This window comes from Anopheles marshallii, chromosome 3 (assembly GCF_943734725.1).
Source record: "Anopheles marshallii chromosome 3, idAnoMarsDA_429_01, whole genome shotgun sequence".
NCBI classification, from domain to species: Eukaryota; Metazoa; Arthropoda; class Insecta; order Diptera; family Culicidae; genus Anopheles; species Anopheles marshallii.
In genome coordinates this window covers 35,214,488-35,358,666 of record NC_071327.1, presented here as the reverse complement: position 1 = coordinate 35,358,666, position 144,179 = coordinate 35,214,488, and the positions used below count along the sequence as shown (strand labels likewise).

General features: G+C 39.7%; 8 protein-coding genes across 8 annotated transcripts; 7 read left to right on the top strand and 1 right to left on the bottom strand.

The window, feature by feature from the left end:
• The first annotated feature begins 29,956 nt into the window (after nucleotides 1-29,956).
• On the top strand, nucleotides 29,957-44,404 carry LOC128712540 (netrin receptor unc-5-like). Its single transcript, XM_053807433.1, has 9 exons — nucleotides 29,957-30,604; nucleotides 30,851-31,067; nucleotides 32,224-32,420; nucleotides 33,029-33,107; nucleotides 33,249-33,419; nucleotides 33,995-34,255; nucleotides 41,958-42,083; nucleotides 44,104-44,283; nucleotides 44,337-44,404. The coding sequence occupies exons 1-9, from the start codon at nucleotides 29,957-29,959 to the stop codon at nucleotides 44,402-44,404; spliced, it is 1,947 nt and encodes a 648-aa protein (XP_053663408.1).
• A 29,027-nt stretch (nucleotides 44,405-73,431) lies between these two features.
• On the top strand, nucleotides 73,432-107,449 carry LOC128711925 (netrin receptor UNC5C-like). The gene is made up of 11 exons (XM_053806817.1): nucleotides 73,432-74,079; nucleotides 74,267-74,483; nucleotides 77,231-77,427; nucleotides 78,424-78,502; nucleotides 79,743-79,913; nucleotides 80,148-80,189; nucleotides 80,480-80,740; nucleotides 91,623-91,748; nucleotides 99,517-99,862; nucleotides 105,618-105,724; nucleotides 106,053-107,449. Exons 1-11 carry the CDS (start codon nucleotides 73,432-73,434, stop codon nucleotides 107,447-107,449), a joined length of 3,591 nt encoding a protein of 1,196 aa, XP_053662792.1.
• A 5,662-nt stretch (nucleotides 107,450-113,111) lies between these two features.
• Nucleotides 113,112-116,459, top strand: LOC128712539 (probable ATP-dependent DNA helicase HFM1). The gene is made up of 2 exons (XM_053807431.1): nucleotides 113,112-115,937; nucleotides 115,995-116,459. Exons 1-2 carry the CDS (start codon nucleotides 113,112-113,114, stop codon nucleotides 116,457-116,459), a joined length of 3,291 nt encoding a protein of 1,096 aa, XP_053663406.1.
• Nucleotides 116,460-117,514: 1,055 nt separating this feature from the next.
• Nucleotides 117,515-118,673, bottom strand: LOC128712538 (glia maturation factor gamma). Its single transcript, XM_053807430.1, has 5 exons — nucleotides 118,669-118,673; nucleotides 118,267-118,273; nucleotides 118,170-118,172; nucleotides 117,979-118,072; nucleotides 117,515-117,834 (listed from the first exon to the last, which is right to left on the bottom strand). Exons 1-5 carry the CDS (start codon nucleotides 118,671-118,673, stop codon nucleotides 117,515-117,517), a joined length of 429 nt encoding a protein of 142 aa, XP_053663405.1.
• A 93-nt stretch (nucleotides 118,674-118,766) lies between these two features.
• LOC128714374 (exocyst complex component 3) lies at nucleotides 118,767-121,044 on the top strand. The gene is made up of 2 exons (XM_053809248.1): nucleotides 118,767-119,738; nucleotides 119,803-121,044. The coding sequence occupies exons 1-2, from the start codon at nucleotides 118,767-118,769 to the stop codon at nucleotides 121,042-121,044; spliced, it is 2,214 nt and encodes a 737-aa protein (XP_053665223.1).
• A 3,449-nt stretch (nucleotides 121,045-124,493) lies between these two features.
• Nucleotides 124,494-131,860, top strand: LOC128715491 (CCR4-NOT transcription complex subunit 1). The gene is made up of 9 exons (XM_053810397.1): nucleotides 124,494-128,822; nucleotides 128,895-129,005; nucleotides 129,108-129,737; nucleotides 129,827-130,177; nucleotides 130,292-130,849; nucleotides 130,919-131,160; nucleotides 131,245-131,455; nucleotides 131,545-131,693; nucleotides 131,767-131,860. Exons 1-9 carry the CDS (start codon nucleotides 124,509-124,511, stop codon nucleotides 131,858-131,860), a joined length of 6,660 nt encoding a protein of 2,219 aa, XP_053666372.1. The 5' UTR covers nucleotides 124,494-124,508.
• Nucleotides 131,861-132,991: 1,131 nt separating this feature from the next.
• On the top strand, nucleotides 132,992-134,364 carry LOC128711455 (uncharacterized). The gene is made up of 2 exons (XM_053806332.1): nucleotides 132,992-134,099; nucleotides 134,171-134,364. The coding sequence occupies exons 1-2, from the start codon at nucleotides 132,992-132,994 to the stop codon at nucleotides 134,362-134,364; spliced, it is 1,302 nt and encodes a 433-aa protein (XP_053662307.1).
• Nucleotides 134,365-135,609: 1,245 nt separating this feature from the next.
• LOC128711863 (uncharacterized) lies at nucleotides 135,610-136,945 on the top strand. Its single transcript, XM_053806750.1, has 2 exons — nucleotides 135,610-136,681; nucleotides 136,752-136,945. Exons 1-2 carry the CDS (start codon nucleotides 135,610-135,612, stop codon nucleotides 136,943-136,945), a joined length of 1,266 nt encoding a protein of 421 aa, XP_053662725.1.
• The last annotated feature ends 7,234 nt before the right edge of the window (nucleotides 136,946-144,179 follow it).

Sequence of the window (144,179 nt, the reverse complement as noted above, 5' to 3'; positions counted from 1 at the left end):
TAAATGTGGTTCTTTTATATTGTAATAATTCATCATCAATAGCCAATAAAACTATTGTCATAAAAACATTTCACCTAGGTTAGAACTGACATCGACATTAAATCGGTTCCACCTTTTGTTGACGTAAACATTTTAATTTCATCAAAAAAGCAACTGCTACAAATATTTAATAGTGATTTATATAGTTCAATAGAAATTTTGTTTACAAAAGCATCACAAAATGTTTCCAACTTTAGTCATAATTTTTCTACTTAGGATATAATAACAAAGGAGTTTAAACAATGGTGAAAAAGATGCTTACCGCAAGTAACCTTGTATTCTGGTCAGTAAACTTGTATGCTTTTCTTTCTCTGTTTTTTTTTTTGCATTAAAAAAATCCTATTTGAAAACTACGCATTTAAAAGATCTTGAGGAAGATGCTCTGAAAATTGTATTTTTATTCCTTATTTTTATCTAACATATTTTTCTTAAACTCGGGTGATTTCTCCATTTAACGTCTTGTGACTAATGTTTAGTTAGTTCAACTTTATTTTCAAGTTCCGTTTTGATCATGAACTACCAATCATTTTCTCACATCAATCTCACTACAAATAATTCACTCACTCTTGAGATTCTCGAAATATTGAGATCTCAACTCACTCTACAAAATACTCTCACTTTCAACGGAATTTAAATTTCTAGAGAAAATATACATAAGGGTTGCTCTCATGCTGTGCTGTGCTCTAGAGAGCGAAGCTTCTTAAAATGCGTTTCTTCTGTTTGCTCACTTTCTGCCACCGACAATTTTGGACGGAATGAAAGTTATTTGTTTTCACTTTTATCTTCAAGAATCGGTACTATGAAACCGCTACCGAAACGATAAGAGTGTCAGGTGATGAACCTGGCACTACTTTTATGTTGTGAATCATTTATACATTTTTAGTACATTGACCAATAGTTTATGTAAAGTTACCACATCTAGTGAAGGCATAAAATAGACACATTCAATTATTATTTAAGTTTAATAGAATTGATTATTCAAAAAGGGGAAACTTATAATATCATATAAACTTATAAAAGGTCAAACTTATTAATCGTAAAAGCAAGCAGAGCTAAATAAACGTAAACACATTGACGCTGCAGTTGTAATGTTCATTGGTAAAGGGTTCATTATTCCAATATTACTCATTACTAGGAAAAGCCTAACTGTGTCAGAAAGTAGTTAGGTCATGCACATATAAAACATATTAAATTGAGGAACAATTGAACTACTTCAATGTCGTACATCAAAAAGAGAACGAACTCAACAAGAACGTAAGAAAGAATGCATGTTGCAAATGTATGCTACATTTTAGAGAATCACATACGACAATGAAGTATACACCACATCGGAAGGAGAGAAATTTTGATTTTCCTCATCATACACCCTCTAAAAGGCTTGATAACAAGAGTTAATGATAACAAAACAAGTCCGTCGTTACCGTCGTAACAGGTAGCGGAAATCTACCAATTTTATGAGTGGGTCGATATACAAAACCTTACCTAACAGTTTCGTATTTTTTTGCAATTTGGTGTAGTGTTGGATAAAAATATTATGGTAATACAAAAAACAACGAAAAAAAATTACTTTTTTACTGCTATTTACTATTTTTATACTGCTATACTTTTTGTTCTTTGTTCGATTATTAGTTTATTCGTTCATTGAGTACTAATTCAAAAACGGCCTGCAATGCGTCCTCTTGTCTTCATCAGTACAACAACCTCAAGAGGTCTAAGCCTGTCATTTCTGGCTTTCTTTGACTTTATTTACCCCGAGTGGGATAGTCAGTCTTGCGTACGAGGAATTGATCCGGATGGGATATTGTACCGGTCCAGTCGTGCGACGACCGGCGCCGCCAACAGTACACAATCAACCTACCAATTTCTGGATCTGAACTATTATTTGAACACAAAATCAATAGATCCAACTTAAATGGTACAGTTCGGCCGTTCTAATGCTAATCACTTTAGTTCGGTATATGATGATACATAAATAAGTTATCTTGTAATGCAAAACGGTTACATTAGTATTGCATCTTTATTCAAAATACAATAAGGATAGATTATTCACGTTATGCACTTTCATGGAATGACTTCAGTCGATCAAAGGAATAACTTTACTCAACCTCATTTCCTGAACCCCAGAAGTGTGGTTATGCAAAAGCAAACTACACGTGACGTATCGCTTCCCTATCTTCCCATCTTTCCGGTGTCACGTGCACTAGCGATTGCATTCACTTAGTTCACTCGATTAACTTTGTCTTTCTGCACTGATGATAGAGCCGGGTTGCAATCTTCCTTTTGCTCTGTTCCAAACGAGGATGCAACGGTTGATGTTTATCGAGTCATGCTACCGCAAAAACCGACTCGTACCGGCTGCAATAAAACAAAACTGTTGGAAACCGGCAGTGGGTAAGACTAGCGTTGAATCGGAAACGACAAGCAGTGATCCAGAAGTTATCATTCGTGTGCATCTTTCTTCCATAAAATTTCTCTCGCACATGGCTAAAGTCTTTCCAATGCTCCTAATGTTGCGATGCACTTTGTACAAAGCAATCAGGTGCACGTAGATATGTACAACTTATTTCACTCGCTGGGACGTTTCTTTCTCGACTGATTATCTTGTATTCATGTCAGCCAGAGCAGCATTACGAAGATGTGAAGCAATTTTGCGGTCGGTTACATATCTTAGAAGTGATGCATGTAAGCATGTAGAGTTCTATTATAGCTCTTAAAGATATTTAAAATTATTGTGAAAAGTGTGAGTTTTTATTCTGTGATCAGTTACGCAAGAGGAAGGACCTAGCAAAAATGTATATTCAGATATTATACTTGAACAATACTTTAATATCAATATTTCAAACATCGGATGTTTTGGAACCAAGTTGAATTTACTCATTAAGTTAACCAATTATTAATTGGATCGGATTGGAATGGTTAACCGAGTTAACCAAACCAAACCAGTTAACGAAACCGCAACACGAACCGAGCGAATTAACTGAAAACTTAACGCCAAATGCCCAAAGAAAGCATTTTTCCTAAACCACTGCCAAACTAACAAAACCTCGTTCCATCAAATATTTGCTACATTATGCCTGCTAGAAATCAACACGGAATTAATCGATCTCGTTTTGGGTGCGAGGTTGTGCCCGCAGGATATAATCTCACCCGGCAGGAGATATGATGAACCAGTTTTGTGTCTGGGTTGTTTCGTTTGGTTTGCAAAGATGGAATGTTTTAATTTCGAAAAATTAGGCAAACGTTTGAAGCCGGCCCAAAGAGACCGCTAGAGATCAAACAGCATCATAAAATAGTGATTACAAGGAATTCATCGATAAAGGAAACTTCAAACTTTGGCTGAAGCGTGCTATCAGTCGGACAAGATATTCAACGGGGTGTTTGGACAAGCGAAACGTGATTTTGATCTTGTTGCAAAATATTTCTTTACTAAGCCGTTTCAATATTATTTTAATGATAATTATTACAAAATACAATACTATAATATTGTTCTTGTAGTTTTAGATTTGATTCTATTTTACTACAATAATAGCAATATTAAGAATATTAAATAAACTTGCTTACAGCTGACCCAATTCAAAATTGGAACCAAATAATACTTTGGTAAACGAAACTTTGGTCACCTTTCTCTAACCACACCGATCACTTCATTGATCCTCCTCGAATAAACAACTCCACGCGCCCTCAATAAACACTCATCGGAACCTAAGTCGCAGCCCATTACGTTTATTACCCACATGTTAATAGAGGGTGTCGAGTGTGGAACTCTTTTCAAGTGTTCCCAAACATTGACCTGCACCGAGAGCAAAATCATCCACACAATTAAAATGTGTTCTTAATGGACTTTATTTCAGTCTGATAATGTGTTGCAAACATTTCTCAGGGAAGTAAAGGCCAATACATTCACCAGTGTATTCACCAGTGTCAATACATTATCCATTGCTTTTTCTGTCTCAAATAATACTCTCAATCAAAGTATTGCCCTCATTTTCACACTGATCAATCGATGTCATACTTCTGGCTTATTAAAGTACTTCGGGAGATGTTTTGAACATATCACACCAACACTTTATCATTCAAACATCATCAAATTCGTCTCAACGCTCAGCATAGGACGAGACAGCAAAACGATGCTCGAAATCGAAAAACTCCACAAAAGAAAGCACCGTCACGCCTGTGAAGTTTTTGATGAGTTTTGATGTGTGGAGCCAACATCCGCTACCTACCTTTCGGTTTGCCATTCGTTTCGTTGTAAGCCTTCGTTACTGATATCTGCCTGACGCTGCCTGTCAAAATTTTGCTGCTGCTCAGCTCGACGCTTCACTTCCTTTTGCTTCCTTCTGCCACGGTATCTGCACACTCGTCAGTAACTGTCAATTGTTGACCAAATCGCAGTCGATCATTTGCCTGGAGTTTATACAGGCATAACGGTTATAATTATGCTCAATTTAGTTAATTTAAATAAATGAATAAATTACTCGCTAGCTTTTAATAGCTTCCTTTCATAGTGCGATGTAAACGAGAGCGTGGCGAAAGAACACGGACTCTGTTTTGGTAGCTGCTCCAATTCGATTGATGCGAAAGGGCGCCTCTGCTTCTTCGTTAATCTTCCCAACATCAAACTCTGGACGCCCGGGTAGTCGGACCTACCGCGAACTTTATTCTTAACTTTGCATACTGTTTCCAGCCCGACATTTGTGTATGTTTTGGAACCTTTTTCAAGTCTGGACGTGAATGAATATCGCGTGCTCTCCTTTGCCACATACCGGTTTTGCTTTTTCCATGGCGGTGTAGCTCTGTCGTGAACGACGAAATATAGCAATAAACGACCGGGTAGACAGCCATCACATTCCTTTCGAAACCCCTATCCCCGATTCCCCAGCCGCGTATGTTAATCAGCTGTTTTGCCATAATTGAAACCACCGTCAAAAGAACAGAAGCACTTGTGTCTGAAGAGCGATTCTGCAGCGATCATTTTTTTAACTAGGGCTTTCTTTCCTTCGTAGATGTAGAAGTGCGTTCAGTCATAAGAGCAATCGGATTTTATATTAAGTCATTAAGCGCTTACGGCATGTTTTCAGTCTATCGCTTTCTATCGCTTCTGCTGTCGATGATAGGCTGTCGTTGGTTTAGTGTGCTGGATGCTGTTATTGCTTACTTATGGTTGTGTGGAAAATGTATTGAAGTTTTATACTCTTTATTATTGAACTACAGAAAATAAAAATACAAATTTCTGTAATAGTTACCTATGCTATGTTTTTTTAAAAAACCTGAATTGAACGCCATAAAACTTAAATAAAATTGTGTTTGTACTGTCATTAATGTTCTAATAAACTATAAAAAAACTGAAACAAATTATCATATTAATAATTTAATTAAATTAAAATTAAAAATTTTTAATTAAAGGCATTCTTCCTCTTTCTTGTTTTATCGTCACAACAATATCAAGTGGTTCAAACCTGCATTTCTAGCTTTCTATGACTTTTATTTACCCGTAGCGTGATAGTCAGTCCTGTGTACGGTTAAAACCATTAATTGTTAAAATTATTAAAACAAAATCACCATGTCCGTATAATTGCTTACTTGAGCCACAATCACCAATGCACCAGTATCTTACAAATCACGATTTGTTCGTAGCTAAACCAGCGATCTTCTTATTATCATAAATGAAATAATTTAAATATTCACATAACCAGGTAATCATTAACACAATAAATGCCGTACAATAAATGCGATAACATTGATCGGAAATGAACGAAACCAAAAAACACACATCGGGACTGGGAAACATTATCATAAACTATAAATCATTGCTTATTGGATTCGAATAGAGGATTGGTGACGATGTGCTACATGTCTCAACTTTCAATAAGAAGCCTAAGAGAAACGATCGAACGATCCATCGTACCTAAACGATGTACGTTCTACCCGACAGCGTTGGATGAAGTATGATTGATGAGTGTTTCCAGGTCCAAGACAGGGACTTTCGCAGGACAGTGATTAGCAGAAAAAGATCTCAGTTGGTGATCATTTAATATGTTATCCTTTCTGTTTCACATTAATTTTAGCGAAAACGCAATCCAAAAGTCCATGAAATGCTCTTAGCTAATTATCCGTGGCTCCCGTACACAGTGAAAAGAGGGTGAAATTTTCTCTATAAATTTTGCAGACTTACAGTTTGAATAAATAGCCTCGTCGAAGTTTGTTACAGTTCTTCATATTCGTTACATTTCATTTTATTATTTACATTTATCATTATGCTTAAAGTATATCGTTATGTCGATGTTGGATTTCCTATGTAACATATATTTTAGCATCCTTTCATTTTCTCTTTTACCCTATAAACTGCAAAATATCCTTCAAATACAGTACGGGGATATTTGACACCTCTTAACTCTCTAAACATCATCATTCCTTCACTCACAAGGGTAACTAACGGACATGTTCTCGAGCCAATAAGGGAACTATCGTTTAAATATCCCACATTGAAATCAACTTTCATTCAAATATCAATTTACATGAGTAGCTGTAAAACCGATTGCTGTCAATTCCATGCTTTTACTGCTCGCACTGACTGTTTCTAAAGATCCTTTCTCACTGTTAACTAAAGGCCATCAATATTGTTTACCAAGGATAAAAGCATTTTCAATTGACCCTACGACTGATGGAAAGCTTTATGGTTAAAACAGTATGAAATATAAAACCACGAATGAGGGGAGTTGTTTAAAAAGCGTTTCGTATTTCTTTTCGTTTGAATTTCTTTTCAAGTTTGTATAATTTATTTCGATTTTCTTTCCCTCCAATGGAGCATTTGATTTTTTTTTTAAAGAAACCCATATTTTCCATACAGAACACTGATTACAGTACTCTAGTTGGCTATATTCTGGTGGATGGCGGATTTCCTCAAATAAATATGTTAAGAATTCGGCCTAATAATTAGGCTACGGGACAAACAAAATCTGGGACATCGATTAACCATTTGATGTTGGAGAATTCTGAACCGTGTGGCAGCTGTGTCACTCATAAATACCCATTTTTAAGAAGCTGCTATGAAGGTTTTCAGAAGGATATATTGTCTTCTTGTAACTTGTTCCTTATAAGTGCAGAAAAGAGTCACCTTTTACTTTTACTTTTAAGGAAGTAAACCCTTATAACAAAATCCAGAAACCAGATCCAACTAAGTTTTAAGCATCATAAGCTCGAAATATTTTTTCAATCTTTTGATTTTCATAACTTGTAATCAATTTCCGGATACTCAAACAGGAAGCAAAAACAACATCAATATTTAGCAAGGGAAAGTTAGCTCCACATTCACGAAGGCTCAAAACATTCAAATCAACTATCGCATTTTTACCGCATATATTAAGGCAATTCATGTGCCATTTTTATCTAACGCGCAACGGCTGTTGGTATGGCGTGTCTTTCACAATATTAACGCAAACCTGTCACCAGCTACAACGGAAGCCATAAATTATTTGCTTTGCTATTTCGCTCTACTGTTTCTTCATTTAGACGTGCCTAATCAGTTGGCTAAAGCATGACTGATAGTAGTTCGATGCAGAACGATACAGGGCGTCCGACTCGGAATTCGTATTCTGTTTTCTTTTTGTGATACCTTATAAAACTATGGTATTATACTTCATTTCCACTCCTTTCTATGCACATCATCCTATAATCTTTTCTGTCATCGCGAAAACGAAAGCCATGTCAAGTAAATTGTGTTTTGGGCGCGTTCGTTGGATCTTGTTCTGTAGTGATAGTTGTTGAAAGAAAAGTTATTAGCTATAATAGTAAAGTTTAATAGTCCTTTTCAGATGTTTTTGTCTTGGCGAACTATGTAACAATCTTAAACGTATTTTCCAAAACGCGTATTATTAACATACACTTTTAAACTGACTTCATCAGTTTAAACTTAGTGAGTATAAAATCAAGATCGCTCCAAGCAAAGACTCTTTGACTCTCTCTATATAATTCAGCGCTTGTATTTTTAGAAACACGCCAAATTTTGTGTTTATTTTATGTGAATTTTTCATTCTACGTGAGAAACGAACCCCGCACCCCTTTACCGGCCAATTCACAACACAATAAATTGAACATGTCCATTAAATGTATGAAGCAAAAACAATAATAATAATCATTTTCATTCATGTCAACACAAGGTTTAAGACATTCCAAGCGGTTATTTCCTTTTAAACCACTTGTAACGCATGTCTTGGTTGTTGGTTGCTGAGCGTCAACTGCAATGCGGATTACAGTACAACCATGGAATAAACCGATCTTACCTAAACCACTCCTTGCGAATTTGCTTTCATCCGGCTTAAGCTCAACCAGCATCCTGCTGCTTTAGATACTCTTTTAAAAATCTCATGCAACAATTTCATTTCGGACGTAACAGCGCATAAATTAGCGAATTGGGCACGGAATTGATTTGGAAAGTCTTCTTGTACATTTTGCTTCAGGAGCGCGAAACACGCTTTAATTGGCTGTATCCATTTACGAAGGGCGCACATGAAGATGAAATGAATGTTTCAATCCTGTCTGCTATCCGGTTCAATAAAGCCGAAAAAACAGCACACTACATGGGCTATACAATTGATAACATCCATTTACAACTTGGTAACAGTATGTCATGTTTTACTTAGTTGTGAAAAGGACAACAAGACGACAAGTCATAAGAAATTTAAGAAAAAGACTTTTTAAAAGTGTAAACTTGCCATTGTCTTTCTGAACGTTAATTCGTATTACATAAGGTATTTAGGAATATTGTTTCGTGTTGTACACATTGCTCGTTTTGAATATTTGCTACTCTTACTCTAACCGGAATGTTGGTCACTTGTACTCATTTTTTATAAAATCTTTTAACATTATATACTTGCTGTTCAACTAATAATTTTAAATATTTTAATAATGTTTCAATTAGATTGTAATACTTAATTGAGTTGTACGGAAATCGTGTTTAGTACTAATCCTAATTAAGGACTTGTAAGGACAGCATGTGATATATAGCCAATAAATGTATACAACAATCTCTGGTTGAAGAACCAGTATGCTCGCCGTTGATACCGCTGCTGTATCTGGGTGGGACTTAGGTGTACTTGACCAACGACGTGCTGAATTAATGACCATGCCATAGTCCGACTGTGCAACCAATTGACGACAGCTATAATCCTATTATCTCGATATATCTTGATTTGCATATCAACAAGGTGCAGAAATGGATTATTTTGTCGATGAAATTTCTACACAGCTTGCAAAGTCAGTTAGGTCGCGTAAGCCTTACATTTACCTCCTAAGTTATTCCAACTTCTTAACAAGAGTATAAAGTGGACGGCAGTGACAACCAACCTGACAAAGGCTTGAATAAAGCAACAAATCCTGTCCAATGCTCGGCTACCCACCACTGTTGACATGAAATCATGAGGGTACCAAAGGAAACTAGGCAATCCAAAGCCAAAACCTGTCGTAGTCACTCTCTATGACTTCTGTATCATTTCTGCGACTTAGCTCTTTACTGCCCTTTGCAAGGAACTGACTAGCAACGTTTTGAATGTGCAGACGGCCAAAGCAAAGTGACACAAAGCGTTGGTTTGATTTGTTCTTTTTCGTCGTGGATAAGATCTTTAAGGCTGGTACCGTCTGCGAGTTAGATTCACTTCAGTGACGAATCCTTTTATGAATGACACAAATATACACACTAACGGTTATTGGATATTTATGTTGAGGAACCTTCAAAACAGCAGCATTAAGAATCTGTTACTGGAAGAAAGGTGATAACGATAAGGAAAATTAAATTGAATAGCAAAGTAAAATAATGAAATCGATTATGTAAGCAAATAAATTACTTTGCGGTTTTTTTCATTCATCATATCTTGGAAAATATTTAAAATAACTGATCAAATTCTAAATTTACTAATTACTGATACGTTACAAAACTACTCAAATCGTGTAAATTTTTTATAGATATTTAACTTTATCCTTCCATTATTCAAAACCGACTGTTCAGTCTCATATCATTTGACCAAACACAGGGTATCGATCATAATACAGATTTTTACCTATTTAACCCATTCGTTGGCAACATTACCGCTATATTTGTGCATGCAAGCATTCCCATGGCACATGCTTCCACAAACATTCCCAACCCAACACCGCAACCAAAAGCGAATGGCATCAGGAGTAATGAAAGCAGGCCTCTTAAACTACCTCGGTTACTTTCTCCGAATGATTTCCGCTAAGCCATAAGATTCATCCGAACCATTGACAAGTTCCATGCTATCTTCTCATCCCATTTAAGCTACCACTCAAACAAAACGTGTACCTTTATATGCAATCATCGTGAGAATCGATCATTGAGTTGTGCAAAGATAAACAGATCGAAAACCAAACACAAGACGCAGAGTGAACTTAAAACAATTAATTTTTACTTTAGAAAATTTTTGGTTTTCGTAACAATTTTACATGAGCCCGTTTAACCCATTTCTTTTCGCTATATTCGTTTATGTTTTACATCCTCCCAGCATCAGCAACGCAAAGAACCGGTTTTGAAACTCTTCGATGCAAATCACAAGAACCAACTATACTCTTTACACATAAATTTATGCTCATAACATGGCGTTGCCTTACCTTCACGTTGCAGTCATTAAGCAGCAAATTACCATCTCACCGAAGATCGTGTGCAGCACTACGGGTGGTCAAACAAAGCTTAATTGATTCGCAAATCCAAGCAACTGACGGTCATTAGAATCATTTGACACAAGCAAGATGTTTCAATGTACCCCATTCTGTCGTTTGTGTAGTTGGTTGATCGATAAATTTGTAGATAATATACAAATAAGCTCTTTATCTCAACTGTTAATCGCAAACAGTTCTTTATTGCATATTCTGCTTTTAAATAACAGTCCAGTAACTGATTCATATGATATTTTCGATAGTAGTATGATTGAATTTATATGCGAAAACGGCAAATCCCGTCAAACAGAGAAGTCAAAAAAATTAATGTTGTCAACGGTTGCTTAAACGATTACCATGATTTTGAATGTAGTCTTCAAATATAGAATACTTTGAACCTCGTGTCAACTATTATCATAGACTAAAACCGTAAAATAAATGTATATTTGAGGACTTCAAAGTTTCCATTATATCTCATAACTCCTGGTTTTTCTCAGAAAACGCAAATAACAGCAGGAACAGATTTAACAACTTCCCATCGACAACTTGCATTAGCGCTCATAGCTGAAATTGAAATTAACCACTTAACTAACATCTTTAAAGAGGTCAATTTCTTAGTTTTCCAGTCCCTTAAAATCAAAGGGTTTAAAGATTAAACAAAGCAAAATGCATTCCAAAATCAAGCAAAGTTAACGCTATCTAGACGATCATTAAAACAAATTTAATGACCCTGAAACCTTCTCAAAACTGTCGCGCTCAAAACGTTGTTACGATTCTTTTACCATTCGTTTTCACTTCTTCAACCATTCGTTCTACTCTCCATTCTATACGCACTACTATCGGCTGAAAGTGTTGTATCGCCGCTCATCGATATCTCCCACATTCGTTTCAAGTTTAGTGCTAAGATTACAACCTTCGTTTTGTTTTGTTTCTATTCCTGCACTCGCATCTTTACAGCACTTCTCAACTGACTGGAAACGTGAACTGTTCCCTTACATTCCGTTATAAACTCACTCGAACGGTGTTTCAAAACATTTTCCATGCTAGAGACACATGCCGGCAGTGGAAATAAAACGCTACTCAAACACATCAAATTATCAATATAATGGTGCCGTAATCTGTAAATTGTTTCCCGGTCTCACATCGTCCAACGAAGAACGGGACAAATTATTCACAAATCTTGAACTCCAAACGATCCGAGCTGACGGAACATAAATTTAAGGATTAGAGCCAGCCCGTTCCGTGTTATACCTTGAGGCAGAAGAAAATAGAACAAGTTTAATGCTCGATGAGCGTAAAACTTGAGACATGTTTTATGACCTAGTGTCTATGTCGTCCAACTGGATAGAAAAAAACCATCCTAAACAGAAGAAGTATTCAATACAATATCTAGTCTTGTTTATTAGGCCACATATTACTAGAGTATGTACTGTGTTTTTGAATTGCAAGATATTTCTGATCTTAATATTTCGCACCATACAAGTAATTTCGTAAATTGAACTCAATTGCACGCGTTTTCAATAACTTAACTAAGATTCAATTTTATCCTCTGCTATCAAAACATTCAAGGACGGCCCGGTGTATTGGTAGCGTCCTCGGTCTTCACACGGCAGGACAGATATAAAACCCCTCTGGATTAATCCTCCATATGCAGGACTGATTATTCAGCTACGGGTAAACAAAGTCAAAGAAAGCTACAAAAAGACAAGAGAATAAAAAGGACGTAAACCTCTTAAATTTGTACTGATAAAGAAGAAAATTAAAACATTCTTGGCAGGCAATATTTTTTTACTTTTTTTGTGACTGATAAATAAGTTTAATTCTCGAAATATTTATGATTCGTGCCTCGTTTTAGTTCTTTTCCTAGATAATTATTCATCTGCTAAATACTATATTAATGGAACACCTGCGCAATGCACGGCATAAAGTGTTCTAGTCAAAACATTGGTTTGTGGTTAATCTTACACATCGAAACTTGTAAACTAGTTTGATTCTCACATGGACACAACTGAGTTGAGGCTAAAACCGCCGATGAGTATAAACATTTTACTTTTATTTTCGAACTAGTGTTGAAATTCCACATCCATTGATATTTTAATCGAAGGATTAATTTGAACCAATTGTTTTGAGAATGTTGCAGAAAAACAAAAAAAACTATGTAAGGCCTCTCGAATTTATCAGCTTTTAACCACGAAAGTTTATTTGTGCTTTGTTGGTGAAAATTTTATCTGAAAAATGACATGTTCGATTTATACAGAGTATTTTCAAAGTACCAATACACACTACTAAGCACTATATATGTAAATCAAAGATTAACCTTGTTTGATCAACATACACGCTAAGCGTAAAATCAATAAATAAATAGGGCCTGATTTCGAACTAGTACCAATTATCTCTCTCTCTCTCTCTCTCTCATTAGTATTGCTTTAGGGTATTCTTCGAAGATGCAGTTTTGGACAGTATTAGTTAACCCTTTGATCTTCAAAATGTTCGTTGGTGGTTTACACGTCTAGTGTTCGGTCGTAACTTTCCATCCTAAAACATCCCGTCGTTTGGTAGAATAATTATACGCACGTTTGCCACGCTTGACTTACGTTGCGCACGTGTCGCTAAGATGTCACGTCACTTGGGTGGCATTGCTTTGTTGCCTTATTTAGGTGGAATGTTTTTTATATGCGTAATTTTATGCTGCAACATTTACACATTTTGTATTGCAGTAGCATACACATGATTTAACAAACCAAATTCTATTGGATTTGAAATTGAATTAAATAACTGAAGTTGAACTTCTTCGCATAACAAAACATATTTTATTTTACTTACAAGGACATAATGACCAAATTTGCTTTTTACTGATTATAACACAGTTTGCATCATTTTAATCACGACCTTTAAAAAGTGTTTTATTCAAACATGTACTTATTTTATAAATCTCTTAGAATTGTAATCAATCGCTTCACAATAAGTTTCCTCAGATTTATTACATTTATTTTATATATTTAGGTATTAATGAAAACTCCCAAAGAGCAGCCCTGTAACAGTTAAGCCAAAAAAAAATTCGCACCAACCCCAACCGAATCCCAACCTGTACAAGTTTATGTCTCTGATAGAGCTTGACCACGACAACTAGCGCAAGTAAAAACGTGTAAAAGAATCACTGTGATGCTGGTACAATATCCTAGGGGTCAACATGAAAGAGCGATCGTAAATCAGTACCAGACGAGTAAACATTACATAGAAACGACGCTAGTGCTGTCCGCTTTGTATACTTCAGCAAAGGTATCAAAGACGAAACGATCTGATGTTACGTTTTGGCCTTGTCCGCTCTCCAACAGAGGATTCCAACTGCGCCTTTAATGTACGCAAAATAACCAATGGTTATTGCTTCCATTTCTCACACATGACTACATTTAACATGTTCTAGTAATGGCTCAGGAGATGACATAAATCAGGCTCCCGCTGCCCTAACATATTATTTTCTTTAAAACGTGCTTATTTATCTAGAACTGTGCGTTCGAACGTGAATGGCGCAGTTGAATGTTTAATAAAACAAACAACTATTTGTCGAATGGATTTTTTTAACTATCAGTTTGTTCGACATTGTATACGACCGTTATTTTATGAACTGTAAGATTTAAATTTACATTTTCGTGAATTATTGTAAAACTGAAAAATAATGTTGTTTAACTATATACAAAAGAAAACAAATCAAAAATTTATCATTCAATTTTGCGAGCACATTCTAAACTACTTAACAAAATAAAAATAACTTTCAGCAGAATAACGGAGTTGTTAAAGAAATTATTTGTTCAAAAGATTCATTCAACGCATATTTTTATTCGCAGTAACATTCCAGTTAGTAAAATGAATGCCATTGCACCACCAGATTGTCTACATTTCGTAACTTTTGCTAGACGTTTATGCAGCTCATCCGCCTACAATTGAACAATGTAATGTATAATGGAAATTCTAAACATTTGAATTATTCGATATGCTCTACGTGCTTTTTTAGTCCTAAATATCGTGACTGAATCTTTTTATTGAAATCCAAAAAAGTTACCTAGGCCGTGAAACAAACAGCATTGACAAAAACTGAGATATCTGTAAACGCAAATCACAGCCAATTAATATTCAGCAAAATTGAACGATGATGATAAAAATGTTGTGAGTGAAATTATTCATTTAAAAAATTAAATATGAGTATTTAAACAAAAACATTTGACAGCAGTAATCAAGACTAATTGTACTTTATCCCCTATAAAAATTATCTACACACTCCAATACAATAGAAATAGAAATGGTTTTAATATACAATACGGTTAGTATATTTCCCAGTAGTTCAAACCAAATCCGATGACAGTACCAGGATTGCAACATTCTCCCACCTTTTCTCTACCAGTTGTAACTTATAGGTTAACAACTTCACGCCGCTACGACGTACCAGATTGCCTAGAAGCGCGCGTTTGATTTCTTTCGAAATCAATTTTCCCCCAATTACTCCCAACCCAAAGCTTCGTCACTGTTGGCAATAATAGTCAGTTGGGTGGTCGATCAAGCAGCTGCAAGGCGCACAATATCCATCGAGTAATAACACAGCATGCTTCTAGACACGTCTTGTTGAGAAGCGTCAACGAACCTCTGATTCCTTTAGGTGATTCAAAAGAAGCGGCTCAATAACAGGATAAGCAACTAACGATAGGAAAATGACACCAATCTGCATATCAAGTCTCGAGGTGTTGAAACTGTAGTACGATGAAAAGATATCTATCGGAAATACCTGCTTGACTACACGCTATGATCAACCCCCTTGATTATGGCGAAGATCATAGATCCAACGAACCATCGGTATCCCACGTAACCCATAGGCGCATAATGATTATGGGGTACTGCATCAAGGGAGCGCATAGGATTGTTTCACTTACAGGTTGGCATTATACCAGCTGAATTTTACGGCCTATTCTCTTATGCATTCACTTTTATGTGTACGTAAATTGAATCAAGCTAACCACAACTACAAATTATACCTTTTCCAGAAGCCGAACCTAACACAAAAAGTCCTTTTGAAGACTACACAACCATATCGCATTCTAACAAGAAAATAATTACACTTTGTTCTTTATGTCATACAACATGTAAAGATTTTATTAATTCTTCAGAAAGTGTAATATGCCAAGGGCTACCAGGTAATATATCACTTACTACTCCATTATGCATTTGACGTTAATGTATCGTTAATGTACACACGCGTAGATACTTTCCGGGTGTGGTTGTTGGACTCTACGGCACAAAACCTCTATATTGCGTCGATCATCCAAGTTATCGTTAGGAATCTAACATAAGGTATATAAGGCTATACATAACAAGTTTAGACGGTCCAAACGGTTCCGACAGTTCTGAACTGAAGCTTCTTTATTTATACTCAATTTTCCATTGTGATTTTACTTTATTTATTAAACTATGTTTAGGAGAACGACACTTAATATAATTGTTTATTATTTTCAATGTAACAATAACGAAAGTGTCTTGCTGTAGTCCAGCACTTGTGGCCTTGAGTTTACGCGTATATGAAAAAATGCTTACTTAGCTTAACGCATTTCATGTGCGTTTACAGCGATTGTTCATTATTCATCATGTTCACTGCCACTGTTTCCAGGTAACTGTTATTTTGGATACAAATGTTCTATGATATAGTACTTAATATGAAGCGACCAAAACCTTTTCTGTATCAATATATAAACTGTATAGCAGGTATTTAAGAAAGAATTCATTTATGAAAGAATTTATTCTTATTTACAAATAAAAAAATCCCATAGAACTTTCTCGGTTCGTCTTCAGTCTTCTATTGATAAACCCAACATTTGTCATTGTCCCCTCACCCTTCCCTTGGTTTTATTAGGATCTATTAATTTAATAGTAATATGAACTTTTGACAGAAGATAATTGTTATTGTTTACATGTTTCATGTTGGTTCATGTCGATTCAATTTGTTACAAGGCAAATGCGTGTTAGACTACCAGCAGTGTTCTAGCTGCTGCGAAAAGCTTTCATGCGGGTTAAGAGCACAATCATCAATTAAATGAAGTTCTCTGATATCTAATGAAGACATTCCATACAATCAAAATTATGGCCGAATGGAATGAACTCCTTTAGCTGGAATCATTCTAAGCGCACATTGTTTCACCATGCTACTTGTTCATAACCGTGACGTTCGGAGTATTTGAGTAACTTTAATACGTAAATAGAAATTCTATTTCTAAAATAGGAAATTACATATTACAACCTACCCAGAATAATCAACTCGAACGAAGATCTCAAAAACCACACTGGCTAATGACCAACTGCATCAATGAAAATTGTTACACTTTTCGGTATAATTGCTAAAGTTGTAGAAAACTTTGTTGCAAAATCATGATATTAATGACCTAACTATCTCCATCCCGGTAGTTTAGAGTTGAAATGCTAAGGTCAATGCAAAAGGATTTTATCATTACGGCTACCCTTTCTATTATTGTCAGAAAAGTTTTTTGGTCCCTTCCGCTATGCCTTTCTAATTAGACAGGTGTATAATCCTTCAGTTTACCGCCCTTTTGGGAACGTCCATCCTGGTTAAACGATAATGAAATGAATTATCAACGAATCAGAGCTTTAATTGGATTCCACCTGACCCTAAGTGTGAGAACGATGCTTTAAACGGTAACATTAAAGCAATCGGTAGTTTACCGAACTTGGGAAAATTAGGCTAAGCAATACAATCAACAGAAAATGAATGGCTGTGAAACATCATTCACGGGCGGTCTGGTGGGGTATTTGACATCGTCGCAGGCCTTCACACCACAAAACCTATACAAAATCTCATTCGGACCAATCTCCCGTACATAGACTATTATTGTCAGAAATGTCTTGAGATTGCTGTACCAGTAAAAAAGCAGAAACATTATTCACAATGCCTAAAGTGCTTGCTTCACAATGCTCAGTGATGCAAATGTTGTTGACAAACTTAACCAAAAAATAAACCATGACCATTTTTCAGTGCATGTTATAATTTTAAATATCTTGTAACTAGTATTACGGTGATTACTTATCAAATCATAGAAACTCACAACATACTATAAAAAACATAACCAAAATTAAACAAAAATAACAATATCAGTACAAGTAAACGTTTATGTACTCAACAATATGATGCACATTATTCTCTTCGTCCACAAGTCGGGCTTCAATGTAACTCACAGTGAGCAAACGAAAGGAAACGAAGTAAAAAATTACTCCATTCCGGAAGGTCAGATAGCCCACACCGTGGTGCAAATTATAAATTAACATCCATGATGCGGTACAGATCCTTTCTTTACCGGTTTTGGATTGGCGTTGGATGCATTCGATTCCCACGACCTACGACCGACACTCTGACCAGTTTCATCGCTATCATTTATCTTTCTTCCATGCCATTGCACGGTTAGAAATAATCGCCGCACCTTACGATGTGAATTATGCACGCAATCGTGGTTTTATTTGCGTGAAATACCGCCCGTTTTTCTGGCCACGATAAACTCTTTTCCAGGCGTAAGAAATGTATGAACGGAAAAGATAATCTGTTAAGCACAATCAGCGATAGAACGGAGTACAATACGGCATTCACGCCTTCTGAAATGTCTGCTAACTTGGAGCTAACTCTGACAAGTATCAGAAGTTTTTTTTTTATATCTAGTAGGTCGAAGATCCAAACCATATCCAAGGCAAATGATTTTGTCCAGCACATGAACAAGATATGAACAAGAACAATAGATTACAGTTTCCAACTATATAGTACTTGAAATTAAAATGTCCTTAGTTTAATGATTCATTTCAGGATTTAATAAATTCTGCAAGTGATTCAAATTAAGCGAACTGGTTTATTAAAAACATTTCTTGGACCATGCTATGCGTGATTGATAGTAATAGATTAGAAGAGAAATTTTCGAACATATTCAACTAATGCAATAAACAAGTGGAAAAAAGGTGTTGTCAACATTCCTAAACTGAAAATGTTTAGTGGGGCAACAAAACAAGAAGAGAGAAACGATGCTTTAAAGTTTAGATTATCTCTCAAAAATCTGCAACGTCTGCCAAATTAAGATTAGTAGCTTAGTGCGTCAAGTGAGTCGGTATGTCGTTACCGTAGGGATCAAATTTATTCCCTGTCTACGGAAAAGTAGCAATGGGGGAGCAAGGTTAAATAACAGGAGCCTATGCTCACTGTTTCAAAGTCATACCCTGAAGGGAAAAGGTGTTCAGGATGGCTAGATAAACAACCAATTAGTCAATTCTGCGAAATTCCAAATCAAACGTTGTCTCGGTATCCTAATTAAACTTAGGGTCGATTTGGGTTTCACTTTTCATCGAGCCGTTAAACTAACAAGATAAACACATTAAAACAAATCCCTGCTAGGGGTTATTTCCTGCCCAAAGTGACTCGTTAGTCGGAAAGACTTGCCTCATAAAATTTCCTATATCTGATACAGAATAAGGGACAGATAATACTTCAGGACACTTAATCTAACAAGTATTCGCTATTGAAATGAGAAATATCGTTTAATACACCGACATGTGTTCATTCTTAAATGAAGAAAGATTATTGATCAAAATTTGATAACCTTCATGAAGACATTAAATTAACGTGTGATTTTCAACGTACATTTTGCAATAAAACGGGATATACTTGCGTAAGTTATCGAAAGAAATTGCATTGCTATTTCATAAAATACAAAAGTTATCGCATGTTCCTTGCATGTTTACCATTACATGATTCATTTACTTGAGTAAAAATTTGATAGTGTTACATGCAAATCAGAGTCGTTATGGAACAACCACTTCTTCTCATTCTTTTTTGACGGTATTAACACCTAAAGAGGTCTAGGTTCATTTAGGGCTTGCATTGATTATGTTTACCCGTACCCGTAGATTGGTCCGGGTGGCATTTTGTACCGGTTCTGTCGCGTGGAACCGGCGCCGCTACCAAATACAGCACGATCACTCGTATGTATATTTCAGGCGGATGAAGAATCACATTTATTTACGTATTGTTTGGAATTTTTTTTTTTTTTCATCGGCACAACAACTTCAAGAGGTCTAGGCCTGCCATTTCTGGTTTTCTATGACTTTATTTACCCGTGGCTGGATAGTCAGTCCTGTGTACGGGGAATTGGTCCGGATCGGATTTTGGTCCGGTCCGTTCGTGTGAAGACCGGCGCCGCTGCCATCATGCCATCGGACCGCCCCACTGTTTTGTATACTACTACATAAATATATAATAAACTTATGCATAATATGTTAAGCATAAGAGAGAATGAACCCAAATAGGATTATAATCATGTTTGACGATATATTCTACTACAAAAGCGTTAAAATTAACATCTTCAAATTTATGGTACACGATGAGATCATGATTGTCTTTCTCTATATTTAAAGAATGTACACTTCAAGAACATAGGAGCACAACAATGAAAAACCTGACAGTTAATTGGACGTCTAGCTGAAGATCATTTTCTCGCCCTGCCCAGCCAGAAATCGCTAGTGTAACTACTACGATCATTATTCAGACACATCTTGCCGTTAGCACGATTGTCATAATAATTCATCTTATCTTTGTTAGACTTTACGTTTGATTTATAGTGTCTGTTCTCTGCGCTAAAATATGAGTTTATTTTTTCAACACCTTTCATGGGAAAATGAAATAAAGACCAATTGTCCTGCAAACTGCTGATCACTTGGTGCTGATGTTCAAATGATCGAGAATACAAACGCGTGTAGCTTTGTCAAGCAATGAAAAAATTAACAGTTTTTACTTTCCCGCTACGGGCAAAAGACATTTGTTTAACCAGTTACGTTTTACCACCAAGCATCATCTTTATGAATCCATAAATGTGGATGCTATGGAACATTCAAGCGAGACTTAGCACGTGCCTGCATTCCTAGTGGCTAGCTGGGAACATTATTATCCTAACTAACCGCTGAGCAAATCAAATTTTATAGAGAGCGGCTATAACTTTTAGATGACCCGATAAGCTTCGGCGACGGGCCTATTATTATTTCCCTTGTGGTTATTGTGGTTACTAATGGAAAACCCAAAGATTTTAATAATTTCCCTAGTTCTATTGTTCTGTTCTGAAATTTGAAGACATTCAAGTTATTGACTACAACTCTGTTAAATATATCCAGGCAAGCCACTGCAAATCATGCATTATTCTCCTCGTGGTACCAATAGTTTTGATTATTTTTCATAGTCATAAAGAACGAGCAGGCCCTATAATTAATGTATGTAACGTATTTATTAAATGATTCCCGAAAATTGTTCTTTTTACGTTCTAAAAACAAATTTCACTCCTATTCTGCTGCATAAGCCTACGCAAATAAATATCGCTTCTTTGTGCGTAACATCCTCAGTTGTGCCTTATCCACGCTTAATTGATTGTTTGTCAAAAAGATTTTGTAAATAAATGATGACCATTGGCTGTTAATCATTTCGCAATGTTCAGTCATTTACAAAGCACCAAGTTTAACAGTATGTATAACATAAACAAATGCTGCATAATCTTAAATAGCTTATAATATAACATTCAAATAGCTTAAAGGAACTCAACAAGAATTAAAGTAATATTAAAATCTTCCTCACGCAACTCTTTCAATCTTGCTACCAAGATTATAAGCTTAAGTAAAATGTCATCTATTACAAAGGTGTTACATGGATCCTTCATCCCTAATTGAAACATGTGATAAGCATAGTATTACAATTCCTTGCAGTCATGTTATCGTTATTCTAGTTATAATGTTCCATGGCGTACATTCGTTTTCCTTCGATCACTCAGCATCTGTCTTGCAGTTATCGTGGAAAAGTAATTATGTTAAAAATGCACTTCCGCAACACTATCCTATGCACCGCCAGAACATTTCCTTCCCATGAAAGCAGCAATAAACATTACCTACAACCAAAGAAACGATGAGCTGCTTGAGGTACTCTTTTAAAAGTCCTTACAATTCAAGAACTCTTAAGCTGTAAAACTGTCTGCCAATGTTACATCGAGCACGTGATACTAATGTATGAGTATCCTGCACAATCCTTTCTACTAACACGCATGGCATTTTATGGGCGAAGAACATATGGTGCATGGTGGCTTAGTAGACACTTTTTCAGTCAAGTCTCGTTTCCATTTATGATGGTTGCGTACTAAACGATACTTTGCGATTGTAAAGAAAGTTGAAATCTATCAACGATTCCAAAGTATATTCGCATTTATGTAGTGTGCAGAATATAATACTGCGGGTATGATGTAAAAACTCAATATTTTAATTGTGTTTAAAACTCTTACGTGACCAGTCGTGTTCTGTGCTCTGATTTCGAAAATATAATTTAAATAATAAAATGCACTCCTTACAACAATCAATACTCAATGATGAACGGAAGCAGAAAGTCGTTAGAATTTTCACAAAACGGATAAGAAAATATGCGGGTCAACATCTATCTGCTCCTATACACACACATAATTGCAATTCCTTAAGAAAAAGAACTAAATGCTTGTTTCGATCGTGGTTCGATTAAGTCATTGTAAACAAAGTTATATGTCAATCTTCGTTGCAGATAATTTTTTTTCAATATAAACCATGTATTTTATTCAAGTTATCGCGGTCCATTAGAAAAGAACATATGTAAACAAGCGATACAGAGACTACAAAGTCGTATGTATCATGCTCATACTAACCACTTAATGATCTTCACAGGTTTAAAAAAATCGTCAAGCCATTTTCTTGGTCTAAGGAATTTTAAATAATCATGAAAGGCAACAACATGAATATGCCTCACTCGACGCCGCTTGATTGCTAAAAATATGCAACACTTCGGAGCTTCTTTTATTCACCAGTAACATTTACATGTGTCTCTTCATGGTTGGAATGAGTATGCTAATTTACATTTCTTCCCTGTGCTCTGTGGATGCTGCCGTTTTAGTCGCTTTAGCTGGATCATTCGATGTGCATCAGACGCTCAAAGGAACGCAATTCGATGCTGAAGAATGATATATATTTTTCTTACACAAAGGAATACAAAAACAACTCTCATTACAGCTAAAATTCATAACTATTTTTAAATTGCCCAATTTTTACACACTTTATTTTGCTAACATCAATATAGTTCCAGTTCATAACGTCCACTTCATACATACGTCAACTTAATTCACCTCTCGTTCATTTCGAACCTCTCCCATCTCGCTCCTGAGTTCCTTCTCACACGCTTTCACAAACCAATCTCACTACGGAAGGCCCGCTCTCTCATGAGCTCTCTCAGCCATTTTGGATTTCTCACTGGAATCTTTCGCTCATTCTCGTGCTTCGCATGCAAACAACACTCACGTTTACCAGGAATTCAAGAGAACAATCCGTAGCATAAACTGTTTCCTTCTCACTCTCACTCAGTCTCATCGGAAACATTGAACGGGAAGGACGCGTTTCGTCGTCGCGGCCATTCAACGAGTTTCGTGTTCCTGTGGTGTGGGCTTATGCGATTCTACAGACGGGTAACGTATCAAGTGGCAGAGGGGTCGTTTGTTGTTTTCGTTCGTGTGCCATGCGTTCTTTGCCAACCCAGTGCTGTGCCTGTGTCGTCCAAGTTTCTTGCATTGCCTCGTAGCTGTCAAGGGTTGTTGTGAACGCGAAGCAAAAGTGAAAACCCAACTACCGCCGGCAACAGTGGATGCAGTCGGTAGTGAAAATATGCTGGGATAGTGCCGAGTGTGCTTGGTAACGTAAAATTTGGTCCCGCGCAAGTTGGTGAGAAAAGTTGAAGTGCTTCTTCAAGGTCGCTTGTCGACATTATCATATGAAGTGATGTTACAAATCCTCTCATGGGAGATATAGTGCAGCAAGTATGTGAAAAAGAAATAAAAATAATGGTTTAAATATCCACGACCTAAGGCGGCTTCGATGAAAATGATTTGATGCAATCGTGACCGTGAAAATAATGATAGTGTACGACCAGGAGTGAGAAAGTGTGAGAAAAAGCCTCCGGAAACATGCAACCGGTTCTTCGGCAGCAACGTTTACCAACAATGCCATTCTACGTCAGTGCGAGAATAAAAAGGTGCTAAAAGTGGAAAGATTCTTTTTGTGGTGTTCATAAAGGCGCACATTTCATGGAGAATTAATTAAAATGAAAAGAATCGTATGTGTGTTACAAATCTATATCTTGTCAGCAGTTTACCGTATTTGACGTACTTATTTTGGAAGTGAAAAAATAGTACAATACGCGATGGATTACGAACGGCGACTGATAAATCGAATTTGGATTAGCAGCGAATGATTTTTACGATATCTAAAAACGATGATAACGTAGTAGAATCGCCTGACGCGATCGTGGATTGTGAGAAAATGGTAGGTATTTTGGTTTGACTGTATGTTTGGTTATGTTACGTATCATCGTAAAACTTTCCGTGAAATCATGTGATAGAATCTAACTTGCTATGAATGATATGTCGTGTCATATTTTCTACAGCTCTATCATGAGTTCTTCAGAATATATCTGTTCTTCTGGCGCATTGGAGGCGACTACTGTGCGTGGTGCACAAATTGGATTTAGATTAGGTGGGATTCCAATCCAATAATACCATCCAATAAATCCGTACATACGACGAACACATCCCTGTGGGACGAGCAAGGATATTGTATTGCTCTCATTCTTTGCTAAATGTCAATTCAATCAAGATTTTATTACATTAGTTTCATCAACCTTGACCGCAATGCCACCTTCCGTGATAGCTGATAAACATTCTACTCCTATCCAAAGATCACGTTTATTTGTTCCAGCAATCTAACATTTATTCGTAAGCTCAGAAAATCAATCGGGTATGGAGCATCTTGTGGTTACACCAACGTAAAAAAACAAGCACTACAATATCTCGGAGAAAATTCCAAAGAAAAGTCAGCAAATGTCTCGGTTGCTGACGCTTTTGCTGGTTGGCGAAAGGGGAAATATTTGACTTTAAGAACCAGAGCGAAAGATTCTTTTAGGTTTGCCATATGATGCGCCTTTTTTCGGACGTAGGAATGTTGGAGATGGCCTGTCTGCGCATTAGATAAGGAAGGGAAGGATCAATAATATTTAATGGTTATTTTCGGCCTAATTCGGTAAAACGGAGCCTCTGTTTTACTTTGCGATTGAGCAGGAACATTTAATGGGCAATTTGCCCTTTCACTTGTCTGCCTCGTTTGCTTCGTGGTAAATAACCCGCAAGCTTATGTTTGTTTACTTAAATCGCACGATTCAGAGATAATAAACGTAAAACGATTCGGACACTTGCATGCATGTATGCTGCAGATAGCAACTAATTCCCACAATTCCCAACTTTATTAGCCAGATTTAAGTCCAGTTGTGTAAAACTCTCAATTCAAAATTACAAAACTAATATTTGGTATATTCCTTTCTTATTCATTAGCATTTGAATTTACGATATTACTGAATGTATATGGCATGGCTTGTCATAACAAGCCGGAATAATTCTTTTGATGTACGCTGTTGACCATCGTATTAAAATCTTTGATCGACTTACATCAATGTTCTCGTTTCTCTAACCTCCTGACGTGTGTCTCCGTATTCCTTCACGAAGGCGCTCCTTTACTTTTCTTTTACGATACTTACACGATGACCCAAATCAGCAGATTAATGTTTCAATTGCGTGATTCAATATTTGCATGTTCAATCCCTATCGAACTCTCTCCTCCTCTCATTTCCTTTCTTACACGTCAGGATGCTACATGATCATATACGAAATCGAAAGCCTTCCAAACGGCACGCTTCATACATTAGCAAACGTATGGTGTAGAAAATCGCGCGTTTAGTCTTTGATCTTTCCCGTGTTTCTCTCACTTTCTGTATGGGGAGCACAGAATTGGTAATAAACATTAGCCAAGTGTCAAGTTGCCAACCGAATGGGGTTTATGTTACGTTGACCCAGAGGTTTTGATTGGTCAAATCTGGTCAATTGTTTTTTTTTAAGTGAACGGGAATTTTCGAGAAAAAATTTGCTATTTTATTCCGTTAGGGATATACGTCATGATTTACTGATTTTATATTTGTTGTTTACTTTTTCATAAAACAGTTATTAATTTTTCCTGCTTCTCAAGCAGATTCAATTTTAATTCCATTTGATACACACTCAACAATTTCAAAAAGTTTAAGAATAAATGATAAAATAAAGTCATACTATGTTCCTCTATTCCCAACAATTTAATGTTTCGAAAGTTCAGTGGGTAAAGATAAGCTGAAATAAATAGGAATTTGAACAGCTTCAATATTTGCAGCAAATATTATTAAACTCCCTGGAGTAATATTATCGATTGTCATGCAGGTTACTTCCTAGAAACTGTGAATCATCAACTTTACTCTGTTCACATCGATCACGAGTAAACAGCCGAAAGCAATCTCAATAAACACCCAACCCAGGCATTGTGTTTATTTACTGTTTAGGATCAATACAGACCGATGTCTATGGAGCCCAAGTTTCAAGTGTATCCAAACATCTAGTTGCACCAAGAGAAAACTGATCGACGCAATTAAAATGGATTCTTAATGGACTTCATTTCGGTCCAGTCATATGTTGCAATCATGCAAACATTTCCCTGGGAAGGAACAGTCAATATACACCAATGTAGTTCAATACACTAACCATAGCGTTTGCAGTACCAAATACACTCAATCAACGCATTGGCCCCGTTTTCTCACTGCTCAATCGATGTCATGCTTCTGGCTTATTAAAGTACTTACTAAGATATCTTGAAAACCTCATACCAACACTTCATCGCCCAGACCACAGCAAAACCAACTCAATCATTGCATAGTGCGAAGTAACGTTACGAAGGTTGAGCAAATCAACAACAAAAAAATCTCCGCAAATGAAAGCACCGTCACGCTCGTGAAGTTTTTGATGAGTTTTGATGTGTGGAGCTGACTGCTTCTCCCTTTCGGTTGGCATTCGTGCAGAGCAGTCTTCGTTCATGATGTTCAATGTTCTGCTGCTGACTGTCAAAATGTTGCTGCTGCTCATCTCAATTGCCTGTCATTTGCTTTGTTTATCCTCCACGGTACGTAACGCATTCACTAGCTTGTCGATTGTAGACCGAATCGTCGTCAATCATTCTCTCGAAAGTTTATATTGGCATAACGATTATAATTATGCTTAATTTGGTTCATTTAAATAAATGAATAAATTATTGTTCCGGTCGCTATAACCTTCTTTACGAGCGGACAGACCTTGTTTCTGGTAGCTGCAATAATTTGATGAAATCATAAGGGGAGCGCATCTTCTTGACCTTGTTTTCAAAAGTTGTGTTTACGAAAACCAGCAAAGAGGAAGTCAGACATGTTAGATTGCATAGTTTCAACATTTTATATTATTTGCTGTTTGTTTACGATCGTACAATAAGTACGTACAATAAGTGTAAATGTCAGCAATATTCCTATGCTTAGTTATATGTTTGATTTTAATTTTAAAAGAGAAGCAATTAAGAAAATCACTGCGTGTGTTAGCGTAGCTCTTACGTTCAAGTAATCGGCATTAAAACATTCCGATCCTATATTAAGTCATTGATCGTTCATTGAATGTGTCTTCGTCGATTTGGGCGCTTTATTTTACTTCTGCGTATTGCTCTTCGCCCATATAGCTTCTAAAACATTTGACACAAACGCCGTGCTTATCTTTTCCCTTCAGAACTCCACACAGCGGACCTGCTGTTTCCAAGCGTGTGAAAAGCGAATAATGTAGAAAATGAAACTTCATGTTCTTCTTGACAAGGGCAGAATATCTTTTAGCGTTTGCTCCTTAATGTCGTTGTTTTGCTGCCGAAAGCTGGTGACATTGAGGATACTCGATTCGTTGCTGGAAACCATCAAAATGGAAACACTCTCCACGGAACTGTTGGGAGATTTGTTATCTTCATTCTATCTATCGTACATAAAGACGAATCTTGCCATAATCAATCTGAAGGATCACCGGGAGTGATTTATCATTGTCACTGTTCGTGATAGATACAGAAGAAAAGGGATGCTGGATACATTTCCACACTTGCCCTTCTCCTCCGGTTGTTACCGTTCAACCTATACTCTAGAAAAATATTATGGTGCCTGCATGGTTGTTTTAAAAACATTTTGCTCAAAAATGGTTCAGAATTACTTCATGGGATGTCTTTTATTGCACCTCTGGGGCTAACAGGTGCTCCTCAATCAAAACTTTTCCCATTGTCGAATCGGTCCAGGGGATCATCCAGATAAATCATGCCTGTTTTCTGCAACCCGTTTTTGCGAAAGGCCTTTTGAAACACTCTTACGCATACCAACACGTTAAATAGGTCAGTGTCGATGGGTCAGATAATTTAACCCTAATTACGAGTGAGTCCGGAAAGGATTCTGCTTCAGGCAAGGATTAAAATTTGTAGCCTACCTTATATACTCGGGATGGAATGTGTTTGCGTTAGAGAATGTTCTAAAAGATAAACACAAATGTTGGTTAAGGGAATGAGACAACCTTCTGGCACATGCCCGGCAAAATTCTAGTTTATGGCGCTGAGCTCGGGAGAAGCATTATTGTATGTGTTACAATGAATAATTCAATCAAGAATGTAACACTATCATCATGCAATTCTTCATGCACTGTTCGTCTGTTCAGTGTTTTTTGTATTACCATTAATCGAATAATTCAATCGATTTGAGTTTTCCGCATTTATGATCCTTAGTTAAACATAGAACTTAGGTGAGCATGTCCGTATTACAATGGCTTACATAAGCAAGCTAAAATGGTATAAAACGCAATTAAGTTACAATGAAAAGTTGAATTACAATTTAAGTTATATAAGTATTTTGATCATTTCATAGATAATACGGCAAAGTTATCATATTATAAATAAATATAATTAAAACCAATTGAACATAGCTACAATTATCATTTTATAGGGTAAACCAACGTATCAGTGTTAATAGGCTTCCAATATTGCTCTACTCACTCAATTATTTCTTTATATTGTATTCTACAAACAAAATGCCTTTCATGACTTATTTGCTACATGCCTAAGTGAATCATCTAACATCTGATCATCTAACATCTTTTTTCATTAAAGATGGCCTTGTTGTATTACTGACAAACTTCCGTTTCGTTTATATTTCTTTTTACAATCCATTGTTTTTCTTTCCCCAAACAATTTTAGTAAAAAGCTTAGTTTCTTTTACTTTCAAAAAACAATCAATTTGCTACTATCCTAAGACTAGTTGTACTCGGGGCACATGTAGTAAAATACGAAGATATTAGTTTCGTATATGGTTCCGGTAAGTCATCGGTTGTCATTAGGGTTCTACATCGATATAAACTGCTTCACATTTTTCATTTGGAGCATATCATGTGGAGATTTAACTATCCTATCATAGTAAATCCCATCCCAAAGCTATATCAGTTGGATGAACCTCAAAAAGAAGATCTGAGGCAACTTGTCAGTTGATAAAAATTGAAGTCATCAGTCTTTGTCACAAGTTCTCATGCTGTCTTTGTGAAAATATACTACAGAGATTTCCAACTGAAATTGATATCCATATAAGACTCGTTGCTACACAATTTGGAACAAAAAATTTGTTTTTACTTATACCACGTGCTTACGGTTTACTAAAACATGGTATTCTTTACGTTTTGTATTATGATCTTGAAATGTATTTACTCGGATGTAAGGAAAATATTGTATATGAATTTTTCACGGGTTTGTCTTTCGTCTTTTTGGACCCATTATGCGATTATGATTCAATCATGCCAATATGCTGAATTATCAATGTTTGCTCATACTCAAACTACTTTGTTACCCTTTTGTTAACATTTGTTTTTTTTTTTAATTTTCTCGTTTGCAGATATTACGAGTTCAACTAAAGTATATTTATTGTGTACATATTGATTAAACGCATACGGATGTATCAGTGTTCACACAATTTCTCGAAAATCAGCAAAACATTAAAATAAATCGAAGGCCCGTCATAACAGAAAAAAAATATTGTGAAACTGTTCGATTAAGGAATAGTAAATAGCACAACATTAACAACACCGACTGGCCAATGTCACCGAAAGTGACTTACGGGTGGCCTAATGTGTAGCTTCGTGTTGGTCCCACTAAAGGGATACTGCTCAACCGGCACACATATGCTGCACTCCACACGTACAAATACATACTCAAGATAACAACGGCTACTGCGCGGGTCGTAAACATGAGGATAACAGCGGCGACATTGTTTCCATTATTTATCGGCTTGTTCGGCTTGGTGGAGAACGTAATTGGCCTCAAAGTGAATAAGGATCACCAACATCAGCGACAGCTCTCAGGTGGTCCGCTCGATAGAGGTCGGCGAGGTTATACGTCGGTAAACGATGACTTTGGCTACATTTCCGATGCCATGCTGCCGGATGTACATGGCGACAGTAGCAGCTCGCTCGATGCAACTGTATCAAAGGGCGCCAACACTGCTGGTGTACCACCGTACAAGCCGGAGGTCTCCACTAGCTTACCGGCTTTTTCCGGGACGGTTACTAACGTGAAACCAACGTATGGTGCAAACAACCAGGAGGAAGAAGAGGAAGAAGAAAATGAGGAGGATGGGTATGAGGATGGTGGCGAACTATTGGGAAACTTCGATGGAGATAGTCGAGCGACCGAGGATCGAGCTCCAAATGCGAATAAGCACGACTCGTTGGACTACACCGATAACTTTGAGGTAGGGGCTATCGATCAGATCGAGAGCTTTGGAGCGGGAAATGACGGAACGCCGTATCCGGTGTTTATAGTCGAGCCAAAGAGTGCTTATGTAATGAAGAACCGACCAGCCAAGCTGTACTGTAAGGCGTCACATGCACTCCAGGTAAGACAAACCTGGACTAAACCACACTGAAATATAAAAAAGTAACCAAACCGTAAACCTTTATAACCTTTCAATATTTTAACTTTTTGATCATGCACCATACCTCTATAAATGCTCAGACCAGCGCAGAAAGAAAATTTAGTGCTGTTTATCAAAGAAAAACGAAACCGTATTTCTTAAAGCACAATTGTTCCGAAATGTACAATCCGACTATTTTTAACTTTCGACATTTTCCATACTCCAAAGATCTCATTCAAGTGCAGCGGAAGTGCAAAACCTCCACCAACGGAGGAAGAACACCACACAGATCCACATACCGGTGTGCAGCTGCAAGAAGCCACGGCCACCATCACTCGAGAGCTCGTCGACGAGTTTTTCGGCAAAGGCCCATTCAAATGTGAATGCCGTGCTTACTCGTCCCGCGGTCATGTCAAGACCCAACCGGTTACGATCCAGACAGCAAGTAAGTGTTAATTACCGACTGGTAACCATTTCTCTTGGACACACATGTAACCACAAACGATTCTCCTGGAAGTTGGGGTATTATATACTTCAGGCTCATCATACACTTCATTACATTCATTCATTCACTCTACTATAAAGTTGAATAAATATGTATAATTCCATGTATAATTTTGGAAACATAAACATGGAAAACAGACTGTTAATCTATTAGCTGTAACTAATGATAGTTTGGCAAAAGTCCTTAAATGAAAAACATTCAACAGTAGAGTGATGATAATTGTCTTTTGGTTTTTGCATTCACCCTATATTCTGTGTACCGTTCTTTTTTTATTTTTTTATGTATGGTTTGCATATGTTGCATGCTGAGGTGAAGTTTTATTGCGGATTGCAGTAAAGTCATTGAATAAGGTGCGCTTCACAAATCCACTCCATTCTTCCAGATTAATCTCAATCTTTATCCCATTGCTGGTGAAACTTTTAAAAGGAGTCTCCCCACTGTCGTACGACGTACCACATAAATTAACGGATTGAAACTTAAATCGAATGCTTCGTACATATTCATTCAGGGGAGAGTAAAACAAGTTTATTTTTACTGCACGTTCCTGTGCTCAAAAGCTCGCATGAAGCTGGTGTAAATGTTTCAATCCAGCTTGTTTTCGCATCGTAAGAAAAAAAAATGAATGACTCTCTTGTTGTATAAAATGCATTCCAACTATCGATACACACATCTACACCGTATTTTCAGATTAATTGTGTGTTGGGAGAAACACAATTTTCATTCGAGAATGGAAACTTTCGACGTGGAATTAATTGATCAAGAACGTGCATATCTGTACCATTTCCCAATTCTAAACCCCTCTTTTGAAATGTTCTCTTTAAATCTGTGAAACCCAAAATGCGCGTTCCACGGTTTGAATGTTAAAACTTACGAGCCTTTATGTTACATTTCTTGAAATAATTAATTGTAAGTTTTATCGCAGCTCTTGAGCCTTAGCATGGATGGTTCTAATCAGAGTTCCACTGGAAGTTTTGATGGAATAATATTCGCTTTGGTTACTGCTGTTCCTACTTAACTCCGTTTCGTCACAGATTAATTTAAACTGAATGTTGATTATAAAATGCTATCATGTCATCGTTTTTCTTTTTCACCATAGCTATAAAGAAACAAATTAGCATCTCACCAAAGACCGTACGCGTAGCCACGGGTGGTCGGGCAGAACTGGTTTGCATCGCTAATGCAACACCTGCAGCAAAAGTCGAATGGCAGAAAAACGGCGTTCCAATGCAACCCAATCCTCCTTACGTAGTGCTGACAGCTAGCTCTCTTCTATTGACCAGAGTAAATATGCAGGTTAGCAGACCGTAACAAATCTAAATCTCCTCATTGGGCGTAATGATACGCTTAGTATTGACGCCATTAGCTAATTTCAGATAATTTTGAATAAATTCTTACTTTTGTAATAATTCAGCTTATGATATTAAGTTACTTCTATGATAAACCATTACATTACATTCTTATTATTATTTTCCAAATCATCCAAACCACGATTAAATCGCTAACATTTGCATTCGCAGAAAGGATATGATTCCATTCGATCAACCGGAAATATGCTGTCCATCAAAATTGTGAATTTTCTCCTGTCATTGTTAGCTTTGTCTTTGTTCATACTTGCCTTTGAAGAAAATTTCACCGATGTGTTATTTGGTATGAGTATCAGACCACATTCATCTGAGACATGATGAAAAACATGATGCCAATTAGTTCATTCTTGCTATCTTCTTTTAATCTTTGAACTGTGTTTTGTTGTCGATGAATAGGATTCATAGTTTCTAGGTTGTCCTAAGATTACAATACGCAGGCAATGATGTCGTTCAGCGTATATTTCGTGCAGCTACTCGTTTTAATTGTACATTTTTCATGATTTGTTTCTTATATCATTTGTTTTTGTAATACCACAGGACATGGCAAATTACACGTGTGTTGCCGAAAATATCGCCGGTAAACGCGTATCTGAACCAGCTTTCATCAATGTCTACGGTAAGTTTAATCACTCATAACTACTTATGAATTGTTCACAATTATTGCACTAGATGTATGACGTTTATGTATTTTAAATTTCTAAGACAACAAATTAACGACAAAATTGTATAATACTTCTCCATTTCTTTTGTTATACAGTCGATGGCGGATGGAGCCAATGGGGTCCTTGGACGGATTGCAAATGCCCCGGTCATCCTAAGCAAGGTAAAAGGCGATTGCGGATATGTAACAACCCAGAACCCATCAATAATGGGACAACCTGTCAAGGAGTAAATACAGAATTCACTAGTGATTGTTTACCTTGTTCTGGTAGGTATTTCTTTTTTGCTTGATACAATCAATTTTAATACCCATGCTACACTCATAGATTTCTCGAAAAGATTCTTGTTGTAATTATACTTAAACAAAAATTCTAAAGATGATTGTAAATTTGTTTAAGGCTGATTTGCATAAACCAATATTCATTTAGAAAGGGAATATTTCAAAGAATCGTGTAAATGAATGCACAACTGAAAACAGTAATGTGAAATTTAAAGTTTAAATTCCTTTTCCTTATGTAATTTAACAATTATGTAAAAGGTGTTTATTCACAAACAAAAGCCCTTGGCTAAGCTCTGAATTAACTTTTTTCATTTGCATAAGAAGAAACATGTATTTCCCCCTGATAGTATGAAATTCCGTCAACAACACCACCCTTGATTTATGAGTCACATTTTCTTGTACGCGTGCTTTAGGAAAATATTTCATTTGTTGCATGGTTGCTGTTTATCCGAACGATTGAAAACGTTTTCTTCGTCAGGCTTGGCACATAACATCAACTACAAGACATCTTTCAGCTGTATACCAACATAATTTTATTTGACTACATTTGCATAATTCAATTGCAGTCGGACGATGGTCGAGTTGGTCAGAGTGGAGTGAATGTGGCCAAGACTGCACCCAGATTCGACAGCGCCACTGTATCGGAAGCTCTTCAACAGCGCAAATATCTTCATTCGGAGTTCCGCTCACTACAGCAGCCTTACCGACTGATAGTACCTCAGCGCAAGCAGTTGCTCTCAACAATAGTACAAACATCAGTTGCGCTGGGAAGAGTCAGCAGTCCATCAAGTGCTCCGATGGGTTGTGCAATAACACACCTTTAGGTGAGAATCAGGAACATTTTTATTTATTTTTATGTTAATGAAACTCTTACGAAAGTAATAGAAATAAGTGATAAGCCGCCTTTAAAGCTTTTACCATCTTTGGAAGTCCGCAGCAATTGTTGTCAATCCAGGTCATTTCTGATTTATCCGATTAAGTGTACAGAATAGTAGTGACTTCTAATGTGGTCAACATTCCCCATTCAAAATTTGATTACGTCGAAAAGTTCTCGTTAATTATCAAAATGATGTGTAAATGACTTCATTTCAAGAAGTCGGCCTACACTTCAATTTCATTCTCGAGCGACTCGTTTCATTGGCTGAAAGCAGAGCACTTTATAAAGTACTCGTCCAGACGTAGAGAAGTTTAGTTTGAACGTACTTCAAGGGCCTCATATAGCATCCCTCTTAACTTCCGAGGCGCCATATCGCCCATATCCACAGCATATTGCGGCATAATGTTGGTACATTGTTGTGTCTGGTAAGCATCAATGTTCTAAAAACGGCTCAAAATGGGGTACGACTGATCTCCCCACTTTGATGTTGCCGGTTACAATGCTTCCGTACGTAAGGAACGCCAGATGCTCGATCAACCTGCCACTCGAAAGTGCAGTTGCTGGTAGATATCAGATGCTCTAAGATATAAATTCAATTTGAGCAGTTTTTAGAATAGAAAAGCTGGAGAACAAAACATCACAACAGGCAATATCTAAATCTGGTTCGCCCAAAACTAAGCAAGCTTTAACAAAACTGTGAAAATCTGTTTTGATGTAGGATAACTTACTCAAAAATATTTCTAAAAAATAACAAAGTGGAGTAACTATTGTTAGCGCAACAATTATGCTATAGTGCGCATACATTAGGTTTTATTATCCCTCAAAACAAATAATGTTCTTTGAGAAAGTCAGACACAAAACATTTCAAGTGTATTTAATAGACTGGAAAGTTTCAGTGACTTTTTACGAAAGTTGTATCTCGTCAATATTCCAACTCCGAAAAAAGAAACATTTTCTACGCACAAAAGGCAAAGTTTTCATTGAAAAACCGAAAAATGTATAAAATAGTCTTCTTATGTTCAAAACACTAGCCACAATTGTCGATAAAGAATAAACCAGATTCTCACTTGTTCCTTCCTCTAATATATTTTTCGAGAGAGAACTTCCGTTTCGATGGGAAGTATCCCCATCCGGCACGGTAACAAGCCGTAGGAAATTTCTGTTTATTTAAGGGTTTTTTTTTCCAAATGTATTGACTGGATCAACCTTTTCCGTTTTCTTTGGTTGCTTTACTAGCAATTTCCTGACGATTAGTAAATTATGTGACACGCTCATAGTACTCTTTTATTGTCGCTAATGTTATGGGATGCGATTGTAGACCACAAATTTATGCCCACGAAAGTAGTGCAAGCCTGCTCTTCTGACGCCTTTTCTAAGGCAATCGATTCAACAACTGTGTTATAAAATTACAAAAAAGGCCACCCGATAAAAATGATACCGGAAATCGGAAGAGTAAACCAACACTCTTGGCAAATAGCATTTATTATCAATGGTGGCTAGACAAGACACATGAAGAGCAATTCAAATCATTCAACCATACAAATCGAACTAACGGATAACAAATCCAAATCCAATCCCAAATCTGACATTTTATATCGGTTATTAAAACATTAGTGGAACTTTCAACCGGTAGAAAGTACTGCTATCATGGTAAAGTAACTTTATTTCTGAGTGCAATAGCAGATATCTGTTTGCCTCCTATCCTCTGTACAGAAGACAAAATTACTTGCCAATTCTTTTTTCTTTTTTTCTTTTAAGCCATCGGAATAAATTATACAAAATATACAAACCTGAACGACACCCCACGAAAATCTGTTCGAACCAAATGTGTCCCTTTTTATCCCTCCCGCGCATTCAATGTTGCTGATGATTTACACAAATTCAATATATACACAGACAAATTCATAGTTTGAACTTGCCTAAATTTAAAATCTGTTTTCTATTCCATCATCAGTACATTGAAGGCGGTTTACTACGGAAACTGTCTACTTTTCATGTTCATGCGTCGTCAACCGAGTCGACATCATTAATTATCGGTTAAAGTTCAACATGAAAAAATCAATGATGAAAGGTCGTCGTGTAAGCCAAGCATTCATCAATGTTAAAAACCATACCATAACCAAGGCATGGAGAAAATGCAACACGTCCAACCGAAAAACAGTTTCGAAACATACTTTTTTTCAACGGCATGCGATGATGCAGTTAATGTGTCGCTTGTATACATATCCGAAGACCGAAAACAAAAATTAAGTTACCATACTGTTTCCTCGAAAGTACCTTAAACACATTACCTTTGTTTGTCTTGTAGGTACAATTTCGTTGTTAATCCAATTACACATATTCAAAATTGACCATTTTGATTCGATCACGTTTATGAATTAATCTTACATGCAATTTAAATGGCAGATTCTACTACGAAACCAAAAACAACAAAACCTGCGCAATATGGAAGTCCAACGATTATCATAAAATGATAACATTTTCATCAAACTAAACTAAACTAAAAAAGTAAACTGCCTCAACTTTTCGTTGATGATTCTCGCCCATTTGCGTGGTGCAGATAACAGCCGAAAGAGTTAAGCACATTGATATTCGGAGAAGCAGAGACCGACCGAGGACGGAAAGGAGAGAAAGGACGCGAAATACCAGATTGAGACTTATCTTATCTTCAACCCATCAGTAGACTGACAGTGAACATTGGCCCTCGAAAATGTCCAACGAGTTGGAAGCCAAATTACGACAACGATTTCCCATTAGTGTCGCCAAAGAATATTGTCCGGGCAAACCGACCATTGCATGTCCAAAATGTGCATTACTACTGATACATCGATGCAAGTGAATTAAACAGTTCCATTCATCACTCGACACGTAAGGAACTACCAATGACTTTCTCTTGCCAAGATATTTTTTACCTATATGCCAAGGATTCATAAAATTGCTTCTATCTTTCAAAACAAAATGAAATACGTTAGTATCTCTTCATGATATTTGACACATGCACATTAGTCAACACCTGGCGTCCTGCATTCATCATCATTAAAAGTTGATGCTTTGTCAGTTTCATATGTCCAAACGGTAGGCCATAAATTAACATTTCTCTCAATGGATGATGGTTCCATATGTCATGCTACTTAAAGTCTACAACGCTATCCTTCCCGTGTGTTGACTGATTCGACCACAATATTAAATCATGCAGTTTAATTTTGATGTTATCTGGGATGCAGTCTGATTAAGATTTAGTCGATCAGATATGTGATTGGACCCTGCAGTGATATTATACAAATTATGGTTATTATATTATAATAATATGTTTAAAGAGATTCCGATTACATTCTTTTTCACCGACACATTGTAACGATTGTGATAATAAGTTCAATATTATCTGCTTTAAGTTTTACAAGCTACAGCCTCCAATCCTAAATTGGTAGCACGATCCTTATTTTATCCAGAATTTATAATAACGAAAAAACCTTTCTTCTATGTTGTGTCATGAGTTTAACCTCTACAGAATTTCGTTTGAAAACACCTTTAAAATCATTGGTGATGATTAATCTTTACTTGGAGCTACCTTATTGTTCAACATTCTTTATTCAGACACCGCGTTTGCTAATTACAAAAAATATTAAACTCGTAAAACAACCTCAACTTTTCCAGAGTGTTAGAAATGCATCATGTTGAAGCTAATAAAATATAATCTATGCTATACTAAACCCTTAGCTATTCCATGCCATTATAATCGGTGACGGTGAACTGTTTGTTAACGGCTCGAGGAAATGCACTCATATTTATGGCGTTTCTTTTACGACCATAGAAACAAATCCAATCTCTAGCCAGCCGCTCACAGCCGTTACCATAGGCTTTCGAGTAAAGTAGCACATTCTCCATACGCTCGAATCCATTTGCCCAACGCTAAGGGCAGATTGATTTAAATGACATGAAACCACTTACGAGGCAACACCGTTTTGGGGATAGTTGCATCTCCGTGTGATGTGATTCTAAAACAGTGAAAATTGTAAAAGAAACCTATCTTAATGTTAGTCACTTCACTTCGAATAGCACACAACTACAACAGAGCGAAACTTCATGTTACACATGGATATCTATTCATTTGATTTTGAGTAGGAAGGGAAGTAGGAGCGGCCGGTTTTTTATTGGTAGCGGCGCTGGTCTTCACACGACAGGACCGGTCCAAAATCCCATCCGGACCAACCCCCCGTAGCAAGAACTGATTATCCGGCTACGTGGTAAAATTAAGTCTAGTAAGCCAGAAATGACAGGCATGACCTAGAAGGTCATTAATCCAAGAAGAGAGAAAGAGAGAGAAAGAAAGAGAGAGGGAGGGAAAGAGAGAGCGAGAGAGAGAGAGAGAAAGGGAGAGAGAGAATAGGAATCTCAAATCATTCATTCATTGGTAGAAATATTTCAATTAATAAATAATTTCTGAAGTTTTCATGGATGGCAATAATTACAACGAGAATCAATAAAAAAATTACAAAAATAACTGTAACACAAAGCTAATTAAAAAATCAACTTGTTGTCATGAATGCAAAATCATAAAGTAATGAAAAAAATACTATGAAAGCTCAACAGGGAGCGGTTTTCCAGGTCAAAATCTCACATTCATAAACTACATTAGCAAACCAAACGTTTCTTGGTAATTCCGTACTGTTTGCGTCCACCATGAAGAAACTAAATAAAGTTTCTAGTAATTTATTCCACAGCGTAACATCCTTATCCCTCGTGTACCTAACAAGCATATGACACTCCCTTCATTCAGCTAACAACCATGAGAAAATAGGACGCAGCAATGTTATGATTGGACTCGTACACATGAAATCTTATGCAACGATGATGACGGTTACCATCGCACATGGGCCTGGTTCAACCGTTAGTAGGGCCTAACTTTTTCTTCAACATTTGCAATACACTTCCCAAGCACCATGTAAGCACCAAGCACCATATTGTGAAAGACGTGTCAATTCATTTGTACTGCTTCCGTCCAGCTTCTGTTGAGTGTGTCAACATGCACTACCGTGAATACGGAAAGCCTCTTTGATTTATCGACATTCTTTCGGCAGCAGGTAATCTGCGTTGTAAAAAGATTTATTTCCCATCCCAGTTGTGGTGCCTTGATGCAATGGGATGTGAAACAAATGTTTTTGAATTTTCGAAATTCAATTCTGCTGGATTATTGTAATCTCAACGAGAATTGTATCGAGCTTTACTTGGAGATTAACATGATTTATTACTCGAAATAAGCGATTGTGTTTATTTTGAATATTTTTGACAAAAACACCATGTGACATTTTTTCATGGAATTTTATACATTTTTTTTTAAGCGAAACACTATTAGCTGCAGACAGCAGTTGTCAAATATTGGCCAAACCTCAAACTCAAAACGAACCTTAAATCTCAGATTCACTTTAATTGCTATGCTTCACAGACACACTTCGTGCTCTCCTTTCTACTTGGCCACTAATGATTTTGAAAACTTGCATGACATGTGCTTGTAACTTCCCAACATAAAACATCACGCTGGCTGGTAAAGTAATTATACGCACGTCTGCCACGCTCGACTTACGATGCGCACGTGTCGCTATGATGTCACGTCACTTGGGCGGCATTCCTTAAATTTATTGTGTTAACCTCCGCATCATTTCCGCCACTTGAGCGTTTGCACCATGTACATAAAACAAAAATATAGATGCAACATTACAGAGAAGAATGCATTCACTTTTCATGCTAAGGTGAAAGTAAAATTAAGCAACATTGCAGTTATGGTCTTTAGCTACACTGAAGACAAAAGTATTACATTTTTATAAATTTGCAATTGAAAACAATTATTAAAAACAACAGTCTACTACTACTTGTATTGTTTTCATTAGTTGATCCATTTGAATCTAGTTGAATGGATATAATTTCTAGTTCAACGTTTGGAACGCCTCGTGGACTGACCATCTTACTAAGTAATATCAACAATAGTTGATTACTCAAGCATAACCAAATAATCTTACAACGAGATATATGGTCATGTTTGTGCCGTTGTCGACAATTGCTAAGTTTGTAAGATCAACTTAAAACTAAAAATATATCTGCATTGCAGAAAAACATGGGATTAATTTATGCCATTTTAACGGAGAAATTAAAAAATGTCAAAATTAGCTTCAATAAGTCTAATGAAAGCTCCCATTCATCATCATGCCCAGTGGGGATCGATTAACGCTTCGTATTTGACTTTGTAGTATTTCACAAACAACTCCTCCACAATGCGTTGCTTTCTTGCGCCTCAAGACATCCGGCTGGGTCTAAATTACCTTTATTGGTAAATGTTTAACAAAATGCGAACACTCTATCCATTTGACAAGAAGAAACGGAAACAACTGATTTATGAGCTTCATGCACAGTTGTCTACAAAGCGATGTAAAATAAACGGGATTCCATGGACAGAGTCATGGAACAAACTCCACAAAGCGTGTGTCTTGTATTCACCTTTCGGCGAAATAATTTAATCTCAACCGTTTAATCAATCGACACAGGTATTAACAAGACAGGTAACAGTCTATTATTGTTTATTACCGTTCAAAACTGCCCAGCATGGTCGACCCCGAATAGCTTACAAACGTGCCTTAGAATAATGCTACGTCTTGAATGACAAGGCTCCCATCGCCTGAGGAATACCCACGAAGAAGCCGATTGTCGACACCGTGGGTGACCTTTGACAACTCGCCACGGTTTGTAAATCGGGTTTGAGAGACAGACTGGAAAACGATCCCCAGAAAACCCTATACTTTATTAATGTGTTGTTTGCCGTGTAGGTGGTGGTCAATGGTCAGTGTTCAGTCTTTTTTAGCTTTGACGTCGGTTGTTCCAACAAAAAAATACATTGAAGATTAATTTTGTTTAATTTCAACCGTTCGAAGAGCATAGGGGGAATATGACGTAAACTGTCTTATTTAAAACATAAACTTCGATTATTACTTTTTTACAATTTTCTCAAAGTTTAATAAATGTCTGATCCTTCCTGAGAATTCTATCTGGTAAATATTTTCTTAATGAGCACAACCCCCATCACAGCACTTGTCACCTTTCATTTCCTGAGGTTCAGCCAGATAGGTTGTCATGGCTCAGAATGGTCCAATAATGTTGTCACATACTGCTGTGGCTGAATGTTGAATCGAGAAACCTTTCCCACTTTCCTTAGGCTGTCTTTTAATTGCCAACAAGTGATTGTACCCAACATCTACCCTCCACCAGCCGTTGTCGCAGATCCTATCCATTTCTCCTTTTGGTGCTATTTTTAATTCGATTGCTACCATGCTGGTTCCAAAGAGGAAACAGAAATGACGCCTTTTGCTTGTGTTTCCAGTGCGTCTCACTTCCTGTTTGCACGCTGTTAGTTAGAAGGAAACATTTTTATTGAAGGAAACGCGGTACAGATGGAAACGGAAACGAAGCTTACCATAATCATACGAAATTCGAGAATTTCTATTAAATCTGGCATTTCAAAGCATTAGTCTCTTTGTTGTATACGTGAAGTATGTATAGGAAACAAAATGATAACAATTTTATGATTATACAATTATAACATAAGATATGCATTGAACACGTTGTTTTATGAATCGTTGTATTTTATTTATTTCTATTCACAGGATTCAACTGGTCCATGTATTTATGGGCATCTCTGTTCGCTATCGTTTGCATTGGAGCAGTGATTTGCGGCTTTAAGTTCATCAGGCTAAAGAAAACAATTCCTTTGTATAGTTCAGCACGTACAGGTAAGCTAAAGCAGACGTATTTTGTACTTTTATATGACTATTTCGGGGCAGTAGTATAAATGTTGTCCCCAAATATTATACCACATTAAGTCATTAAGCGCACATAATACTGAAAACTTATTGATGCCTCAATAAACCTAGGGATTTAAATGTACATATTCTTACACTTAAACGCTTTCCTTTACTGAAACAAACACAATAGATATCGCTTGTCAATGCTTAGCAAAATAAAATATTGAGACGTTTGGTTTGAAGATGTTCAATGTGAAATTTTCATCTATTTCTGCTATATCAACAACAAGACAAGGTAACACCGTTTTGTTGTTTCAAACGATTTGCTAACCTCAAACTCCTTAATCATTCACTTTCATTGTATCCATCACACTGTGACCCTTTTTTGTTATTGCATGTCAATCATTTTATTCCATTCTATCTGTTGTCAGTCTGCCACCAACTAAACACTGAGCAGAAAAAAAAAACATTAAATTAGCTATGGAGCGATTGTTTTCTTGGACATCCCTTTAATTTTCGGTCAAATGCTAATCGAATTTAAACGACGGTTACACCTCGAGTGCGTGCTGTTTTTGTTACGCTAACATAGTGAATCCGCTCTTAACCTACAACTTCAACAGTGTTGTTCAGCAGCTCAACCGACACAATGAAAATCGGTTTTTATTCTTTTTTTTTGCTCGGTGTTAGAGGACAAGATGCTGAGTCGAGTTCTTTAACACCTACGACTGAAAAAAGGTTTTCGAAACGAGCGGAGGAAAATGATTAACGATGGTTTGGTAGTTGTCAAAACCTTTCAAAATTAAAACATGTTAGTAGATTAACGAGTGGTTCAAAAATAACCTCACTATGCAAGTATGACACATCCACGATTTTTCTGTTTTTTTTATACTATTAAAATGTCCAAACGATCACAACAAATTTATTCTATTTTTGGTAAAAATATTCCTTAATATGGTAAACACAATAAGACATATATCAGAAACACTTCCCCTTCATCATGATTATTTAGTCCAACGACTATAGTCGGTTTTGGACCGTCAACCCAAAGAACACCAAATACATAACACAAATTAATGAGGTTGTAACTACAAAATAGATTCTAATTTGGAAGTGAGGAATCTATTCTAAAACCATTATGAAATTTCGCCCATTGTACACCACGTCGTTTCAATGTACACCACCCCTCCATAGAATAGACATACATCCAGTTAAAATTAGAAACGATTATAAGCTAGGGTGAAAATCGGATTGAGGTAGGCTTTGTTGAGGATTACAATTTGTATGCGTAAATTGGAAATTGATTAGACGCATTATCTATCATCTAACCTTGCTCTGTGATGATAGATTCTGGTAGTGCATGCATGTACTTATCTTTCTGTTAAAAATTGTTTGTAAATAGTTTTCAACACATTTTATGTTCATTTCCGCATGATTTATTTTTTTTTTTTTGACTTAGAAGAAAAATTCGCAAAAATGCTTTAAATTTCGTTGTAATCAATTTTTGATCCTTTTTTCATCCTCCACAAGTCCTGGAGCTGATGGATTTGTATTCCCCAGTTTTAACACACAATTTTGCTGAGACCCTAAAATGTTTTATTCTCTTTTCTCCTCACTGCCACAAATTAATCACAATCGCATTACAAACAAGAAATCGGTTCTTTAAAGAACGTTTCGAGCTTGCCACGCTAATTACATTCGCTTCGGTGATCTTCCTTTCTTTGGGTGATTACTTCCCTAGGTAATTAACCTTTTTGCATCAGGTCACATTCCATCAGTACCAGATGCTTCCAGCGTATTTCATGGATGCAGTCGAACAAATTACCGTTTGTAACCGTTTGCAATGCTCCACCGCTTAATGATATTCAATTTCAACAAATTTTATTACGTTACTTAGCTATGCTTCTCTAAACATCTGACTATGAAATATAAAATATTTTAATCATTTAACATGGTTCGTCTTACATAATATAACGAGTTGAGAATATTTTCATTTTTGCTCTATTCACAGAACTTCAAACTCAATACTTCACGTATGAGCGGAAACAGATGACCCCGTGCAATCCCGACCTGACGCAGAATATGGGGCTAATAGATTACGAATATCCACTGACGGAAATGCATCAACGGGACCATATCCTTTTAAAGGATCACACACGTCCTCGGCAGACCATGCTACATTTCCAGCACGGTAGTAGTCTCTTAACAAGTGAAATTGATGAACGTGTGCCACTTCATCCACAGCACCAATTGCAACAAGTGCCAAACGATGGGTTTCAACCATTACTGCCTTTACCCCGTCCCAACTCTGATCATTATTATGATGAACTTTGTATATACAATAAACCACCGCTTCCTAACGGTTCGACCTGTTTTTTTTATCTTTTTGGTACTGCAGACAGAGAAAGAAAAAAACGATTCTCTTTCATGTAATATTGACAAATTTACCAACTGGATATACGATGTCGTCCATGTATTGCCTTTTATCTGTCTCTTGTTTTGACATCAAGGTATTTCAAGCTAATAGGTAAGTCTTCACCGTTCATAGTACGAATACGAAATATTATGAAGTGTATAAAATAGCGTTGAAATTAAAGAGAGTCATCATAATGTATTTTCCGAAACTTTTCTGGCTGTTTGTTTTTCGGAAATGTGTTTAGTATACACCAAACGTACAACCAATTAGTAACATCTGCCACACAAATTTAAATTATGACCGCCTTATTAAAGGCTCAGATTTATTCCCATACAAAATTTCACAGTACCGGCACCCCGAGAAGCTCATAATTCACCTTAATCAGAACAGATTCGCTCATGCATTTGTTGATCTTCGACAACAAAAACTGGAACACGGTGTCTTTCAACAAATTAGTCATTAAATTCCAAAAACCTCAAAATATCATATGCATAATTTATGTACTTTCAAATCGAGGCCAACACTACCAAGGTCTTGATTCATTTAAGATGATACTGAGTATTTGTCGTCTGTTGGGCACATTTGCTGTGGTGACTTCTGTGCTTAGGAACATTCGTACACTGTATATAAAATCTCAAACACGCTAACGATTTGCTTACGGATCACGAGATATTATTCATCTCAGAGACCCGGGACAAAATTCATGAGTACAAAAATATGATTTACGGCGGACAGACGTATGGGTAAATTTGAAAAGATTGCTCGATAGGGTCCAAAAACTCTATGATGAGTTTAATTCTTACCAGATGTAGTTCGGCTCATGGTCGTATGCTGTGTGTTATTTATGAACGCATATTAGTTTTTTTTTTTCAAACAGCTACACAGGAGCAACGAAACCGAGATGACAAAACCCTTTGATATCCCAAAACTATTCAGTAATATCTGACTGGCAGTTGATGTAGTTAAATTTTCATTTTAGTTTGTATTTTAATACTCAATTTCTTTCATTCATCCCAGCTTGAACGTTTACCATTAAACCCTAACTAATTTTAGTCGCAGATTATATTATAAAAAAAACCATATGTAAGTTTCATTACGGTTTACAACATAGCAAATGTAATATGACGAGCGTCATGAGGCCAATGTCAAAATGTTTTATGTACCTAAAAGCGTGATCAATCTTTAAACAACACTTTTTTCATCGCCAAAACCGTTTTTTAATTCTACTGCTGGAAGAAGAAGGAATGCGTTGCATACGATCAGTGTCGATCAACCAGCTGTAAAACCTGCTTTAACGGGTGACCTACACTCTGTAATAACAGAGTGTACTTTTGAATAAGTCTTGTTAAGAAGCGTCAACGAAGCATTAATTCCTCGGGGCAATTTTTCGGGGAAGCTGATCAATAACAGGATAACCAGACGAAACCCATCATATGATCAAAGTAATCTGCTAACAATGGCTGCCTTGCATGAAGGTAATCTTAGCCTCGGTAGAGATGGTAGCGATCATAAGGCATATGACCGATTTGCTCCGAAACAAAGACCCAAAGACTTTGAATGATAGGTTTAGCTATGATACAACAGTGAGTGAGGCTGTTTGAAATACAGCTTGCGTCGCGAACATTGACTGTGCTAGCAGAAGAATAGATCAGTTGTTATTTCATTCACCACGATTTGAGCAGAAATTGTGTATGTTACCAGACAAACATGTCACGTATTCCGTGGAATATATAGGAAACCAAAAACAAAGTTGAACTTAACCTACTAAACATGTACAGCATACTGTTTTTTCACTGAAAATTAAATTGCTGTTCTGGCATGAACCAAAAACATTCTCTGTACGTCGCAATGTTATATTTACAAATGGACAAATATCCTTACGGTAAACCATTTTCTATATCTAAACAAGTTAAGTAGATAATTATTTTTAACATTTTCAGCTTTGCTAGAATGTTTACTTAAAATTGTGTACCAGTGTTGAATTTTTGTTTATATAAATCATACATTTTGCTAAATATTACCTCAAATTAAAAGTTCTAATTGCTATACTGACGCTATTCGAGGTTTGAAAGCTATTCAAGCGAAAAAAACAACGAAACCAGTGCAAAACAACACCTTCAGAGTCAAAGCAAACCCCGGAAGGTCAGGAAGGGCATTCTTCGGTGCAAAGTACAAATTAACCTCCACGATGCGATGTGGATCCTTTTTCCATGCCGGTTTGCGTTGGCGGTTGTGTTCGATTCTCACGACCCTCTCGCCAACACTCTCGGGCCATTTTCATCGCAATCATTTATCTTTCTTCCATGCCGTTGCACTGCTGGAAATGTTGGAAATGTTCCGCCGCACCTTACGATGTGAATTATGCACGCAATCGTGGTTTTATTTGCGTGAAATACCGCCCGATTTTCTTCGAGCCACGGTTGGTGGCTAGTGGATCCGCATGGTGGAGAGCATAAAAAATGAATCGGTGGAAAAGATAATCTGTTAAGCACACTATCGGTCAGGGAACGGTGAACGCCATAACTAGCAAGGCTTTGTGCACAATGGTAGAGGATGGACGAAACAACCAGATGTATTCGAGTTTTCAATGAACCGAAGAAAAGACGATGTTTCTGTTCTTTTGTTCTTTTTCGTTCCTGTACCAACAAATCTTTACACACATTCTAGCTTAGTCAAGGAAGATTACTTTTCCTGAAATGCGTATCCTTTTCCATTATCGGCGAAAATTGGTACGTTTCAATCCTACGTTTGGGATTTTTTGAAGTTCCGTTTGTTTCCTCGAAGCTTGTTTCTAAATTTCTTTTCAATCATTTTCCCTGCGAACTGTACACTTGGTTGTGAACTCTTGCCATGTGATGGTATTTAAAAAATTAAAAATTTGTATAGGAGTTCATGGAACTTTTAAACAATGCATATCATTTCCGTTTTTTTACGATAGAATAACACCAACCTTCTGCGGTTGGTCGCGTTATCCATTTCTTTTGATCATAAAACCCGCATTGTTAAACTGGTAGCTCAGAATAGTTGTAATGAATAAATGTAAGCATTCAACGTCAAAAACATTATCATTATCATCTTTATTTAGATGTGTATGTACCCTAATTGGGTAAATCCTTTACTAATCTAAACAATAACCGAAATGCTAACAGACGCGTGATCAGAGTCACTTAAAATATGTCACATACGGTCTACTTTACAAACAATTTTTTTCTGTAGTTCTTTTTAAGCAAGACAAACAAAACATATAAAAAACGAACTCATTATAAACTGAACCGGTACAAGATTGGAATACTAAAATCGAGAACGTGAGAGTTTCTTCCGTACATTTTAAGTCCAATATTTACCCCGCAATAATAAACATCCCAATTCAAATTACCAACGTTCACGGAAGAAACACTCCAACGAGAACGTGTCAAATCGAATCATGAAATGAAAATGATTCTGTTTTTTTTTTCCTTCGAACAATAAAACACTTACTTAATAGACTAACTTCCGCTCACGATAAATGAATCGTTTTTGAAAGACAATGGATATTTTGATGAATTGAATAAGTGGGTGGTATTTTTTTTTCTTGCTATATATTCAATTAATTTTCAAATTTGCCAGCAGGCTGTGTTTTATTAAAGCTACCTTCAAGAACACTGTATTATAAGTTTTATGTGACATACTTCCACCCTAATCATACGCACAGAGCACTGTTATTCTATTATCATATTCAGATGAAAGTTATTTTGAAATCTAAATCAATGTATCCATTATTAATTGAACAGGAATAACAAATACTTGGTAGTTTATTTCCCAATTGTTGTATAACTCACGAAAATGTGTGGCCCGAACAAGAATTTTCAAGTTGTAACCCAATCTTACTGATTCATTGTTCAATTCCCATAGATGGGTTATTTCATGGGAAAGAACCTGAAACCGCACATATGTGAACGTCTTCATGTGTTCACATGTGGGATGTGAACATTAAATTCACATAAGATTGATCGAATCGACACGCCAGACACTAATCTGTCAATCAAAACCGCTGTTCAATTCACTTTCACTCAAACTTCTTTGGTTTCGCTTTTCATTCACAGTTTGTTGACTTGCACTCAGCCCATTCAGTGCAAGATTTCAACATTTGATTGACAACATTATTGGCAGAATTATTCAAAGAGGATAGTTTCATCTCCTCACTTGCAGATATGTCTTAATCACAATTTAAACAAGAATCATATTTCCTAAAAACTACTCCACGGTCGTCATGAATGGGGTGGTATTTGTTCCATTCATGTGCGACAAACAAAAGAACGGGCAACTTCTCTAATCCTAGTCGAAACGAAATTCGAATCGTTTGGGAACGAATATCTCTGTTTCAATTATATTCATGCAATATCCAACGCCCTTGAACGCCAACGCCAAGAATGAATCGGAAGCAATCCACAATTTATCTAAAGAGAGGAAAGGCAATAAGACATTCATTGATTCATTGAAATACTGAATTCGGTCCCAACGCTCCAACTGGCTAGACGTGCTCAATCAATAACGTTTGTCGGTATCGATTGGAAGATGGTCTGCTATTAAATCCTTACTGCACATCTTTAAAATTTCAATTCAGAAACGAATAACTTTCTGTATGATTTGAGATTATACTCTAATGACGAGAGTTGTTTGGCTCTTAAGGGCTAACACGTATATCTCTAACCATTTCCGTACTTAGCACCCTCTCACCGAACCATTCGGAAATCAACGAAATGTCACGTTCCAATTAACCATCATGAAAACGTTTATATAAATCTATTTTAGAGGACTTGTTTTACGCGTACCGACGTTGGTGATAACATCTCTTTCCACAAACCCATTTCAACAGTGGCTTTAACGGCAGCTTTTATTTGCAAACAAAAAGTTATAAAATCCTTTTAACTATGAATGCTTTATCTTCTAAAATCACGTAAAATTAATCACGACACCCAAAATTAATACTAAAACAACAAAAGGCTAGTTAAACAGCAACATGATTTTTTTTTTTTTGTATAATTCCACTACATATTTTCATCTTCTCACATTAGCCACCAATTTCTTTCTGCATTCTTTTACAATGTTGAACTTCATTCAAACTGCCTAAGTCGTCGACATCGAACAAACATCTTAATCGTTTTCTGACGCACGGTTCAAAATTAATCAATTTGTATCACGTGGGTAGAGAACCGCCCTCTGAACGCAACAGAAACAAGCTTTCTTACAACATGTTCAGAGTTCGTGTGTGGTACATTTGACAAGATTAATTCTTTTTAACCAACCCTCTATTGTTGTAGACGAAATAAAACTGGGAGTTTCTCACTGAGAGTTTCTCATCAGCACTTGGATTAAGTATATAGATGTTTTGAGTGTTTAGTCATCATTCATATTTGGAATTATGAATATTACACATCCATCGGATTTAAAATAATCAAATAATAATAAACCGTTTTGCTAAAACTATACTACAACAAGCAATAACAACTGGAAGTCCTTCTTCCCAAAAAGGCTGCTCATTTCTGTTGCAACTACACACCACTAATTGTTGATAAATGTCTCCCCCCATTTACCATAAAAGTATTACAGTTAATGATGTTTTCAAATAGATGGCGCAAGTATAGATTATATACATGCAATAAACCTCCAACACGTGAATATTTCTAGCATGTATTATGTGAACACAAACATTTGGACATACTTGAGACAGTTGATTTTAAATATTCAAATAAATTTCAATAAAAGCCAGTGAATAGTTGATAGCAACCTACTATAATTAAATACAAAAAATAAAGCCAAAGACGGCTACAAGTAAAAACTAAATTGTACATATAAAAATATATACACTCACTGGTCATATACTCAACACCTGATAGAATCACAAGCCAGTGCCAACGTTCGGTATCTCGAAGCAACGATCATTCCGTCGACAGCACCATAGAATTGAAAATCTGCAAAGATATAATACGAAACACAATGCTGACGACAGCAGCCAGATCTTTATTTTTTCATCCCCACCATTGTATATCCACAATCAAAAGTCAAACCACGAAGAAGAAACAAATATAACAATGCTAACACTGGTGGTTAATTGGACGACAATCGTACGATCGCTTGCATATGTTTGTGGCTCAACCTTCATGTATCATGCACGTCTCTGATCTTATGATGTCGTTAACACCTCTGTCACAGTTATTGCTATACCAGGCATGTTTCTGTTAAGTTTTGCATTTGATTTATAGAACCTTTACAATACTCAAATGGTGATTTATATTTACACATTTGTTCGGTCAGAAGTTTTGAAATAACAGTAACTATAGAAAATCTATTTTTTCATCTTATGATTTTATTGTGAATATTAGGTATCAAATATGTATAAAATATTTTCGAAAATGAATTATTTTAAATCTACATAATAATACAACATGCCTCTGAGTATATAAACCGATTGGGTATATTTTATGTTCAGATCATCATCGAAAAAACAAACCGGCTCGGATGTTTTTGTTGAAGATCTTTGACTGCACAACTGAACCAATGATGTAGCTCATATCCTATAGCAATCTCAAGCATAACCTAAAATATAGAAGAGCTCATACAAACAGCAATACCAATATAAAGGAAATGAAGTGAAAACCCAGTTCGTCTGTTACATTCTTCATACTTCATACATCATGTTCTTTGTCCTCGAAAGAACTAACGCGAGGTTGAGTTTGCATTAAACGTAACATGGCTTACCCAAGCGCAACCATAAAAACCAAGCACAAAAAAGTTTTATTTAGTTTTTGAATGGAATACGGAAAAACAATTCATTTAGTCAAATATTTAAAAACTCAAAAACTGGTCAGGCTCAACATTTCAATTGTGAACCAAACCTTCATCTCAAATTACTACACCCAACTTGGATGAAGATAATTCCCTAGTCTTAGTAACAAAAAACTACGACCAAACATCTCAGTAGTTTCACTATGCAAATGATACTTTAAATTCCCCATTCGCACTCTGCGCATTGAACGGAATCAGCAATACATGGACTTTTAGTTTTTGAACTAAGCAAATTCAATCATGCTCCTAACACTAACCAAGTGTAATACTCTTTACATTAAACTGTACACTTCTTTGCCTGCGCCAAACTTTCCACCAGTAACATACACTTCTACTATTTTCAACTTGCAATCACTCCTCTGAGTGTCCTTAAGAATAACTTCTTGCACATTAGTATTCATAGCATGTGCAAACGTTTTGCACGAAATAGGTTTTCCATTTTCTATACCCCGACTGAGGAGATCATCTTCAAACTAAGAATCAAACACGAAACTACACATGAAATCGGAGCAAGTAAAGCATCTGCCATTAAAGAGCGACTCTGCAAACTCTGTTACGTTTTATAATGCTACATCAGGGCTCGGATGGCTTATGTATTCAATTTTTCAGCACGGAGGACGGTTATCGTATGCAGTAACATTGCTGCTGATCTATTTTGAAGCAGAAAGTACTGCTTAGTTTTGCTACATCGCGAAAACGACAAGCAATTGAAATTTACGTAACGTAATCCAGCGAGAACGTAGCACCGGGGATAGCGGCGTTGTTAAAACTTTGATTGGGTTTGTGGAAACTAAAGTTTTTCTTACAGTTGATTTAAATAAAATTTATCAAACAAGCAACACAATATTTACTTTCCAGTGAAAATTTACACTCCCTTTTACTAATCATTTATATGATTCTTTTTTATGCACGTGTCTCAATAAACTATATATCCTTCAAAATTGCATACGTATTATAAATAATCTATAATTTACATATCCTCAGTTGAAGGCCCACGGTTTTCCCTTCTAATGGGCACAGCTGTCGGTTCAGATATCAACACTAATTGAATGTTTGTCAAAGAGATTACGGTTAACTGAAATGCTTGGATCACTCCTGCAGCATGTGTAAATGGTGTCTAATGATGGCCCATTTTCCCATTCTTAATCCTCAAACTACGGGAAACAGGCGATGTTTGGCAACAAAAAGAAAATTGCCTTAAAACGTGTAGCAAACAAATATATTCCATGTGGCAGTGTGAATTGGAAATGTAGAAAACATTCTTAACAAACCAGAATACGGCAATAGCATTCATCCACGGCATCCCTATTGTTTAATATGATTTTGTAATTTTCAGTCCAGAAAAATTTGTTTTATAATTTTTTACACATGCAGAACGAGATTGCCCCTATATCAAGATGCAAATAAACAAAATAAAACTGAAAAAATCAACATATGAATGCTCTCATACCTTAACGCTGTATTCACATACCTTGTTTCAATTGTTTGCTCAGCATGCTGGTAAACGGTCGCCAACCATTGTTTTATCAACGCCGTCTTATACATGCTGGACACGTTCTGAACATCACACAGGGTGCACTTTTATCGAAAAACATCTGCTGACACCAACACTAGTATCACATAAAACCCTCCGACCAGCTTAAAATGGACAGCCAACAACGACACTGTCTTCAACATCATACTCAACAACACTTACCTCTATTGAACAGATGAAACATGTTGCATGAACAAATAAAGTGTCACTTTTTTCGTCTGCATACGCAGTGGCGTTAACAAAAACAGTTACCATACGTATCCGTAAACGTTGTATTTTTCTGTGTGTGAACCTCATGATGGTGTACACAGTTATCAGCTAGTACAACGATTACCTGTGACGTTTTGAAAACAAAACAAAGATACCTACAACGAAATAGCCATAGTCAAGCGCATGGAGGTATTAATAGTATCCTCCATCACTTACTAATATTTATTAAGGTTTCGATTATTTCTTATTTTGAATTTTTGAACCCGTTTTAGAGGTTGATATAATCTGATTAGTCAATTTGACAGCTTCTGCACAAAGATAAAAACCATTATAAGTTTAACATTTTTAGCTCCATATTGTCCTCTACCCGTTGAATGTCCATTATTCGTTCATCCGATCATTGTTAAAAATATGATGAAGACAAACATAAATGAAATCCACAATTTCAACTCATGTTACGAAGGATTATAACACTTTTATGGATATTCTTTCAATACGAAAATGCCACACCATCATCCGTTCTTTCGGTGGTTTACGGTTATCATGGATCATTTGTGTTTTACAGTAAATGGTCTGAATACAACGTACATTGCAAAAAAAAACCTTACAAACCAGCAGGACAATAATGAAATAAACAGCGATAATGGAAAAGTCTCGGTTTAATTAATGCGCACAGAATTTATTGCTCTTTATGTAAGCCCCTTACAAATGTCACGTACTCTCGTGCTGAGTGGGTCTTGAACCATTTGGTTGTGTTTAATTCCATTTTCCAAAAAGGCTAACTGTTGTACATCGGAATGATACTTCTATTGAATGATTTTTAAAACAGAATATGCAATTACGGTATTTATATTTCATCTGGCTTTTAGTGATTGATTTTGAAAATATGTATGCATGATTCATCTCACTAAGTAAAAATATATTTTGTATTTTCCTTTATGAGCTTACATCATTACTGAGTTATTTACTTATTGTGGGGTTTCCTTGTGGGGTTTCACGTTAATGTATCCATTCCTTGATGCCATTATGTTTGTAAACATATATAACTTGTAATTTATGCTATGTAGGCTTTGATAGCTTGATAACTTAATCGAATAAATATATAATACTGAATAATACTAAATATATATCGTCTCAAAAAATATCAATTTACTTTCGAACATGCTACATAATTTTAGTCATGTTCCTCATATTCAAAATTTGTGCTCTCTCTCTCTTACTAAATGTGATACTAAAATTTTAATTAAAATAGGTGTTAAATGTGGCTTTTTCAATATATCGTACCTTTGCTTTGCTATCGTGATTACTGCACTTCGCAATCTTGTTGCTTCAATAAACGACATCACAAGTTATAACAAAATAAACATTATTCGCAAACTCCAATTTTTTAATCAACGGGCGATGTATTTAAAATTTTATAAATTCAGTAAATTATAATCATTTCTGTACTGAATATACAGAATGAATTGAATGAATTGAAGACTTCATTATCAAAAGTTCGGTAAAATAGTTAATTATAACCATTTTTGTAATGAATACATTAAAAACTTCATTATCAAAAGTTCGGTAAAATAGTAAATTTATTTCCTAGATTCAACCACCTGAATCTGAATTCAGGTCGTAAATTATCTACATAATGCAAAATATGTTCCAACAAATGAAGCTATCGGCACCATGGTTAGCCAAACCTGTTTTGATTAGTGCAATCCTCCGTTTCAATACGATACTTAATCGTTAAAAGACAACTAAAACCACTCTAGCTTGCAGTCGATCGTATACATTCCTCTTCCTGCTGCATGTCTACTGTAGATGAAGATATTGCTCTTGGATGCAAACCTGGTCTATGAGATACTCCTCATGCAAAGTGCAGCGCTGAACGGAAGGCACGTACTCATTAAGACATTTGCTGAAGCATACAGAGCAACCGTTCAACGCCTATCGGTACCTTTATGTTTTGCATATACGCAAAAGCGCTATCCATTCGCAACAGAACTAAGACGATTGCCCGTATAAGCTAACTGGACGCACATTCGATGTCGGTTCGAAAATTGCATTCCGATGCTAGGCAATTTGCATGTCAATCATCGTTTCCGATGTATTTGCATACCGTGAAGCTGATAGTTTATTCAATTTGCTGCAGTCCATTACACATGAAGCCAAAAGCTTAATGGGTCTTCTTCTAAAATGAATCGATATAAATTGATATACCTCATCAAATCTTAAAGTCAAATGTCCATCCCTTTATTCGAAATTAGGATGTACAGTACAAAGTTCACTATCGTCCACAACAGCGTAACGAGAAATATATGTATAACATATACCAAAAAGAGTTCTTCCAACCGTGACTGAATGTACTGTTTCTGGCGATCCAGGGGTGTTGAAAAGATTATCATACCATCTTCTCGGCCTGAAGAATTTTAATAAACCATGAACGGCGACAACAAGAATATGCCTCACTCGACGCCGCTTGATTGCTAAAAATATGCAACACTTAGGTGCATCTTCCATACACCAGGAAGACTTCCATGTGTCTCTTCATGGTTGGAATGAGCATGCTAATTTACATTTCTTCCCTATGCTCTGCGGATGCTGCCGTTTTAGTCGCTTCAGCTGGATCATTCGATGTGCATCAGACGCTCAAAGGAACGTATTTCGATGCTGAAGAATGATATATATTTTTCTTACACAAAGGAATACAAAAACAACTCTCATTACAGCTAAAATTCATAACTATTTTTAAATTGCCCAATTTTCACACTCTTTATTTTGCTAATATCAACTGATAGTTCCAGTTCATAACGTCCACTTCATACATACAACTTAATTCACATCACGCTCATTTCGAACTTCTCCCATCTCACTCCTGAGTTCCTTCTCACACGCTTTCACAAACCAATCTCACTACGGAAGGCCCGCTCTCTCATGAGCTCTCTCAGCCATTTTGGATTTCTCACTCGAATCTTTCGCTCATTCTCGTGCTCCGCATCCAAACAACACTCACGTTTACCAGGAATTCAAGAGAACAATCCGTAGCATAAACTGTTTCCTTCTCACTCTCACTCAGTCTCATCGGAAACATTGAACGGGAAGGACGCGTTTCGTCGTCGCGGCCATTCAACGAGTTTCGTGTTCCTGTGGTGTGGGCTTATGCGATTCTACAGACGGGTAACGTATCAAGTGGCAGAGGGGTCGTTTGTTGTTTTCGTTCGTGTGCCATGCGTTCTTTGCCAACCCAGTGCTGTGCCTGTGTCGTCCAAGTTTCTTGCATTGCCTCGTAGCTGTCAAGGGTTGTTGTGAACGCGAAGCAAAAGTGAAAACCCAACTACCGCCGGCAACAGTGGATGCAGTCGGTAGTGAAAATATGCTGGGATAGTGCCGAGTGTGCTTGGTAACGTAAAATTTGGTCCCGTGCAAGTTGGTGAGAAAAGTTGAAGTGCTTCTTCAAGGTCGCTTGTCGACATTATCATATGAAGTGATGTTACAAATCCTCTCATGGGAGATATAGTGCAGCAAGTATGTGAAAAAGAAATAAAAATAATGGTTAAAATATCCACGACCTAAGGCGGCTTCGATGAAAATGATTTGATGCAATCGTGACCGTGAAAATAATGATAGTGTACGACCAGGAGTGAGAAAGTGTGAGAAAAAGCCTCCGGAAACATGCAACCGGTTCTTCGGCAGCAACGTTTACCAACAATGCCATTCTACGTCAGTGCGAGAATAAAAAGGTGCTAAAAGTGGAAAGATTCTTTTTGTGGTGTTCATAAAGGCGCACATTTCATGGAGAATTAATTAAAATGAAAAGAATCGTATGTGTGTTACAAATCTATATCTTGTCAGCAGTTTACCGTATTTGACGTACTTATTTTGGAAGTGAAAAAATAGTACAATACGCGATGGATTACGAACGGCGACTGATAAATCGAATTTGGATTAGCACCGAGTGATTTATTGCCATCTGATATCTAAAACGATGATAGAGAAAATGGTAGGTATTTTGGTTTGACTGTATGTTTGGTTATGTTACGCATCGTACGTCACAAAACTTTCCGTGAAATCATGTGGTAGAATCTAACTGGCTATGAATGATATGTCGTGTCATATTTTCTACAGCTCTATCATGAGTTCTTAAGAATATATCTTTTCTTCTGGCGCATTGGAGGCGACTACTGTGCGTGCTGCACAAATTGGATTTAGATTAGGTGGAATTTACCATCCAATAAATCCGTAAATACGACGAACACATCCCTGTGGGACGAGCAAGGATATTGTATTGCTCTCATTCTTTGCTAAATGTCAATTCAATCAAGATATTATTACATTGGTTTCATCAACCTTGACCGCAATGCCACCTTCCGTGATAGCAGATAAACATTCTACTCCTATCCAAAGATCACGTTTATTTGTTCCAGCAATCTAACATTTATTCGTAAGCTCAGAAAATCAATCGGGTATGGAGCATCTTGTGGTTACACCAGCGTAAAAATAACAAGCACTACACCTCGGAGGAAATGTTCCAAAGAAAAGTCAGCAAATGTCTCGGTTGCTGACGCTTTTGCTGGTTGGCGCAAGGGGAAATATTTGTCTGTAAGAACCAGAGCGAAAGACCCTTTTATGTTTGCCATATGATGCACCTTTTTTCGGACGTAGGAATGTTGGAGATGGCCTGTCTCCGCATTAGATAAGGCGAGCAGAGAAGGATCAATAATATAAATGGTTATTTTCGGCCTAATTCGGTAAAACGGAGCCTCTGTTTTACTTTGCGATTGAGCAGGAACATTTAATGGGCAATTTGCCCTTTCACTTGTCTGCCTTGTTCGCTTCGTGGTAAATAACCCGCAAGCTTATGTGTGTTTACTTAAATCGCACGCTTCAGAGATAATAAACGCAAAGCGATTCGGAGACTTGCATGCTGTAGATAGCAACTAAATGGTACAGTTCCCGTTTAATTAACCAGGCTTTGGGCCAGTTGTGTAAAACTTTCAATTTGATGTAGCAAAATTTTTACGTTTATTCGTGTTTTTCTAATCAACTTTCGAAGTTACAGTGTCATTGAAGGTATGCAGATTTCGTAAACGATCGCTCCTTGGGAACACATGCGATCGATTTCAATCACGGCTTGTCATAGCAAGCCGTCAGATTGCGGTAGGCCGCAATAATTCTTTTGATGTACGGTGTTGACCACCGTGTTGAAATCTTTGATCGCCTCACATCAACACGAACAAACCGTTCGTAAACCTTAAGTCCATCTGTTTCAAGTCGTGTACAGTATTCGACACCTTATTCAGTTGATGTGTTTTGTTAATTTATACTGTTCTCGTATTAACTTTACCGTTTCTGGGTTTTAATGATACAAATGAAACTATATAAAAAGGCCATATACTTTCACCGACACACTATATCTCAATGTTCTAGTTTCTCTAACCTCCGTTCGGTGATTCTTCGTATTCCTTCGCGAATGCGCTCTTTTACTTTTCTTTTACGCTACTTACACGACGACCCAAATCAGCAGATTAATGTTTCAATTGCGTGATTCAATATTTGCATGTTCAATCTCTATCCTTCTTTCCCTCTCTCTCTCACCCCATCTGACATTTCGCGATGCTGCGTGATCAAGTACGCGAAAGAAAAAACCTTCCAATCGGCACGCTTCATTCGTTGGCGGACGAATGGTATATAAAATCGCGCTTTTAGTCTTTGATCTTGCCGGGTGCTGCTGCCGTTTCCTGCCAAGGGAAGGCTTTGTGGAACGAAGTGATGTCAACATTTTAGGCAAGTGTCAAGTAGCGAACTTAGTTGGACTTTAGTTATTCACGCAAGATTCTGGCCAATCAGATATTTTGATTGAAATCATTGTTCATGGCATTATTGGTTCCGCTTCATCTCGTACCACTACATACAATTGTCGTCCTTGTGTCCTCGTGGCATCTTATTCATTTTGTAATTCAGTCGTTCTACAAAATGCAATTTTAAGTTATGTTTGGTAAACTTTGAATTTAAAATTAATTTATAATTACTTTGAAATCACTGACAACTGAAAACAGTTAACGAAGTACAAGTACAATCTAAAAAAACGTATTATACCGTGTAAACTCTGCTACAAACTGTAAACCAATGTAGAGATTCTCCTCATTTCACTTAGTAATACAATGTACAATCACCGGAGATAAGAAAATGTGAATGAACAAAAAACAATAATAACAATGCATTCTAGCCACCCATTACTTACTTTCTTTGAAACTAAAGGACTATCATTAGTAAGCCAAGAATGAGTGGTTCATATTATTATCATTACATTTAACGCTGTTCATTTGCGCTTCAACATCGATCAACATCTATGATTGACGTTTCAAGTTCGCTAATGAAGCTACTCAAACAGGAAATAATTTTTAAACATCCTCTTGTAACTGGACAAGAATGCTGCTCTTGATAAGAATGTGTTGTGTATGAAAAATTAATATGCTTTTTTTCGCGTTAATGTATTACAGCTTCACTTTGCTTAAATGTGTCTGATGCACTGAATAGATTTAGAAGTAATAAATAATAATAAAAGCGTAATAAAGCGAAATTTTCCAACTAAATATTTGTTTTCGTATACGAGACGTTCTACCCAAAACGTTCACCAATGTTCAAGGCAATGCTAGGCTAACTTTCTTGTTTTACCTTCAATACCTTGTTTATTTTTTAATTCGCTTAGTATGAATATTGATCACTTCCATTTATTTATTTAAATATATATTTAAAAAACACTGATTTTTTCATTCAATTTTACACAAACATCCTTGCTATGGGAGATTGGTCCGGATGGGATTTTGGACTGGTCGTGTCGTGTGAAGACTGGCGCCGCAATCAATACACCACTGGCCGGGCCTAAATTAGATATATAATTCATTTTATCTGCTAACGGCGATGAACTGGATTTTTGTTACATTTTACCATCACCAACCACCTCTTCTTCAAAGCATGTTTTTCATCAAACACGAGCACCATCTGCCGTTGTGTATTGTAACCGACCCAGTGAAGCATGTTAACCGCGTTCGCGAACGCATCGGAGCAAAGTCACTGGTTCCGGTGCGATATCGGGTCAACCGCTGCACACACACGAGCGGTATACAATCAGCCCGTTTGTCCAACGGTTCATCGGTTTAATTTGGGTGCCTACATTTGGCTCATGTGGTCAAGACGCACGATGACGTGAGCATATTTGAACGAAATTCACAGAATAGCGTTCTCTCCAGGGTGTATGTCAGCTGCTGCAGTTTTGGGCTTTTTTGTTGTTGTGTTTGTTCCATACGCAACACGCCTAGTAAACTGCATTATTCCCATTTGTGTCGTTTTAACGGGGAACATGCAGGATAAAGTTGTCGGTTGTGCCCAGTGACGAAAAGAGGGATTTTGACCAAGCGAGGAGCTCTCTTTGTTTTTCCATTCCATTAACCGGCCAAGGCACAAAAGAGCGTCCTAAACATGTTTTGCATATTTGCCCACAGCTTACCGTCCTTAACGCTCATGCTGCAGCACCACACAATCGGGAGCAATTTGACCGTGGACTCTTTCGATAGAGAAATACTTTTCTGCCATGTTTCATCCTCCATACGCACTGTTAGTTTACTCTTGAAAGCCTGTTACTGATTTTGTTATTGCTGTGCTTGGATTTGTTATGTTTCGCTGAACCACCATCGAAGCGTAACAGCACCAGAACTTTCGCAAGGTTGCTTCTGTACGGCTGATAGGTTGTGCAGTAGGTTCATTGAACAGGTGTGGTTTTTTATTGATTTGGTGGTTTATTATGTTCTACCGTACACTTTCCTGTCCATATTCTCTTCATTTTCATACCATCCGCGATGTGTTCATCGTAAATTGTTCCTGGTTTTCAGGTCCGCTTATGCACCTGTACAAACTGATTCCGATCATCGTCTGCCACATCGCGTGAGACTGATGAATAAGAGTGGTTTGAACGCCACAGTACACTTTCACTTAGGGAGGGTTAACAGAATAAATTTCACCATGTTAACTTGTTTTGCAACCCCCAAGCTTAATGGATCGAAGAAAAACTGAACCACATTTTTGGTGCAAACAAGAAACCACTAATTGATAAAGTTTGCATACAAACACGCTGGAGCGAACTTTGGGTTCATAGTTGTTTATTGTGCTTCATGCAAAATGATGTGAATGTTACTTCATGCATTGCCATACTCATACCAACGCTGCTACCAGAATCGATAGAAACAGGAAAAAGGGCCATCCAGCGCCAATAACTTTTATTCCACCCAATCTACTCACATCCTTCCTGTTGTATAAGTAAGCGACCAGCGACTTGGAGGTACCTTTTCATCGATGCAATAAACTGTACATTTTAATTTATTTCCCAATCCATCATCCCACAGTTCAAACCACCGGGACGGGTACAATATAATCGCGCTTCTTCAAATATTTGCATACTTATGGCTGCTGTATATCGACACGAATGAAATTTGCGATCTCTGGTGTTTCGTTGTAGATAATTCTATAAAACAGGAATTAGGGATTAGTGTAATCATCTCAACCTTTAGCTTACGGATTTAACCGATACGTTTGAAATAGGATACATAATATACTGCTCAATATTAAAGCAAACTTCCGTTCCGCCAGCATAGCATATTTATTGAGCTCATTATTTCAGAACTTGTGCTGTAATGTTAGCCGGGCACTACGTCCAACGAATCACACATTCCATTTTTGGTTTCAATCTGAACTGGAATCAGTTTGTGTTAAACATGTTTTCCGAATAATGTTCATTTGATTACTCTTTAGTAAATAAGCATCACTCGACCAAATTCGACTGTAACATTCGATGAAATCATTTAAGTATAATAAATTCATGTTAAATTAAATAGTTATTGTGTCTAAGGCATTTTTAATGTAATGACATGCACGCGGTAGTCAACATTGAAGCACCTTGTTCAAAAGACATGTTTTAGCTTTCAATGTTTCTGATAAAAAATGAGGATCACATTGAATACTTGCTTGACTTGAAATGACAGTAACTGTTAAAATCTATTAGAAAATTAAATTATTAAATTAAATTACTACTATCACTATACATGGTAATTCCAACTACATACAGTCAACCAGTTAGAAGTGAGGCAAATAAAAAACCTGACTATAATAATGTGTATAGTTTTGGAATTTTTTAAATAAATTTGTTACATGACTTGTGCTTGAAAATTTTAGCAAAACAAAGCACCGATTTATTCTCTCTTATTGTACAGACAGCAACAATCCAACTTGTATTTTTTTCGTTCCAGTTTCGCCGAATTCTTATCAGTTGTCCAAAAATTGAATGGGTTGACAATTCAATAAAGTATTTTTTTATATGTCAAGGACCCGCAAAGATGATCGTGGTCAATTGCTAGCACGTGTTTTTTTTTATATATCAATTAAGCAGTTCAACTTTTTCACCAACAATGTAACCGTTGTCATCACTTCACGATGACATGGTTTGTGATAAGTTTTTTTTTTACTCTGTCTCTCTATGTTCACTTTTTCGCAAATAACGAAATCTCAATAACACGCGCATGGGAGTTAGGCTGAAAAACGAAAAAAGTAAGCATCCATTCGTGTGTCCATGGAAGATAGTACTCCAGCCAAATGTTACAGGCACGCACTAAGCGCTGTAATCGACATTCGCATTCAATAAACAGTTCCAGTCCTGTACCATTGCCTGCATAAGCAATAAATCTTCTTATCATGCAATAAATTAACCGCTTACACCACGTCCTTCTCTTTTCTACGGTCAGCAAACCAAAACGCACGGCTGTAGCCAGAGCGATTGATTAGAATAATAATGATGTACACAAACCGATAATCACATACTCCACCAGGCTGAAGAAAAGTCACCACTTAGTTCATACGTATTGCTTTTCCTACATCGTGAACAACCATGTCGTTCGTATCAACCGTAACATAGTTGAGCCTGATGATTGAATGGAATATGATTCTCTAACAGCTTCATTCAGTATAAATATTCCAGCTTCAACACAAAAACATTTTGGTACTGCCTCACACCCTAGTGAACTCCGAACCAAACGATGCTCGTGACCGATTGTTTTCATCGCGTTGATATGAAAAGTAGCGTTTATGGAACCATTAACAGGCAGATGGCAGTTCAGGGTTAAAATAACCAAAAGTCATCGTCGAATGGAGACCACCGGAGTACAACGAACAAAGTGCAACACGCTTAGACATGATTTTGTTTATTTAAATTTTGCTTTGATAAAGAATGTTTGTTATACTACACTTTAGCAGTTGGTTTTGCTACAGTTTGTTAGTAAAAGTATACAACAATTGATTACTAGCTTATCGTTAGTGGTTCAGACGCAATCGATCGTTTTCATCAACTTCATGCAATGTATCATCCACTCGGTGATCAGATGATCCTATTTAACGAGACCCATTATCTCAATCTTGAGAAATGTTTTTAAAATCTGCATAGACAAAGACTCTGTAACCTGGATACGGCGAAGCACGTAACGAGAATGCAAATTAATTTGCTCAATCATAAATTGACCTGTTTACTGCCCGCCAGCGATACGTAATAGGAGCGGCATATGCATTGCATCGATCCTCGCCAGATAAGACCGGGGACGCAACGGCCAACGTTGCTGGTGGGACGGACACATACACTATTAATCATACCATGCGGCCCAATGTTTCTGTAACGAGGATCGGTGTCGACAAGCTTCGCGACTAGGTTGCCAATGGGTAGTCTAGGACAAGTGATCGAACGATCAACGAGACGTCAACGCCTTGCGTCTAGCATGACGGCGTCGGGATCAAAGAATGATCGATGAGTGCTTCTCAGGTTCAACAATTGCGAGTCACAAGACAATGATTAGTTGATAAAAATCTCATTTATAGACAGCGCGAGATGTGGCTACTTCTATTTAAACCTTTACTATTTAAACACAAATGAAATTTCAACCGATGATGAGAGATTTAATGATTTCGTTATAAAAAAAACCGTTTATCAGCTCGTTTCTCTCGTTTGCGTTTGATTTCACCTTAATACAAATGTTTTCCCAGCAAAATTATTCTTTTCAAAATTATTTCAAATATTTAATTTTAAATGAAATTAGCTATACATACACCTGAGTGTAACAGAAGACCAGAAGAGAGACAAGCAATTCCTTGTGCAATATTCATTTTTACAGCGTTCTTTATCCATTTCATAATCATTTCGTATGGAACAACATTGCATTACTCTACTTGGGGCAGAGAATCCATCTAATTGATGCAACCATCGTCTGGTAGCTTTCAGATCATATTACATGCAAGTTACTCATCGACAAAAGGCGTTTGTCAACCAACAACCCTTAGCACAAAGCAGGCACTAGCGTAGTGCATTCAATCAGGCACAGTTCAATGAAATAAGTTTCCATCCATATTGTTAGTTAAATTTTTTCGTTATTTGTTTTTAAACGCGTTTTATGTTATCGTAGATATTTGTGTAAAATTATGTGCTATTTTGTTTCTGTTTCCAACTCTCATACTCATAGCTGAAAATAAGTTTACCAATGGCTTCCATATTTACCCCACAACGGCCAAAAATTGGAGGAACTCTCGTATTCGACTACGTTCAAGCATTTGAAATATGTTCATTCTAGTCCTTAGGGTCATCTGAATATTTATTAGACTCGTTGCATTGGGTCGTCCCCGATTTTACCTGTCCACCACCGGAACAGCAGGGAAAAAGTCTCACGTTACAAAAACCGTTCATCGCTACCCGTACACGTAATGTGCATGTATGTAATTTTCTAGTATTCATACTTCTTCAATGCGCAAGGGGGTCGAGAACATTGAGCATTAACCCACAGTCTGCGGTGTCGAAACCGCATTTCAATGCCATCCGAGAAGGGTTGCAATAAACATTGAATTATACGACGTTGGATAAAAACTATCGGCCTTAAAAACGTGGAGCTAAAACGAATGTAAAAAGGAAAAAGAACCACTTCCGGTAGCGTGATCAACTAAGTGATCAACTTTAGGCAAGGGTTAGAAGTCATAAACTCTCACCTTTTGTTTCGGGATTACTTTTGTTTGGCTTGCACGAAACAGCTGACGGACATTTAGAACATTTCGAATGTGGTTGTTTCATTTCTATTTCAACACACTGCTTGACGGTGTGTTGTTATTTTAAGTTAAGTAAAAAAGGTTGTGCTATACAAATGTATAGCAGAATACTAGAACGGTAAAAAATATCCTCAAAATTTAAACCAGAAGCTCAGAACATCAGGAATGTTTTCGCAACAAAAAATAGCATTTAATGTTTGCCGGCCTGTTTCATATTTTGTCCATTTAAAGGATAAAATAGGTATCCTTCATAGCGAAATACAACATTTTTGTGGTAGACCGTCTTTTATACCGTACTAACACAAGAGGCAAACCATCAACAATTCCTTTCTCTAATTTCTTCAGGCATTCATTCTCGAATAACGCGATAAAAGAATGTTGCTAGGATTCGTTACATCCTCTTACGTACTTTCAAACATCAACACGAAAAAAAAACACTCAAAAATGTTTTTTACACCGTAGACCGGTGAGCTATATCCAGGATACCGAAAAAATGTATGTGGGGTGCACCCAGAACTTCACCAACCACAAAATATATTTTCGTAGAATATACCCATATTTTTAAAAGGCGCTTTGTAATCAAGAAGAATGTTTAGCACGTTTGCAAAAACGTGTGTAGCATGCTTCTTATCGATTCGGATATCTAAAAATATGTTACATTATTTGAAAACGTAAGAAACCATTCTCAACATGTGTTTCTCTAAATAATGAGATTGTTACCGCGTATTTCGTTGTGATTACATTCAACGAAAATGTAATCTCATTTCTTGACCGAGTGGGTGGTGAGTATAGTAGCGCTTTCCACCGTAAACTACGAATGACTTGAGGAAACAGCTGCAGTTCACCCTGACGAAAGCGAACACTGAAACAACCTGTTCAAAAAATTCCAAATCTCCAAGCATAATTGCCTTTGTATCGTTTGGAGAACATTGTTGCAGGTGACCGACCATATAAGAGCTTTAAAAGCTAATGTCACATAGCAGCAACTGATGCTCAGTAAATCCTGATTTATGGTACTTTTATTGCCTTCAGGTATGGGGCTAGATGCGTTTTTTTCTCTCTCTTCCGTCGCTCTCGGGATGTGGTTCAACCTGCCGACTATGTTTCGTGCGTAACCTACCGGCTGCCTTAAGAACATCAGCGGCGGCGAACAACCATAAACGATTATTTAACTTCTGCCGGCGTTTATGAGCGCTAGCCGAAAGGTGAATTTTGTTTACGGCCTATTGGAAGCTAGAACTTGTAATCAGCTTGAAGGTTTTAGTCAAATCAAGAGCGCAACCTCCCCGGCTTGAATAAGTCGTTGTAAATCATTCTCCAGCTTTAACGTTAAATATTTTAAAATAGAACTTAACTTGGAACGGTTTGTTAGATCGAATCATTTAGTAAATGACCAAACATGTCTCGCAATAAGCCAGAATGAAACCCATATCTTTAGGCATTTTTTATCAATATGTACAATTCCCATGTTATACAACTGTACTTAAAGTGTGCGTTTTGTTTATTTTATTATAACGGCTTTTCATTTCATCTTTGTAAGAACTTTTTTGTGAGGACTGCATGACGTCTGCTGCTCCGTACCACATGTTTTAAAACTATAACTTACTTTTCGTCTGCCAATCCAATTCGTTGACCTTTTTGAAGGATGCTTAAACAACAGTCAATTTTGGTCTACTACGAATCCTTTATCCATGTGGAAGAACGTAAACCGACTTTGCGGGATGATCGCGGTATTATTATGATAACAAGACCAGTTCATCGGTGTCTCGGCGAGTCTCAGTCGCGAAAGTGAGTTCATCCAATTCGTAGTGCTTGTCATTGTAGCGACTCCTCCAAATATGGCACCAAAAATTCTTCATAGCACCTTCCTCTCGAACACGGTTACGAGGGCGACATCAGTTTTGGACAAAATCCATGTGTCAAGTCCATAACAATACCTGCATGCACCGGTACGATGTAAGTGCTATAAAGGCTCAGCTTTGCTCGTCGTGACAGGTGGTTTGATTGGAGAAGTTTCCTCAAACTGTAGAAGGACCGGTTGGTAGCCTAGTGCTAGTGCTGACTCTGACCCTAGATTGATAAAATCTTAGAACTACTTCAAAATTATAAGAATACCTCTTCGGTGAAGGATCAGTGTCCAGTCATTTTTTATTATATTTATCGGGTTTTGTTCATTACTTCATTGTGTAATGATCTATAGCAATGTGGAATTATAAATAACACTATGCAATTTATGGAGTCTCTCTCAAACATTAACCAACCCACTTCCATTATAAAATATATTACAATATGTAGCGCGTCTTGTACGGATATTTCTTAAATGAGTAAAATCATCTTCAAATATCTCAAAACGAGTGATGAAAGAATGCTTTCCATAATTCTTATTTATGCTCGCTCTATAAAGGCTGCTCCGACAAAGAATGCCGCCATTCGATAATGTTTACATAGGATAGAAAGCTCACACTTTAACCGTGTATTTACTGAGGGCTTATTGTTACGAAACGTAAAACCGTACTCTTGCAGTGTATTTACATAACATTACTGTATTTCACTTTCGTATTTCGTTTTGGCTTGATTTTCAATCCATCTGAATGAAATACATTTCCAACTAACATTGGTATTTGGTATTTTAAAACTTCAATTCAATCAGTCTCATATGTCACAGATCCTCGACAGGTGGTTCTCTATCCATTTCTTGATCTTGGGTGTGAATTTTAGATAATGAAGGGCTGTTTACATAATCCTAGCGTGATGTAAGATATCCTTACCACGTCAGGCCGCTACATTTGAAAGGTTCTAATGCAAAAAAAAACTAAATGGTATCTTAAATTAATAAAAACCGAATCGATCAACCCTTGTCACAGCAAGCGAACAGGCTTGTCACTAGCGTTATTCAAACCTGGTAGACTCGACTATGGTTTATTTCGCCTGGTGTAATGGTAAAAGTCACGAATGAACTGGGTGCCACGCACATACTCAAGCCGGATAATGGTATTTATGTGTGGTTTCTGTTGAAGGGCCCTCTCGAAAAACCGTCATTCCCAAACACTCACCGGTACAGCATTTATTTCACTTGAAGATGTGTCGGCCCCTTGACGCACTCACATTGCCACTGTGGCACCTTCCATTCAATTGCCAACACAAATCGCAAACATGCCGAAGCAATGATTGATGAGAACCATGGTGATGGGATTGCTTTTATCATTTCTCCCGAAGGAATTCATGTAACACAGGGGAAAGGACAGATCATCCGCTATGTGATATTTTTGAGTTTAACAAACAAACCCTAAACCCAGAAATTTCAGCCTCTGATTCTTTCGCTCTTCATTCATTCTTTCCCAGCGATGCTGTGTGAAAATCAGAGAATATTCTCCAAGAAACTGCTGATCCCTTGGCATTAGTAACGAACCTTCGCTTTCTAGCCTGGCGCCAGCATTCTTCCCTTCGGTCGCTTTATGCTTACAAACAGAAAAAGAAACCTAGATCTCTGGGCCTTGGGTTATGGGTTAGAGAGAAAAAAATGTGTCATTCATTTTGCCTTCAACGCGTCCTTTCGGTATTATCCCAGCGAAACACGACACATGTTCGTAATTCGATGCCACCGAAGATGAGCACAACACAACAAGAAACTTTGTCGCAAGAAACAACCGAAAGAACATCGTCTTGCACTTTTGTGTCTAACTGGTTTCAATAGCAAAAATAGAATTCGACTGAAGTCCTTATTGCTCACTTCCCCTGTTTTCTTATACTTGCACAATTTTGCAACCTTTTTGCTGGTTTTTCTAATATTATATCACATCATTTAATACTATCTTACATTTTGTGTACAAGTCAGTTAAATTACCTTTGCAGAAATGTATAATTTATGGTATCTTGTTCATGGAGTAACGACCTACTAAATCTAGCCTATCATACGTAGCATATTAGATTTAATTTTACTTCCCGAAAGGCAGTGTCTTGATGCGATTTGGCACCGGTTCCGTTCCCAAAGTAACGTAATTCTAAAGCAAAGATTCGAAATCTCCTCGGATTTCCATACAAAACAAATGAATAATATGCTTCAACGAACGAACTACCAATCAATAATCATTTAGAAAGAAATTAAATTAGAAAACTTCTAACTTAGAAAAAACTATTTTGTTAGTAGAGCTAATACCTTTAAGATTTCCTGGTTCTTTCATACGTATCATGCAAACCCAAGTAACAGAAGGGTCTTTTGTAAACCCTCCCAAAAAGAATCGATCACCGATCATGGATTAAGCCCCATAATTTAACGTTTTTTTATTACCATTCTTCTTGGCTTATTCAGTGTGAGGGGACATCATTCTAGAAATCAATAGTACCCTACAATCAATTGTTCCAAATGTCACGCTAGTTCATCTATTTCTTATGTAGACCAAATGGGCTTTCCCATGGAAATAATTAACCTTCTGCTCTAGAAACTGGAATCTTATTTGCGTTATTATTCGTACTCTAGTTGTATGTTTTAACAATTGATATATCCATTTCATTCTTGATTATAACCTTGTAATTGGAGTATTGATAAAAAATGTCCTGTAATGAAGGTTGTAGAATTCATAAACCTTCTCGTACACTCCATCAATTGTGCTTTAATTTCGACGGATTCATTGAATGTACCGTCCGGGGTGAATTTAAAAACAGGATCCGTTCCGGATTCCCCTAATGTATCAATCAGCTTGCACGGGCATTATGAGCGAGTGTTATGCCTCATGTAACTTGTATAGTTAAGCTAACACGGTGGCAATCCCTTCGGGCAGAAATTGCACGACCCTTCTTTTTACACTCGAAACCGACACCAGTGGCATTGAGTCAAATTTGGTAGGAACTTGAAATCATGCCAGGAGTCGGAATCAAAGGTGCTTGAGGACTTGTGGCTCTCACACTCGCGTGTTGGTTTCTTTATCCCCCGGTTAGAATCCGATTTAAATTGCTGTACGGTAACGGGTGTTATAGTTGGTATGTAAGGTAACAACAAGCACAAAAAAATAAGACAAAACTGAAAGGAAGAAACCGTTGTGACGATTTCATTTTGCATAATTCATTGCAACGTGCACCTTGTGAATGTTACAACGGGCACCATGTTGATGGAACGACGCGTTCGATGTTCTTCTCCTTCGAAGTTCCCTCAACGGTCGATACGGTCCTCCATCATGTCTGGAAGGTTTACCGACTGTCGGGAGCCACAGTTATTTATAGTTGTCATTAAATAATGTGTGCGGTAAATTTCTTTTTCTCTTTAAATCACCTCGTTCGCATGTAAGATGGCATTCGCCACTCTTCATGCCCTGTTGATACATCTGCACCCTCTCCATTATGCCTTTCATTCCTGCAATTTTTATATGGTTGGTGAATTTTCTAAGCACATGAAGTGAAAGTTATTATACAAATCGAAATAATGTGCCAAGATTTGTTAAAAATTTTGTCTTTTTTTCTCCTAACAACTTTAACTAAACCGCTCTTTCCATATGATACATCAAAATTAGCAAGTGTAGGATTTCTTGAGTAATTGTTTTAATGCAAAAAAGGTGCATTAAATATTCAACCTAAGAATATTATACTCAACAATATATGTCATGCTATGCACAAACAGAGGCTAGCTTTGCGTTTCGATTTCATTTCATTGGCTTCATATTCCTCACGCTGGTGCTCCGATACGATATCCGATACTTGTACATTAACATTTTTGCTGCTTTGGCAGCTTCTCGATATGTTAAATACATACCATAAACGCATCTAAAGTAGCGAATGTCACACGATGAAACAAGATACATTAAAGTCATCAAAACCCCCCCCCCCCTTTCGTACAACCATCCCGAGCCAGATCTGTTGCGTTTTTCTTCCCTTTTTTAGCAAACATTCGAAACTGGTTTAAAGCTCGCAGATCTTGGCCAGAAGGAACGAGGATGCATAAGTGTGAACGACGGTTACTTCTCCTGCGGTGTATTGCCATCGTGAAATGTCTTCATTATCTACAAGATATTATCAATTCTGTTTCATCGGACATGCTTGGTTTAAATTTATTGTGTTTCGCAAGCTTTGTTTTGGGGGTATTAGGTTCCTTTCGGGAGGTAGCAACCATCGAACTCCCGAGATGCGCCGATAAACCTTGTACCGCAATCAAGATCAGCAAACATTGGTTAATATTTCAGTTCTCACAGGGTCCATTGGTTTTTTCCCACATTGTCTTATAGAGTTAAACTAAATTGATTGCATTATTGCTGTGATTCAGTCATGTTGTAGAATCATTTGTCTACATACAACAGCTATTTATATTTGTGATTGTGTACAATCGTACTGTAATTACTATTACAATATCACATTTTGTTGATCACAAAGGCAATACAATTAGTGTGTTTTCTGACATTCTAATGACTTTCGGTAGTTATTTGATAAATTGCAGATTACGGAATATCGTACATTCCCTACCTTTCTATTCGATTCCCAAATTTACTCTCACTAATTGTTTGCTCTTACAGCATGTCAAAATTTGCCACTAACATAACATCAAATTCGATTATATCCAACCCTTACCGAACACGAGACCATAAACGAAACCAATCACTAACAAACACTTTATTCAATTTTCCAATTACAGGTATCACCTGGGCTGACAAGCACCTACATACACTTGCTAACGAATGGAAGTGGGTTTTTTCGAGAGAAAAAAATAACTTCCATAAACCAACGACCGGCACGATGCCATCCACTAGTGAGCAAATTCTACAGCATCATGCAGTAAACCAGATACACCATTCAACCAGATGGAACGACGAACAAACTTACCAGCAGACACGCTTGACAGTCTGCCACATAGTAAAGAATCTCGTCCCGATCCTTTCGTTACCCCGGACAATAACAAGCGAGTGGTGAGCTACGGGTCGGTTCCGTAGCTAAAGTGAAATCGTGGATGATTTTCCGAAGGTTCTATGTCCGTGCCATATTGTTTCGATGTATCGCTCGTGTCATAGAAGCAGCTTGTTGCAACTCTTGTACGTCCTGCGGATAACAGTGTACAGTGTATTATATTAAAAAAAAAAGAGTCGTAAAGTTATCAGTGATGTTTGGTTTGCGCGGAACGAGGGAGATTATATATTCGATGGTCAATTCAAAAATAACTACTTATAGTAATCTTTCTATAGTTATTCATTTCAATTTATTGCAAATTAGAATGTTTTCTTGTTTCCATAAAAATACTCCGGCTGGATGTCTTATTTTGTTCCTCTAAATCAGGGGTCTCCAAACTACGGCCCTCAAGAGTCTCCAGTGCGGCCCGCGACGCTATTGCTAATATTACCATTGTAATGAAAATGTCTATTTTGGGAAAGTTGTAATACTTCTTAACTGTTCAATTTAATTACTGCAATAGTGAGCAATATTTAATAGTAGTAATTGTGAAATAAAAATCATCTCGAGCGCAACATCTCTCTAAATTATCCGCAAGATACAGGGTTTGGCAATAGATAGAATCTAACGAGTGCAACTGTGACGAGTCTGTTCATGTGATTCAGTAAGTTGGATTCGCCATATCCTATCTAATGTAAAACCCTGTAATGTGTAAGTGACCTTCACGCTAGCATAGTTTCAACTAATGCGGCCCGCGGACTGAAAAGTTTGGAGACCCTTGCTATAAATGATTAATCTGAAAGTGTCTTTCAGGACATGTTAAATAGACAATTTTCTGACAGAGTTTCAATTAAAAAAAGAATTAAATGCTTTGGTGAACCGCATACGGTAAATACTCAAAAGTGCTGTTCAAATCATCTTTTGAAGTCGATAGCCAAGGCTTTTCAAAATAGCAAAAAAAAATATATTTTTTTTCAAAATTTTTTCGTTAATTAGTAAAAAATTAGTTTAACAATCATCTTTGTCTTTTTAATTTCCTTCCAATCTTAAAAGTATAAAACGACAAACATACAAAACAACCGTAGTGTAGTGCAACCACTGTGAATTACTCAAGCTTCATCAAGGAAACTTTAAATAACTCTTTATGGCATTATCTGCCAAAAAAGGTTAAATTTTGTGCGACTGAAATTTCATAAGTCTGACACACCATTAACAGCACCGACTGGTCAATGTCGCCGAAAGTGACTTACGAGTGGCCTAATGTGTAGCTTCGTGTTGGTCCCACTAAAGGGATACTGTTCAACCGGCACACATACGCTGCACTCCACACGTACAAACACATACTCAAGATAACAACGGCTACTGCGCGGGTCGTAAACATGAGGATAACAGCGGCGACATTGTTTCCATTATTTATCGGCTTGTTCGGCTTGGTGGAGAACGTAATTGGCCTCAAAGTGAATAAGGATCACCAACATCAGCGACAGCTCTCAGGTGGTCCGCTCGATAGAGGTCGGCGAGGTTATACGTCGGTAAACGATGACTTTGGCTACATTTCCGATGCCATGCTGCCGGATGTACATGGCGACAGTAGCAGCTCGCTCGGTGCAACTGTTTCAAAGGGCGCCAACACTGCTGGTTCGCCACCGTACAAGCCGGATGTCTCCACTAGCTTACCGGCTTTTTCCGGGACGGTTACCAACGCGAAACCTATGCTTGGTGCAAATAACCCGGAGGAAGAAGAGGAAGAAGAAAATGAGGAGGATGGGTATGAGGATGGTGGCGAACTATTGGGAAACTTCGATGAAGATAGTCGAGCGACCGAGGATCGAGCTCCAAACGCGAATAAGCACGACTCGTTGGACTACACCGATAACTTTGAGGTAGGGGCTATCGATCAGATCGAGAGTTTTGGAGCGGGAAATGACGGAACGCCGTATCCGGCGTTTATAGTCGAGCCAAAGAGTGCTTATGTAATGAAGAATCGACCAGCCAAGCTGTACTGTAAGGCGTCACATGCACTGCAGGTAAGACACAGTTCTGGTCACAGCATATTTCAGTAAAACGTAGAAAACATCGTTATTACAAACGCTCATTACATTTTAATATTTTATCATACCGCTCAAACAACCCGCACCATCATGGGAAAATCAAACAATTAGAAGAGTAGAATTCTATATCATATAATTAACTGCATCTCTCCTTTTTCAACAGATCTCATTCAAGTGCAGCGGAAGTAACAAACCTCCACCGACAGAGAAAGAACACCACACAGATCCGCACAGCGGTGTTCAGCTGCAAGAAGCCACGGCCACCATCACCCGCGAGCTCGTCGACGAGTTCTTCGGCACAGGCCCATTCAAATGTGAATGCCGTGCTTACTCATCTCGGGGACCTGCCAAGACCTTACCAGTTACGATCCAAGTGGCAAGTAAGTGTTAATTACCGACTGGTTACCATTTCTCTTCCGTGCGGAGGCAAACAGTGAAGATAGTCCTGGGTGGATGGATGTTTATTCACTAGACGCTTATTTATTTACTCATTCTTGAACTGCTGTCACTGCTAACAGTGGTAAGAGTTAAAATGATTATTTAAAAAAGATTTTTGGAACTATTAAAGCAATGCTTCCGGTACTCTGCTTTGCTAATGCATCATCTGAACAAAGTCACAGGAAAAAACTTCCAAAATAAATCTAAAATGGGTTGATTGCAGAAAAATATGAAATATTAACTTTGACTCATATCTACCGCTTTGTTCTTGGGTTTGAAATGGTTTCTGATTCTGGGTAGTACCTTAAACCGCGAGATTTATGAGTTCCGCCTCGAGGGTCTGAAAATTAAAAACAAATGTCTGGTTCCAAACCGATGCATGAACCCCAAAGAAGGAAGCATAGAACCTAAAATTATTCCCGCAATATTTTCTTTCGACAACAGAAGGCGTGTTTTTATACATGCCTTATGCTGCCGGAGAAATAACCCAATATTAGGCGCCGAATCTTCGAACATGGCTTATGGGAACTGGTTCTGCGTTGAACCACAGTTGCGTTAAAAATATGCAATATGAAATTTACGTTCCCATGCAAGAACGGTTATCATTTTTTAAAATTAGACAAATTGAGGTATAAATATGAGAAAATTCAAACGAATGGGTAAAGAAACATTTTTATGGGTTAGGTCGTGTTGCAAACATCAAATATTCGAACTAGATATTCAAACAATCATATTAAACTTAAAATTTCCATATCAAGGTGTTTAATCGGGTCTTGTTATATGCACAGTTTGTCATATACGTTTCGTTTTTTTCGGTCATGCTCCATTACATTTCATAACCGTGAGAATGGTGGTTGATAAATATCGATGAAAGACACCCGTTGTTTAAAGCCCGAACCTCACACCCACCATCGATCAACAGCATAGAAAGAACAATCCAAACTAGATGCTGTTGTCGTCAAATTAGTGTTGGAAAGTATAATTTTTAAGCGTTGAACATTCCTCCACAACCAAACGGAAAACAAGGGCTTCACTGTTTTCGAACGTTCGTCCGACATGGAAATCGACTGGTACCTAATAAATATCCAAGAACAACGAAGAGGCCATAGGGCTTTCGTTCGCAGTAAAGGTTTAACATGGAATTGTGAGAACGGTCGCAAGTTCTCGTGGTTTTTTGGTCTAAAGACCACCTTTGGGCGACGAAGTCTAGGACAGGAAATTCACCGAAAAGCAGTGACCCGTTACGTATCAGAACGCCAACGTCAGCGGAGATGGAATTTCTGTGTTCAAACGAATGTGTCATCGGTTCCCTTTTGCTAAACTAACCATTCACGTGATGCTTACAGTTTACAGCATTGAAAAAGGAAAGGCAGTTTATCACATTCATCACCTCGGCATTATTATGTATAACCCCTGTCGACCTAAGGGTTTGTGACCGATGGAGAAAACCTATCAAGCCATCGATTCGAATGCAAATTAACTTCATCAAAAGGTGATTGAATTTTTATTCGTTTGAATAAATAGTGTAACAAACACTCCATGTTACTGAAATCAACAGGATCGATGACACGGAATGTGGTGTTTAAAGTTTAAATTCTGTTGATGAACAGTCTATATGCAAACATGGCAAGCGTGCCTATGCTGTTCGATCTCGCAGTGATACAAGTCAGACTAAACAGCTGTAGATGAAAACTAAAGTATACGTATAGCCGGTACATACGATAAATTCTAAATAATAACTCTTAGTCAAATTATACACTTACTAAAATTATTGTTAGTTAGTTCAGATACAATTCGATCCACAACTTTTGTTACGTTAGTCCGAACAATCACCATACAACCATTAGACTAACCTGAACATTTCCAGCCCAAAAATATCCAATAAGCACTCTTCTTGTAGTTAGTTTTCGCAAATACACAAAACAATTTCATGGTTAACAAGAGACTTCTACAACTAGACCCTTGACCTTATTGAACTGCAGCATGATACAGCTCATTATTTACTCACTCGTTGGCAACTACACGCATCGTTGACAGCATGTTTGTGCAACCAATGTTTCCCATGGTAAATGCTACCACAAATAATCTCCTCTGTCCAGCTCAAGAGGAATAGGCAAATGTCTGCAGGTAATTGTGGAGATGGCCTCTTAACATCCCCCGGGTGTTCCGTTTGGGTACCACTCCCTCTCCACCTATCCTCCTATCCTGACATCCCAAACGGATCACGTATCATCTTGACCGCTGTCAGAAATACATGATACAAACACCTCCCGTTAAGAGTGACATATGATCTTTGATTAGATTGATGATATGTGGTGTCCGCCTGTCCGCACAGCAAAGTGTCCAGATGTAGAAACGCATAGAATAATTTGGGCACTCTGATTAATTTTTTAATGACTAAAGGAAGATAATATTATGTACATTAAGACTTCACTTTGGTTTACTGAGGGAATGTGGCACAGGTCTTCACTAAGAAAATAAAAGCGAGATTGCAAAGTTTTGGTAAATTTTCCACACACACAATTCCAATGGAAACGTGTTCATTTGAATGCCAAGTGCAGTCTCATGCAACTGCTTCTTCACATCCACTCCGCCTTGTTTGGTTCGATTCGAGTGTCCGGTTCGCGCATCATTTTTAAACATATTATACTTCCTTCAACTTCATTTCACCTTCTCCTCTTTTTTGCAGCCATTAAGAAACAAATTAGCATCTCACCGAAGATCGTGCGCGTCGCCACGGGTGGTCGAGCCGAACTGAACTGCATCTTTAATGCAACACCGGCGGCCAAAGTCGTGTGGCTGAAGAACGGCGTTCCGGTGCAAGCCAATCCACCGTTCGTAATACTGACCGACAGCACGCTGCTGATTGCACGAGTGGAACTACAGGTAAGCTGCTCATGACCGATGCTCTCCGAGGTATTCTCCAAAGGAAAAAAGCATATTTCTGGTTTCGGTAGGATGATACTTTACAGCTCTTTTTTTTTTACTGTATAACGCAAGCTGATACGGTTGGCCATAATAATTTTGAGCATCTAGCGAAGCATGCTGTCAGGAACGGATGCCAGCATTCAATGGGAAAGGATCTGTGTTGGATTTGTTGAACGCAGGTCTTTCTTTTTTCCACTATTGTTATCTCATCCGTTTCCTTCCACCCAGCGTAGCATGAGAAGCTATGCATCGGTTTTGTATTGTTCAGCTCGTATCCTTTTTATTATCATCCTAGTATGATGAAATCGGCATAGCATATTGTGTATTTCGTACCGACATAATATGAAAAGGATTCGATTAAAACACGATGAAATGAAGAGAATAAAAAACATCATCCAAACCCGCATGAAAAGGATTCGATTAAAGCTTCTTGGGAAAAGAAATTTTATCCATCAGAAATATAGATTTCCTTTCGCTATCCACGTTTGATCGTCTTTTGCCGCCGTCGTTTCCGAAGCAGAAATACAGATACCCATTCATCCTTTGACCAAACCTAACGATTCTTCTTGTAGGAGTGAACAGACCGACCAGAAAACATCATTTTGTGGTCTAATGGTCTTTCGAACGAATAGAACGCTCCAAGAGATATCCGTTACCGATCCTGGTTACATCGTGGTTCGAATGATATTTTTATACAGCTTTTTGTTTCTTTCAAATGCTAACGGTGACTGATGCATTTTTTATAAACGATGGAGGCGGTACAGCTGACGCATTATTCTTATATTTATACTCAAATTTCTTTCCTTTGTTATTGCTCGACCCTTATCACAGCCGACAATACAATGGCTGTTGCGCCGTTGGGCCTCAGATCATTTCTTATGTATCGTTCTCATCTGTGTAGCTGTTCATCTTTGCTGACTCTTCATTTGTTTCGTCTTTTGTTGCCTTTTTCAGGACATGGCCAATTATACATGTGTTGCGGAGAACATCGCCGGTAAGCGTGTATCTGAACCAGTTCCAATCACCGTGTACGGTAAGTGTTTCTTCACTTGGTTATACAACCATCCGCCTATTTGTCATCTGGTCACTTTTGTACCAAAAACGAGACAAAAGAGGCCAGAGAATAGTCCCACCAGGACCCTTAAGTTTTAAGGGTGCTCAGTATTGAAACATCTTAAGCCCAAGAAACAGGTCAACGGTTCTTCCCGGATTGCCGATCCGGATTCAGCTTTAAGGAGGCAGTCCTTGTCAATTCTAACTTCATTTACTTGTCTTGTTCAAAATTATGCACCCCTAACAATTTGTATCAGCCTTTTCGCTTACTGCACACAACTGCTTTTTAAAGGGCCCTTAATGGACAGGCGTCACTCAAGCTGACAGGCGAGAATTCTTCTGGGAATATTTTCAAATTCCAAGACTAAATTATGTTACTTAATTCTGGGAGACACCCGGTGCTTGAACCACTCCCACAGGGTTGACGACAATCGTCGACCTTCCCTTACAGACGTGGTACAGATACGCATAAAAATGTGGGTTATTTGTATGTGCTGATGATTGATCTGCATAAATTTCTTCCTGCCGAGCGGTAAATATAGCTGCCGAAAATGATGCGAGTGTGGAAAGCCTTCCCACGGTGCAAAGCGCAGGATGCTGTAGGTCTGTGTGATGCTTGACATCAAACATGTCATTATTCCATCATCAGAATGTCATTGTCTACAGAATTTCCCCAAACTTGTGAAGGAATAAATTTTGTTGCCTCATTTACATTTCCTCTCCGATTTTCAAGAGCTTCATAACATCTCCATATCATATTGATTTTTGCAGTATAAGAACAGGAATTACGTTCCGAGTGCACTATTTTGAAGGATTTTAAGGTATCTGTCTACCAAATGAAAAATAAAAATGTATACAAAAGCAATATTATAACTAGTGCATTCATAATTCGGAAAACATGGAAAACTTGAATGCCTTAGCTAGGATAATGATCTATAAATTTTATATTAATATCATGATCATAACAAATATTAATCATAACCAATATTTTTTTAAACTGCCATTGTTGATAGTAAATAAACATCCAACAAGAAATAATTAATTAACACATCTTGTTTATAATTTACGAAATGACTTCCTTTATAAAATATACACAATAGTATGCAAACCAAAAGCATTAAACAATAATGACCAACTTACCCAACAATCAATTCCAACAATATAATTATCTGGTCTAATTTCTAAACGAATATTTTGTTTGTATTTCTTACAATACAAAGTTGACGGAGGTTGGAGCCAATGGAGTACTTGGACGGATTGCAAATGTCCCGGTCATCCCAAGCAAGGCCAAAAACGAACACGTCTGTGCAATAGTCCTGTTCCAATAAACAACGGAGCAGCTTGCATAGGAGCGAGCACAGAGTCTACGCCAGATTGTCTTCCTTGTTCTGGTAAGTCCATTATAGATTCTTCCTGCTTTATTGGATAAGATTTTATTTGTTCTGATAGTTTTCTACGATTTTGATTCACCATTCCCTTTGGACCATTTTACACTTTGTTTTGTTGATTTTGATCTTTGATTTTACTTACCAAAGTAGTTACATTTTAGTACAAAATCATTATTAACTAATCAACTAATTCATGATATCATCACCGATTTATACACCATTACCCACACTACGTAGACGATGTCCAAATTGTGAATCCTAATGGTTATCATCTAAGCGGTAAGATAATCACCTCATTTTTCCATTTTTTTTTTTTTGTTAATACTTCAACTTGAACTTTGAAAATTGATTGTCATATTTAAGTTGCAACCGTATTTACCTTACCAATATGCATGCTTCCTTTCAATTGCGTATACTCATCATTATTGATACTGTTAATATGCAATGAAAGCCTATAAGAAACACAAAACACCCACCAAAAAGTTAACCTAACAAACGTTAGGCTGTAATTACATTTTCCCCAACTATATCCATCTAGCCTAACTGCTATGTCCAATATTTAATTGCAGCCGGTCGCTGGTCAAGCTGGTCCGAGTGGAGTGATTGTGGTCCAGATTGTACCCAGATTAGGCAACGCTCGTGTATCGGCATTTCTGCCGCAGCTCAAATGTCTTCTGTTGGAAGTGTTCCAGCGGCCACGGCAGCCTTGGTTGCTAACAGCTCTACGGCCCAATCCTATGCTATTGATAGTGGGGCTATCATCAGCTGCGTTGGTAAAAGTCAACAGTCCATCAAATGCACTGGCGGACTGTGTAACTACACGGCACAAGGTGAGTGGATAACATTACTTTAATGGATTCTATCCCGAATAACCAGTGAACGAAGAATTATAAATTTATTTGCCTATGTTCCAAATATTATAAAAGTTATTTCTTTTTGGTATAGTCGATTTTTTCAAATTCAAAACTTGAAGGTTTACGGTATGTTGTGCGCTGCTACAAATTGAGATTTCCTTCTCTTCGTCGTATTCCTAAATATTGTGAAAATCTGGTGGTGCATCTCAATCATAATTTAATCTTTATCATAAATAATTAATCAACGTGTCAATCTCTTTTTTGTTTTGCGAATACCATTAAATGAGTCTTCTCTACAACAATACTATCGTACACGCGTAACGAAGCTAAAATTTTACGCACATACCATTGCTTCAACTTTCTCCCGCACTCCTGTGCTTTGAAAAGGCACGTACTCATCCTTAACGAACGGAAATCTGGACTTCCACTGCAAAAAAAACGAAACAGCATAGGAAAGACATCCTCTTACGACATTTACTGAACTTCTTTGCGGAATAGCTCTTGAAATAATTCTCATCCCTGGCAGTCAGACACGCTAATGAGATTATCAAATACAATGTCGTTGCTGAAAATGATTGAAAGACTAGATAAAAAAGAGCGAAAATGTCACGATCCAGATTGTAAAGATTGGGATGACAACTGCAAAATACGATGTAAAGGGACAATCTAAAAAAATACACTCTGCACACTGAGCTTTAATGAAACCCTTGGAAAAAATACGCTCAACCGAAGGCACAAACAATCTCCAAGTGGCTGATACGTTGGTAAAACCATCAGTGGAAAGAAAGTGTTTTTAGCACCTTTTGCTGCCAAGTGCAAAAACCAAAGTCACCTCAAGTAGCCAGCTCAGGCGCTTTCAATTATGCCTAAAGGACACAGCAGGACACATTTACCCGATGGTTTCCCGATGCTTCGGCACTTCAGCACGACATAAATCCTGGAAAAGGTACGACATAAATCATGTTAACCCAGGTCTATCATAATTCAATTTTCTCTCGCAGCATGGAGTCCAGATCATGTTGAATGAGAAAAAAATATCCATTTTTGGTATGCTTTAAGCAATTCAAATACAAGCGATCTGAAAAACTTTTCAACAATAAACTACTTCGGGACGGTTTTTGCAACGGCTTGATTTAATAATGATTCTGCTACACTGCAGCGTGATATTTTTATTTGCCTAGACTAAAACACAGGAACCGATAGATAAGAAGAACATTGTAATAAACAAGCATTAAATCCAAATTTACCACTCTAAACACGCTACGGGATTAGAGCATTGAGTGCGTATTTACTCTGTGCGTTCGGTGACCTGCACACTTTTCTGAACCTCCGCCGGCGTAATCATTCTAGAGATACCATTTATGGATTTCCATCCGTGATTCATTATGCCAAATTAACAGCCCATCATCTACAGCGGGAAACGTCCACGTGAAAATAGCGCCACCGACAGAGGGTGAAATATAATTAATGATGCGAAAAGAAGCAGCTTCGTTACGCTATTTCCGTCAGCACTTTGTCGATCCCTGTCCTATTTGATAAAGGATAGATCAGCGCGTTGTTCGGTGCGTGAATGATGGTAATTTTTTATCGGTAATGGAATCATAAATTTGGTTAACGTATTTGCACAAGGACGTAAAACAAAAACACCACGCAACAAAAGAAACGAACGCTATAAAACCTGCAGTAAGACAAATCATATAAGATGGCATTTTTTGTTTTGTTTTCATTTTTTCATTCGCTCTAAGTGTTTGCTGAACTTGCGTGATGATAAATGTTATGTGTTTTTTTTTCACCTGACATTTGTAACAGTGACACATTACAACATCGAGCATATGCTCACCTTATGTAAGGACACCTCAAAAAACGGAAAGTGAAGAACTTTATGTTTGATACATGTAATAAAAAAGTGTCAGCAACATTATTTTCAGGAAATTTAAAACAAATGTCATCATCATGTTGAGAACAGAATGAACTAAAAGGGTGTAATGATAGCCCATTTTTCAATTCCTTTAATAAAATGAACTATTTCTACAAACAAAAATCTGCTCTACTACTTTCAAAAATACCTTTAGGAAGGAATTTTTTGTTAGTATTCTAAACGACGCACAAACGACTTCATTCATGGCCTAAAAAGTGTTTCAAACAACACCCAAATTTGATTCTCCAGTGCTTGCTGCTAGTAGCCAAAAGTATAGCACTCCATAAATTTTCCGATCAACTATCGAAAAGTTCAGTTCGAACCTAGTTCATGTGCTCTATACAGTTTACTTTCTCCCTCTCAACTTTCAAGGCGCCATATCGTCCATATCCACTAGCATATTGCAGCATAATATCGATACATTGTTGTATCTGGTATGCGTCAATGTTCTAAGACCGGCTCAAAATGGGGTACGATTGATCTCCCCACTTTGATGTTGCCGGTTACAATACCTTCGCACGGAGGAAACGCCAGATGCTCCAATAACCTACCACTAGTAAGTGCTATACATGGGCGATATCATCTCAAATTCAATTTAAGGAACTAATTCGATACGCATGGTGAATAAATGTAAACGAATGGAGATAATTTCTATCGTTAGATTCGTACTCAACGCTATCAACTTTTAAAGGTGTGATTATGTACTACATGTATTCAAATAATGTATTAATGTATTAACCCACGTATTACTCAAATCTATTATATGAAAAAGTTTTGTAAACTGGATATTTTTTATGAAATCGTAACATTTGTTACTTTTCTCTTTCTATCTATTGTAAGCAACTATCTATTTGGTCCATCTCCATTGCATAGATAAATTACATTAACTAATCCTTTAGCTCAATAACTTCAACATCACTCATTATTGATGCATGAAGTGCAGCATTCACACTCAAAATATACACAAAGTGTGAATAATAAACAAACACACCCGGCTAGAAGCAGTTGTTCTAAACGGTTGGTTTACAAGACACATGCTGATCATTTCAAGTTGGCTCTAACAAACAAGACCAACTGCTTGAAAAACTAGTTCTTGAGAAAGGAAGAGAAAACCTTCAAATCATCACAAGAAATTGGATGAACACCATCTCAATCATTGCATCGGAAATGCTACTGTCACTGCATAACCTCCATAACGAAGTCAAAACACAGATCGCTGCTTTCGTTAAAAATTGTTTTACTTGCAACCGTCAGAACACGCCATAAACTAACCCAGAAGGACATCGGACACCCCGTACACCAAATTCGAACCAAATGTCGAAGAAGAAAAAAATATACTTCCACAAACATTAATTGCTGTTGATGATTTACACACGAATCGGACGAGGTTTTGAGCTCGCCTAAGTTTAGAATTCGTTTTCCACTTCATCATCGGAAACATTGGAAACCGCTAACTGCGGAAGATGACTATTTCTCTTGTTCGTATGTCGTCAACCGAGACGACATCATTAATTATCGGTAAAATTTCGACGCGAAGAAATTGATGATGAAGTGTCTTCGTGGAAGCCATGCGTTCATCAATGTCACAAACATTGCTATACCACAGAGCACAAAGAAAATCTATCACTATATGGGATGAAATGGTTAGTTCAACATTCCGCATAGACCATCGTTTTATGGAATACTTCACTAGAATGCGAAAACACGTCTACTACTGTGTCATTGTTATTTATTAGTGCGAGACAACAGCAGTGTAATCAACATATTAGTTGAGTTAAGTAAGTTGAGGAGTTAATTGGGGCTGGTAAAACATATTAAATAACGCTTTTGTTAGTGGGACATACATTTGTACACTATGCAACAGTGAATTTTAAAATCCTCACAAATAAACGTAGTAAACGTCCACGAACTGACTAACACTGGCCTTTGGATGACCCTTTTTGGTGCTATCTCGAATGACACCATTCGATATGTTTCATAAACGGAACGAAAAACAACAACAAAACCTGCGCAATATGGAAGACCAACGATTATCATAAAATGATAACATTTTCATCAAACTAAACTATCAACCTCCCCATTAATGGCGGCCGTGCGCCTTCAAATTTTCGTTGATGATTCTCGCCCATTTGCTTGGTGCAGATAACAGCCGAAAAGGCAAACCACATTGATATTCGGAGAAGCAGAGACCGACTGAGGACTGAACGGAGAGAAAGGACGCGAAATACCAGATGGAGACTTATCTTATCTTCAACCCATCAGTAGACTGACAGTGAACATTGGCCCTCGAAAAAGTCCAACGAGTTGGAAGCCAAATTACGACAACGATTTCCCATTAGTGTCGCCAAAGAATATTGTCCGGGCAAACCGACCATTGCATGTCTAAAATGTGCATTACTACTGATACATCGATGCAAGTGAATTAAACAGTTCCATTCATCACTCGACACGTAAGGAACTACCAATGACTTTCTCTTGCCAAGATATTTTTTATCTATATGCCAAGGATTCATAGAATTGCTTCTATCTTTCAAAACAAAATGAAATACGTTAGTATCTCTTCATGATATTTGACACATGCACATTAGTCAACACCTGGCGTCCTGCATTCATCATCATTAAAAGTTGATGCTTTGTCAGTTTCATATGTCCAAACGGTAGGCCATAAATTAACATTTCTCTCAATGGATGATGGTTCCATATGTCATGCTACTTAAAGTCTACAACGCTATGCTTCCCGTGTGTTGGCTAACTCGACCACAGTTTTCGATCATGTAGATGTGCTCCCGTTGCGATGCTTGAACCGGATGGTGTCCGATCCGGATCCAGTCAATCGGGAATGAAATCGAGCGATTCAGTGCTGATTAGACGCGGTTCACAACACGCTACCGTGATGAAGGTGAATAGACTTTTGCATCGCTCCACCATCGTGCACCATGCAACGATCGTCATAGCGATTGGATCCAATCAGCAGAGGAGAGTTCCACTAGCTGCAGCATCTCTCTCTCTCTGGGAAATGAGAATAAATTTCCATAATTTTAATTAACCTAATCCTCGACAGCAGATACGCCCACCATCCACCAATTACGATTGACACCGTTTCTAGCAGGTTGCTTACAAACTTGATTGGATCGTACGTGGGTAGTTCGAACCGCAGTTTCATTCCTAGTTTACCGACGTTGAGGGCTGCGCACGGTTTTCATTTTTTATCTCGATTTCCTCATAATCACCGAAAGACTGTAAATATTTTCTATTAGATGTTTCCAGTTCGGTTTGGTTGAGTACTGCGGGACTCGATAAAACGGATTAAAATTGAGCTGTCTAAGCATTCCCTCAATCAAACAAGATACACTTTTTTATATACTTTCTTACATCCCCGGTTATTAATTTGCAGAAGGTTCATATAGGATGTAAATAGTATCCAAAGATTCAATCTACTCAATACCTAAGCCATTAAGATAAATATTGGGTTAATTCCCTTTAACAGTAATAAATACATTGAAATCTTTACATGTTCCTTTACATAATTGAAATTTATTAATATAATTCTTGTGAAAATTGCGTTAACGTCAAATTTAAAGTGATATAATGTATCGCACGAAGGGCGGCCCGGTGGCATGATGGTAGCGGCGCCGGTCTTCACACGAACGGACCGGACCAAAATCCCATCCGGGCCAATCCCCCGTAGCAAGGACTGACTATCCGGCTACGTGGTAAAATAAGTCGATACGGCCAGGCCGTTCTAACGGAAAAAAAAAATGTATCGCACGATATCAAGCAACGAATCGAGTATAAGTCACTCCTACGAATTTACAGTAATGCAGTATAAGTCCTGCATTCGTTACAGTAAGATCCTTGAAAAATTCAAGGCTCATGCAACTTATGATAATACACAAAACCAAACAGACTAGTAACATAAATGATTTTTTTTTTTAATTTAATACACATTGGTTAAATCTGTACTCGCACTGCTACGACACAAAATCAACAAAACAACAACCCACAGCGTTTTACCGTTTCGTTAGCCTTTTCTGGACATCTTATTGTCACATAACGCGAGCGTTTATTCCGCTACGCGTCTAACAACAAAGTAGGTGAGCCAGCATAATCTACTCCAAATTCCTTACGATGGTTGTAATCCGATATGTTCTTCGTTGTGACAAATGCAACAGTAAGCCTAGCTTACTTGAGCACATGATTAATTATACCATTTGTGTCGTTTAGATATTTCACGCTGATCAAACTTTTACCATCCACTGACCACGCACAGTTCATGGTAGTTTCGGCATTAGTAGTGCGGCGGTTTTACGTCCATTTTTGACAGCAAATTTACGTTCAATCCACTTTACCAACCAGCCGAACCCACACCGGCACATTAAACGATGTTTTATTGATGTTTATGCTCACGCTTCAACGCGATATCAACGAATGTATCGAATTTTAAGATTCAGCATAACTTAACAAATACAATAGTGGGTGTTTTCGATACGGGTGTTTATATGGTCGCTTAGAAATGCTGGATGACTTTCTACTTTGTAACCGTTTATGAAACAACTCGTATAACACTCCATAAAAATTACGATTATCCAAAAGGTCTGAAACGATTTTGGTTTATGTTGCTGATAAAGTGCATATCGAATTACCAAGCCAGTCGAATGCTAGGCACATCACAGATGTTGCATCCATGTTGTGCTGTAACTTAAGCGGTACGAAACATAGCTTATAAGTATGTTAGACAATATACCATGATTTACGACGTTAAGGAATTTATATGAATAGAAAGAAATAAACTAGTGTTTATTTAATAGCCAAAATTTAACCATTCTTTCACTAACGGGATACCTTAATTAAACAGCAATGGCTTTATTCGCCGGAAAAATAAACATTCGTTACTAGACATTTTTGCTATTAGAAACAAGTGATAATACCTCATCTCGTTTGAATCAAATATTAAATTATTCAAAAAACTGTCACATTCAATAATTTACTATCTTACTCAGCTATATACAGACAAGAAATACATTACCCTCGAACGAGATAAGATACAAACTCAGATTGCGACTGTACACAACCGCGAATGCAAAAGTGTCAAAAGAATAGTTAAATTATATGCCAGATCTAATTACCCTACCACACTCTCTGATTGCATTTTCCCAAACATCAAGGAAACATTTTTGCCGCATGTTTCCCCTGTGTATCTGACGCTGTATAATGGGTGCTCTTGTAATTTCCCAGCATTAACCCTCTAGACGGGTTGTGAAGGAATTATACGCACGTCTAGCATGGCTGACTTGCGATGTGCACGTGTCGCTTCGATGTCACGCTACTTGAGCGGCATTCCTTTGATTTTTTGGATTTGTTGTTAGCATTACTATAGTCATTTCCGGCACTAGACAATTTATTCACAGTTTACCAACCTCGACAGGACAACGGTACCTTGACAACGGTAAACATATCTTAGCGATATGTTTTTGCAATATTTTAAGTAAAATTTATTTTTTACCTATAAAAAAACATTATCCAATTCACATACCATTTCAAAAACAGTTGCGTTCAACTGAATAAATTTGCAAGCAATTGACAACATTCAGGAACACAGTTTTGGGCACAGATTTGAAATGCTGTTTTGCTGCAGTGACTTTTCAGGGTGCATCGGTCACTGTCATTTAACGAATGGATCATCAATATCAATAACGTTATTATGTTTGGTCGAGTGTTCATGATTGCATTTGGCAATACGTGTGGAAAGCAAGCCTATCCAGATCATCATATTTACCACATGCGACCGAAAGCTACTAGCGCTTTTCTGCGATTGCATATACACCCGATGGCCATGCTGCCTACCCCGGAACTCTGGGCGGAGTGACCAACACTCTTGTCCTAATTTATCGTATGTTCGATCATGCTGATGCTGGTCCAACGTTCACGTCCTTGCAACAAATCCATTAAAAAGCGTAAATGAGTTCGGTGCAGAATGATACCAATATTGACAAACCTTAATTGAGTTGGATGTAAAATCATCCCCTGGCCGAGTTCACCATGTCCACCACACGCAGAACACGCAGCATTTATGGCATTGTGCCAATTTATGTTCGGGCTTTCGTTGAACCCTCATCATTTGACAATAATTGCGTTATCAACGACGGGTATGTTTATACTTTCAATCATGTACATCGTCATCCTCTGCAATAGCCTCGTCGTAAGCAGTGTATCCTATCATTGGTAAAGCAATAAAATTTTACCGACTGATATATGAATGTCCACCGACAACAGAGAGCAACCATGCATAGAATGTGGTTGTTTAAATGTGATACATGTAATAAAATCGAGCCATGATATGGTTTGCAAACATAGCGTTTAACAACATCCCTGTTCTGGTTTAATCATATGTTGTAAGTTCGATAGTGGGCAACAATAGACAGTACTGTGTGTTGTGGCCATTTATCCGGAGTTGGAAAAATTTGAAACGTTAGTTTTGCATACAGCGCCAAAACTTAATCATATACCGATTTCCCGAAAGCTACGAAACTGACTCAAATGTTTATAGTTGCTCAAAATAAGACATGGCTTCCTAAACTTTTATGTTCATTAATTCTTTTATGAGAATTTAATGGGATAAACTGCATAGTATATCAGTTAGTAGTTTGGTTTTGTTAATTGCCATGTAATGACCACAAAATGCTTGTCATATTACTATTTTTTTTCATCGCCGTTGTATCTGGAAACGGTTTAAAATGTAGCTTTAATTTTCGGCAGGTTTACAGTTAACAGTTTGTACCGACCCACGAAACACGAAACAACCAAATGAGCCAAATCCGTGGGATTGCGAGGAAACCTATTATTAATCCACATTCATCATTGACCAATCCGAATCGATTAAGGTCTCGTCGTAAGGTCTCCACAGCGTTTCCAAAATTGTTCCACGTTTCCGATTAACAGCCCCACCACAGTTCCTTGTGTTTTTGTCGTAGCTCAAGACGTCCAGCTGAGACTAAATTACCTCCCATCGGTTGTTCAACAAAACGCGAACACATCATTCTCCGTTGCCGATGGCCGAGACGAAACAGCTGATTTACGAGCTCCGGGCGCATTTGTCGGCGAAGCAGCGAAAAACAAACGGTACTACCACGGATAGGCACAGCCGGTGAAACACACGGCTACACTAAACTGGCGTACCCAACCTTCAGCGAAATAATTTAATCTCAACCGTTTAATCAATCGACACAGGTATTAACGAGACAGGTAACAGTCTATTATTGTTTATTACCGTTGAAAACTGTCTGGCTGAGCACATTGACCGACTTCGAATGGCTAATACTGTGGCATGTTTCAGAACTATGCGGCATCCCGAATGCCAAGCCTCCAGTGTCCGTGGATATGGATCTACGAAACCCCGACGGGCCACACCGTGAGCGACCTTTCACAACTTGTGCGCACTGGCCACCGTTGGATGATTTAAGAATCTGATAAAAACATGCCTAAAACCTTCGGGAGAGCCTTTTCGTTGTAAATGGACCTTGTGCACCTCACAGCGTACGGCTAAGCGGTGTCCAATATCCCACTCTATAGTGCTCTCCCGCAGCTTCTCAATTGATTGTTAGACACACGAAGATGAAAATTATCGAACATATGTTCTCTTTAATACATGCAGCATAGGCGATGAAATCTTCGAAATAATTCTGAGAATGTTGTTTGGTAGAATGAAGATGCTCGGAACATTGATTAAGCTTGATGCTCAATGCAATTTTTTTAATAAAATAGTATTGGTTAAGAATCGGTTATGGTTTTTTTTTCAAGCAATTAGAGCATTAGTGCGCAGTTCTACGCCAACGATTCCTAACTATATCGGTACGGGCATTGTAAACGTTCCGCTTGTGTGCCTATTTACCCTTTAAGAGTAATGTTTGCATTACCACAAATAACCATTGCACGAACGAGTAATCTAAATCATAATTTTTGTTGTTACTTTAGCGATACTACACCCGGTTCTATGAGATTTAACCACTGCTTGAACATAAATCCTATCAAAACAACGCAGTTCATTGACGTAGCATAGTTCGCGCATGTATTGTGTGTACCAATCCATGAAGAAAACTACATGTTATCAAAAAACCGATTAGCGTACATATTTTTCTTCGTTGATAAGCAAGTACTTTCAACATGAGTTTATCAAGTAGCTGAGTTGGTAGGTGCCAAAGTAATCAATTTTTGTATAAATTGGTTTTCATTTTATACTACCCCACACGCCCATTGACTTTTACATTATAAATATAACTATTAACTTACATAAACACCTAAACACCAAACATGTTGTAGAAAGGAAACACATCACCCTGTCACAACGTATTTCCTATGGTTGAATCATGATTGGTTTCTTATGTCGGTGTCATAATGCTGTCACACACCGCTGTTGATAGTTATTGAATCCAGAAACATTCCCCATATGCCTTAGACACCTTTTTAATTGCCAGTATATGATGGTACTATAAAGAAATAACAGCATGGATCGTTATTTCTACTCATTTTTCCCGTATCTTTCGGTTTTGGCTTAACTTCCTGCCAAGAGCGGGAGCAACGTGGTCAACAGAAAGACTATTGCTGGCGATGGTGTTCCCGGTGCTATTTCCTTGCGTATGATTTTTCATGGAAACGGAAACATTTTTATAAAAGGAAGTATTAAACCCAAAACAGAATGAAGAGTAGTTAATTAAAAGTCAAAACAATGACGATGACAGTTGAGGATTTTCTCAAAAGGTGCAAACACATGTTATACATATAATCGTGGGAAGAGTGGGAGCGTTATTCGCTTAGTTATTTAAAATCAAATTGCTTTTTTTATATTTCTTTTCACATACGTCAGAACAATATATTTCAATTTATTGTGCAAAAAGTGCATAGTTTATGATACCATTTATATTTCTGATGCTTGTCTCATTGCAGATTCCAGTTGGTATATGTATCTATGGGTCACATTAATCGCCGCATTCAGCTTAGGAATTTTGTTTGCCGTTTTAAAATTCATCCGAAGGAAGAAAACCATTCCAGCTTATAATTTGGCTCATTCAGGTAAGTTGAACTGCAGATGAACTCAGCATAATTTCCTTTTCTTTGCTCATCTTCCAACTTACGGGGTTCATTACGCCCCCCGAGGAATGCAAATCATGGTCAAAATGACCAATTGACGAGCATGCTTTTCAATTGGTGAAAGTGTGCACCTTCAAATGGCACTTAAATTGATACATTCTGTTTCCGAGTAGTACTATGAGCAAGCAACACTTCCACTAAAAGTGCTCTCCTCTTCGGCATTTGTAGAAAATTACAAACAATCATGACAAGCGGACTCATCGTCCCTCATCTCAAATTTGCAAAAAGCAGACATTTGCTACACATATTAATCAATCGTTTGTTGTGAATTGGTTGGTTTTTGCTAATTGATGAGAATGCCAAGTGAAAGGTCTGCAAAATATCGTTCGGAGAGTAACGGTTAGTCAAATTGATGCAACGGAGCGGTCCAGCAATGGTGGCTGGTTTATCTCACTTCCTTTACTGACCTGTTGGAAAAGGGATTTCACCCTTCTTATACTAACATCACATAAAACAGCTGGACGTGGACCATGTCGGAATGTAACGATTTACAAGACTTACGGTATCACTCACTGCAAATCAATCGTTTTCAACGGTCAGCAAATCATTGATTGAGCAATACACGCTTGCTAACCTTTTGCAGGTTGGGCATAGCACATGCTGATTGAGAAGAAAAAGGCGGCTCTCGCTGTGTTGTTTATGTTAAGCGTTACGTTAAAATGTAAAGCAGATTAACGATTGTCGATAAAAAAGGATCGATTGCAAGATGAAATATTTCCGAAAAACGAACTTAAGACTAGAGGTTGAGAATATTTATTCTTAAGCATGAAAAAGCACCGAACAGAACAGAAACAGAAGGTAAAGAAAACTTCACGGATAATAAATAACTGTGTCATTATTCGTTTAAGTGTTAAGTTATTTTAGGCTGTGCTGCTTGGAATCATTTTTGTAGGCAAATTATTAACTTTATCTCTTGGTAGAGTTATTAAATTTTCAAAATCTAAAATTAATGCAAACAGTCAAACTCAATTTATTCCACCTTCCCTTACAAAAATGTTTCTTTAAGAGTACCATTGCAGTTATACGAACACATCAACTTCCATTACCACTTCAATATGCACCAAACGTACAAAAGCATGTAAATAGCACACGCATGGATTGGCGTGGATAAAAACTAGCGCTCATAAACTCGTTTGTAAACATAATTCCTTCAACACTTCTACACGCTGCCATTTCGTTAGTTTGCTCACACTACGGGCGCTAAACGGTTCTTTTTTTAGCCAACCATAGTTCGCTCGCTGTGATGTTGGTTGGCAGTAACTGTCTGAATGCTGTTGCTTGATGTACTCGAAGCACTGAAGAAACAGTATTGGGGTTGTCTAGATGAATCCACTGGCTCTTAGTTACCGCCTGGAAGTCTATCAGAGCACAGTAAGTGAGTTTTACGAATGATTGCTCAACAACAGTATCCCGGCTAGTTGTTAGTACTGAGTGCATTTATTTTTGCAGTATATGCGTGTTTTGTATAAAACAACATTCAAAGAGGCGCTTCTAGAACGACCTTCATTTGAAGCACGATTGTACTTCTTCTGTTTTATGTTCAATTTTTGGATAGTTTAAAAAGTGAACAGAAGTCATAGACATCACAATCACAGTGTAATTTAAATAATTTATTCTTCTTGTTTTTTTCTAAAGCTAAGTTTCTTCCATAATTAAGCTTATATTAAATTATTATTCCCTGAAAACATGACAGATGGCATATAAAATTGATGCATGTGAATGTCTAAAATCAATCCTTCAACCGGTTATCTCTTCGCAATGGAAATTTGTATTAATATATTGATTTTTAATCACCCAATCTTTCAGCTTTAGAACATATCCATCCTTCTAACCATACGCCGTTTGAATGAATAATACTGATCGTGTGTGTTCAGTGCGTGTGTGATTTTAGTACAAAAAAAAACAACCGTTTATCAAGACGTTGCGCCAGAACGATAGTTTTAATTATTATTCAAGGTAATCAGTAAGCCTAACGGATATGCTTTAAGTCTAGAAGAGCAGAATGCAACAAAAAGAATTCAAATATTCTATGAATATGTAATGTTAATCTCTAGTTAATGCCCAATGCCACTTCACCAGGCACATATCCAAGCACATACTTCTACGTTGATTCATTTGCATGCGCATTACATAGAATTGAAATTCGATATACCTTTTCAATTACACCAGATTATCCGCCAAACAGGTTTGTCTTAAACATGTATAAACATTTTTTGCTTGCGCCAGTGTAATGACTGAAGTTATGCCTGATCATAATATTTTCATAATATTTTATTCAATTTTTCCCTGTTGCGTTTGTTTGACCTGAACAACGGTTATGAAAAATACCTACGAATTTAGCAATATAATTCCAGTTTCGAAATGCAACTTGTTTTCAAGCAGCTGTCGAACACATTTAACGACAAACTACTAATCGTTGTTAAATGCCCATAAATGTGTGTTCTTTCTGGCCAAAAACTGATAAAAGGTGGACAGCGAACAAATCAGCAAAAATTTGCATAATTAACTATCACTTAACTACTCACCCCTGAGTAAAATCCATTATCGGTTTGTTTTAAGCTGAGATGGTAAAATTAGAGTCAACGATACATTTATGTTGTTTACGACATGTTTTACGTATCTTCCCGACCCGACTTTTAAAAGCTTTCACACAATCTTTACTTACCATTTTGCTGCCAACCTGATATCAACAAATGCTTCAAGTATTTCCGTCTTTTATCGAATATATAGAATGGTTTGCTAAAGCAAGCCCAGTTTCATCTGTTTTTCGATTTCGTTCCTCGCGTGATACTGTGACCTTTCCCTTGTGTGACTCATTAGTCATTCCACGCCTACCTAATAACTTCTTCTTGCTTGAGATCATCTTACACGTAGGGAGCACCAAATGAAGAAATTAACCTTCACGGTTAGCCCGTTTGATTTTCAGTCACCTAATCGGAGACTGCATCACCAGTGTGTTCTGTCTTTTGTCACGTTGACAACGATTGAACGGTTAACCCTCCTTGATAGAAACGTTCAACCTGGGTTACCAGTATGCAGTATGACATGCATGACATGTACAGCACAGCAACATATTTATGATACCAGATTCTTGGCACCGAATCTCCCGCTGGAGCACTTTCTTTGACACCTACGTTAGGGACTTTTTGTTGTACAAAAAAGAGAGACTAGAAAATTGATTGATGAGCATTTGAAAGTTTGTCGAAACGTCGCATCACCTAGACGAATCTCTTAACAATGAATTAATCTTACAAATTTTCCACTGTACGAACATAGGCATTCCTTTTACTCATAGGTACTTCAGTTTACAAATGGTTATTAAATTTAATTAAATTGCTTTAAATTGTTTGCAATGCACGAACAACAATTATGAAAATAATAATCAACAGAGTTTTCTATACCCAGTGGTTTAAAAATTGTCATCTCACAATTTTTTCCACAAATCTTCGTATTACGTTTCATTCGCAGCAACAAATATCATATTAAAAGGTGTGTGGACAATTTATCTAAAATGTTGTATTGTTATGATCAATTGCGTATAATTTATCCACCACCGTAAAAACCTGAGTGCAACGTTAACCTTCGTGAATTACACAATATTACTAGAATGAACGATATGCTTGGATGAAAAAATCCAGTGAACTCTAGGGAAATTAACGACCAGTTTTACCTATTCGAAAATCCGATTACAAAACTTCTGATTGCGGATTACGAATAATACGGACAAATTCGGAACAATTTGAAAGTATTACGAGAAATTAATATTTTAGTAGAAATATTCTAAAGTAGTCAGTGCCGAATTTAAGATATTTCTTTGTTCAAGGTACGGAAGCACAAACGCAAGCACAAAAAATAAAACCCCAAAAACAATAGTTTCAGTCCAAAAGCTATGTTTCAAATGCACCGATTAAAGTAATACATTTCAAAAAACCCTTTGCAGACATTTGATTAATGGCAGTTTAATTCCGACAAACAACCGGATCAAAAATCAACTACTCTTTTGAGTCCCTATATTGCTCTCCCCGTATGTATTCATTGTTTCGTTAGTCAAACCATTCATGTTGAATGCTTTAAATTCCATCTGCACATGATTTATGATGGAGATACGTTTCGCTGAACGAAAACAGCGGAAGTTGTTGTTTGTGGCTCTGGCATCAAGACGTCACACGGACGATATCTGTCGACGATATATTTACACTTTACCGATGTCTCCAACATTCACTCTCACTTCGAGAATAAATAAATTTTTGCCTAAAATTTATAGTGCGACAGCTGTGAGTACTGTGTGGCTGCTCACCTTCTTTTAATCCGTTTTGATTGATCGGACGAAATCACAGCATGTTGAAATGATTCAAACGTAAAAAGTCATGAAGTGTAATTTTTATATACATAATAACACCTTTTTTATACATGTTTCCGGCGTTACGTAATTAAATATTTACTCCAAAATATACAGCTCAGTACACACTTCATTTCGTACTTCTTTGCGCGTTAGCCAGTACAACTGATAAGTATGTCGCAAATTTATTTATAAACGGAAATAGCGTGGCAAGTCGATTCGTTCCATAGTGGTTGTGAATTTCAACATTTTATTTGACTGCGTATTTTATCGATAAGTGTGTATGTTTGGAAATGTTTAGCCAGTACCGACTGCCATCCCTATCGGATAGGAAAGGTTAGATATCATTTACGCCATCTTTTTTATAGCAAGATTAGTGAGAGCACGTGCATTGAAGTTATTTCTATTAATGTTATTCTGCGAGATTTTAATATACTTATTTTTTTTATTCAATAAGAACGGCCAGGCCGTATTGCTTAATATACTTAATTTAACTCGTTAAAGAATAATTCGCCCTAAAACATCTACTATCGTTCGCAATTTGATAATAAGTATGAGTTATCTCATGTGTTGCCATAAAGTTAAATACAGAATTCATTTGTGGCATTCTTTTACATTTAATAGAAATAAAAATTTCATTAATGACAATACAGTCCCTGGAGAATTTTGTTCATTTCCTTTTCCTTCAAAGTTACAATATTATGCCCTATCATGAGAACTTCAATTACTTTCTACATCGCATTTCGGAATTCCCTTTGCCATAAAAAGGAAATAAGTGCTGCATCAAAAACTGAACTAGTGATGACATGAAACGAGCTAAAAAAAACTGCTCATTCAGTACTACATTAATGAAGTCAGGACCTATGACGATTACAAAACTTTGGGGACAGGATATGAGATTGCTGATACCATCTCTGAAGAGTCGTTCTACGATAGTTAATGATCCGCTCGTTACTGCCATCCAAAACCACAGGACTGAAACTGTTCCAGCGCACCAGTACGATTCGCTTTAATTAAGAGTTCCTCAACAAAATGCGCATTATTTCGTTCCGTCATCTGTTCGACATTGTAAATGAACGAACTTTTCATTTCATTTGTCAGCAGCCTTACAACAGCATAGAAAAAAAAAACAAAAAACTTTTATAAATAGTTCGAATAACTATGTTATTTGCATTTTCTAAGAGTAAATTCATGTAAACTGTCAGATTATTGAACCAAATGATAACAGTGATAAATCACTATCTATTCCACAACAACAATCAAGTCGTTTGATTAACGCTGAAGTAACGTTTGGACCATCGTTTGCCATTCGTACATTTCGTTATCGCTTTCGCAGGCGATTAAAATATGATTTACAAATGTTCAGTTTGACAATTGGTGTGAAATGATTGATCGATTGAACGTAACAGTTTTACTTCTTTGCTTGTATTTAGTATTGTGCTCATAAATAAAATGTGAAAATAATGTTTGTTTAATCTCTTGAAACTGTGCTTTAGAGATTTTTTTCTAATAATCACAAACACCGTGCCATTGCATTTAATTACACCCTAAAAAAGTCATATAGTAGAAGTCGTATAGAAAGAAGTCATAGAAGTATGGGCTCAGTTAGAGCCATAGCTTATGTGCAGGTCATATCGTTGTGCTTTCATTTTTGCTACGAATCACTCAATCAAATTGAATAAACATAATAAAATTGTGCTTGTTTTTTTTTCGCATAACAAGCAAAACTTTAAACTATAAAAATACCCTTTCCAACGGGTAAAATTTAGCGTAACGAGCATTAGATTGCCTAGAACTCTTTTTGCTACTCGATGGTAAAATCTACACATTGGAGAAACTTTAGTCTAATATGAAGAGAAATCAGAGAACAGACTGTTACAAAACCTATGAAATCATCCAATCGTCTAGCTTTGCGAATTGACATACAAATTGACATCTAACTACAATCACAACTGAGCACATGACAAAATCATTTTGAAAGTGTTGAAAGCATGGGTTATTGTTTTGGCATATATTGACGAACATCAACCTGACGATGTCGTACCCCGGTTAGTAAATGACGTGTATAAGACTACAAAGACACATTGAACAGCAACGTAAATGATACAAACACCATTAAAATTTCGCGTCAAGAAAAATAAATTCATTATAACGATCTACAATAAATTAAGATAGCATATTTAATTTATCCTTTATTTAAATAGCATATACCTTTGTCCATGCCAAACATTCTATCAGGTTCGTAAATAAATTGTATACACTCGAAATGAGCATTACTTTTGTGTGCAACGGAATATTCCACTCGTCATATAAAGTTTATGGAAAAGATCCTCCTGCTCAACGATTGAAACGCCTAAACGGATTAAACTTATATAAGAGGGTTGAATAATTTGAAACGATAGTCCGAATTAGACTAATGGTAGCATATTTCACTTGCTTGTTAGTGGCCACATTGTTATTAATGGTGTTGCTGAGATAAACAATACATTAACACCGCTTTGAACATTTCGCCTTTTGTTGTGCAAACTTTCAAGTAAATGGTGTTTTTTCATCAAATAAACTACGTTACGCAAATATTTTATTGCTATGTAAAAAATGTTTGCATTGCGTAGTATTATAACCAGAAATATAACATTACTTTTAAAGCATATTCTGAAGTTTAAAATTGAATTAAAAAAGCAACCTCAATATACACATTTACTACAATTAAAATGCTTATCACTTTCACGCAAATTGAACCAGTGAAGCGTCAGTTTCAGTTTGAAGATATGTTTTTTTTTCAATTTCTTTAAACTCCTTCTGATCACCCACAATCACATTAAGAAAGTAAAATGCGCTGCAGATGCTGCCGCAGCAAAACTTCCTTCAGAATCATTAAGAGCTTGAAATAATCACCCCAAATTGCCTCCATTTGGGTAATTCCAGTTCGCTTTCATCTCGCGCTTGGGCAATTAACCTATTCGCACCCGTTCAAATTCCATCTACGGCAGATGGTATGCGGAAAGCTACATCGATTCATTTGTGCGCTAATGTTGGCGGGTACGGGCGTTCCAAGGCTCGGGCACTTTTGGAACGCATTATAAACTTTGGCAAGTGATTCTATTAAGCGTAAACCATCCTTAGAATCTATTGATACATTTTACATTGTGTAAGTCTGTTCCTTCATTTTTTTTCGATCTTCGATTAAAAACCTTCCCATATTAATGGGATTTCGTCAGAAGCTTATCATCCAGCAAAAAACGCTTCACATCTGTGGCTTTTATTTCACGAGCAATAAAACCCAATAGTCTCACATTTGATTTAACGAAAGTCATTTTTCTCCCTTTTTGGGATACTTTTTTTCATCCTCAGAAATGCCGACCGAATATTTCGCCAACGAGAGCAAAAAGCTGACCCATTTCCAGCCGGATCTGACGCAGAACACGGGCCCCATCAATTACGAGTACCCGATGACAGCGTCCCACCAGCCACCCTCCCATCTGGCGGGTCACCTACATCATCATCATCTGTCTTCGCTGCACCACCAGCACGGGAGCAGCCTGCTGGGCCCGGTGGTGGTCACCGGACACGGACAGCTTCATCCCCAGGGCCAATCGCAACAAGCGCCAACCCTTCCGATCGGGGGCCTTAAATCGTCATTGCCTTTGCCACGGTCCAATTCCGAGCACCATTACGACGTGCCCCATTTATGCAATAAGTAAGTTAAAGCAAAGCCCCATTTTCCCATCCTGGGTCCGCCCATCTTGAGCTGACGATCGATCTTCGGGAAAAGAAAATCGGACCGTAAGCGAGAACTTTGCCCAAAAGGACGTGTGATTAATTTCCACAATCAACAATAAACGGTCCACAGTGTGCTGATGGTGAAGGTGCAGGAGCTGGAGGGTAAAGAATCTTCTCCGGGTTTCGGTTTCAATTACGTGCCCAACGATTCTGTCCTTGCACATCAATTAAATAGCGTGAGATTCCATTTTCTTTTTCCGACACGACAAATACGTACTAATTACCCGGGTTGACCTTTTCCCTGATTCTTGCTAGAGTCACGGTCGGGAAAAGTTTAGCAATAGCTTCTCATTGGTTTGCAAGAACCGTTTGTCATTCAATTTTGCTGCCGAGAAAAGTCGATCTTGGTGGAATTTAGATCAATTTATATGCGCATTACTTCAATTATACACAGCATTTAACATATTTCCCATACCCAATACCAGCTGCTGCTGGACACTGAGGCTCTCAGCGATTAATTCAATTATTGTACATTCTTTGATTTGGTTTGCTCAATATTGAGTTTTCTACTACCAGATACGCTAATAGAATGCAAATCCACTTGTCACTGTGACGCAAACGGCAAACGGTTTCTTCACATTTGGACACGAGACTCGTGTTTCAAGGATAGTTTTGAATAATAACAGCTCACTCCAACCGGGAGACAAGTTCCATTTGATGCGACTCCTACAAAACCAGGAAGGCGCCATCATCTAGCTGGATCACTGCACAATTGTTTAATTACCCCGCTAAAAAGGAACACACACCTCGTTCCCTGCCGCGTTTCGTGTCTCGAGTGGTGGCCGTCAAAGTTGGCATTATTATTCAATTGATTGCATTCTAGCGGCCGGAGTCGGATTTTGCAGAGCGTTGCACAACTGCTTCGCATGTTCGCCGATATTGACTGCGTTTAGTGGTTTGATAAATGGTGTTCAATTACTACCGCTGTCGTAATTCATCGGCTCAAGGCACGCTAGCGACGATGGCGCATTCTGACGCGAGCAACCAGAAACTCGACACAAGATACACAACGAAACAGTAGCGATAGCGTTCCCTGACAACCGAGTGAACTAGGCCAAACAAGTAGAAGCGTTTTTTTGTTGTTGTTGTGGAGTCATTCGCGCATATCCTGGGACCGTGAGAAATCCATGCCTCGAAGCTATCGAAGCTTCACCGTTCTAGTCCGCTCGAGCATCTCGACATTGCCACGCTTTGCCACCATTTGTTGTGCTCGCTAATCTTCAATGCGCGGTGATCTGATTCAATTAATAATAATTTACGGTTTTAATTACGACATTTGTCATTTGGAGCCGGTGCATTAATCTGTCCAACTCCCGGGGGTCCATCCGAAGTGGGCTAGTGCTGCTCATACTTGCTGGTAACTTGCAGCTGCACCATAACTGCATAACCTGACGTTGGTTTTCTGTGCGAAGAAAGCGAAGAACAAAAATAACAAGACATAAAAACAAATTAACCGTCTCACCGTAACGGTCAAGCTTGTTTCTCTCTTACTATTTTTTCACTAACATGCCCTTTTGACCGAGGGGGACTATGTCTGTAGCCCTCGATGCTTTTGCAATTACCCGTCGGGATAGCTTGTCTTAATCTTACGCCCGTTCACTTACGATCAGCGGGACCTAGCGAGCGAAGGATTGCATGTTAACTTGAATAAATAGATACTTTAATTAGATACACACCCGAGCACCCGACGAGCAACTTCAAACACCGGTGCACTTGGGGTTTGAGGCACCAGGCACCCTGATATAGGCCAATGTGTCGGTGCGAAATTCCGTAACTCCGTGTCTATGCCTATCTATCCCCGCTGGCATGTTTGATTTCACTAGCTGCTTTTTTATGTTACGTTCGCCAAACCAAACTCCCTCGGACAGAAATAAATGAGTCGTAGGCTTAGAGTGTTTGCTTGCTTTTGAATTTAAATTATACCGCCAGAATTGTACCGGTGCACCCGAGCCTCCGGGGGTGTATCTTAGAAATTGGTTTCCCTATCGGGCAACCACATCGAACGGGCGGCCTTTCAAGAAAGTGTAAGGGTCAGGCTGAAACGAAATCTAATTGCCGTTTTCGATTAAGCGAGGGTTAGGACCTCGGGTACGAGTAATGAAGTAAATTCGTTTTTTTGTTGTTGTTCATGTCCCCAAACGCCAGACAACAAATATGCCACAATAATACGAAGCTCCGACAACGGCATAGCGTATTAACAGTTTAACATTTGACACCGTTCGAGTAACTGAAATGATCTTTTCTTAGTATCAGCAAGTCCTCTAATAGTTTAATCACCATTAAGCAAAGGCGGTTCCGGGCGTAATTGAAGACATATTTGAATTCCAAGCGAGTCATATCCAACAAACGAGCGGATTTGACTTTTAGTGCTATATTAGCCGTTGCTTGATTGCCAGGGTCGTTTAAACAAAAAACGCTCTCGTTTACGATCGTCCGCCGAGCGCCACATCGTAAGCAGTGAAAAGTCATAAGCAAGTGACATCTCAATTACAACCGGTTTCAGAATGGTACCACCATCCGTTGTCTTCCCCCTTTTGTTCCACAATCGCCAATCTTACCCCTTCGACGAAGGTACAAAAAAGGCGAACTATAAACATCCAATAAATTAAATTATGTTCCATCATCGCCCTAACACCAGCGGCAATATAAGTCGCGGCGGTGTTTTGAAAGTGCATCCGTAACGAGAACCCACGGAATTGATGATTCTGCTGCTGCTGCTGCTACTCCTTACGCTTTATTATCAGCCGCTAGAATTCCGAGCTAAAAAAACCATCTTAACGAACCCGTCTGAACTCCGCCTCTTCTGCTGCCGGTTCGCGGAAATTTATAAACCTAATAACCGCATAAAATAACACCACACCGTTTCACCATCGGTTCCATCGGCATCGGAATGGAAGACGCTGCGCCACGATGACTGATGTTTCTGTAAATAACCACACATCCAATTACGCGAGCGCGAATACCACCACCGTTACGTGGTAGCGTCTCCATGTCCCCCATGTGCGTTCGTCTATCACTCTCAATAACCACACAGCACACGGGTGGTCATAAAACTTCACATCGACGTAGGTCGCGAGATAGGCCCGCACAAACAAGATCGATGCGCTTTCGCTGCCTTCGCAATGCGGATCTACTGTGCCGTGGTCTCTACATACGCTGCGCGACTAGATTGTCTTGGATGGGCCTAATGGTATAAGATCGGGACAGGCGGGCCATCTGCAACTGAGGCCTACCTGTCTCTAACCACCTATCTGGCTCTGCACTGCCGGTAGAGCTTGAAAGGTGATAAAACGTTCACTTTGGTGTAATTACAACGCAACCAGCGATCAAACGGAGAGCACACATTGTTGGCCTCGTTGCCCCGCCGTGGACACGTACTAATAGAGTAATCAAAGCCATCCGTCATCAGCGCCAAACCGAAGGGGAAAGATAAACGCCTCGCATCCACATTCCGTTCCAAGATGACGGTCAGTGCGGAATCAAAAACTCCCCTTCAGTCATCCGACTCCGTAATAAGACAGGCAGCATGCGGCACTTGTTTTGTGGCCCGCTCGGTAGGCTTTTATGGCTCATTCATTTTAATCACGCCTTCTTCCCGTGAAGAAGTGGACATTCGTTTTGATTACGGCGGAAGTCAAATTCCGGCCCCACTTAACGCTGAACGGTGCGACACAGCGCAACCGCGGGAGGAAGCGAGATCGTTCTGTATTTTTAACGCACCTAATGAATTCTACTGTACGGGAATGGAAAACCATTGCCATTTGGGCCATTGTGGTCATCCTTTTGATCATCCTTTATGACGGTTTTTCGGTTGATTTTCACTCTGTCTGTTCTAAATCTCCATCCAGATGTGTAGGCAGCAGGCAGCCGACCCAAATTCGACGCAGGAATCACCAAACATGGCTAATGCGCCATCAATGAGGTGTCAAAAATGTGAATACTTGGAATACGCTCGTAGCGCCAACGCCACTGCCCAAAATCGCAATGTCTACATATGGAAGGATATGCGAATTCGTCCAGTGTCGTGAATGCCCGCTGCATACCGCAACCAAAAGTCGTCGGTGATTAATCAATAAATTTCGCGCCCTCGCCGGCAATTACAGAGTCACAGGTTGCGACTAGTTCGGAAATCGTCACATTATGCTCCGATGTGGCGTAACCACCGACAGCGCCGATCGTAAACCGTGTGCGTATGTCCGTTGAAGCTGCGAGACGTGACAGAAATATCTGAGTTCGGTGGCGAAAAAAAAGGCCGGTGTCCGGGCCGGCTGTCGCAATCCAGTAGGGGTGTCTTAATTTCATCCTTTTACGACGCGGTCATATTTCTCGCGAAATGACCAAAACGGCCGTCGAACTGACGATCGGGCTCGGTCGGCTGCGAAATGCGAGACTCGTTAACACGCGAAACACGCTTTAAAGTGGCGATTAAAATTATTGATTGTCGGTGGCGAAGGCAATGGGAATGAAGTGTCACGTCTTTAATGTGGACAAAAAAAGGCCCACATTTGTGTGTGATGTGTTCGATCTTTTGCCGCTGTGGACGCTGTGTTTGGAAATATAACCTTCCTGCACCGTGCCCTGTGGTCAATTGTGTTGAATGCAAAGAGAACCTACTAAATCACCCACTGGTTTGCGTTGGGTAGCGGTAAGGTAAGACTCCGATTTCAGCTCAGACGCTCTTCGGTAATTTGAACTCGCAAACTGCATTCCTCCGACTGAGGATCAGGAAATCAGCGGAACGAGCCGTTTGGCCGTTTGTGACTCAGCTCGTTAGATGGTCACGAGTTGGATTTATGCAAATTTGCTTTTTACCCAAACCACCCACACGCAGGCACACGCCCTTACTGGGACCATTTCAAACGGCCTCATCCATTTCTTTCTCTCTCTCTCTCTCAATCGCACGCTTGCTTTCATTCAGATTGTATCAGTCCAATTCCAAAATCCAAAAACCCAAACCAAACACCTCTACCGGTCGTGATTATCCTAGGACACACCGTTTGGTGTCATTTGGACCACTCTCCAAATAGACGACCCAGAGTGGCCCGTCCCGAGTTCGTGGACGAGAGGGCACGAAAGAACTAATCTATGTCACATAATTCAACTATACTGACACCTCATTACCATTAACTCGTTTGTTTACCGCCATGTTTAACATCAGTCTTCCAGTGTACCAGTCGGACTGCGTCCCTGTGGTCACACTTTGGAAATAACTACAAACGAAAAAAAAAAACACACGTCGCAGTTCTGCGGATTGACCACTCCATTCGTCTTTTTTGTGCCGCTTTGTGACAGCGCAGCGTTCTAATGCCGCGCGCGGTGGAATGTAATTTATGGGCTCCATCCATCCCAGTGGCGTGGACCCACAGTGCTGGGCATCCCGAAATTGACCCATCACCTCGCTATGGTCAGTCTGTAGTTCGGCATACACACAAAAAAAAACCTACAGATCGTGCACAAAGTTCTTGCTCACCACGCACCGCACCATCAGCACCATAATAGACCATCGCATTCCGTTCTGACCACAACCGCGCTTCTACGAAACTCCCGACGTTCAGATCGTGCAGTTCGGCCGGACAGTTGTCTACCGAAACCTGTCAAACCATAAATGGATTTTATGCACTCCTGCAGTTTCCATTCATTGCCTCTCCGTTCGCTTTCCATTTCTTTCGCAGTTATATCTACCCGTTGGACAAAGTTAGCATCAATGAATCATACTCGTCGTCCACCTATTCGAAACGCGTGTGCAGTGTGGAGTCGCTCGAGACATCGACCAACACATGTAAGTATCAGCGCTAGGCGCCGGCAGTGAACGATTGAATCGTTGCCGAACCACCACTTGCCCGACGTTGCGCCCAATATCGATCGTGATCAATTTGCCAACGCAGAATGCTTGTCTCAATTTGACATCCGATTGATTGACGCGGTCAAAAAGTTGAAGTTGTAGAAGAATATTCTGTCGCCATTGCCTGTACAGTCACTACAAAGTACTACACCCGCGGCATGTCACAAATGTCACTTGCTTGGTGACAAGCACAGGTTGTGATACTAATTACTACTCTTTGTTCGGTTCTGCTTTGTTTTCTTTCAACTAAACATCACCGAAATAGCAGCAGATTCCGCCTACGATCAGGCACCGATGATTCCCAACACATCGCCTGCCATTCGACCGACGACCTTAGTGGAAGAGGCGGGAACATTCCGGGGCACCGAGGTAACTCAAGCGACGCTTACGCCGGCCGGAGCACTGCTTAAGCTTAACACCTACTCGACCGCGTTGCTAATCCCCGAAGGGGCCATTCCGAAGCACCAGCGGCACAGCGTGGTTCTCTCGATCGTGCGGGACGACAAACATCACGTGCCGGTACCGACCGGGCCTCGCTCAACCTACCTCAGCCCGGTCGTGTTCTGTGGTCCGGTCGATACGAAAGTAAATAAACCGATCGTCATGAAGCTGCCACACTGTGCCGAGAACCTTTCCGACTGGGCCTTTTCGCTCTACTGCGCCCCGGATAATGTAACGTCGTGGAGCAAGGTCGTGACCATAGGCGAAGAGACGATCAACACGCCGGCCCTAGTGCAGATCGACAAGCGATACGCGTACGTACTAACCGAAACATTCGGCAAGTACGTGCTGGTGGGTGAATCGGCCACCGACATCCAGGAGCGGGTTGCTTGCAAAAACCTGCGGCTATTTATCTGTGGCCCGTCAACCATTCCCGAGTTTTCCGATGTCAGTTTGCGGATCTACATCGTCGAAGATAACCCAGGTGCGGAGGAACGTTGCAGATACTGTGAGCAAGAAATTGGCGGTGTTGTGCTCGGTCGCAGCTCAGTTCTACATTTTGCCGATGTCGGACAGGGTCTTATCATCGACATGCAGTGTGTTGGGGGATGGCGAACGAAGAGTACCAGTGAACGACAGACGATACCGTTCTCGCACGTGTGGAACAGCAACTCCACAGCGCTGCACTGTAGTTTCACCCTGTGTCGAACCGAACACGACAAGTGTGACTTTAAGATCGAGGTGCAGGCGGCACAGGATCTCGGCTCGTTGGAAATTCTCAGTTCCTTCGGTGCATCAGCCACTATGAGCATCTCGTCGTTTGTCCCGATGCAGAGAGATGGCCAGTGTCAGCATTCATCCAGTTCCTTTGAAACTATGACCATCTGTAGCGTTGGGTCTGGTTCGGGCGATCACACCAACGTTCTCGCTACCGATCGCTTCCGGCTATCGAAGGACGTCAAACGGAAGCTATGCCGTTGTCTCGACCCACCAACCCAGAAACGGAACGATTGGCGCATGCTCGCCGCTCACCTCAACGTTGACCGTTACCTCACGTATTTCGCCACCCGGCCGTCACCCACCGACCAGATTCTCGACCTCTGGGAGTGCCGCAATCGCGAGCTGAACGCGCTGCATCAACTGATCGAGATCTGTCGCACGATGGAACGACCGGATGCGGTAGCAATACTGGAACAGATCCAAACAGCTCCCTGGGTGTAAGTCGATCGTCATGCTCATTACGTGGGCAACGGTGGGCTTCCCGGGCATACGGAAGCCACCGCCAGAACTAACGAATAACCAAGCGATGGCTGCGATATAGGTCAAGTCACTCTTTATAAATATTTATAATTCATTATCTCCAAACGGACACCGCTAGCCGGTCTGTCAGTGTGTTGCACCAACCGTTTGGCGAATGACTGACAGGCGGGCTATCCTGAAACATCCCCACACCCTGCTTCCACCTTCATAGCACCCCCATCCTGGACTGGACAATCCTATCGGACAATCTTATATTAACTCTACCACACTACCGCAAAGCTGATAGTCAAGCACTACACGAATTGTCGGATGTCATTTACTGACACTGACACGGCACGGATGCGAGGCGTCATTGTACTGATTGCAATTGCACGATGTTACGATGCACTGCACTGGTCTGCAGCAGCCACCACGATGGCCGAAACAGTGGAGGGTCCTGTCCATTCAGAGAAGCCTTTCGAATCGTGAAGTTCAGAGGCGGAGAGGTCAGCTATAAGGTCAGTTTTGCGAAGGGAATGTGTTACATACGGCATACGAGATCCGTGTACATGGTTGGACAACGCGGAACGCGAACTTGCCGACGACTACGATGACTGCACAAAAGGTGATTTCTTTTTTTCTCTCTCCATTTCTAACCTGTATATTCTACCATAGCGCTGTAAGACTTTGTTTCCTTACGCGCACACAGCAAAACATACTATTAATCTCAAAACAGTTACTACAAACTATATCGCTCAATCACAGATGTTCACAAAGGGTAGTGGCTAGAATAATGAATCGAACTTGTTTTGATATAGAAATATTGGAAGTTGTGCAAGTGCCCTGCTATAACCGTTTGGGGGAGGGCATTATTAATCCAGAATTCATATCATACAATGAGCATGTTTTGTTTTTGTGTATGTAGAGTTGTAATAACTCTTTCTAAGATGCCATTATCTGGGTCATTTTCTTAAGCAACTACGCTCCTATTCTACCAAACATCTATATCTTTTTTGTGTCTCCCTATGCCTATACGGCTTTACAGCAAAGATGTAGCAAAAGAGTGAAAATGAAAAAAGAAACCAATAGAATTAATACATGAGACTGAACAAATTTGTGTAGCGAGCGACGTATGATAATTACACATAGAGCTGGAATGGAGTCGTGCGTAACGCTAATATAAGCAGAAGGATAAATACCAAAAGAGCAACATTTGGAACACTGCAATATCGAGAAGATTTCTTGGAGACCGCTTCTGAACACAATTGCGCCTACGATAATGTACTATTTGTTTAAGTTCTTATACCCAAGCCAAGATGTGTCGGATGTGTTACGAGCTATCGAAAACATTAGCCCAGTGTTCTTATTTTAAAATGTGTAGTATATTGAAGAGCAAATGCCCGCAAGCGTTAGGATTTGTCTCTTGTCCGAATATCCAGTGTGGCACGGAAACGAACTATGTTAAAGCTGATTTCATCTACTGTTTTTCTAACGTACAGAAATGAAGAGTTTCGGGATTAAATCATTCACGATTAAGTGCATTACATGCGCACAACTGTTTCCTTAAACATACTTGTAACATACCTAGTGTGTAAGAATGACCGACGACGACGGAGATCCAAACGAGGTACACTATTGTTTTCGACCGAGCACGAGAGCCAGACGCGTGATAAAATATTTAAAATATTTTGATTCTTTGCACTTTCTGTAACTCGATTGCACTCGATTAGTTGTCTACTTTCTGATGATACAATGAACCAGACCCCTATCGAACTTAATGAAATTGCCTTTTTCTAGGTTTTACGGTTGTTCTTACATGTTTTCAATTTATTATCCTTTTGCTTCCACATTTGTGGAGGTCAAATCCTATGTTACTATATTAGTGCTTAAGTAGAAGTGATTGTTTAACGCTGTAAACGGAAGGATGAGCTGCAGATTGGAATATGTAATGTGTATTGGCCAGTGAAGGCTAATGAGTATAGCGTGTTTTTTCTCTTTTGTGTGAATGTCTGATGGATTATGGTACCGGTAAAAACAAGGCAACGGAAAATATGCGCATTTAGGGCAGCGCGTGCACATTCAAACGAGGGATGCTACTGAATAATGCTTCAAAAACTTCGAGTGCCAAGAGGAAACATTTTTTTTTCATTGTTCTTGCCACATCCACTCACGGCCAACCGTACTAATGAACAAGCGGTTCGCTTAGATTGTCCTTGCATCCTGTCCCGCCCGCCCGACGCACATCTGTCCCGCATTTTCCCCTCGTATTCTGTAGCCTGTCAACGACACATACAGCGTGACTACAGGACGCGAAAGAATACGGTGGCATTGTGTACTGCTCAAACATCATATTTCGCTCCCACTGGCCCTTGTTTCCGTTGCGGGGTCCCTTCTTGGGACACGTGCTACAAATCAACCAGCATATCTTCCCGTGCTTCATACCCATCCGGACGCCAACTTCCGGCCGCCCAGCGGCGATGGCAATTAACTCAGCTGGAAACGAAATTAATTGTAAAACCGCACCGCGCATCGGTACCGCAAACCGCATTCGGTGCACACTGCACAATGCATGCAACAATGAGTAAAACAAAGCATCCGGACAGAAATATGAGCATAAATTGTCAATAAATTGCGGAATGCATACATTCCTCGCTGTCCTGCGTTGCCAGCCAGTCCTGTCCGGTTTTGGGAAATGCCACACAGCAAGGACACAATTTAAAATGCGCTTTTTAGTTTAGTTGTTTCTTTCCTTTCCCAAGCTATTCCATTGCTCAACAATACCTATTGTGTAGGTAACGCCGTAGCTAAAAAGTTGCCAACTAGGGTGATGATGCGTTTCAGAGTGTCCCGTGCTGTTGCCATTTTTTTCTTTTCTATTATTTATTAGTCATTCATGTGCAGCTAATACTACGAGTGGTGCAAAAAATTGTTTAGTTATCACATTTGCATACGTTCCCAGCTAAAATGTATTCAATTAGTGAACATTTGGAACAATGGCTATGGCAATATTTTGACAGGAAGGAGTACGTTCGGCTTCAGCGGTTCCGTTTGGTACCATTAGCTTAAAACCTCTCCCAACTAGGCCATGCTGATGGGAATTGATTTATGGGCGATTTTCCATAATCGATGACAGTATCGAAGGATAATATTTTCATATTAAATACTGCCCCAGCCGGTGAATCGCACCGCATCGAGCATGGATGGATGATGGCAGGAAATTCTGCAAATGGCAAATGCAATGCACTGCCCAGTACACTCGACTAGCCCCACAGGACAATAGAGGAAAACCAATAGGAAGGATTAAAACCGAAAAAAAAACACACTCACGCACGCACATACACTTGCGTTCGTGCGTGAATGCGGGTCGGTTGCGGCCATCAGACTAATAGCAGCATAAAATAGTGCAAATAAATAGGAAACGTTTGGGCAAATGTTTCCCGTCTGCCTTGAACAGTTGATGCGTAACGAACATGGCACTCGACACACGATGAGCATAATTAAATCGACATCGGTAGTGAACCGGAACGCCGTGGTCAGAGATGCCCTAGCCGTCGCTAGGGTGCCATGGAGAGCGGTGCGCGTACACGTAGTGCGCTGTACAGGGAGATTTGTAAATCGGGCAGTTGTCTTTCGGGACACTGCACACCGCGTGTAGATATACTCGAATTCTTGTGTAAGTAGTTCCCCATAGCTGTACGTAATCGACAGGAAATGCTACCATTAACGATTGATATGCATATACAATACATCTAATATACCGCTCGTAGAGGCATATATATATTTGTTATAAAATATAATCGAAAACTATACCGTACAACCGTGGTGATGTGTATTTATTTCTTCCGAAACAGTACTTTAAAATGTGGGTTTTATTCGAACTTTTTCACGGCAGTTTAACAAATCGTTGTAAATTTTTATTCCTGAGCAAAACAAAACATTCCAACCATTGACCCGAAAACAAAGTCTGAAAATTACAAATTGTCCAAAAACGAATCTGGACCTTCAGGTACATTACTTTTAATGTATCGATATTTCTTCCTGATAAAGGATTTCACTTTTATTTATTTACCCGTTTACACTGCAGCCACTACGCGTCTACGCGAGTTCGTCATCCTCCATTGTACTAACGCACATACAGGGCCAAGAATCCTTCTGTGCATCTTCCTCTCTAACGCAGTTAAGAGGGTTTCGTCAGGTTTGCACAAATTGCGTGTCCAAAAGAAACGTATGTGAGTACTAAAACAGTATAAGTTTTATATAGTCCAAGCTTCGTTCGCGGCGATAAGAGATGTGAATATAGATGTTTACTCAGACTGGTAATTCTATGGTATACGACATATGGTATGGAACTTGAGGTTTTCCATCGCCTGTTCGATCGGCACCGTTCTTCACACGACAGAAAACGGTGCCAAAATCCCATCCGGACCAATCCTCCGTACGCAGGTCTGACAAACCCGCTATGGGTTAATGAAGTCATAGAAAGCCAGAAATGGTAAGCTTAGACTTTTTGAGGTTGTTGTGCCAATAAGGAAAAAAAGAGCTTTGGTAAGCATCCGCTACGTATGTTAACTGTAAACCAATTTTCCAACCAAGCTATGTCATCAGCGTAGTTATGCAAAATCTGGATGGGATTATAGAAAATGGCCCCCGAAGATTCCACCTCCGAGCCTTTTCTAAGTGCGATAGTTTTGGGGCGCCACCCAACCACGCTTTTTGTTTCATTTCATTTGAGGGACTTTCCTTGGGAAACTTTTTTTTAATTAGGGGTCCCCCCTATTAGAATTTCGGGCCTCCAAGGGGATTGATCCGACACTAGACCTACATAACACAACTACGTATTGCTAAAATTATTATGGACGAGTTTAGTTAGTTAGTCTTAATTTATCTGGAATTTTCATGCATTTAAGCATGAAAAAACTACAAATCTAGAAAGTGTATATCAAAATTTGCGAATAAACTGGAAAAACTTAATTCAGTTTTCACATACAACATTAACATTCTGGTCAGTAATTGCGCGATATATTTATTTTTTTATTTTGTTATATAGAACTCAAGAAGATATCGAAAGCCCTATTGTAAAATTTATTTATAAATGTAAATCCTCTACGTAAAAAACAAGATTTTCTAATTGTCCGAGTTTGCGTTCTGGACACTGTATTTATCTACGATTGGAACGCATTACGAAGAGTGCGTTATTGGGAAGCTGATACAACGTATGCAAAAAAACAACCGTTATTTTTCAAATACGTCCTCCACAGGTGCTACAACCGCTATCATTGGCAGTAATAAAAAATATATGTGAAAGAACCGGCTAATTTTTAATACACGAATATTAACGCATGTATTCTTTCACAGCGTTCACGAAAAGTGCCTCCACGAATACTTTAGACACCATCGCAATCCAGTTCTGCGGCAAAATGTTGCTAAGCAACCGAAAGCCGTCTTCAATTTGCTCTACACCATAGAAAGGAATTGTCACACAAATAGGCATTTCGACCAATCTACAACTATAGATCTACAGACATAGCTAATCTGATAGGTGTCGAGCCGTTATCCACAGACAATGTAAGTAACAATCCGATGATTTACTTCGGATCACTTTCACTTTCGTTGTTTGTTTGCAGTGCGTTGCGTCCAATACAGGATGGCACAAGCAGTTCTACCACAACAATCGTACACGTATGAAAATATACACGATGCTACATTGGAGCTACCAGACGGAACATTCACCATGAACAATCTCGATCCGATGATTCGAAACGCGTTTCTCAAGCTAAAAGCATTCAACAAGGTACAGTCGACAGTGGCAAAAACCGTCATACACACGGATAGTTCGATCGTTGTCAATGCACCTACCGGGTCGGGGAAGACCGTAATCCTTGAGCTAGCAATGGTGAAGCTTGCCCAGCAAGCAAAGGACAGTTCGTTTCGAATCCTCTACCTAGCACCGACAAGATCGCTCTGTGCGGAAAAGTTTCAAGATTGGAAGGTACGTTTCGCACCGCTCGGCATTAGTTGCATCCAGTTCGATGGCGATAATGCAGTCGAGGATGTAAGTAAACTCAGCAACCATCGACTTATTCTAAGTACACCGGAAAAATGGGAAGTATTCACACGGCACTGGGATGATCAGAATGTGGCATCCGTATTACGCCCTATCCGGTTGCTGCTGATTGATGAAATTCAAGTCATCAACGATACCGAGCGTGGTTCGAATCTGGAGCTTGTATTGTCTCGCATGAAGTACATCGATGCACGGCTGTGTAGAGACCACCCGAATATTGATGATGTTCCAGTGTCGATCCGTTTTATAGCCGTATCGGCTTGTATCCCCAATGTGGCCGATTTCGCACAATGGCTCAGAAACGATCGGAACGTGATACCGTTCACGTTCGATGACACAAATCGCACAACGAAAATCGAGCGACACGTGCTGAGCTTTCCTTGTGTATCGAACCCGTACAAGTTCGAGTTGAACCTCAATTATAAACTCCCGGCAATAATTGATCAATTTTCACGGCAGAAACCAACGCTTGTCTTTTGCACGTCACGCAAAAGCGTAGAATCGACCGCGAAGTTCCTTGCCCGATCGAACATAAAGCGCAGCATTCCTGCGGGATCAATTCTAAACGAATTGGCCAACAACCTGGCAAACCGAAACTTGCAGGAGTGTGTATCGAAAGGTGTCGCTTACCATCATGCCGGTTTGCTGCACAACGATCGCATCCAGATCGAAAACCACTTCCGTGCCGGTCACTTAACAGTACTCTGCTGTACCAGCACTCTCTGCATGGGTGTTAATCTGCCCGCCTATCTGGTCGTTGTAAAGTCAACGTTTAATTACTCCGGCAAGGATTACACTGATAACTACATCCTGCAGATGATCGGTCGAGCTGGACGTGCTGAGTACAATGAGGATGGTGTAGCGGTCATACTAACGACGGACGTAAATTTAACTCGCTACCAAAAGATCGTTACCGAATCGATCCCGATCGAATCGCAACTTCGCCAGAAACTTCCGGAACTGCTAAATTCTGAAATTGCACACGGCATCATCTACGATCAGCCGGCCGTAATGGAGTGGATAAAATCCACGTTTTTCTACGTCCGCGCACGGCTAAACCCAGCGCACTATCAACTCACCGGTGGACGACTTGTCGATGAGGAGATAGAGAAACTGTGCAACGATACGATTGAGTCACTGGAAGCGAATGAATTGATTGTAAAGCAACGCTCCAATACGATTGTGTCTTCTGCTTGCGGCCGTTTAATGGCACGTAACCAACTATCCTTTCAAACGATGAAACTCCTTCAACAGGACATGAAGGGTAAGGAATCGCTCGACGAAATGCTTGTTCTTATAACACGAGCTAACGAATTCAGCGAATTCAAGTGTCGGCAGGGTGAAAAAAAGATTCTAAACACCCTCAACGGACCCACGATCTCTGCCTCGTACTGTGATGGAGGAGATGATTCAACGGGCGGAGTCCGGTTCCGATGGCCCAGACGCATCAGTACGACCGGGGCCAAGGTGTACTGCTTAGTGCAGGCCGTGTTCGGCAATCTAACCATAAACGATCACGGTTTGCATCAGGAAGCGGCTAAAATCGTAACGCTTGGAGCACGAATTGCCCGGTTCGTTGTTGGGCTGCTAACGGCGAACCGGGACCATTTCGAGTCCGGCAGCTTCCGGGCGCTCGTGAGTGTTACAACGCTACTGCAGTGCTTTCAAACGAAGCTTTGGGAGAACAGTCCGTTTCTGACGAAACAATTGGGACAAATTGGTCCAAGGCTGGCACGCCATCTAGCGGACCGCGGCAAGATAACATTCCAAGCCGTGAGAAATTCAGATCCGCGGGAAATCGAATGTATCCTGAAGAAGCAACCACCTTTGGGTAATGATATTGTTAACTTTGTAAGCGGTTTACCAGAGTTTGCAATTGAGTTGAAGAGAACGCTTGGGGATCCACAGTCCTTTACCTGTACCGTCGTGCAGAAGAATGTAGACTACGATCCGGAAATATCGGTGAGCTTCAGTGTCCTGGTGGGAGATTCTGCTAACAAGGTGCTGCTGCATCTGGACAGCTGTACGATGGAGAACATTCCAGTGATGGGTTGTACGTGGCCTTTGTCGGTGAAAGACTGTTCCGTTGAATCGCTCTCGGCCTACCTCATCTGCCAGAACTGGACCGGATTGGACTGTACGCATACTCTATGGCTAGTGGAGCAACCGAACATCATCAAACACCGTCAAACCGCTATAACTAACTTCTTTCCAAACACTTCGGCAAATGAATCGGCACTTTCCGTCGAAAAACTTGTGTTGCCTTCTGCACTGGAGTTATCCCGAATGCGTTCAAATGTTTCAAAAACGAATGAGCCTTCAAATGGAGTGGAACATTCCTTTCTCGATGTGTCCCGGTATGCAACGTACAATTCCAAACAAACTAATTTTCGTGACCGTATTGCAGCTTTTAACACAATAGCAGCAAACAACAATGCTGCTGATAGTAAGGTGGCCGAAAAGAACCATACTAAACTTTTTGGTGGTTCAAACAATTCGATCAATTATGAACAAATTAACTTTGACAAACCTATCCGTTCTATTTTAAAACCAGCCTCATCTGCACTTCCCGACAAACCACAGACCTTTGCACCGTTAAACATATCCGAGTGCCTAACAATCGGCAACAATCAAAATCTTCTCCAACGGCCAGACAAACCATCAACTGTAGAACTATTGTTCCGAAACGATGAGCTCCAGTACATGTTTCAACCGGAAAAATTCACGCTGAATTTCACACTCTGTAGTCCGGTAGACGATATTGTGGACTGCTTCAAACGGTACAACATATTTATGGCCGATCGGCAAACATTCCTAACTCCACTGCCAGAGAAGCAATACCCGGCGAAGGTTGATATAGTAGCGCAAAAAAAGAAAAACTTTGACCTAGGATCTGCTTGTGATGTTTTTTGCTCTGACGATGAGTGATTATAAGCGAATACTGTACATGATTAGTCTGTTTGATTTGTGACGATTTTTCACAAAACATTAAACTTAAGTTAAGGAACTCCGTTCAATACTATCAAAACTATTCATTTATTGTTACGTTACACGGTAATACACTTACTAAAACAAGCGTAGTAATATGAAATCAAAAACCCCGATGTGTAGGATAGTTAGCGTACTTTACCTGTTTGAATTAGGTAAATAAATGAAATGTCTCTTTTGAATTCTATCAAGATAGCGTACGCATTTATGCTACAATCACATACCGAATGATCTCCCATCCGTGATTGTTTCCCTCGTTCAGTCGAAATCGTTACAATTTGCATAGTTACACACAACGAAAACAAAAATCACCGAATAGTAGTTGTACTTGTGTCTTTGTCGATTGGCTGGCTCCGGAGTGTTCCGAAAGTGGAATTGAAATATACTTAAAATGCTAAGCGTCAACTTCGCTAAAAAGAAAGAATAACGGACAAAAGTGAAACGTTTATACGATTATGTTATGTTATAGCTATTTAGCTTCTATCACGCACGATAATATCGTCGTTGCACGATAAATCTATCGTTAAGTTCCTGCACATATATTGTGATCAGCAAAAGCCAACTAGTGGTCCTGTTCTATGTTCCACTCGCCGCCGTGGATGATATCGTTATCGTTATTGTGGGTAGGTAACTACATACAAAATTCTGAAGAACCGCCGAATGATACCGTACGCCGAGGTATTCCAACTACGTTCACAATAAGCTCTCTAAAATAGTTTGTTTACCCTTTTGTTAGCAAGGATTTGTTTTCCATGCACAACCAATCGTCATACGGCAGGGCACCGGGACTGTGAATCGATTACATAGCATCGTTAGTGCTTATACTTTTTTCTGGCATTTGTTATTTGGCAATTCTTTTTCGCTCTCTCTATCGGGGTTATAATTTCTGGGTGCATATTATAGGGTGCATGTGTCTGTCTGTGCATTCGTGGAGCTTCGTATGGTGCTTCTAGTGATGTGTTGTTGTTCGTTATCTCCGCAATATAATATGCATTTTATCGAAGTTTTTCCCTTAGCCAGTCTTCGGTCATGTCGTCCAGCTCACGTATTTCGTAGTACCGCGTTAGGTCTGCCTCACGCTGCAAAGCCATCCGAGTTTTTGCGTACAACATGCACAGTTCCATCTGACTGTCGCGCGGTGTGTAAAAAATGAAACACATTGGGTAGGATATCCGTGAATCATCATGTACCATCTTGTAGCTATAGATGATATAGCGTGGCTGATGGCTCGGTAGCTGTTCCTGCAGCTCCTCGATTGCCACATCGTCCAGCAACTCGTCTACGGTAACAAGTTGCTTTTCGCGATCAATTTTCACTAAAATATACCATGTTGTTTAGTCATCATCGCCAATGTATTATGCACGTTATCGATAGAGGGGCTGGATGATTCATCCACGACACAACCGATAACAACCGCATCAAATGGTGGATCGTATGCGCGTATGCCTGGGGTACTTACGAATCAGCGCAGTATTGGTTGCGTTTCGTCGGAAACGAAATTTGCAGATCTCCTCCTTTGCCTCCGGGCTAATATCACAGATCTGCGCTTCGGTCTGTTCAAGCGGAAACGGATGATTACGAACAATTATCTTACACGGGATACTAGCGTACGTGAAGGTATTGCTACGCAAGCTAGCAACGGTGACTTACCATCTTTTGTTGAGGTTTGGAAGCAGATGAACACACTTTCACACGATCAAAGCAAACAATTCAACTAAGTTCGAACGTTTAATTCAAATTAACTAACCGTGAAGCTGCAATACGAACAGTTACCGTACGTGCAATGTTTGAAAGCGCCTCGCCTTGATTCTTTGTTTGTGTTTTGCTTGGTACCGTTACGTTTTTGTTGTCTTCTTGCTCTTTGGATGTCACATTCGTTTACAACGTACAGTGCTGCACTTGACTCTATTCGTGCCGCTTTGATAAAAAAAGGCTCGTTTACACAGACAACAAAATGTGTTGCGAAGCTTTCATTATAAGTTTAGAATACGGAGAAGCATTTATATGAACGTACGCTTTGTATAGAAGATGTAGTTAAAATTATAGTACTACTTGGAGCAATATGTATTAAAAATTCTGCATTTTTGTTGCACATTATGACCAAAGTACATTTGATTCCCATAATGTCCAGTACCCACAGTTTGTTTACGTCATCTGGATATCACCAAACACAACCCAAATATTTTCGTCGGTGCACAATCGGGGGATCGGGGAATTAACTCGTGTATTATCAAATTCGATCAAAAAATGGATCTGGAACAAATCCATCAAGAAGCGCGACAAGCGGCCCTGAATGAAGTAAAGAACATGTTTCAGCGGTCAAACCAGATGGAGAAAGTGGACCAGTATCGGCGTCGCATATATCGCAAAAACCTTTCGATGGACGCACAGCTGAAGACGTGCATGCAAAACCAAACCGACGATGTGAAGATTGGCGTGAAGAAACTGCAGACCGCACTGGATCAAATTCAAGAGATTGGCGACCGAATGAAGAGTGCCTTTGCGATGCTCGTCGATGTACCGACCGTGTACGACACGCTGGAAAGTGTCCGGGATGAGAATGCAAAACATTCGCAGTATATGACGGCGATGGAGAACTTGAAGCATATCTTCACCGTTCAGTCCAGCGTCGATAAGGCAATGCAGTGGATCGAGGAGGACAAACTGTTGCACGCCCATCAGTGTTTATCGGATTTGGAAAATTCTCGTGACGATTTGCTTTACGAGCTTCACAAACTACCAAAACAGAACGCACACGATAAGATCACACTGAAACGATACTTCGAGAAGGTGGAAACGGTGTCGGTGACGCTGGAGAAGAAAATAAGGTTGGTGCTGCAACGGACACTGAACACGGTGCGCAAAGAACCGACCGTTATTGTGACGGCGTTGCGTATCATCGAACGTGAGGAAAAAGCCGATGCATTTGCATTGCAGCAGCAGAAAAATACAGGCTTTATTGCCCCAGGACGTCCGAAGCGTTGGCGCCAGAAGGCACTAGACGTGCTGAACGATGCCGTTGTTCAGCGTATCGAAGGTTCGAAGCTGGAGGAGCGATCGGATAACAAGATGTGGTTGGTACGAGACCTCGAACTCACCAGACAGTTTCTATTGGAGGACTTGCGTGTTGTTAAATCGTTATGTGTGCCTTGCTTTCCACCGCATTTCAACATCCTGAACGAGTATGTGAAGATGTATCACAATGCAATGTCGAAATACGTAAGTTGCGAGAAGCCATCTCAAGCCTAAGATTCAGTTAAAACCCTTTTTGATTTAATTTCAGCTTGAAGAACTTATACAAACTGGCCTGGAAGGGAATGAATATGTTACGATACTGTCATGGATCATGAACACATATCCCGGTCGAGAGCTGATGCAACATCCGGAACTGATGATCGATTTGTCGAACGTAGGTCCACTGGTTAGTAAGCAGCGTTTGCACGAAATGGAAACCGCCTACCTAAGAACAATGGAGCGTAACTATCAGGAGTGGATGACGAAAACACTCGAGACAGAAAAAGCAGACTGGATCAACGGGGTCGAGATGGAATCGACCGATCAATACTATCATACATCAGCGCCCATGATCATCTACCAGATGATTGATCAAAATCTACAGGTCACCAATACAACCCACTCGGACCTAACGTTTAATGCGCTAATTCTAAGCATCCAGCAGATGACCAAGTACGGCCATATCTACCGCACTGCGGTAATCGAGTACAAGGAACGTCATTTCCGCGATCGTAGCCAGGCCCCGTTCTTCACGCAACACATCATCACGATCGTGAACAATTGTCAACAAATGATTGAAATTGCACAGCAGTTGAAACAACTTTACTGGCCCAAATCGAAAACGCAGCACTACGAGGAATTTGAAAAGCTGGTCAAGACGTACCAAACGCTGCGCGACGAAACGGGATTGGTACTGCTGGAGGAAGCGTTCCTGGATCTGGAAGGTCACTTCAACGAACTGTTCACCGCCAAGTGGACCACATCGTCGGTGTCGGTAGATACCATTTGCGTTACGCTAGAGGACTATTTTCAGGACTACAATCATCTCCGAACGGCCAACTTTGAGTACGTTATCGGCGAGGCACAGAAAATGGTGGCAAAGCGTTACATCAAAGCGATGCTTTCGAAGCGGTTGAACAAAAATCGGGCCGAATGTGAGGTGCTTGCGAAAAAAATCGCGAAGGAAGCAAAGCAGATCAAAATGTTTTTCGAAAAGGTGGCACCAAACGTTGCCAAAAGCGATTCGCCGATCGACGTGATTTCCAATTTGGCGGGTTTGCTGAACTGTGACGCAGAGATGCTGGTGCTCGATTTGCACTCTGTACTTTCATCGTATCCTTCCATTACCGAGGATCATCTCGTTCGGTTGTTTTACTTGCGGAATGATTTTAAAAGCAGCGAACTAAAGGAAAAGGTGCAGGATGCGTTGGCGTCGAGAAAATCTACCATCAGCCATGATAAGCAAGATGCAATATTTAAAGAAATTGTCTTTTCTGACAAGCTTTGGTAAACTGCGCATTCCACATCGGTATGACTTAGATTCTGATTACTACAATAAATATTTATAGAATTATGCAAATAGTAGTGAAAATTAATTTAAAAATGATTGAACACACCAATTTGAACCCGTGGTAAAAGCAGGCAAAAAAATTACCCTTCGGTAAGCTGACATGTCGCGAACTGCCAATTTAGCTGTCAATCTGTAAAACGTCAAACTGGTAGCTGGTGCTGCCATTCCATTCACGCACGTCGTCGTCAACAAATTGAACGGAGGAGAAAAGGTGTCTGTTTGCATCATCCGCTCGACAGCGAGAGGGCTCTTCGCGTACATCACCTCCCAGAAGGCAACGCAACACAACTCAACAACAAACCGGAAACACATCGCCCATAAGCCATAGTGCCGCTGCATCCGATGTGCAGCATCCATCAGCAAACGTCCAACCAACGACAGCGCGAAAGTCAGCCATCGGCCACAAGATCATCACCTACTATTTTGCCGTGCACAATTGGGAGGGCTGCAACCACCGTGTTGTAAGCGCTCGGAATCGATTTGGATGGAAGTATGAACCAAGAGCCTTTCACATACGCCTTATCGCAGATCAGTCACTTAGTGTCGAACGTGAACAAGAAGAACACCGCGGCCACAGTTCGTCAGCTAGCGCAGGTAAGCAGATAAAGTTCCATACGATCATCATCATAGAAAGTTCGATTGCCTTCCTGTGGGCGGACGGGCGAGCGAGTGGGTGAGTGGTGTTGTGAAAGATGGGGACAGACCGCGGGCAGTGTATATTGGCAGACGTGGTCGTTAGTAAAAACAATTTGAGGAGAAAGTTGAAATATGTGGATATTTCCTGAGAACCACAATTAGGTGCATGATGTACGAAGAATTAGGATGCATCTACGAAACATTATCATTAGGATCGATCGTTCCATCGCGATCTTTTCGAGGCGGCTAAGTGCATTTGGTTGAGTGGAGAAAAATCTATTTATAGGCAATTCGTAATATCTACCCTGCTTTGACACCGAGTCGTATTAGCTATTGTGACAGTGTTTCTATTGTGTTACATGCATTGCACAAACATTACGAGAAAAGATAAGCAGAATGTGTTGGTATAATGGCTGTCAACCATTGAATTACACGAATCTAGTTAGCCTCCTAATGGAACTTGCGTGCTGTGAACACATTGAGGGAAGACTGCGACTCGAAATGTGCAACTGATGGCCTTGTGCTAATGTTTTTCTTTCTTTCTTACTTGTCCATTTTGTTCGAACCAATTGACGCGAATATCTGCTCTTGGTTACGGAACGTTATCTCTTATTGAAATGAAAGCAGAGAACTATCTATGTTTAGTAAATCAAACACATATCAATGGAATTAAGCGACTATTCATGTAGCGGAATGCGAATAAGGAATATTTTTTTGTTGTCAACATAACCTTATGTACAGTTGTGTTGTGTAGTCGCGAAAAGGGGTTGTGCCGCTAAGCATTTGAAATTTGAATCCAAATTCTTATATCCTTCTTCGTTTTTTGCCTTTTCTTGTGTTCAGCGGAGGCTAATCGGAATATTTCCAAGTTTGTGTTTCGTAAGCGCTTCTGCGTTTCCTTCGCCAAGGCAACGAAATGACGTTTGACTCAGCCCAATTTGACAGCTACGCAGCACCAGCACCAGCTACGGAATGGCGTTCAAAGCGCCTGACTGTCGGTGCTGTTGGCTCCGCCATGTTGTTTAATCGGATGTGAAAGAGAAGCGATTTGGAGTTTGGAGAGTGCTGTACGGTTTTCAGGCTCGGTTTGGTCCGTAAATTAGTGTACAAGGAAAAAAGATGGAAAATTCTCCGGGCAAGCCGATTTTATTTGATTTGTGACAAAGGTGAAATAGAAGTGCATGAACTGATAGGATTTGCAACAATCGTTTTGCTTGGTTTCCGGAAACGCACAAGGGAAGCGCCAGAGAAAAGACTCCGTGTGTGTTAGCTGGGAAGAGGCAGATTTGCCAGTTTTTTTTTTTGTGTATAACTGCTTGTTCGTCGTGTTTTATTGAAATCGTAGCGGTTTATACGAAGACGCTCCACATATTCACCACCTCAATCGCTCGAATCGTCCTTGCTCTTGTAGCAATACGTGATATTTTACAGCATACGTTTTCTTCCCACATTTGTCTTGCAATCTCCTACATCTACCGCTCGGAATACGGCCCGGATCGCCTTGTTCATTGTATTGATCGGAAAATTTCGGTGTGACTAAAAAAACTATCCTCATCTGTGCCCTGGATTTTCATGCACGTTCCAACAATAGTTAGTGAAGGACTTCGGACTAGAAGCCGATCGTCACTTGCTGCGTTGTTTATTCTCGTCGATTGACTTTGGGGACGCCACACATTCCGCTTCCAGAGGTTATTGCCAGGCTCGCTTACTGGCCACTGAACTCGCGAGCCTGACAAACAAACCGCAGCTGGTAGCCAACATTTGCTTCGCCGTCGACAATCCGTTCTCGCAGCAAAAGGTAAGTGGTTTCCGTTGCAAAATGGTGGTGCTCCCACAGTTTGCGATTCACGCATATACCATGACATATTGGACAATAATTATTTGTACCATTTTCTTTCCCTCTCTGTTGTATCGTTTCATCCGGTACGCAACCGTCGGTTTGTCGGGTTTTGCAAATTAATCAGTCCCTGAAGCCAACGGCGAACCTGCTGACACAGATCTCGAAAACACTTTCTTGCACCCCGATCCAGGAAACGGCGCTGTCGATTGCTCTTTTGAACTCGGAACACCCAGAAACAGTACGGCTCGCGGAAACGCATCTCAAAACCTGCCTGCGGGGGTTAATAGAAAACTACGTCGAATCTGGTAAGAAGAAGCGAACAAAGTAAAACCATACCTTATTTTTGGATGAGCAAACATCTCCGTTATGTATTGCGCAATGTTTTTTTTAAGACAATAGTTTTGAAAAAGTTCGGCCCTTAAAACACCTCTTCTCCAATTTGGTTTTGGATATTTATCATTTGTTGGGTTGTTGGATAAGATTAGGAAAAGTTAAATGTAACATCGAACCATATGAAATGAGTTTTATAAATATTAGGATTCCTTACTCTCACCTCAATAATTTATTCTGCTTAAAATGTCTAAAAAAGTAATTCCTTCTTCGGCATACGATTAGAAGCTTTATGGCATATGAATTTAATTACTTACTTTTGTTATTCCTTCCAGATCCTGGCAGCAACGTAGAGGGAAACCTTAACGACGTTTCGCCAGAATTCTTACAGCAAATACTGTCCCTGATTTCGTACGGCAAACACTCCACCTACGGCCTTTCGGATCAAACGTACGAACGGTTCAGAAATCAACTGTGTCGCGATTTTCCGCGCGATCGCGTACCTCTCATTCTTGCGCCGCTACTGTACGCGGAAAATTCAGAAATTTCTGCCGAAATATTGAAAATTAACACACACAGCATCCTACAATCATCGATCATGAAAACGTCCTGGACGAATCTGGTTGTGGAAGTTGGTTACTCCTTCACGGCTACCCTTGACGATTGCCGGAACCATCTGCTGAAGGTTGGAGGACGCGAAATAACTCCCCAGGATGTGGCGAAGATTGTGTCCTCTATGTGCTTAACGCATGAAACCCTTTCGGAGAGTAACATAAACTTGCCTACGCCGAGTGCATTCTGGCCGCAGGGCAATGATCCTTCCGGTCAAAAAGGCAAGGATGGCAATGGGGGATCGTCAGCATCAGAAAACACCACCTGGAAACCGGAAGTGCTGGTACAGGCACTGAAGGAAGTGGTTCCCAACTTGAACTGGAAGGAGGTATGTCTGGCATTGGACCATCCGGAATTTATGCTGAAAGACCGCGCGGGACTGTCCTTGCTGTTGTCGATCGTCAAGATGGGCATGCAGTCAAGTAACATGGGCCAGACCTTCCCGGTCGAATGTCTATACCAGCGGTGGACCAACGTCGAAGGACAACTGTCGATCATTTCGCAGATTTTGAAAAATCAAGACCTTTACTCGTTTGCCGATCACATCTACACCAGCGTGTCGTTGGAGCTGCTGAAGACGCCACCGGAAACGGACAAAGAGGTGGCATCGTGGATTTCGCTGCACTTGGTTGACGTGCTGCTGTACATCGCGGATCATGCAAATTTGAGCGAAAAGGTAATGAAAATCTTCAAAGTCCCTGGAGCACACTGTCCGGATATACTGTTTTTGGCGCTGCTACAAATCAATCCTCCGATGACGACGGCAAGACAGGAACTGTTCACAAATTTGCTGCCGATCTTCTTGGGCAATCACCCGAACTCGGGAACCATCCTGCATCACGCCTGGAACCATTCGACATTTAACGTGACGTTGCGTCCAATCATACTGCACGGAATGGCCGATTGGTACATGGTTGGAGAGGGTGATCAATCACGACTCTCTCGCATTCTGGATGTAGCGCAGGACTTGAAGGCATTGTCGAGTCTACTGAATATTCGCTCATATATGTTCATCATCGATCTCGCTTGTTTGGCCTCGAGACGTGAATATCTCAAGCTGGAGAAGTGGTTAGCGGACAAAATCCGCGAGCATGGTGAACCGTTTGTGAAGACGATACTTAAATTTCTGCAACGCCGCTGTCCACACATCATGGGCGGAAAGTACAACGAGGAACAAATCCCGAAGTCGGCTCAGCTGCCACCGGAAACACTGAGCACTATTCTGAACTGTTTGCAAACTTGTATCGGCAATTGTACGCCTGAGGTGGCGGAAATGATACACAACATGACGCAGTACGGAATGTTGCTGAACTCGAAGACACGAGTACAGCAACAGCAGCAGCAGCAGCAACAGCAAGCGCCGCAGCAGCAACCACCACCGCCAGGTGTGTTACGATCCCACCGAGGGCTGGAAGCGTTCGGTCCTAACGCAATGAGCAGCCAACTGTTGCCACCCACCATGGTGGAATCATTGAACAGTCTTACAGCGAACATTGGTGGACTTAGTATCGGTGGACCAGGTGGCGGAAACAGTGCGTTCAGCTTCAACAACATCATAACTACGCCCGCATCACCGTCGCGCCTGCTCCCATCGAGCAGTCCTTTCCCGATGATGCCACTTCCGCCGGGAGCGGCAGCTGCAGCTGCTGCACAGGCCGGCCCACTTGGCAGATTGCAACAAACACCGAACGATAAGCTGGGTGCAGGTGGAGGTGCGGGTATTCCGAACACTGCCATCACCCAATCGCCGTTCCAGGCGGAAGCAGCAACTCAGCCGGTTTCGAAGGAGGTGGAAGATGAAGCGAACAGCTATTTCCAGCGAATCTACAATTTGCCACCGCATCCGACATTGTCGATTGATGAAGTGCTTGATATGCTGCAGCGTTACAAGGATTCGCCGAATCGGCACGAGAACGACGTCTTCCAGTGCATGCTACGCAATCTGTTCGAGGAGTACAAGTTCTTCCCTCAGTATCCGGACAAAGAACTACAGACGACGGCACAGCTGTTTGGTGGCATGGTAGAACGAAATCTTGTAACGACCTATGTTGCCCTCGGGCTTGCTCTGCGTTGTGTTTTGGATGCGCTCAAGAAGCAGGAAGGTTCCAAGATGTACTACTTCGGCATAACGGCGCTGGACCGCTTTAAAAACAAATTGCACCTCTATCCGAAGTATTGCGAGTACGTACGTTCGATCCCACATTTCAGCGAATTTCCACCGCATCTGATTGATTACATCGATTACGGTGTTCAGGGTCTAGAACCTCCGAATAAAACCCTTGGCCCGGGACCATTGCCACCACCAATCTTACAGTTCATCCCGAGCGGTGCAACTGGTCGTGGACCGGTCGGCAATCCACTGTACCGAAGCAATTCTGTAACCGGCACCAGCAACCTTACGTTGGCAGGTGTTTCAACGTCTGCTTCGGCCGCAGCCGCTGCGGCAACGGCGGCTTCCAGTGCAGGAAGCAGTTCGGGTACGCCTGGAAAACTGAATCTAACCGCGCAGTTAGTTGCCCCCGGTGGAAGTGGAGGAGGTGGTGGAGGTGTGGCCAGTAGCAGTGGCAGTGGTGCTGGCAATAGTACCGGTGGTGGACAACCGCCTCGTGTGAAATCAATCGCAAATGCAACGAACATAGATACACTTCTGGTTGCGACACAGGATCGTGAAGAGCAGATCATCACGCCGCCGGATGCTATCCAGGACAAAACAGCGTTCATATTCAACAACCTGAGCCAGATCAATCTGCAGCAAAAGTGTGAAGAGATTAAAGAAATTTTGCAAAAAGATTACTACTCCTGGTTGGCACAATATCTCGTCATGAAACGCGCCTCCATCGAAGTGAACTTCCATGTGCTGTATTCCAATTTTCTCGATGCGCTCAAAATTCCGGAAGTCAATAAGCTCGTTACGAACGAAACATTCCGTAATATCCGAGTGCTATTGCAATCGGATAAGGGTATAGCGAATTTTTCCGACCGCTCATTGTTGAAAAATCTTGGCCACTGGTTGGGAATGATGACGCTCGGTAGAAACAAGCCGATCTTGCATCTGGACATCGACGTGAAGTCGTTGCTAGTGGAAGCGTACAACAAGGGACAGCAGGAGCTGCTGTACGTAGTACCGTTTGTAGCGAAGGTGTTGGAATCGTGTGCCAAGAGTAAGGTGTTCAAACCGCCAAACCCGTGGACAATGTCGATTATGAATATACTTGCCGAACTGCACCAAGAACCGGAACTGAAGTTGAATCTGAAGTTCGAAATCGAGGTACTGTGCAAGAACCTCAACATCGACGTGAGCGATCTCAAACCCGCGATCTACCTTAAGGACCCGGAACGTGCTCAAAATATTGAGTACCAACTGTCACAGCCGAAGCCGAAAGAGGCACCCGCAGTAATGCCCGGGGCAGGAGTCGCTGGAATCGGTGTTGGAGGTGGTGGTGGTGCTGGCAGTGGTGTTGTTGCCGTAGTGTCCCAACTTCCACCCGGTCCGGATGAAATGGGCTCAAGTGGCCCATCGAGCTCTCCGGCCAATGTGGCGATGGATCCAGCACTAGCAGCAACAGGACCACCGGAACCGCGGTTCCACTACTCGGACATCAACATTGCAAATCCGAGCTGCATCACCCAGCACATCCTCTATCATCCGACCATTACCATTCTGCACACACAATCTCATCTGAAGGTGATTGTAAAGAACAGCCTGGAGCGGACGATAACTGAATGGATATCGTTGATCGTTGATCGCAGTGTTAAGATTGCATCGAAAACGACCGAGCAAATTATCCGTAAAGACTTTGCGCTTGACTCCGACGAGACACGTATGCGCCGTGCAGCGCACAATATGGCTCGTAGTCTGGTGGCCGGCATGGCGATGATCACTTGCCGTGATCAAATGTTACAAAGCATCCAGAACAACATCAAAACGGGCTTCCTGACAGCGCTGTCACACGCACAAAAGGATAGCATCGAGGGAGCCGCCACACAGCTGGCCGTGGACAACATCGAGCTGGTGTCAGCCTTCATCCAAAAGACCGCTATCGAGAAGGTGGCCATCGAGATGGAAAAAATCCTGGCGGAAGATTTTCAACTGCGCAAAATTGCTCGGCAGGAAGGCCGACGCTATTGGGATGCTAGCGTACTATCGTACCAGACGGAACGAATGCCGGAACGTATTCGACTCAATGTCGGCGGTATCTCGCCGAGTCAGTTGGCTGTGTATGAAGAGTTTTCGCGCAACATTCCTGGGTTCTTACCGATCACGGAACGAGATGTGGCTCAGTTTGCACCGAAGATATCGGTAAGTTTGAAAGTCAAAGAATTGACGATATTGAAGAGAAAATATGCAAACGCAACGATTTTATTATTTTAGGAGTTGCTTCCATTTGTTGCTACACCCGACGAAATTGGTGCCATGTACGATGAGCTAGCGAGCAAAATGGATGCTTTCATCAAGGCGACACGCATCATTCCCATACTACAGGTAGGATCTTACGAAGAGCCGTTGATACCATTGTTGTTATGTTCTCAAGAATGTAACGAACTTGCTTGAACTCGTTTTAATCTATTGATCATTTATGTACAGCTTCATACGAACAACATGGAACAGTTGCTGGAATATTTGATTCACGCGCACCGTTCGTTGGACAACTTAACAGGGTGTACGCTGTTGAATAAAGCGGTGGAGGGATTGCTGGAAGGTTTGGTGAACATACCAGACCAGCTCGAGCACATCAAACTTTACCGCGATATACATCTGCGCGTAATGCGCCTTATGCAAGATAACCGACTGTTTGGACCGCTGTGGACGAACAAAGCCATCACACGATACATGTTGGAATGTCGTGAAGAGCTGCGCTATAATGTGGAGGCCGTCGATTTGCTGATTTCGTCCAACTTTGTCAACATGCAGCAGTTCGACATCATGTTGGTGCAGCTGATGGACAATGGTAACAATTACGTGGCCGTCGTGTTCGCGATGCAGCTGCTGCAGACGTTCTTCATCGACGAGCGCCACAACTCGTCCATCACCGAGAATGAGCTGGCAAGCACAATCGAAATGTTGCACCGCTTGACCGCGCATCCGCGTGCACCGGAAGGGTTAACACATCTGATCGAAATGCTCCGTGCCAACCACGATCCAAACTCGTTCCTTATGGATCGCGCTGTCGTTGGACCAACGTCCTTCATTCATGCGGGTTTAGCGCAAGCAAGGGTAGGTGACCTGCTGTAAATGTGTGAATTTGAACCGAATTTTAATGACACTTTAAACCTTTTTTTCCTCCCTGTCGATACAATCTTTAGTCGGACATTGACGATTCACCTGGTTTTCTTGAACGGGCAGAATTTCTGCTCAAGGATTGGGTTACGATTGCATTATCACCGAACAGCTGTCGCGATCCGCTCAAGGGTTTTAGTGTGTTTGTTGGAAAGATGAATGCGCACGGCTTTCTAAAAGGCGATGAACCGCTGATACGATTCTTCCGCTTTGCTACACAGTACTGCATCGACCTAACGTATCGCAACATGAACGAACCGAATTCAAAAGCGAAAATTTTCCAATTCATCGATGCATACGTGCGGTTGATCGCGCTGCTGGTAAAACATTCGGGTGAAGGTGTCAACACGAATACGAAGCTGAATCTGTTGAACAAGGTAAGAATTTTTGAATAGTCTGTAGCAGTGTTTCTTTGCCAATGACCGATAAATGCCATGAAATGAGTAACGTAATTAATAAAAATTATTATTTCTTCCGCTTTTCCTTGCTAGATTCTGGGTATTGTCGTTGGTATTCTGTTGCACGACCAGGACGTACACGCAACCACCTTCCAGCAGATGGGCTATCAACGAATTTTTGCTATGCTTTTCCTTGAGCTGACCACGCAAGATCCAATTTTGGAGAATATCAGCATCAGTGTTATTACCGCGTTCTGTCACACATATCACATTTTGCGTCCATCAGCTGCACCAGGATTTTGCTACTCCTGGCTAGAACTGATCGCGCACCGTGTCTTCATCGGACGTGTTCTTGCGCTGATTCCTCAGCAGAAGGGTTGGCACATGTATTCGCAGCTACTGATCGATCTGTTCAAATACCTTGCGCCATTCTTGCGCAACGCCGAGCTAGCGAAACCGGTACAGCATCTGTACAAGGGAACGTTGCGAGTGTTGCTAGTGCTGTTGCACGATTTTCCCGAATTTCTGTGCGATTATCATTTTGCCTTCTGCGATGTCATTCCATCGAACTGCATCCAGATGCGCAATCTGATTCTCTCACCGTATCCACGAAATATGCGCTTGCCGGATCCATTCACTCCGAATCTAAAGGTATTAAGGATGCCGCTTTCTACATTGGAGCATCAACTAACTAACATGATTTTATGTGCATGTTTGCAGGTGGACATGTTGAATGATATTGGCGGATCGCCGCGTATTTCCATCAACTACGTTTCCTCCATTCAGCCCGCAAGCTTCAAAAAAGATCTCGACTCGTATCTGAAAGCCCGCGCCCCGGTCACCTTCCTGTCGGAGTTGCGTTCGAATTTACAGATTTCGAATGAGGTGGGATCGCGCTATAATATACCGTTGATGAACGCGCTGGTCCTGTACGTCGGCACCCAAGCCATTGCTCACATTCGGTATGATCATGAAAACGCTAAATTGTTGGTTGTATTCGTACATTGCATAATGTAACTTTGTTACTCTATTCTTTCTCGCTGTAGATCGAAAAATTTGGGCCCAACAATGTCCACGATCATCCACAGTGCACATATGGATATTTTCCAGAACTTGGCAGTGGATCTAGACACCGAGGGACGCTATTTGTTCCTGAACGCGATTGCTAACCAGCTACGCTATCCGAACAGTCACACGCATTACTTTAGCTGTTGCATTTTGTATCTGTTCGCTGAGGCAAACTCGGAAGCGATCCAGGTATGTTTTCAGATCGTAACTAGCGGAAAGATATTTTATATAAATATTGCTCACGATGTCTCTCTCTCTCTCGAATGTATTCTCTGTAGGAACAAATCACCCGTGTTCTTCTCGAACGCTTGATCGTTAATCGTCCGCATCCTTGGGGATTACTGATCACCTTCATTGAGCTGATCAAAAACCCTATTTACAAATTCTGGGATCACGATTTCGTTCATTGCGCACCGGAAATTGAGCGGTAAGTAGAACTGTCTTAGAATTCACACAAAAGTGCAGTAATAATACTAATCGTGTGCATCGTATAATTCTAGTCTCTTCGAATCTGTGGCAAAGTCGTGCATGGTCACTAGCAAAAGCCAGCAGCAAATTCAAAACGTCGAGCCTGATATTACGGAGTGTAACTAAATGGTGCCGATAAAAAATGCACAGATTAGACCCGTTCTCATCGATAACCCACACGCCCCAAGGAACGATAAATCAAACGAATACGTCAAGCTGACGTGTGTTACACCGGTTGACGTTAAAAAAAACAGCAGGTGTATATAAGTCTCCACATTTACATACCACATAAAATGGAAAAGATGAACGAATTTCAAACAAAAGCACGTCAACCATTTTAAAAACATGTACAACAAAAAATACTTCTTCAGCCTGTAGAAATCAAGAACAGCATGTAAATTGTGACCATTGAATGGGTCGATCGCTTAATACTGTGAAGAGTTTTACAGCAAACGAATCGCGCATGTTCTGCATTTTCCATTGCCTTTGGAGTGGCCGCTGAAGGTAATGAAAAAAATTGCTTGCAACTTGAATCGCGAATCGATGATGTTTAGAATGTAATAAAATGTACAGAGAAAAGCTGTAAAGCAATGAATGAGGGAAAATGGCGTTATAGTGCCGCGGTTCCATCAGTTCAATTTGTAATGTGCGGTGGGACAGATAATTATTGCAGTAATCTGTAGGATAGGGTTTGTCGTAATAATTGAAATAAATAATAGATTTGAATTGATGTTTGAGTTGCACTCCAGCAGGCACAGCACTTCCGAAACTGGAACAATAAGCGGTGGCAAATTGTTTGGCGCACAATACACGAATGCGCTTACAGCTGAGAAGTTGGCGAAAAATGAAAACATAACATTTTGATCGCTAGTAACCGTACTCTGGCTGGGTCGTGTTTATCACGATTAACGCTGCCCGTGTCTTTATTTATTTTTCTCAAAGCAAATTTTAATAATAACCCCACACTGACAGTACGAGGGAGATTCGCGATCAGTGATAGTGTTGAGCAGCCTGAGCGAAAATATATCTGGTCCTGTATTCATTTTATTCCTTCATACTAGAGGTAGCCTCGCGTATTGTTTCTCTTCCGTTATCAATTGGTCAGTCAATTGGCTGTCTCGCTGTCTCTCTTTCTCTAGCATTTTATATCAATCAATGTTAGCGTTGATAAGAGGCGTAAAGGTCGCGTGGCAGCATACCGCACCATTCGCATTAAGTTTGTGTCGTTTGAGCAGTTAGTTCATCAACCGCTTCAGCATGTCGACCGGGAAAGAAAATCAAGCAACGGCCGTAAAACAATTGCCGCCTTTCTTGAACGCGTCCTTTCTGCAGCGTATTTTAGAGGAGAATCTAAGTGATAGTCCTATCCGCATCGAAACATTCAATGCCCAGCTTGCGACCCAACCCGGGGACAATTATAGCAGTGACGTTTTCACCATCGTGGTCCATTACAATGGCTCCGAGGAGATCCGACTCGTAGCGAAAATCATCGTCAACGAAGAAATGTTGAAGAATTTCGGCGAAAGTCTCGGCACATTCGTCAAGGAGGTAAATACATTTCGACAGCTGCTGCCTGCCTTTAGTCGGATTGTTTCGGGTTCAGGTGCAACGAATTCGGTACAGTTCGGTGCCCGGTGTTTCTATGCGACCCGAGACCCAGCGGATACGATCGTGTTCGAGGATCTGAAGGCCCTTGGTTACCGCATGCCGGATCGTACCCGTGGCGGACTGGACCTGGCGCATTGTGAGCTAATCATGCGCAAAATTGGACTGTTCCATGCTGCCTCGATGGTGTACATGGCGGGCGGATCGTACGATAGGCAATTTTTTGCCGACCGATACTCCTACGGAATGGCCCGTCCGGGTGATGATGAATCGAACAATCCGGCCCTCACTATGTTCTGTAAAGGGTTGGACAAGTTTTTGGAAGTGTCTAAAGATTGGCCAGAGTTGGAGCGCACCATTTGGTTGAAGCTGGAGGCACTGAAACCGGACTATAAGCGACGCCTGCTGAAATCACTCTCACCGGAAGGACCCCACGAGGAGGTAACCTATCGTGTGCTGAATCATGGCGATCTTTGGACTAATAATATGATGTTCCGGTACGAAAATCCGGCGGACGATGCGAGCGTACGGGAGGTGATGTTTGTTGATTTTCAACTGTGCAACTACGGTAGTGCCGGTCTCGATCTGGTGTACTGTCTTCACAACTGTCCCCAGCATGAAGTACGCGAAAACCGCACCAAACATCTGCTGGAGATCTATCATCGATCGCTGTGCAAAGGTTTGTCTACGGGTGGTTACAAACAGTGCGTCCCAACGCTAGCCGACGTTCACCGGGAGTATGAACGACACGAGTTCATTGGTACGTTATGTTTTGGGGGGAGGTAGTGAGATAATTATGATAAAGTATTTAATCGCTTCTTAACATTCCAGGACTCGTGAGCGGACTTTCGATGCTACCGATCATCCTGATGGAACGCACGGAAGGAGTGAAACTGTCGTTCGAGAACCTCATTAATGCGGAAGATGCGGAAAAAATCCGCGAGATACAGTACCAAGGCAAACAGTATCGTAAATCGGTTATTTCCATCCTGGAACGTTTTAATGCGAAGGGTCTACTGGATTAGTATTGGTCGTTCCATAGAACCTCTGGAGATATCATTTTGTTTATTCTAATTAGCATCCTTCTTCTTCTTCTGTCTTGCCTGCCATTTCTGGCTTTCCGTACATCTACACCTGACGATTGCCAACGTCCCTGTCATTTAACATGGTACGTTACTAAATTCTCGAAGTTTCCTTTGATTTGTGGAAGATCAAAATGCAAGGTTCTCTTGGTAACGTACCTCGGAAGACCGCTAGGTGTAGATGTACGGTCAAACCTTTTTTTTATCTGTTGCGGGATAGTTAAGTCTTGCATGTGTGGGTTTGGTATGGATGGGATTTTGGAAAGGTCTTGTGGTATGATACCTTGACCGCTACCTACACATCATCGGGCCCCTTAAAACTAGCGTTCTTAGTTGAGGATGAAACTCAACAATGAAGATTGTCGGTGTTTTTAGTCTCGTCCATCCATTGTGCCCGGTTTTATGTAACGAATACATCATTATTCAAAAAAAAAGATTCGCCATTTTCATTCGCCATCCAACAGGCAATACAATAGCTAAACAAAAGCAGCTTTAGAGGTACGCTATATTGTTGATCATAGGCTTAGGCATGTATAGGCTTAAGGTCGACGGTATGTCAATAGAAAGCGTTATAACCACACGCATAATAGTTTAATGTGGTGTTGAAATTTTAGTCACATCATGCTACTATTACTACTATTGCATGCATTAAACAGCTTTCTTTGTTGTTTGAAATATCACATATCAGCGCTGCTAATAAGCGTCCATTACACGAACAGAGATGCCACAGAGTTTACTCAGTCATGCGCTTAAAATGGTTAATTTACCCAGCTTTTGAATTTAGTCAGGGAGCTTAAAAACGTCCCGCACAGCTAAACTCAGGGCCAAATATTTGCCTTTTTTGTAGATCTGGTTAATCTGTTCGTGCCGTGCTTCACAATGCTGTGCTGTGTGACTAGGTTCTTTTGTTTTTCTAAGTTACTGCTATGCGGGTTGTGCTGTAATTAAGCTACGGAAGCGACTATTCGAACGCACTGGCTGCTGATGATGATTCGCTCTATCGTTTGCTGAAATGTGCTTATCATTCTTCTCTCGTTTAATGGCGGGGGTGTACATCGCCTTTTCCATGATGGTGACCCAAACGGACGGTAAATCATTTGCGGTGGACAGCCGTATCCGCCGGCATCCCGGTGAATCTTTTCCTTCCCGACGATCGCGAGCGCGAATTTCTTCCTCAGTACTATCGAGATGTCCAACCTGGAAGGAACACAGCAGCAGGAGCTACCCAGCTATCTTACGGAATCGCTGATAAAGCGTTCGCTCGAGCACGATCTGCAGCGCTCGGTAACGATCGATCGTTTCACTGCCGGTCCTGCAACGTTGGCCGGCGATAACTATCTGAGTGATGTGTTCTGGATCCGGGTGGAGTACGATGGTGGATTGGCCGAGAAGCGCCTGCTAGCGAAGTGTATGCCGGATATTGGTGATCGTGGCGCTACGCTGGACGTGCTGGACGCTTTCCGCAAGGAGTCGGAAACGTTCCAGCATTTGCTGCCCGAGTTCAGTCGACTTGTTTCCACGGACCGGAAGGAACAGTTTGGGGCGAAATGTTACTACGCCACGACCGAACCCATTCGAACGCTCGTGTTTGAGGATCTGAAAGCGCTTGGCTTTCGTATGTTTGATCGAACACAAGGCGGGTTAAATTTCGAGCATATGACGCTGGTAATGCGCAAGATTGCTAAGTTCCATGCCGCATCCATGCTGTACGCTGGCCAGAGCCCGGATCATGAACGTCGTTTGGCCGCGCGGTATGCGTACGGGATCCACAACCCCGTAGAAAAGCCCGACGAATGTCGTGTTCTGGAAGCGTTGCAGAAGGGGCTAGATAAGTTCATTTCTGTTGCGCGCGGTTGGCCAGAACTTGAAGCGGTTGTATTGCGAAAGCTGGAAAAAATAAGACCCACGTTTAAGGAACGTATCGCCGAATGTGTCAAGCCACAGCAACCGGGTGCCCGCTACAAGGCACTGAATCATGGCGATCTGTGGAGCAATAACATGATGTTCCGGTACGAGAACGAAACAACCGTGCGGGAGGTTATGTTCGTCGATTATCAACTTTCTACCTACGGTAGCCCGGGATTGGATCTTGTCTACACGCTCTACAACTGTCCTCACCGGGACATTCGTCTCGATCGACGTGAGGATCTGCTGAAAGTGTACCATCAAGTTTTGCGCGAAACCTTGAAACAGAACCATTACGAGGATGTGCCTTCGTTAGAGGATGTTAAAGAGGAGTTCACTAGGAATGAATTTTTCGGTAATGATCTGCAATAGATTTAGTGGAAAGCAATGTGGTAATCACTTTAAAAATCATTGTTTTTTGCCAGGACTCGTCTGTGCAATTACTTTCCTTCCGATCATGACGATGGAACGGTCCAACGATTTGGACCTCAGCTTCGATGCATTCTTCAAAGAGGAGCATGGCGATCGCGTACGAGATGCGCAGTACAATGGAATCGTGTTTCGTCAGTCGGTAGTACCGATACTGCATAACCTTCACGATCGTGGCTATATTCAGTGAAGAAAGCTTCACGCCGAACACGGGATCCTTCAACATCTTTCAACTATTACAGCTTTTATTAAGGGGCTCTGTACAAGTACAAAATAAAGAAGTGATCTAGACGCTTCAATTCTTTTGTTTTTAGATGTTTAACAGCAAACGAAGATACCATGTCGCGTTACTGTCGTATTTACCTTCGAAGTATAGCTCATGTTATGGCTGTGCAAAGAGTTTGTGGACCTGATAAGATACCTTCGTTATGCTCAAAAGACCAAATCGAGTCTGTTTCTAGCCAGATTCAAGTGCTTTTGAAACTTCATAGAGCTTTGTGAACTGATAAGAATGATGCTATAAATAACCAACGTGGATGTAGGCGCGTGCCATACCCGCTGTCATAATAAATCTAAAAGGTAAGCACCGTAATTTCATGCGTGGGAGTTGTACTGGTGTTTTAGTTAACTAATGATAAGACTGTATGCTCCAAGTATTCTAGAGGAAATTAATTCAGGCAAATTGTCCAATTATATGGTTTTATAATCAACATTAACAAGACCATCGTGCAAACAGGCAAAAAGTTACAAAAAGAAGAATCACCGTTCTACAGATAGACGCTATCTATATCGATATTAAGTGTGGCATTCGATTGTGTACCTTACACTATCCTGCTCGCGAAACTAGACACGCTTGGACTTCGTGGATACATGATGTTGTGGATGAGATCATATCTTCAAGATCGACATTACTCGGTGAAGCTGGACCTCTTACACGCAAGGCCTTTACGCGCATCCTCAGGCGTCCCACAAGGCAGCAACAGTAAGACCAATTACTGTTCCTGCTCCTGCTATCAACGATGTGTCCTTGATTATCCCAAAATATAATCATCTCACGACCATTCCCAATAACACGACTTCCAGACTTAGTGCCATCGAAATGCCTTAACACTCTGCCCATATAAATGTGTGGCGATCACTGTTAGCCGCTCTCGATTTCAGTCAACCTACGACTATGCGCTAGATGGGTTAAACTTGCAGAGGAAACAGTGTGTCAAGGATGTAAGCGTCTTGCTTGACACGAGGCTTTCCTTTAAGTCGTGGCCAGCAGCAGTAGCGTGCTTAGACTGGTCATTAATATGGCTCGTGAATTTCAAGGTGCTCTATTGCTCACTAGTTCGATTGCTGCTGGAGTATGCTAGCATCGTGTGGTGGCCTCACGCAACACGGTCTCAAGCGTGTCTAGAGACCATCCACCACAAACTCACCTGGTTTGTTCTTCGATGCTGAGACCAGAGGCTAGACTACCGGACCACATGCACGCTGGTTGGTCTGCCATCTTTAGAAGAGTGAATATCCCAAGCCAGGCTGTCGTTTATCGCGGGACTCCCCGAATCTTCAATCGGCAGTTAATCTATACGTCCCAGCCAGGTCACTTCTTGCCCGGGCAATGCTAGTGGTCACCGAACGTAGGACAGTATCCGGCTCCTCTGATCCGCTTCTTGAGATGTGCCGTGTATTCAACGCCGTCAGCGATATTTTCGTGCCGGGGTTCTCGGCAGCTGCCGTTCACACGTCTAATTCCGTGTTATAATATGCGTTTCTGTTTTTAACTGCGTCTATCTGTTTCCTCTCAAACTGTAATTGTAACACGGTACCGAGAGGGTTCACCTTTCCATCGACCGAGTAATAAACGTTAAGCAAACATTAAACAAATGTGTTGAGGGCTCGGGAGGAGTCCAGAAAGTGAATACGGAAGTGAAAAGTAGCAAGGTTGAAGTCAACTAAATAGAAACTCCGGATTAAACGAAGCTCATGTTTTTTTAACAAAAATCATTCTGGCCAACAAGTGACCGATGGAAAAGGATAAAAATCAGATACTCGACTGATTTCTGGCAGTTGGAGGTATTGTCTAAAACGAGACAAACTCATCAGCAGTGCAGTGACGAACAAACATAATCGGCTTAAAGATTCTAAAGTCATGCGTGCAGTGATGTCCCGTTGGGTGATTTTCAATTTATTTTTTGGGTTTTACCCGGGTTTTACCAATTTTGATTCCGCCCAAAAATAAATAGTTTCAATTTAAATCCGTTGTAATATCAACAATTCCAAGATTAATGCAATATTTTAGTAATACATATTTCAAACCAAATAGTCGCCAAACAATTCTTCGTCTTGGTCCGCTCACAGTTGAGCACGTCGGCATGGCCAGGTCATCAATCCGTCTCCAGGAAACCCGGTCCAGGGCTGCTCTTATCCACCACTGACTGCACCCGATCTCCGACAGGTTCTGCTCCACTTGATCCAGCTAACGAACTCGATGCGCTCTTCTGCGCTCAGTGCCGAACGGGTCACTAATGACCAACTTCCTGGTGGGGCATGAGTCCGGCGTCCTCATCACGTGCCCCAACTATCGGATCCTGCCGGCCTTTACCATCGGCAACTGTCAACCGTCTGGATGTCTGATCCGCCAAACAGCTCAGTTAGCTCGTGGTTCATTATCCTTTTCCACACGCTCTGCTCGCAAATAACGCCAAAGATAGTCCGTAGCACCCGCTGCTCGAAAATAGCCAGAGTGTTGGCGTTCTCCGCCTATATCGTCCAAGACTCATGACCATAGAGGATTATCAGACGTAACGTGCATTTCGTGTGTTGCTGGAGTTTTCTGGAACGCAGGTGCTTGTGGAGGCCGTAGTAGGCTGTTACGTTTCGCTGCTTACGTTGATGCCCGAAGTTACGATCGTACAACATAACGCAGGTAGCAGAACTTCCTACCACTTCGAGATCGTCACCGTCAACTGATACTCTGCTTCCAAGTCGGGGTTCTATCACGATCAGAGCACCCAGCAGGCAGGTACTTTGACTTCGTCGCATTGATCCTCAATTCAATGATATCGACCTCGCGTTTCAGTCCTCACACACCGCCGCTGATGTCCGCCCGATGAAGTCGTTGTCATCCGGAAAGCCTAGGAATTGGATAAATCGGGTGAAAATCGTACCCCGGATGTCGAAGCCCGTGCTACAGTAACTGTAAAACGGACTGTCTGTCCTCTTACTTCAGACCCTGGTGAGTGTACCCCGGCCATAGTGGCCCTCCACAGCCGTAGGGTGTGCCATAGTTCGGTCCAAGCTATGGTATTGTAGACCGCCTTGAGGTCAAAGAACAGGTGTTGCGTAGGGATCTGCTGCTCTCGGCATTTCTGGAGGATCTGCCGTAGAGTAAAGATTTGGCAAGTGGTCGCCTTCATTTGCCTTCAAAAAACCCAGCCTCCGACGAAATCTGTAGCATCTGACGCAAGTCTGCAGAAGAGTATTCGGGGCAGGCAATTATAATTGATATTATAATAATATTATAGGCAGCATTGACGACTCGTCCTTTTTGTATACTTGGTGTATGACACCCAGTTTCCACTTGTCTCCCTGGTCCTAAATTCCCGCAAATCCAATTACAGAGTTTTGTTTTACTAACTGCTTTTTTCATTTGTTTTCAGTGCTTACAGACTTCTGATTGGGAAATTCTAGAAGCACGTCGGTGTTCTCGCATATCAGTCCCAATAACAAATTTCAGACAAATGCCGTCGAATACAGGGCTGATTCACATGTAAAGCCAGCTATGCAAGAATCTCAAAGTATCGAGTATTCATAGCCAGAAATTCATGTGAGTTACCTTTATAAGAAATACCATTGTTTAAATTGTATTTTATTTGTTTGTTGCTACTACTAGTAATTGTGTTATTATGAGCAATGATTTTATGCCTTGGTTTATGATGCAACAAACTTAAAAAATAAGAGTATTCACGGAATACGAATCGCGTGTGAAAATGGAGTCATGGCTCTTATTTGGATTACAGAGAGTTTATACACGTTTACACGACAAGAGCGGTATTTGATCTCTTCTAGACTGTTCATTTGTATGAACGTTAAGGTTGGTGAACTTACCAGACACTACTTACATGGTTGGGCAGTTTCCAAATCTCCTTCTATCATAAAATGTTAGCTATATTTTGATAAATTAGCTGAAACTTTGGAATATTTGTATCAAACACCATCTTTAGTTAAATCGTCCATTGCAATCTTGCGAATGAGTTGAGATATTATCATCTGCCATGAGTAGTAAAAAAAGGATCCTCATAAATGGAAGACCAATTACGAGGTCTCTAATCATATCTACAACTAAAAAACCCAATTTAGCTTTAAAAGTTCATTTCCACTAGGAATTTTCCAGGGAAAGTAACCCAAAATTGAAAATACCCTGTTTGGTACATCACTGCATGCGAGTAATAATACTCAGTGCTCTGCTTGCTTTATTGATTTGACAGATTATTAAGATTAAGCAGCTTAAGCTTCAAGATCTTTAATGTATGACACTCTAGTTCTAGTAGAAGTTCTTTCGCCAACCCGAGAGTGCAGCAGTAAGTTAGATGTACACCATACAGAAAAAACAATGTCGGTAGTTTTGGAGAGAACGACAGCTGGAAAATAAGTGTACTGAGAGCAATTTAAAAAAAAATTACGTGCACTTTCCTTATAAGTCAAATTCTTATTACTTTTATATCTTTCTAGTCTAACGGAATACAAACGATTTGTTAAAAAAAGATCCTATTCAGATTTGAGATTTGATTTTCAGGTTTTGGGACAAGCATTCCCTTCAGCCTTTTGTCTTACCAAACTTAGATTGATGTACTTTTTTATGTATCCCTTAAATTTCAAGAAAGGTCAAATTTGAAACGTCCGGAGAATCGATTAAACTATTTGGTTCAAAGAAGTAGCGCAGTTGTTTGAGATACTCGAAAGCGGTGAGAAGCACTCTTGACTCGCACGGCTGTTGAAACGGAAGAGAGCTTAACTGAAACGTTTCAGACTAGACTCGAAACATGTTATTTACAAAACTAAATCGTTTGTGAAGATAAGGAGTCAAAGTATGCTGATGCTGTATACTTTTTGTAAAATAGTTTCGTAAGTTTGCGATTCTAGTAATACAGCTCTCAATGCTTAGAGGATTTTATTCAACGCATTACTTCGATATGATGCCTACCAAGGTTAACATAGGTTCCGTGAACGAATAAGGTAAATAAAAACAGATGTGACTGAAAGGATAAATACGAAACATCTGTCAGTATCCGTTAAAACTTCTTCAACGAGTTTTGGCCAAGACAAATGCCTCCAAGACAACATTGATATGAATCATAAAGCGCATCAAAAGCGAACTATTGCGATGCGAGCAATTTACAGAATCAATTCCAACTTTATTTTATTAAAACTATTCAACTTGTGCCGTTTTACTTGCGTTGAAAGTTTATTAAGTCCAAAATTTCTTTAACAGTATAAAGCAATATAATGTATGATGGTTTTCAACATTTGCTAGATTTAAGCAATAATATAAATACACGCACATTATACAACCCCACCATTAACCAAATCTACCAGGCGGCTCCATCGTAAGCTTCCACTGTCTTAAGGAGGGAAATATGGCAGCGTGCAGGCATGCAAAAAGTTTCCTTCCCTTTTCAAACCTCATTTGTCAATGAATAAAACATAACGGAATTGCGTTTGCGTGCGTATGTGTACCAGCTGCCTAATATGAGTTGCGGGTGTGGCGTAGGTTACGTGGATATCCGTGGGCTCCGGGCACGCAAAAAAACCGCACCTTCTTCGATCGATCGAGCATGAACTTTTCGGTGCAAAAAGCACGTGAAAGGTAGAATGGTCGAACATTTCCAAGCTTTACCGCATACTGGTTCTATTTGTTCTGTAACCAGCCCTGGCCCTGTGAGTTGGCATGCGTTTGTTTTTTTTTTTAGACGAAAAATGTAATAAAATATTTCTATCTTACTTCAGCGCATCTGCTCCTCTACTGCTGGAATGTATCGCTCTCTGCTGTTCCATAGCAAAAAGTTATAGGAGTATTTTGACATTTTTATATTACAGGAGTGAAATAAGTTAATACAAATTCTAATATAATATACGAAAGAAAAACAAAACAAAATCAATTATAAGCACGAATTTTTTTTGTAAATTTTAAACTAATCCTTCTGCTACACATTTTTCGTTCTGCTTGTTCTCGCTTTTCAATCACTAAACTTTTTCATGGTTAACCAAGTGGTTAACATGGCCATACTAAGAAACTCACCTAAGGCCTAATTTGTCTTAGTGTGCACAAGACCCACGAAGCTAGAAAAGCATGAAAGCGGTTCGTTTTATATTCGGCAGTACTAAGCGCACGCTTCGTACCAACGTACCGAACCGGATACGCACAGCGATCCGTAGCATGCCGTACATTGCCATGGAAACAAAAAAGCCACCCACTTTACCCGCCAGCTGCTGCTGGGCACCCCGTGGCGGCCTATTTTTGGAAGGATTTATCGATTTTTACTGCCTTTGGTCTTGCGCGACAGGACCTTCGTGCAGATGAAGGGACCTGTGGGCCGTAGCAACACTGCTAAGTCCTGTTCGGTGCCACAGTACTGTGCGCCGTTGCCTGCAGATATCTGTTCGTATGAAGTAATGGCCTTCTGCTGTTGGGGTGTGGGTAAACCAAAGCAGTAAGCTTTGCGCGAATTGTACGCCTATTGATTGCTCGATGTTTTCCGCAGACATGTTTCATTGTTTTACAACTCGCGACAAATTTTGTTAAAAGTTTTATATATTTACATTACTTTAGATTTAAAGTTCGCTTTTACGCACGCACTCTGGTTAGTAAGAAAAAACGGCATGAATATGAATACCACATGAATATTTACTGTCTTCACACATTTTTTATTTTCTTCCAACCCACCAGAAACTCACCGCCAAGCGAAGGAAACAAACGGCAAAACAATGATCCTAAAATGTGCTTTATATTACTTAAATGAAAATTTATGTTTTTCAACTCGGCTACTGACGAGAAATAAAAACAAACCGTGGGCCACCTTTTGCCATAACTTTCGCTCTCGATGGGAATACCGCCTATCTGTAGAAACAGTGCGTCCAAAAAAGTAACTATAAAATGTGGCACCAAAGTAACAGCAGGGTTTTTGCGTACGATTAGACCCTTTCGCACATTTTTTTTCGTCCATATCCATCTATCTCATTCCTCCCTTAGTCCCACAGCCTACTGCCGCACAAAAGGGGTTCTCTTCGAAATGAATTTCAATTTTGATATGGGTTTTTATTTTTGTGCTACGCGCACCGAAAGCTTTAAGCTTATGTCACAGTTCTTTTTTAATTTCTCCCTTATGAATTCAATAAAGGCTGGTACTCTGACTATTCGACTTGTTATCTGATGA

Excerpts from the sequence above, each read along its gene's own strand:
- LOC128714374 (XM_053809248.1), top strand. The coding sequence starts at position 118,767 with ATGGATCTGGAACAAATCCATCAAGAAGCGCGACAAGCGGCCCTGAAT. Across the intron at positions 119,739-119,802 it reads ACAATGCAATGTCGAAATAC|CTTGAAGAACTTATACAAAC; the intron begins GTAAGTTGCGAG and ends ATTTAATTTCAG.
- LOC128711925 (XM_053806817.1), top strand. The coding sequence starts at position 73,432 with ATGAGGATAACAGCGGCGACATTGTTTCCATTATTTATCGGCTTGTTC. Across the intron at positions 79,914-80,147 it reads AGATTGTCTTCCTTGTTCTG|ACGATGTCCAAATTGTGAAT; the intron begins GTAAGTCCATTA and ends CACACTACGTAG. Across the intron at positions 80,741-91,622 it reads GTGTAACTACACGGCACAAG|ATTCCAGTTGGTATATGTAT; the intron begins GTGAGTGGATAA and ends GTCTCATTGCAG.
- LOC128715491 (XM_053810397.1), top strand. The coding sequence starts at position 124,509 with ATGAAAACGTCCTGGACGAATCTGGTTGTGGAAGTTGGTTACTCCTTC. Across the intron at positions 129,006-129,107 it reads GCATCATTCCCATACTACAG|CTTCATACGAACAACATGGA; the intron begins GTAGGATCTTAC and ends ATTTATGTACAG. Across the intron at positions 129,738-129,826 it reads CGGGTTTAGCGCAAGCAAGG|TCGGACATTGACGATTCACC; the intron begins GTAGGTGACCTG and ends TACAATCTTTAG.
- LOC128711863 (XM_053806750.1), top strand. The coding sequence starts at position 135,610 with ATGTCCAACCTGGAAGGAACACAGCAGCAGGAGCTACCCAGCTATCTT. Across the intron at positions 136,682-136,751 it reads CACTAGGAATGAATTTTTCG|GACTCGTCTGTGCAATTACT; the intron begins GTAATGATCTGC and ends GTTTTTTGCCAG.
- LOC128712540 (XM_053807433.1), top strand. The coding sequence starts at position 29,957 with ATGAGGATAACAGCGGCGACATTGTTTCCATTATTTATCGGCTTGTTC. Across the intron at positions 32,421-33,028 it reads TGACCAGAGTAAATATGCAG|GACATGGCAAATTACACGTG; the intron begins GTTAGCAGACCG and ends GTAATACCACAG. Across the intron at positions 33,420-33,994 it reads TGATTGTTTACCTTGTTCTG|CAGTCGGACGATGGTCGAGT; the intron begins GTAGGTATTTCT and ends ATAATTCAATTG.
- LOC128711455 (XM_053806332.1), top strand. The coding sequence starts at position 132,992 with ATGTCGACCGGGAAAGAAAATCAAGCAACGGCCGTAAAACAATTGCCG. Across the intron at positions 134,100-134,170 it reads TGAACGACACGAGTTCATTG|GACTCGTGAGCGGACTTTCG; the intron begins GTACGTTATGTT and ends TTAACATTCCAG.
- LOC128712538 (XM_053807430.1), bottom strand. Across the intron at positions 117,835-117,978 it reads AACCAATACTGCGCTGATTC|TGAAAATTGATCGCGAAAAG; the intron begins GTAAGTACCCCA and ends GGTATATTTTAG.
- LOC128712539 (XM_053807431.1), top strand. The coding sequence starts at position 113,112 with ATGGCACAAGCAGTTCTACCACAACAATCGTACACGTATGAAAATATA. Across the intron at positions 115,938-115,994 it reads ATTTTCGTGACCGTATTGCA|AACCATACTAAACTTTTTGG; the intron begins GCTTTTAACACA and ends GTGGCCGAAAAG.